Here is a 144,179-nt window from a genome sequence, read left to right on the forward strand (position 1 = left end):
ACCGCTGGACTACTGTACTATTACAGGTATTGAAATGAACAATGCAACTTCCTTATACACATTTTATTTTATATTTCTTCAATTTTTGTATGAATAATTAAATATCGATACTTGGCGTCCCTTTTATCGATACAGTATCGCCACGCAAAGTATCGCAATACTACTACGTATCGTTTTTTCCCCCACCCCTACTATATACTGATGATCAGGGAGCGAAATTAACTTTTTGACTCACCGGCCAGTGGCGGGTAGATGGGAAGAGTCTACCCGCCAAGCATATTTCTTACCTGCCAAATTTTTTTTGATTAAAAAAATATATATATATATATTAAAAAAAAAATTAATAAAATATATATTATATAATCATACTTGTAGTTGTATTATCTGCGAGACATCGCCACCACGCAATAAGTCAAAATGCTTGCTATCTGCAAACAGCTCCACTGTCTGTGTGTATACTTGAGTAGCCTCCAGCTCCAGCAAGGATTCTCCGGCCCTGCAGCTAGACCCTATATTCAGCTAGACCCTACATTCAGCATGCAAGGATTCTCCGGCGATGCAGCTGGACCCTATTTAGAACGTTACGGTTCTTTTGTCAAATCACATTCAACATGCCCTCAGCTAGAATACGCATTCAATCAATGTTATAAGATAAGATAAGATAAGATAAGATATTCCTTTATTGATCCCCTTGGGGAAATTCAGGCATCATAGCAGCATGGGGGGGAGGGGGGGAGGGGTACAGGTAGTAAAACAACACAGTATACAGGTAGTAAAAGACAACACAGGCAGTGTAAACAATTTGATCAATATGGTCAATATAATTTACTATCTGACTAGCTGAGGAATATTCACATTATTCACAGTGTCACATGAGGTGCAGTATGCAAGAGGTAGTGTTATAATTTACTATCTACTGAGTATACATTAATCAAAGTACCAGGGTAGTCTACTTTGTCCCCCTTGGGTTCCTATAAGTCCCAGGTCAATGTCTGGTAGCAGTCGCTGTCGCTGCCCCCTGTTGTGGGGCCTGGAGGCTGCTAGTCGCTGCCCACTGTTGTGGAGCCTGATGGCCGCTGGTATGAAGGACTGTCCGAGGCGGTTAGTTGAGTGTCGGGGGGGGATGAGTCTGTGGCTGAACGAGCTTCTCATCTTGACTAGCTCGTCGTAGAGGGGGTGGTAGGGGTTCTCCATGATGGCATCCAGCTTCCTTATCATCCCCCTCTCTACCATCACCTCAAGTCTAGGTAGCTCGACTCCCACCACGGAGCTAGCCTTCCTCACCAGCTTGTTGAGCTTGTTGGTGTCCCTTGAGTTGACATTGACATTGATATCAGGAGCTATCTGTAGCTACTGCTAGCCCGGTAGATAACGTTAAGACAATTTAGTTTACTGGGACAGATGGATCATCTAACGTGAGCTAGCTAAGCTAGCTAACGAGGGAACGGAGGTATTATGCACTCGAGTAGACTATTGCTGGAGCATTTGTTGATATCAGCAGCTATCAGTAGCTAGCCAGCTAGATACCGTTAGACAATGCCTCGTCATGTATTAAACTAAAAGTGAATAGTTGACTGGGTCATTGTTTAAACAGTAACGTTAGTTCATGGAGGTCCGATATAGACTAGAGCAGACAGAAGTAAACAAGCCAAATGGGAGCTTCCGATTGGTCATTTGCTTTTTTTTCTCATGAAACCAGTCACGTCACTCTACTGTGATTGGACCGTTGACTTGAGTGCAATGTGGGACTTGTAGTTTTTTAACGATCTCGCGGCGGAGAAAAAAAAGACGAGCGGCTATAATCTGTGCTCGCACACGAGTATCGTTATGAACATAGATATCTATGGTTATGAACTACACGTCTACACGCCACACGGCGGGCAGCCCTCTAAGTGTCATGCGCCAAAGGTAAAAACAGACCGCCCCTGGCGGGCGGCGGGCTTTAGTTTCGGTCCCTGCTGATGATCCTCCTCTACCATGTCAGAATGACCTACCTCTCCAGATAGATGATCCTCCTCTACCATGTCAGCATGACCAACCTCTCCATACACTGATGATCCTCCTCTGCCATGTCAGCATGACCAACCTATCCATATACTGGTGGTGATCCTCCTCTACCATGTCAGCATGACCAACCTCTCTATATACTGCTGATCCTCCTCTACCATGTCAGCATGACCACCCTCTCCATATACTGGTGATCCTCGTCTACAATGTCAGCATGACCAACCTCTATATACTGATGATCCTCCTCTCTACCATGTCAGCATGACCAACCTCTCCATATACTGATGATCCTCCTCTACCATGTCAGCATGACCAACCACTATATACTGATGAGCCTCCTCTACCATGTCAGCATGACCAACCTCTCTATATGCTGATGATCCTCCTCTACCAGCATGACCAACCTCTCTATATACTGTTGATCCTCCTACCAGCATGACCAACCTCTCTATATACTGGTGATCCTCCTCTACCAGCATGACCAACCTCTCCATATACTGATGATCCTCCTCTACTATGTCAGCATGAACAACCTTTATATACTGGTGATCCTCCTCTACCATGTCAGCATGACCAACCTCTATATACTGATGATCCTCATCTACCATGTCAGCATGACCAACCTCTCCAGATACCTGGACCACGGCACTGGCACCTTGACCACGGCACTGGCACTGCAAGCTAATACATGTGAACTGGCTGAGTCTCTGGACTCAGAGTACTGCAGCACTCTGCTGGGATACTATGACTTTTCTGGGGATGACTGTGCCAGCGCTTTCAAAGGAAAGAGACAGGTGAATCCGTTGAATAATCTGCAGAAGAACCCTAGATTCCAGAAGGCTTTTAGTCAGCTTGGCGCATTGTCGCTGGTAACAGATGAGCTCCAACAGGAGATGGAGTCCTTCACATGTATTATGGATGGCCATGGTTGGATGAAGTCAGTTGATGCTGTGTGAGCCAAGATGCTACAGAAAATTATGGGTGCTGATAACGTCCTGGGCCCTCATTTATCAATAATGCGTAGAAAGTGTTCTATTTTTGTTCCTAAGCACGGAATTTAGAATGTCTCTATGCACAGAAAAATCTGGATTTATCAAACGTGTGTACACAGGTCCTACGCACACCTGCAAGTACTCTGTGTTGATAAATGCCACTTGTTCTATGCTCCGCGCTCGTGCACGATTGCAAGTATTTGCATACAGAACCGCCTCTAATTAACCATATATGGTAATGAAACACCCCCATGGAATGTAGAATAATGGACTAAGCAGACTTGAAACTTCACTGAGAGCGAGTCCTCCGTGATCGATCTCGCTCTCAGTGAAGTTTCAACGGAGGTCATCTATCTTCAACAAATTGAAGCTAGAAAGCATTTCGTTGTGACCAATCTTATTTGGAAACATGACACACAAAATAATAGTATTTCGCTTTTTATTTTAAACAATATTTAATCGCGTTTGGAGTAGGGCTGCACGATTTTGGGAAATAATCTAATTGCGATATTGCGATTGCGATAACATTTGCGATTATAATTTTTTTTTAACAGCCCCACAGAGGTTTATTGTAAAATGCGGCTTGCATCTGGCCTACGCGGTGGGCCTTTTCAGGACACCAAGCCTGAAAATGTTTCTTTTTACCTGGGAATCGATACCGGTACCCAACGGTACCTTTTTTTCTGTACTTTACTCTCCCTCTCTGAAGTTTAAACTTCACAACACACAATCTAAAACCCCTTACCTCCCTCTCCCAAACCGATCTTGTATCTCAATGGGACTTCCTGGTTAAATAAATTTTAAAAAAAAATTAGGAAATAGCGTTTTTATAAAATATTTTGATAATTGTATCATTCCAAATCGCGATTTCGATTTAAAATCGATTAATCGTGCAGCCCTAGTTTGGAGATGGGTGTTCTGCGTCTGCCCCCCCGTGCCAAACAAGCAGGCCAACTGCACTCTAAATGGCTCTTGTGTGCGCGTGAGCCCGTTATAATTGTGCTCCTGTTGGGTCATTGGGTTGGTCAGAGTCATTAACTATGGCTTCAGTGGATAACCCTGATCACCTGCATTTATGTGATATTTTAATTACAGATACCCCAGTAATAACATTACAATTTAATTAAATACAATTGGGCCTGAATGAGTCATTCCTCCCGGCCACCAGCAACGGAGATTATACATTGACTGAGTGGAATCCCTTTCTATTCACATAACTGAATTTGTTTATTAATGGAGCTTTAACAGCTATGGGTGGTAGTGGTACAGTCTATTGCTCGATCCATCTCCAATATCACGCTGGGCCGTGACGGTGGCCAAAAATCCCAGGGTGGAGAGGACTTGAATGTGCACAGGGATGGAATTTGTGCGTTTTGTTCCATGTTCCAATTTGGGTCCCAAATCGCGGTACAAATCAAGGAGAATGTGTCTTGGGTAGCGACTCTACTTAATTATGTTCTCTCGGCAAATACAGTGCACTATCTCTGAAAACAGATCCTGTGAGAAGTATTCTGATAACGCAAGATAAACCATGCTGCATTCATTCGGAAAGACCTATTCCAAATGCTATTTAGGGTTTGACAATAATTACACTCATGTCTCTATTTTACAATTAACTATAATTAATTATGATGAGTCATACCGAACACGTCGGTGTTGAAACTCGAATGCATGAAAGCTTATTCCGTTTGTTGCAGCTTTCCTATTTTACCGCTTGGTGCCATGATTGTACGCACGGTCGAAGCTGTGCATAGATACACGCACAATCTCAAGCACACGTTCATATTGATAATCCCACACTTTGCTTAGAAATGATTGTACGCACGGTTTACGCACATATCTGTGCGTACGCATCATTGATAAATGAGTGCCCTGGTCTCTGGTAAGTGTTTCCACCCGAGGCCCCGGGCCCAGAGTTTAAGTTATTGTCAGCGCAAGGTGCAAGACAAGAATCCAGATATGGGGTGATGATCCTTGAAGGTAAAATCCATTAAAGTGAAAGACTATATTCCTGTGACCTTGGACAGTTGGGTCTATGTGTGTGTAGGCCTATTATAAACATGGCTCACCCCAAAAGCCAGAACAAGAGAACCCGACCCCTCTCTTGATTATGCCACGAAGAAACATGACGTGGAGGCCGGGGTTGCTGCTCCATTCACAGTGGGTGAGAGACTGATGTTGTGGCCAGTCCAGGGTAACTTTACAGGGATATTAGCATATCATAATGGTAAATGGCTGCATTTATATAGCAGCTTTTATCCAAAGCGCCTTACAATTTGTTCCTCACATTTTACCCATTCACTCACACATTCACACACCGACTGCGGAGGAGACCATGCAAGATGCTGACCTGCTCATCAGGAGCAATTAGGGGTTAAGTGTCTTGCTCAAGGACACTTCGACACGCTGCCCGGGAGGAGCGGGAATCGAACCGGGAACCTCCAGATTACCAGGCGACTGCTCTACCTCCTGAGCCACTGTCGCCCCCAACATATTCACTAGGGCAGGCTACTGTTAATACCACAATAAAGTCAAGCTCATTTGGATATAAAAACTGAAACAAGGAGTGTATTAAGTCAACAAACTTTGTCTCATGTTCATTGTTGATGGAGTGCCTCTGAATTAGATTAGATTACATTAGATTTAAATGTATTGTCATTATACAGCAAAAGTACAGCACAATGCAGATGTAACAGTAAATTGCAATATAAATATACAATATACACAATATATACAATGTACATGTGATTCAACTGGATATAAAATATATAAATGAGTAATACTGAGTATAGTGCTAATCAGATGTATGTACAGAGTTGTAATATTAATATGTACAATGATACAGATATAAAGACACTATGGTAGTAAGTCATACTGGCCAGCAGTGTACCTAGTTTAGAGTAAGTAAGGAATATAGTACAGATATAGATATAGTATCTACAGATATGCAAAAGGATTACATGCAGGTATGTGGATATGTATAGCCTATGGTAAGAATAAATATAAATAATGGTGTATATATACAGCTTATGCTATCATAGAGAGTTATATGGATTATATGCAGGTGTATAAGTATAGGTATATATCCATCTCTGGTTTCCAGCAGTTGGGGGAAGTTATTGATGTGGAAAAGCACATGGATATATCTCAAACATGGAGCACCTCTTTAGTTGAATACAAAAATAATCTCCATGGAAATTCCCCTCATGGAACGTGTCATAATCATGAAGGAAGGTCTTACCTGGCTGTTAGGCGCTAAGGTGCAACAACTAGTGGGTAAGTGTAGAGTTGTCGCTGGAAGACCGTCCACAGCACTCTGGCAACCGGAGGAGACGACCGAAGGCACCGTATCCACTAGCGGAGAGGAGAACAACTCCATCTTCACATCCAGAACATCCCGTAAAGTGCTACACAGCAGCTAATTATACGATAACATGAAACGACAACTAATGGTTAGACTACCAGTGCGGACGTCAAACCCGAATTGTGTGGGGGGAAACAAGGCATAATATGGTCCAATCGCCGATCGTCCTGCGCACTTGGCTAGCCTATCTGTCCTATCGGGTCGTGTCAGTGCTGCTGCTGCTGCTGCTGCTGCTGCTGCTCCACTGACGGACTGCTCTGTGCGTCTGTCTGAGAGATGCGTGCGTGAGTGGACTGTTACTGCCCACTGCTACCTCTCTCTCTCTCTCTCTCTCTCTCTCTCTCTCTCTCTCTCTCTCTCTCTCTCTCTCTCTCTCTCTCTCTCTCTCTCTCTCTCTCTCTCATTCTGTTTCTACACAAGCTGCTGATGCTCACTGCTACCCCCCCCCCCCCCACCCACACACACACACACTCTCCCATTCTAATACACACGCTGGCTGCTGACGTGCTCCATGGTCTTATACACACGCTGGCTGCTGATGTGCTCCATGGTCTTATACACATGCTGACTGCTGACGTGCTCCATGGTCTTATACACACGCTGGCTGCTGATGTGCTCCATGGTCTTAACACGCTGACTGCTGATGTGCTCCATGGTCTTATACACACGCTGACTGCTGACGTGCTCCATGGTCTTATACACACGCTGACTGCTGACGTGCTCCATGGTCTTATACACACGCTGACTGCTGACGTGCTCCATGGTCTTATACACACGCTGACTGCTGACGTGCTCCATGGTCTAATACACACGCTGACTGCTGACGTGCTCCATGGTCTAATAGACACGCTGACTGCTGACGTGCTCCATGGTCTTATACACATGCTGACTGCTGACGTGCTCCATGGTCTTATACACATGCTGACTGCTGACGTGCTCCATGGTCTTATACACACACTGGCTGCTGACGTGCTCCATGGTCTTATACACACGCTGACTGCTGACGTGCTCCATGGTCTTATACACACGCTGGCTGCTGACGTGCTCCATGGTCTTATACACACGCTGACTGCTGACATGCTCCATGGGGAGCATGTCTATGTTCCCCGGGTCCTATGTTCCCCGGGTTCTATGTTCCCCGCTTTGATTGATTGATAGATTGAAAATTTTAGACCACCAGCCCTGATTCCAAACTCTAACCTTAACCAGTTCGAACGAGGGCCTAGGCTTAACCGTTCGAAACAAGGCGGACATTAATAATTAATAAAATAATAAAAATGTATAACATTTTCAATCTATTAATCAATCAAAGCGGGGAACATAGAATCCGGGGAACATAGGACCCGGGGAACATAGGGATGATCCCGCTCCATGGTCTTAACACACGCTGACTGCTGACGTGCTCCATGGTCTTATACACACGCTGGCTGCTGACATGCTCCATGGTCTTAACACACGCTGACTGCTGACGTGCTCCATGGTCTAATACACACGCTGACCGCTGACATGCTCTATGGTCTAATACACACGCTGACTGCTGACGTGCTCCATGGTCTTAACAGACGGCTATCGGCCTTGATTGATTGATTGAAAACGTTATTAACAGATTGCAGAATGGGTACAATACAGTACAGCTCAATACACACAATTGTTAAGGGGATGCAGACCAGAGAAAGACTTTCGTCTTGTTTACATCAGGGTCCCCCATTTTCAATTCATCAGGACATATATAACATACATGACATACAGATAGTCAGTACTGCTACATCTATACATTTATGACATACCAGATTTGCAAATACAGTACTGTTTGTGATACAGAAGGAGTCACGAAAAGGGAGTATATACATTTGACGTAGAAACTGTACATTGGAGGAGGTTGGGTGGGGGGGGTTGGGTACATTGGGATATTGACAACCATACTGGGTAATTTACATTGGAGGTGGTTGGGGGGGGGGGGCACACTGTATAAACAAGTAAAACTGTACATTGAGGGGGGGGGGGGGGGAGACACTGTACAAACAAACAAAATTGTACATTGGACTATTGACAAAACCATACTAGGTAAATGACTGTACATTGGAGGGGGTTGGGTTAGGATATTTACAGGGGCCAGTGTTGAATTGCAGTCTCCCGTAGGTGTCCCTTGAGAGAGGTCTTGCACAGACTCACTCATTGCCACATGTTTATTTATAAGTCCATCCTTGGTCTGCTTCTTACCTCTGTGGTTATACAGTACCTCACACTAAACTAGTAATTATTGTTTGTAGGTGTCTCTCACACTAAACTAGTAAGTATTGTTTAGGTGTATCTCACACTAAACTAGTGAGTATTGTTTAAGTGTATCTCACACTAAACTAGTAAGTACAGTAGGTGTATCTCACACTAAACTATACATTTACATTTTAGTTATTTAGTTTTATCCAAAGCGACTTACAAGTCCTGTACGACAAGTCATCAGGAAGGGTGTATCTCACACTAAACTAGTAAGTATTGTTTGTGGGTATATCTCCACAGTACATTTTGCAGAGTAAATTTTACTCAAACTGAGTAACATCACCTCCTGGTTTGGGAATAGCACTGCACAAGACCGTAGCAGACTACAAAGAGTGACACGTTCAGCCGAACGCACAATTGGAGGGGGGCTTCCCACCCTCCAGAACATTTACAACAAGCGGTGCAGGGGGAAGGCTAAGAGAATCATCAAGGACTCCAGCCACCCGAACAACTGCCTCTTTGAACTGCTGCGGTCAGGCAAGCGATACCGGAGTCTTAAGGCGAGCACAGAAAGACTCAGAAGAAGCTTCTATCCCCAGGCCATCAGGCTGCTAAACGAACAATAAACACTATGCAACAACCATCAAATGCACACAGCACACACACCCACACGCACACACTCACTTAAACAAACAACACACTGCAGCACCCACTCTCCACACTTTAGATCACACAAACACACTTTATATTTATTGATAAAGGATTTGCACTACAACTCGTACACCTACTGTAAATTGTACCTAAATTGCACCTCATCCCATTTTTGCCTTGCACTATATAGTATTGTATATTAGTAGGGGCGGCGTGGCTCAGGGGTAGAGCGGGTCGTCCAATGATCGAAGGGTTGGTGGTTCGAATCCCGCTCAAGCCCATGTCCATCCCACTGCCGTTGTGTCCTTGGGCAAGACACTTAACCTACTTGCCTCGTATGAATGTGTATACATGTGAATGAATGTTGGTGGTGGTCGGAGGGGCCGTAGGCGTTGATTATTCGCCACGCTTCCGTGAGTCTGCCTCAGGGCAGCTCTGGCTGCAATTGTAGCTTACCACCACCGGTATGACTGTGTATGAACGAATAATGGACTCTGTGAAGCGCTCTGGGTGTCATGAAGAGCGCTATATAAATCCAAGTCATTATTAAGTCATTATTAGTACACTGCACAGTATATTGTATATTATATGGTAACTCAGTTACGTCTATTCTGCATCGAACATTGTACATATGTCTATACTGAACACTGTGACCTCATTTTTTTTACTTCTAATTTACATGCTATACTATGTTATTTTATTTCATACTTATCTTGTCTTGCACAGTCTCTGGAGCGTAACAGTAAGAAGCATTTTGTATAAAAGTATTCTGTACTTTCAGTTTGAGTAAATGTACTCAATTTACTGTGTACTAAACTGGGAAGTATTGTTTGTAGATATATCTCACACTAAACTAGTAAGTATTGTGTGTAAGTATATCTCACACTAAACTAGTAAGTATGGTTTGTGGGTATATCTCATACTGAACTGGGAAGTATTGTTTGTAGATATATCTCACACTAAACTAGTAAGTATTGTTTGTAAGTATATCTCACACTAAACTAGTAAGTATTGTTTGTGGGTATATCTCACACTAAACTAGTGAGTATTGTTTGTGGGTAGGCCTATATCTCACACTAAACTAGTAAGTATTGTTTGTGGGTATATCTCACACTAAACTAGTAAGTATTGTTTGTGGGTATATCTCACACTAAACTCGTAAGTATTGTTTGTGGGTTTATCTCACACTAAACTAGTGAGTATTGTTTGTGGGTATATCTCACACTAAACTAGTGAGTATTGTTTGTGGGTATATCTCACACTAAACTAGTGAGTATTGTTTGTGGGTGTATCTCACACTAAACTAGTAAGTATTGTTTAGGTGTATCTCACACTAAACTAGTGAGGATTGTTTTGATTTTTTTGTTTGTTAATGAACTCACCTGGTTAAATAAAGGTTTTCAGTTCAGTTCAGTTGTTATTTTTTATTTCGGGTTTTGGACACATACCAATGGTCATTCCATAAATCGCCAACGTTTTACCAGCTTCTATTGCAGCATTGTCCAATTGTCCGAAAAGGGCTAGGGAGAAGCACGTGTAGTCAGCATGTGTATAAGACCATGGAGCACGTCAGCAGTCAGCGTGTGTATTAGACCATGGAGCACGTCAGCAGTCAGCGTGTGTATAAGACCATGGAGCACGTCAGCAGTCAGCGTGTGTATTAGACCATGGAGCATGTCAGCAGTCAGCGTGTGTATAAGACCATGGAGCACGTCAGCAGTCAGCGTGTGTATTAGACCATGGAGCATGTCAGCAGTCAGCGTGTGTATAAGACCATGGAGCACATCAGCAGTCAGCGTGTTAAGACCATGGAGCACGTCAGCAGTCAGCGTGTGTATAAGACCATGGAGCACGTCAGCAGCCAGCGTGTGTATAAGACCATGGAGCACGTCAGCAGCCAGCGTGTGTATAAGACCATGGAGCACGTCAGCAGCCAGCGTGTGTATTAGAATGGGAGAGTGTGTGTGTGTGTGGGTGAGGGGGGGGGGGGGGGGGGCTGTAGCAGTGAGCATCAGCAGCTTGTGTAGAAACAGAATGAGAGAGAGAGAGAGAGAGAGAGAGAGAGAGAGAGAGAGAGAGAGAGAGAGAGAGAGAGAGAGAGAGAGATGAGAGACAGAAATGAGAGAGACGGATAGAGAGAATGGGGGAGAGACAGAGAAGAGAGATAGAGAGACAGAGAGAGAGGGATGAGAGAGACAGAAGAGACGGACAGAGAGAATGGGGAGAGAGGAGGGGGGAGAGAGAGAGAAGGGGTGAGAGAGAGATAGAAAGAGAGAGAGGAGTGAGAGAGACAGACAGGGATACAGAGAAGGGATGAAAGAGAGATGGACAGAGAGATAATGGGGGAGAGAAAGGAGGGGTGAGAGAGACAGAGAGAGAAGGGATGAAAGAGACAGAGAGGAGAGAGGCAGTGAACTCTGTCTCAGTTTTCTCTATACAACCAGAGACAATTATTGGTGTTCAGGGGACAAGGATGCAAGTACTGTATGGTGCTCTGAGGTAGGTATGGTGCTCTGAGGTAGGTATACTGCTCTGAGGTAGCTATGGTGCTCTGAGGTAGCTATGCTGCTCTGAGGTAGGTATGCTGCTCTGAGGTAGGTATGCTGCTCTGAGGTAGCTATGGTGCTCTGATGTAGCTATGGTTCTCTGATGTAGCTATGGTGCTCTGAGGTAGCTATGGTGCTCTGATGTAGCTATGGTGCTCTGAGGTAGCTATGCTGCTCTGAGGTAGCTATGGTGCTCTGAGGTAGCTATGCTGCTCTGAGGTAGCTATGCTGCTCTGAGGTAGCTACTGTATGGTGCTCTGAGGTAGCTATGGTGCTCTGAGGTAGCTATGCTGCTCTGAGGTAGCTATGCTGCTCTGAGGTAGCTATGGTGCTCTGAGGTAGCTATGGTGCTCTGAGGTAGCTATGGTGCTCTGAGGTAGTTATGGTTCTCTGAGGTAGGTATGCTGCTCTGAGGTATACTATGGTGCTCTGAGGTAGTTATGGTTCTCTGAGGTAGGTATGCTGCTCTGAGGTAGCTATGGTGCTCTGAGGTAGCTATGGTGCTCTGAGGTAGCTATGCTGCTCTGAGGTAGCTATGGTGCTCTGAGGTAGCTATGGTGCTCTGAGGTATGGTGCTCTGAGGTAGCTATGGTGCTCTGAGTTATGGTGCTCTGAGGTAGCTATGGTGCTCTGAGGTAGCTATGCTGCACGCCACCTTATTGCTTCCAGAGGCCTAATCCCAAGAACAAGCCACATGTCTAATGTGCCATAGATTCTATTCTACCCTCTAGATACGGACTGTGATTCTGTGTGTCATAAGGGATGAGGCGGAGAGACGGAGGACAAGCTGATGACGGCCGACTCAGCATCTCAGCACCCTGTATACTGGCACCAGCGGGGGATAGATAACCCCCACTCTGGATAATTACGTACCCCCCCCCCCCCACACACACACACACACAGTGCCACAGTGCATGAAGGCACAAATCACACAGACAATCCACTCACTCTGATAGTAATACTGTTAACCACAACACCACTCACTCAGATACTAATGCTGTTAACTACTACTACACCACTCAGATACTAATACTGTTAACTACTAATACTGTTAACCACTACTACACCACTCAGATACTAATGCTGTTAACTACTACTACACCACTCAGATACTAATACTGTTAACTACTAATACTGTTAACTACTACTACACCACTCAGATACTAATGCTGTTAACTACTACTACACCACTCAGATACGAATACTGTTAATAATAATAATAATAATAATAACTTTATTTGTATAGCACTTTTCATACAGAGGTTGCAGTTCAAAGTGCTTCACAACAGCAAAAAATACAGGCATAAGCGAGCATAAAAAGATAGACAGGTAGAATCACAGTGTTTCACATTAGGATCTAGCATCCCAATAGGCTCTCCGCTTACAGTTTTCAGTAACACAAATAGTAAAAATAGTTTAAAATGATTCAGTTTAAAAATAGTCAAAAAATTATAAAATAGAACGGACATAAAAAATACAGGCATGAGCGAGCATAGCAAGATATGGCAAATCACAGTGTTTCACATTAGGATCTAGCATCCTAATAGGCTCTCTATTCAGTAATACTCCTGTAATTCATGAACAAATAATCACAGTGTTTCACATTTGGATCTAGCAAATAATAAGAATAAAATGATTCAGTTTAAAAATAGTCATAAATAATCAGTGTTTCACATTTGGATCTAGCAAATAATAAGAATAGTTTAAAATGATTCAGTTTAAAAATAGTCATCAGTAAGAAGTAAAAAAGTGCAATAACCGACACATGAATTTGATAGGCAGTGTAAAAGAGTAGGCAGGGTAAGAATAAATACAAGTTGTGTCAGGATATCCCTGATGTTTCCTCTTGCCACTAGGTGGTAGCAGATATCTATCAGTGAAATGCCTGAGCAAAGAGATAGGTTTTAAGCTGTCTTTTAAAGATGTCTAGCGAGTTGGCTTCCCTGATGTTTTGGGGTAGTTTGTTCCATAGTTTTGGGGCATAGTTGATAAAGGCTGCATTACCGATCCTCTTTTGACTGCTTCTGGGAGCCTCTAGTAGTCCAGCAGCTGATGATCGCAGTGTTCTTGCTGGTGTGTAATTTATTAGAGTGTTGGCGATGTAGCTAGGTCCCTGTCCATTTAGAGCTTTGTATGTAAGGAGAAGGACCTTAAAGTCAATTCTAAATGTTACAGGAAGCCAGTGTAAAGCGGCTAGGACTGGACTAATGTGCTCTCTCCTTTTGGTTCTAGTTAGCAGTCGGGCTGCAGAGTTTTGGATTAGCTGAAGCCTCTCTGTGGTTTTCTTAGGGAGACCTGTGAAAAGTGCATTACAGTAGTCTAACCGGCTAGATATGAATGCATGAATTAGCTTCTCAGCATCGTTCTGATTAATAAATGGTCGTACTTTTGCTATATTTCTGAGATGGAAGAACGATGTTTTCGTCACTTTGCTAATATGAGAATTGAAGTTCAGTTCTGAATCTATGATAACCCCAAGACTAGTGACCTCAGATTTGATCCAAGGGGTTAGTCCCCCCAGGTTCTTTATTAATGTTTCTTTTTTAGTTTTGGAGCCGATAATTAGAATTTCAGTTTTGTTCTCGTTTAGTTTCAGGAAGTTCTTACTCATCCATTTATTTATTGCCAGTAAGCAGTCTGTAATGGAGCTAATCGCTGTATCATTTGGTTCAGCAGATATGTACAGTTGTGTATCATCCGCATAGCTATGGAAATCTACATTATGTTCTCTGATGATATCACCCAGCGGTAACATGTAAAGGGAGAAGAGTAAAGGACCTAAGCAACTCCCTTGTGCAACTCCATAGTTGTTGTCGTATATATCAGACATGTGATCTCCTAGTTTAACATAGAATTTCCTCCCTCTGATGTATGTTTTAAACCAGCCCAGCACATGGTCTGAGAAACCGACATGGTTTTCAAGACGATCGATTAGAATATCGTGATCGATTGTATCAAATGCTGCACTGAGATCTAACAGGATAAGGATGGAGATCTTATTCTCATCAGAGTTTAGTCTGAGGTCACTGATTATTTTGGTGAGGGCAGTTTCAGTGCTATGATATTTTCTGAATCCTGACTGAAATTCTTCTAAGATGTTGTTTTCTTCAAGAAAGGAATTTATTTGAACTGAAACTATCTTTTCAAGTACTTTACTAATGAATGGTAGGTTGGATATTGGACGATAATTTGCCATTTCATTACTATCCAAGTTAGGTTTTTTTAGTAATGGCTTTACAACTGCTGTTTTAAAGGCATCCGGGAAAATACCAGTCCTAAGGGAAGTGTTTATGATATCTAGCACAGGGCTTGAAACACTATTAAATACCCGTTTGAAGAAAGCTGTAGGTATAGGGTCAATGTCTGAGGTGGAGGAGTTACATTCTGAGACAGTTTTGCAGAGTACATCTAATGTGATGCATGTGAAACTTCTCATGGTTACATTGCACGGTTTGCCGCAATCAACTTTATTTCCATCATGAGTAATGCTGGCCCTGATCAAGGTTATTTTGTTGTTAAAGAATAGTGCAAGTTCTTCACACTTAACCGTTGATGACTGAGGAGGTGTAGGGGCAGTGTTGAGTAGTACATTAATAGTGGAAAAGAGGATTCTGGAGTTTCCAGCATTTTCTGTAATGATTTTAGAGAAGTAATCTTTCCTTGCTAAGCGGATGGTTTTATTATAAGCAGTTAAAGCATCTTTGTATATATCACAGCATATGGTGGTTTTTGTTTTTCTCCATTTTCGCTCCGCTGCACGACATTTCCTTTTTTCTTTGTTGACCGTATTATAGTTTAACCAGGGCGAGGCTCTAGTTTTCTTCTTTTTCGTTTTTAATGGGGCGACAGAATTTAATATAGATGACATTGCATCATTGAGATTTTCTACCATTTCATTTAGAGAGCTGTCATGATTGTGTGGTTCATGTAGTCTGATAAGATCAATGAACTTTGATTCAGCTTTGTCGTTTAGGAGCCTCTTTTTAACTATGATTTCTTTTTTTGTTTTAGTAAGGGTTATTTGAGTATCAAAAAATATACAGTGATGGTCGGAGAGAGGTAATTCAGTTATTGAGATATTTGTTATGCTTAGCCCAGTTGTTGTTATAACTAAGTCTAGTGTATTCCCAAGCCGGTGAGTTGCATTTGTTATATGCTGTATTAGGTCAAAGCTATCCAGTAGATTTTTTAGTTCCATAGTTTTGGAGTCTGTTTTCTTATTAAAATGGATGTTCAGGTCTCCATTTAGGATCACCTTATCATATCCAGTAACACATAGTGAGATCAGTTCAGAGAGCTCCTGTATAAATATTGGTGAGTGTCTAGGCGGGCGGTATATTGTGACAATAATAGTTGATTCTGTTTTTAGTTCAATGGCAAGATATTCCATTGACATGAACTCGCCTAGTTCTGTGATTCTAAACAAGAGTTTTGAGGAGAAGATTGCTGCAACTCCTCCGCCCCTTTTATTTTTTTCTGGGTATTTGAAAAAAGTTATAGTCTGGTGGACAAGCTTCTATCATTATTGATGTAGCTGTGTCATTATTTAGCCATGTCTCTACTAGGCAGATGCAATCTAAGTTATTTTCTTTAATCAGATCATTTACTAAGAATGTTTTATTATTCAGTGATCAGTTAACTACTACACCACTCAGATACTAATACTGTTAACTATTAATACTGTTAACTACTACTACACCACTCAGATACTAATACTGTTAACTACTAATACTGTTAACTACTACTACACCACTCAGATACTAATACTGTTAACTACTAATACTGTTAACTACTACTACACCACTCAGATACTAATGCTGTTAACTACTACACCACTCAGATACCAATGTTGTTAACTACTACTACACCACTCAGATACTAATACTGTTAACTACTACTACACCACTCAGATACTAATACTGTTAACTACTACACCACTCAGATACTAATGCTGTTAACTACTACTACACCACTCAGATACTAATGCTGTTAACTACTACTACACCACTCAGATACTAATGCTGTTAACTACTACTACACCACTCTCAGATTACAAACATCCCAAAACAAACTGGTCAGACTACTGCTTGACCTTATTCCTAAAACCCACCTCACCCCTGCCCATTTTGACAACCTAGGATGGCTTAGAGTAGACGACAGAGTACAGAAACTTGCAATGGGCCTGGTCTACAAGATACACTACACGACCAAGGTGCCCATGTACATGTCGAAATACTTCCCAAAGGTCAGTGAATACCACGACCACAACACCAGAGGGAGTTCCACAAATCATGTTCAACCCAGATTCGGCTCAAACAAGGGACTAAACACGTTTCGCAATTATACCACAACAATGTGGAACGCCCTACCCACAGCCGTAAAATAATGTGAATCTCTACCCACCTTCAAAACCGCTCTAAAAAAGCACCTAGGGGAGGCCGCAATTCGGAACTGGCCCCAGTAAATGTCCAACCCCCCCCCAAAACAGTAAACAGTAGGCTACTGTATACTGTATTTGTATATCTTGTATGTCATAAACAGTGATGCCACAGATTACTTGTAAAAATAGTCTGATTACTGATTACTCCTTTAAAAAGTAATCTAGTTAATTTACTGATTACTTGATTATCAAAGTAACTTAGTTACTTTGAAAGTAACTAGGTTACGAAGTCGTCGTCGTCCCCCCTGCTGCTGCCACAACATAAGAATGACAAAACAGGTTTTTTCTCTCTCTCTCTCTCTCTACCAAATCCATTCTGAGACAACAGACTCAGTGCGTACTCCGCAAGTCATGCGTAACATGAATCTCTCTCTCTCACTCTCTCAAGTAGCCAAATTACACTATAAAACTAACTGGATAGTTGATTTAACTTCATGCTGAAGCCATTCTAAAATCAGCTATAAACGTAAACATGTGTGTTTGGCTGTGTGCGTGCGCGAGCGCACGTCCCATCTCCGGTCTAGCTGGCTGTACCCCTGGCTCTCTTATCATCAGCATTATGATAGTAACTAAATAGCACTTGGAAAAGTAACTGTAATCAGATTACTGGCTTGTAAAAAGTAAGTAAGTTAGATTACTATTTACTGATAAAGTAATCAGATTAGAGTAACTAGTTACTGGCATCACTGGTCATAAATGTCTGGATGTAACAGTACTGTATATCTGTATGTCATAAATGTTATGAATTGAAAATGGGGGACCCTGATGTAAACAAGACGAAAGTCTTTCTCTGGTCTGCATCCTCTTAACAATTGTGTGTATTGAGCTGTACTGTATTGTACCCATTCTGCAATCTGTTAATACAATTTTCAATCAATCTCTCAGATACTAATACTGTTAACTACTACTACACCACTCAGATAGTAATACTTTTACTCTAGGCTTATACATGTATTACGTTACAAAATATAAACACATTCTGCCCAAACCAGCCTAATCATATTGAACTTACTGGTAAGCTACCTCCTTATAGGATCATTATTGGAATGGAATTCTGGAACCAATGGAGCCTGTAGTGACTGGATGGTCCTTAAGTTCCAGGGTAACAGGGTAAGCTATGATGCCCCTCTAGCTCATGGAATGAACTCCAACAGCCCTTAAACATTTAGATGTTCCCCGAGTTTAAAACCCTGATCTCCTTGATTGTTATCCTTGCTTTTTGCCTCGTCTTATCTGTGTGTCTTATCATTATGATTTAATATGCCTTTTCTTTGCTTATCTCTATATGTACACTCAACGTGACTGTAATGACCAAAGTTGCCCTTTTGAGTTTAAATAAAGGTTTGAAAACTGCATTCAACCTCCAGCTTATCCAACAGCAAGGATGAATCGACGAGGTGAACAGAGCAGCAACGATGGCACTGAAGCACTAATAATGCATGTGTCTGGCACTTTAATTGATTCTTTGATCGACATCATTTCACATCGTATTTGTAGACGACAGCTGTTTGTTTCTAATTAATGCTGTATGACTAGGATCCACCCACATCTCACTTTGCAACCTTTGCTGAATTCTGGACGGGCATTGTAAGTCATCTTTTCACATGTACTTTACTGTATAACTTGTGTGATTTGTATGCTATCATATACACTGTATAAATACACTTCTGTGTGTACTGGTGTTGCCATCTGCTTACGCATAGATGGCTGCATAACAATGTTTCCCTTGTAAGATAATAAAACAACCTTAAATCTTGAACCAAGTAGCTCAACGCATCCATACTCGTTACTCAATGGGTCCATTTTGATGTCTGTATTGCTTTCTGAAAAGAAGTCCCCGGTGAAGCACAACCGAGGCATCCCAGGCCCTCAAAGCACCACAAGATGAGCGCTGATTTCAGCTCAATACTGGAGGTAAACAAACAGAGTGAGCCGCAGTAATTCTGATCCAGAGCCCGGATAATCCTTGTCTTCTGTCTGTCCGGAGGGAGAGGCTGAAAGCAACGTTGGTTTGTTGGCTGTCAGTCATCAAGGATATCATTCGACTATGAATACTGAAATGAGGCTAATTCAATTGAATTAATCGAAGCAGCGTAAAATGCTTTAACAAGTTAATCGTATGTTGCGATGCGATTGCCAGGCATTATGTGTGGGGGGCCCAGGCTTAGAACTGCACCCTGAGAGGGAGGTTCGAAGGGTCAAAGTGGGTGACAAACAGGAAGGAAGACTGTCAGGTTTTAAACTGTGGATATCAAACAGGGAAGGTAAAGACTGTTTTCAACTAGTCATTTAGAACTATTTTATTGTACTGCACTATTTTACTCTTTTTATTGTTGTATATTTAAAAACGGCCATAGAATCAAACCATAAACAAGGTGGCCTATTGGGATGTTAGATCCTAATGTGAAAAACTGATTTTATATATCTGCACTTTATATGCTCGCTTTTTCTGCTGTGAAGCACTTTGAGCTGCAATTCTTGTATGAAAGGTGCTACACAAATAAAGTTTATTATTATATTATCAATACACTGAAATGAGACATAAAATGAATCGAAGCAGGCGTAAAATGCTTTAACAAGTTAATCGTATGTTGCAATTGCTATTATGGGTAGTACCCGTTTAGTTGTAGACCCATTTATTGCCTTGCATTGGAGGCACATGCATTTTCAGTCTTTTATTTTCTTTAATATCCAACGGGCAAGTTTGGTATTTGAATTATTTTCCAAATTCGACAAAAATTGGAATCAAGAAATTGGTTGCGACAGCCCTAGTGTGTGGGTGAGAGACAGGGGAGCTGTGTGGGCAGGACAGAGGAACTGGGACCTTAGTTAGTAAAACCGGCTGAGTCCACTGAACTGAACCTGCCCCATTTCCCCTCAGGCTCAAGTAATTTGTGACTCCACTGCGCCCTCCGGTGCTGAGAAGGGGGCATAAGCCCGTTACCTGGGCGGTCGGTCCCCCCTGCTGCTTCCAATCCTCCGCTCCCATCGGGGAGGTCCGGCGGGGCAGAATATGGAGATTAGGTTTAATTAAAATCCTCTTGTGCCCCAACACCCTCTGAACTGGAGATCTACATCCAGCGAACTGACAGTTTTTTAATATCCAAATTATGCAGCCCCCGCTGATCATTGCCGTGACTGCTGACAGACAAATTCAATATCCTCTACTTGCGATAGCGATCGACGACAACAAACAATGAGACAACATCTTAGTGTGTGTGTGGGGGAGGAGGGGGGTCGAGTAAAGTTACAAAACACAACAAGAGGGGGAAAGAGGGGGGGGGGGGGGGGGGGGGAGAAAAAAGAGGGCAAGTCGGCGTTTTTATCCCGACCGCAAGTCGGCGTTTTTATCCCGACCGTAAGTCGGTGCGGAATCAGGAGAAATCCAGTGGAGTTTGCTGAAAGGTGTATCCTGGCATCGCTCCCGCTGACTGAAGTGCTCCTCCACTCAGAGGCCGGGAGGACGTGAGTTATAAGGCCACTAAATCAGCTTCACATCCGGCTGAGTCCCCACTCTCCCTGCTCACTGCCGTCTGTCGTCAGCACACACAAACAACCACACACACACACACACACAAATACACACAACCACAGGCGATAGAGGGTGTGCGTCTGCGTTTGTAGTGGAGAGCAGTGCTGTAGAGGCCTAAATGGTGATTAGAAAAGAGACAGACCGAAGGCTTTGAAAAGTGTGTGTGGTTGTTTATGTGTGTGTGTGCGCGCGCTGAAGTTGTTTAGCTGGCGATAGCGCTTCACAAATAGACATCTAATCCCTCCTCCTTTCATCATGACCGGCAATCTGTGAATCCAACTGGGCGGGTTTGGGTACGGATGTGTGTTCAACAACGGTGCGTTAGTGTCGTCGTCCTCCTGATGGGAACAAACGTTGGAGCCGAGGCCAGCGGTCATTTCTAAAACGTTAAAAATTTCTTTATTTCAACACAACCTGCTTCAATCAAAACAGAAAAAACAAGATAGAAAAGATTGGAAAGAGAAACCTCAGTGTGAAAAGCGTGTCGAGACGATTCGATGCTTTAGTGTTTGTGTCGTCGTCCATTTCTCTTCCTCTCTCTCTTTACCACTTCCTTTCACATAATCACCCCCCCCCCACCCCCCCCCCTTCTGCCCCAGACGGTCAGTGAGCCAATCGGCTGTCCCGTGACCCGCTCCGAGCACCGGCCTGTCCTCTACTGAGCTCCCCGCTGCGGTCCACCGGTCCTGGGGTTACCACGGCGGCGACATGGGCTGCGGGTTCTGGAGGTATGACATCACGACCGCTGAGATGGACAGCCTGAAAGACAGAGGGGGGAGTTTAGGGGGGCGGTGTGCAGTATTCGTGTAGAGGTAAAAGAGGCGGGACAGTAACCAAAAGGTCACTGGTTCGATCCCCACCGCTGACAGAAGGGTGTATTCCAGCTGTGAGCTGGTGACTGAAGGGTGGCTGGTATTACTGTACATATATGGTGCCCACGATCCTTGAGTAAGGCACTGAACCCGAAAACTGCTCCAGGGGCACTGCACTGCGGGCGACCCTGCGCTTTGAACTCTGATGAAATGCTTATGTGTGGAATGTGGGTATGTGTAACTAGGAGGGATATGAGGACTGTGCGTGTGTAACCAGGAGGGATATGAGGACTGTGTGTGTAACTAGGAGGGATATGAGGACTGTGTGTGTGTGTGTGTGTGTGTGTGTGTGTGTAACTAGGGAGGGATATGAGAACTGTGTATGTGTAACTAGGGGGGATATGAGGACTGTGTGTGTGTGTGTATCTAGGAGGGATATGAGGACTGTGTGTGTGTGTATCTAGGAGGGATATGAGGACTGTGTGTGTGTAACTAGGATGGATATGAGGACTGTGTGTGTAACTAGGAGGGATATGAGGACTGTGTGTGTAACTAGGAGGGATATGAGGACTGTGTGTGTGTGTAACTAGGAGGGATATGAGGACTGTGTGTGTGTAACTAGGAGGGATATGAGGACTGTGTGTGTGTAACTAGGAGGGATATGAGGACTGTGTGTAACTAGGAGGGATATGAGGACTGTGTGTAACTAGGATGGATATGAGGACTGTGTGTGTAACTAGGAGGGATATGAGGACTGTGTGTGTAACTAGGAGGGATATGAGGACTGTGTGTATGTGTAACTAGGAGTGATATGAGGACTGTGTGTGTGTGTAACTAGGAGGGATATGAGGACTGTGTGTGTGTGTAACTAGGAGGGATATGAGGACTGTGTGTGTAACTAGGAGGGATATGAGGACTGTGTGTGTGTAACTAGGAGGGATATGAGGACTGTGTGTAACTAGGAGGGATATGAGGACTGTGTGTGTGTAACTAGGAGGGATATGAGGACTGTGTGTGTGTAACTAGGAGGGATATGAGGACTGTGTGTAACTAGGAGGGATATGAGGACTGTGTGTGTGTAACTAGGAGGGATATGAGGACTGTGTGTAACTAGGAGGAATATGAGGACTGTGTGTGTGTGTAACTAGGAGGGATATGAGGACTGTGTGTAACTAGGAGGGATATGAGGACTGTGTGTGTGTAACTAGGAGGGATATGAGGACTGTGTGTAACTAGGAGGGATATGAGGACTGTGTGTGTAACTAGGAGGGATATGAGGACTGTATGTGTGTGTAACTAGGAAGGATATGAGGACTGTTTGTATGTGTAACTAGTAGGGCTGTCTTAAATACTTCGAACGGCATGGGATTCGAATATGAAAATATTTTTTTTTTATTATTGCAAAACAAAATTGTTAAAAGTCAGTACTCAACATACAATGCATAATGAAACTAACAATTAAGGTGGCTAAAATGACATGCAAGTACAGTAACAGAAAACAAAAAAAAGTATATAATAATATTTTACCGTATACAGTGTATATCCAACGAAATTACCAATTGTACCAATGTCTTATACAGGATATACTCCTAATACCTATTATCTAAAACCCTACACACATATGCTCCAGCTCGAACCCCCCCCCTCCCGGACCCCTCCTTGGATAGTACCTCCATTATCCCTCACTCCTAACCAGACACCACCATTATAAGCTAGCTTTTATTCTCTCCACCACTTCTAACCACATTGACATTTTGGATTCGTTAAGTCCCAGAATTCTTGCTGTAGATATTTCTTGATAAATCACATGGAGATATGTAAGAAACCAAACCTTCCGGCAAATTTTTTCCGGTTGAAACCAGCGTGATGCGATCAGTTTTTTTAGCTACTGTGATACCCGATAAAACCAATCTCTTTAGCTGTGGATTTACTGCAAACTCAAAAACATCATTCAATAGTAATACAGAGGGGTGTACTGGTATATTCCAAGATACGAGTTTTGATAATTGATGGGTCACATCTTTCCAGAATGCCTTAACTGGTGGGCAGTCCCAATACATGTGCATAAATGTTCCTTCGTCTCCATTTGTACATTGGGAGCATTTTGAGTCTTGTTTGAGACCCATTCTGTTCAGTCTTATAGGAGTCAAGTATGTCCTGTGAATATAGTTAAGATTGATTTGTTGATGGTCCGGGTTCCTTGATGTAAGACGGACATTTGCCCATGCTCCTTGCCAATCAAAGTCACTTTCCAGGTGTGGTATATCCCTCCTCCAGACAGAGTCTAGTTGGAGGGTTTCATACGAGGACGTTAGTAATTGATAATAAAAACCTGATACAAAACCTCTCGATGTCTCTCTTTCATAGAAGAATTTGTGGTATCTGTGGTGTTCAACTGGTATGTCTAATGGAACACCGTGAGACTTCAAACATAGCTGTAACTGTATGTAAAAAAGCCATGTGGACTCGGTGAGATTAAATTTTGTGCATATTTCTCCATAACTACAAAAACCCTGGTTGTTAAAAACATCCCTTAGTGAGTGTATGCCTTGCTCTTCCCATATAGGGAATCTTATAGGACGTTTTTCAATTAAGAGTGCATTGTTATTGAATAAGGGAGTGTGATTGTGCCATTTTTGTGTGTTAGGATATTTTTTTTGTGTTTCACGCCATATCCGGATCGCATGGGTAATTATGGGGCCAAATTTCCACTCACAGTGCTTGATTGGTAGTTTAGTGTGTGCTATGTCCTTCAGTCTATGTGGGGCTACTATGTTTTCTTCCAATTTTCTCCAGGATACTAATGCTTGGGGATCAAACCATATTGTCAATGGTCTTAATGTATACGCCTTAAAATATTGGAAAAAATCTGGAACTGCCATGCCACCGTCTGCTTTATTTCTCTGTGCGGTGGATCTTTTTATACGTGGTGGTTTGTTATTCCAAATAAATTTGTATGTGGAGGAGTGTAATCTTTTCCAGTAACCCTCTGGAGGGGGTAACGGTAGCATTGAACTGATGAAGTTGATTCTAGGTAGTACATCCATCTTAACTATTGATACCCTTGCCTGTACTGAGTTTTTAAGTTTTGCCCACCTGTCCAGGTCGTCTTTGATTTTGTTCTGTATTTTTGTGTAATTGTGCTTCACCGTTTGTCTTATGGTGGGAAATATTTCCACACCCAAGCATCTAAAATGTTTTACCATAGGTATCTCACCTGGGAGGGTTGTATCTTTTTTTGCATGGGTGTTAAGTGGAAGGAAAGCCGACTTCGGCCAATTTATTTTAAATCCCGATAGATCACCAAAGTTCTCAATCAACTTGAGTAGATGAGGCAATGTGGTGTTGGGGCTTTGCATGAACAATATTACGTCGTCCGCATATAAACTAATTTTATGTTGTGTGCCCTTGATTACGATTGGTTCTATGGATTGGGATTGTCTTATATATTGTGCTAAAGGCTCTAATGATAGATCGAATAGTCCGGGACTAAGAGGGCAACCCTGTCTGGCTGAGCGTGATACCGGAAAGATTTCGGAGATGAATGTACCTGTTGTAATCATGGCCGATGGGTCTTTGTATAATACTTTAATCATATCAATGAATCCTTTTCCTAACCCCATCCTTTCTAATACTGCGCATAGATACGACCATTCCAGCCTGTCAAAGGCTTTCATAGCATCCAGGGACAGCATCGCCTTAGGTATGGTGTCGTCCTTGTCTGCATCTAGTACGTGCAGTATTCGTCTTATGTTATCAGTGATCAGGCGACCTCTTATGAAGCCAGTTTGGTCCGGATGAACTAAAGACGTCATATGCTTTTGTAATCTGATGGCTAATACCTTAGAGTACAGTTTGTACGGTTGCGAGGAGGCTTAAGGGTCTGTAACTACCGCACTCGGTGGGGTCTTTGTCTTTTTTGAGAAGGACTGAAATGAGTGCAATATTGTCGTTTTTATGGAAGCTATACATGGCAGCACAACACGCAGGATAGTGTATAATTGGCCTTTTAATCTCTGTTATGCATGGACACCATATAGTATAAACTTTAATGAACCGATGATTTGGGACAGAGAGACCTACGAGCTCAGAGTTATTGAATGTCATCGCCCACCCCGGGCCAGGGGAAATGCTGCATATACGTATTTAAAAACCGCTATTTATTAATTGGAAATATTTCCACTACTTCTCCAATTTATACTTTAGATGTTTAAGCATAGCAAAGCTCTTTTAAGATCTAAGTTAATGTTCTCTTCCTTTTACTTGTTTTTTTCTTGTTTTTTCTGATTTATTGAGGCTCTCTTTTCAGTTCAATACCTCCATATTATTCATGGGTTATTATAAATTACACAAGTTCATATAAAATTTAAGTGATTAGGGCATGATAATTGAAGCTTATTTTTGGTCTTTATTTTTAGTTTTATCTTATTTTAATTTTTATTTAACGGGAAAGTGGCCAAGCCACAGTTGACATTCTACTTATGGTAGAATTTAGAGTGTTAGATCCTATGGTATACATAGGAATGTTAAGGATAATTGGATCATTCTGGGATATCCGGTGGTTTAAGGGAGGGAGTCATACGCAAAGGTTGTGTTCATGGAACACAATCCTGTACGACTCTCGGTGGGAGGGAAGGGGATTTTTATTTGTATATATGTATGTTTTTAAGCTCGGCTCTCAACGGGACCTCACTAGTTGGATGTATATCTATTATTGCCTCGCACTCCAGAAGCATTACCAAAAACTACACTACAACATGTATAGATTATGGCTAGTTTGAATATAATGATCTGGAACACCGGGGGAATAAATAACCAACTCAAACGCAAAAGCGTGCTCACACTGATGAAAAAAGAACAGGTGGACATTGCTCTGCTAAGCGAAACGCACATTCTAGAGAAAGACATAGATAAGTTAGCGGACAACACATATCATAATATTAGTCACTCTTCTATTGGTACGAGAACTCGGGGTGTAGCCATAGTCGTTAAACGTAAGTTGAATATTGAATTAAAGGGAGTATGGTCTGATGTAGAAGGTCGGATAACTATAGCTAAGATTGTACACAAGAACAGGAAAATAGCGTTGGTAGCGGTATACGCCCCAAATTTGTACGAAGAGGATTTCTTCACTACACTAACCAATGCAATGTTAGACATTCCCGATTACTCATTTATAATAGGTGCGGATTTTAATGCCATTTGGAATCCAAGGATGGACAAATCTTACCTCGCCTTTTCCAGCGAACAAAAGAATTCATCTAATGCATTAAAGGATTGGTCGAAGATTGCAGGTGTAAATTACTTATGGCGATCACTTAATCCCACGACCCGAAAGTACTCTTGTCGATCTGCGAGACATAACACATTATCCAGAATAGATTATGTCTTGGCATCCCCGAGACTATTTGATAATTATGAAGTGGAAATGATACCCAACGCACTATCAGATCACTGTTATTTACTCCTAAAAGGAACATTTGGTATACTATCTTCCCGAGCCCCAAGATGGCGATTTAACTCGATGCTGCTTAATAACAAGGAATTCATTACACAACTCAAAGAAGCTCTTATAGTATTCCTACGGGAGAATGCAAACTCGGTGCAAGACCCCAGAATAATATGGATGTCGGTAAAGGGAATGATCAAAGATTTCACTGATAGCTTTTCCTTCAAAATGCGCAAGAAACAATGCACAAAACTGGCTGAGCTGGAAACGCTTTACTCAACGTTATTTAATTCTTTAAAATACAACAACTCAACTAGACTAGAAAATCAAGTTAACGTACTAAAAATAGAGATCAATGCCATATACAGACAACAATCGGAAATACAAATACGCAGCACAAGACAACAGCAGTACTCCCAAGGTTCTAAACCTAGTCACCTATTAGCCATGCGATTAAGAATTAATGCAAAATTTGCAGATATAACTACCATTAGAGCACAACAAGTACTTGAAACAGACCCTGCAAAAATAAACGATACATTCAAAGAATTCTACTCCGACTTATATAAATCAGAAACGACCTTCGATCAAAACAAAATGGACACATCTTAATCAAATTATTCTCCCTAAACTTTCAGAGGATGACGCTAAACAGTTAGAAACACCGATCACACTAGAGGAACTCAAGAAGGCCATATCCGAAATGCAAAGTGGTAAGGCTCCTGGTAGAGACGGTATCCCACCAGAAATGTACCTTTCTTGTTGGGACATAATTGGACCCTTATTACTAAATATGATCTTATACTCAGTCAAGGAGGGGAACTTCCATAAGAATGACAATATTGCACTCATAACAGTCCTCCTTAAAAAAGACAAAGACCCCAACGAGTGCGGTAGTTAGACCTTTAAGCCTCCTCGGAACCGATATCAAACTGTACTCTAAGGTATTAGCCATCAGATTACAAAAGCATATGACGTATTTAGTTCATCCGGACCAAACTGGCTTCATAAGAGGCCGCCTGATCACTGATAACATAAGACGAATACTGCACGTACTAGATGCCGACAAGGACGACACCATACCTAAGGCGATGCTGTCCCTGGATGCTATGAAAGCCTTTGACGGGCTGGAATGGTCGTATCTATGGGCAGTATTAGAAAGGATGGGGTTAGGAAAAGGATTCATTGATATGATTAAAGTATTATACAAAGACCCATCGGCCATGATTACAACAGGTACAATCATCTCCAAACTCTTTCCGGTATCACGCTCAGCCAGACAGGGTTGCCCTCTTAGTCCCGGACTATTCGATCTATCATTAGAGCCTTTAGCACAATATATAAGACAATCCCAATCCATAGAACCAATCGTAATCAAGGGCACACAACATAAAATTAGTTTATATGCGGACGACGAAATATTGTTCATGCAAAACCCCAACACCACATTGCCTCATCTGCTCAAGTTGATTGAGAACTTTGGTGATTTATCGGGATTTAAGATAAATTGGCCGAAGTCGGCTTTCCTTCCACTTAACACCCCTGCAAAAAAAAGATATAACCCTCCCAGGAGAGATACCTATGGTAAAACATTTTAGATGCTTGGGAGTGGAAATATTCCCCACCATAAGACAAACGGTGAAGCACAATTACACAAAAATCCAAAACAAAATCAAAGACGACCTTGATAGGTGGGCAAAACTTAAAAACTCAGTACAGGCATGGATATCAATAGTTAAGATGGATGTACTACCTAGAATCAACTTCTTCAGTTCAATGCTACAGTTACCCCCTCCAGAGGGTTACTGGAAAAGATTACACTCCTCCACATACAAATTTATTTGGAATAACAAACCACCACGTATAAAAAGATCCACCGCACAGAGAAATAAAGCAGACGGTGGCATGGCATTTCCAGATTTTTTCCACTATTTTAAGGCGTACACATTAAGACCATTGACAACATGGTTTGATCCACAAGCATTAGTATCCTGGAGAAAATTAGAAGAAAACATAGTAGCCCCACATAGACTGAAGGACATAGCATACACTAAACTACCAATCAAGCACTGTGAACGGAAATTTGGCCTCATGCGATCCGGATATGGCGTGAAACACAAAAAAAATATCCTAACCCACATAAATGGCACAATCATACTCCCTTATTCAATAACAAGGCACTCTTAATTGAAACGACCTATAAGATTCCCTATATGGGAAGAGCAAGGCATACACTCATTAGGGGATGTTTTTAACAAACAGGGTTTTTGTAGTTATGGAGTAATATGCAAAAAATTTAATCTCACCAAGTCCACATGGCTTTTTTTTACATACAGTTATGGCTATGTTTGAAGTCTCACGGTGTTCCATTAGACATACCAATTGAACACCACAGATACCACAAATTCTTCTATGAAAGAGAGTCATCGAGAGGTTTTGTTTCAGATTTTTATCATCAATTACTAACGTCCTCGTATGAAACCCTCCAACTAGACTCTGCCTGGAGGAGGGATATACCAGACCTGGAAAGTGACTTTGATTGGCAAGGAGCCTGGGCAAATGTCCGACTTACATCAAGGAACCCGGACCATCAACAAATCAATCTTAACTATATTCACAGGACATACTTGACTCCTATAAGACTGAACAGAATGGGTCTTAAACAAGACTCCAAATGCTCCCAATGTACAAATGGGGAAGAAGGGACATTTATGCACATGTATTGGGACTGCCCACCAGTTAAGACATTCTGGAAAGATGTGACCCAACAATTATCAAAACTCGTATCTTGGAATATACCTGTACACCCCTCTGTATTACTATTGAATGATGTTTTTGAGTTTGCAGTAAATCCACAGCTAAAGAGATTGGTTTTATCGGGTATCACAGTAGCCAAAAAGCTGATCGCATCACGCTGGTTTCAACCGGAAAAAATGTGCCGGAAAGTTTGGTTTCTTACATATCTCGATGTGATTTATCAAGAAATATCTACAGCAAGAATTCTGGGTCTCAATGAATCCAAAATGTCAATGTGGTTAGAAGTGGTGGAGAGAATAAAAGCTAGCTTATAATGGTAGTGTCTGGTTAGGAGCGAGGGATAGTGGAGGTACTATCCAAGGAGGGGTCCGGGAGGGGGGGGTTCGAGCTGGAGCATATGTGTGTAGGTTTTTAGACAGGTATTAGGGGTATATCCTATATAAGACAATTAACTAAAATGTGATTTCATTGGATGTGCACTGACAACTAATGCTTGTATATCTTATCGTGTGTTGTCATGTTTGTTTATGCGTTTGTTTAAAAAATAATACAAAAATACAAAAAAAAAAAAAAATTCATATAACTCGATATCGATAATTATCGTCGATATAATGTCTGTCAAGTTTAATTAACTTCTTATGCCTGGCGCCGATGGACGGGCTATTAATAGACTTGTTTTGCTGCTGCGAATGTCTCGAGTTGATGTCGTCATCAGTCCGCGCACGTTAGCAGTTAGCCAGAGCAAGCGGTGTATTCCATGTAGGGCTGACCTTCGAATTTTTTTTGGCAATCAAAGCTTCGGGGCCGAGCTTCGATTTTAATTCGAAGCTTCGAATAAAAAATTATTGCTTTTTTTATCATTTCTTTTTTTTTTTATCTTATGTTGTGGGACTTGTACAGCACTTTGTTGTTTTTAAATGTGCTCTATAAATAAAGTGGATTGTATTAATGAATTAAGTAGCCCCTATCGTGACTGTGACACAGCCAACACGGCTGTGTGATTTAATTCAAGGTGGATCGCTGTTGTCGTTTGAACAACTTCAGATTTCATGGGAACTACCAATCCCCCAAATCAAGAATGTTTAAGATGAATGAAGTAAGATTTTGATTATTTGAAATATGGCCTGTGTAGACTAAACTATGCACAGAATTATGTCAGTCTACAAGGTCCAGCAATGTAGACCTTGTAGACTCCACTACAGACCAATTATCAGTGAATGTTCATGCATTTTTAAGAAGGGCTACTTCCACAAAAAAACAAAGAACTCACCAAAACATCTCAGTAGCACCTTATCTAAATGTTCTATTTCATATATGGAGATTCATATTTATTTATGTATTGCATGCATTTCTACATTTTATTTCCTATTTTGTTTATTCATCCCAGTATCTTTCTTTCTTATGTGTGGAATTCTACAAGGAATTTACATTCACATTTACATTTAGCTGACGCTTTTATCCAAAGCGACTTACAAGTTCTGTACGACAGGTCATCAGGAAGGATACAACTCTATCAGCTGAGTAACAATATTCATCAAAGTGTTGCGTGTTACAGTGTAGGTTAGTTTATTAGGACAAGTGCATGACAGTAAGGTTAATTAGGGTTAGATTTTTTTTATTTTATTTTTTTTATTTTATTTCAGATAATGGTTGAAGAAGTGCGTCTTTAGTCGACGGCGAAAGATTGGATGGGATTCGGCTGTCCTAACTGGGGTGGGTAGTTCATTCCACCATTCCACCTCAGGAAAGACCATCGGCGGCGGGGTCTGCCTCATCACGAACAATTCCTGGGTTAATCCCGAGGGGGTGCATGTTCTCTCAAACTCGTGTTCCCCGGACATGGAACATCTTTCCATTCTGTGCCGTCCGTTTCATCTCCCGAGGGAGTTCTCCGCGGTCGTCATGACCGCCGTATATATTCCCCCACACGCGAATACGGGCAAAGCGCTGGGAGAACTACACGATCATCTCAACAAACACCAGATCAAACATCCAGATGCAGCGATGGTAGTAGCCGGCGATTTCAACCAGGCCAACCTGAAGAAGGTGATGCCGTCCTTTTTTCAGCACATCGCTTGCTCCACCAGAGGGAAAAACACACTCGACCACTGTTATTCCCCGTTCAGAGCCGGATACAAGGCAGTAGCCGCTCCGCCATTAACGGGGTCCACAAGCTCGAGCGACCACGACTCCATCTTGCTATTTCCGGCATATCAACAGAGATCGCGTGACGCCGTCGTGTCACGTGAGACAAAGAAGTGGACCGACGAATCAGAGGCCACGCTCCAGGACGTGCTTGCAGACACGGATTGGGATGTGTTCAAAGGAAGCGCCAGTGACGTCAGCGAGCTCGCAGACACAGTGGTGTGCTACATTACAACAATAGCCGATGGTATTGTCCCCAGAAAAACGGTGCAGATTTTCCCAAACCAGAAACCGTGGGTGGATAGCACTATTAGAGCAGCTCTGAACTCTCGTACCACCGCCTACAACCTGGGTAGAGAGTCAGGAAACATGGAGGAGTATAAGGCTTCAGTCTATACTCTACGCAAGGCTGTCAAACTTGCTAAGAGGACATATGCTGATAAACTGGAGACACAAATGGCACAAAACGACACAAGAGGATTATGGCAGGGACTGAAGACAATAACTGACTATAAAGTCAGCGCCCCCTCAATGGGGAGCGACGACGCCTCCCTCGCGGACAAGCTCAACATCTTCTACGCTCGGTTTGGTGTAGACAGTGGCGCTGCTGGCTCTCCGGCTAGTGACGTCACTGGCGCGCCGGCTGTTGTGGAGGGGGGGGGGGCAACCGCGGGGGGGCGGGGACGCTCTCTCGTTGTCGGAACACAGTGTGAGAAGAGCATTTATGCAGGTGAACACCAGGAAGGCTGCTGGCCCAGATGGCATAACAGGACGCATACTCAAGACCTGTGCCAACCAGCTGGCCCCTGTGTTCACCGCCATATTTAATCAATCACTGGCGGAGTCAGTGGTCCCTGCCTGCTTCAAGATGTCTACCATCATCCCTGTGCCGAAGAAACCCTCCCCAACATGTCCAAATGACTACAGACCGGTGGCACTCACCTCTGTGGTCATGAAATGTTTCGAGAGGCTGGTCAAGGACCACATTTGTGCCTCCCTCCCCAGTGATATGGACCCTATGCAATTTGCATACAGGACAAACAGGTCCACCGACGACGCGGTCTCCCAGGTACTGCACAGCACCCTCTCGCACCTTGACCGTCAGAAGGGGGGCTATGTGAGACTGTTGTTCATTGACTACAGCTCAGCGTTCAACACCATAGTCCCCACCAGACTGGTGGACAAGCTGATCGAGCTAGGTCTGAGCTCCGCCCTGAGCGCCTGGGTACTGGACTTTGAGCGAAAGACCCCAGGCGGTCAGGGTGGGGGGTCAGACCTCCAACACCATCACCCTGAGCATCGGGTCCCCCCAGGGCTGTGTTCTGAGCCCCCTGCTGTACTCACTCTACACACACGACTGTGTGGCCAAGTTCAGCTCCAACTCCATAGTGAAGTTCGCAGATGACACGGTGGTGGTGGGGCTGATCTCGGACAACGACGAGAAGGCCTACCGGGAGGAGGTTGAGGTACTGGAACGCTGGTGCCAGGACAACAGCCTGCTCCTGAACATTGGTAAAACCAAGGAGCTGATCGTGGATTATAGGAGAGGACAGCAGGAGACGCACACACCACTGATGATTAACGGGGCTACCGTGGACAGGGTGAGCAGCTTCAAGTACCTGGGGGTCCACATCTCAGAGGACCTGACATGGTCAACACACAGACACAGTAGTAAAGAAGGCGAAACAGCGTCTCTACCACCTGAGACAGTTAAGGAAGTTCAGAGTATCGGGAAAGATACTCCAGTCCTTCTACTCAGGAGCTGTAGAGAGCATCCTGACCGGAAACATCACTGCCTGGTATGGAAACAGCACGGCACAGGACAAGAAGGCCCTACAGAGAGTGGTGCGCTCAGCCGAGCGTACCACGGGTATTGCACTAGCCCCCCTGCAGGTTCTATACAACAAGAGGTGCAAATCCAGAGCCTGCAGGATAATGAAAGACCCTCACCACCCCAATAACAGCCTGTTTCAGCTGCTGAGGTCAGGCAGACGCCTGCGAACCCCAGCTACTAGGACAGAGCGGCTTAGGCTCAGCTTCTTCCCCCAGGCCATCAGAGCCATGAACAATGAACATTGAGTGCTCAGAACATTGAACTGTCCACACACAAGCACACATGAACACACACACGACACGCACACTGTGCACGCTCACACACGAGCAGCCACTTAACACTTTAACATGAGCGGGCACACACTCATGTCGCACACACGCACACTTATGGCCAAAGGAAAGGACACTTTAAATTAGAATAACAGGAACAGTGTATTGCACTACCAAAGCTAACTAGCATGTCCCATATGCTCTGTAAATAACTATGTACAGATACCGAGATGTCACTCCATGTTACCTGTTACCTGTCACTGCACAATGTTGTTTTCTTCTTTTGATTCTATTATATGTACCACTGTATTGCACATCGTTGCGGGCAAGACCACCCGCATTTCATTGTATACCTGTATGCCGTGACAATTAAAACTCTTGACTTGACTTGTGGGGCAAGGACTGAGAATAGGCGTGTAGGTGGTGTATATGTGTTTGAGGATGATATCCTTCAAACAGGCAATAGTGATGATATAATTTGGGCAGTGCTGAGCTGGGTTACTTTCCTCCAGTGTATTTGTCCCGCGGCCCCACCCAATGGCCCTATGCACAGTTGCACACACACACCGAAGTAAAAATAAAATTTTGATTTTTTTTTTTTTAACTTCGATTTTCTTTTTTAATGTTCGAAGCTTGTGCCATCGAACGAAGCTTCGAAGCTTCGAAGTATTTAAGACAGCCCTAATTCCATGACAATGTACTAAATATGACCCTAAAATACTCCGTTCCGCCCCAATACATTGCAACGACGTCCATCGTATACCCCACACTACTCTAACCGTTACCCTCAGAATTCACGCCACACACCCACTCGGCACGTAAATTATAAAATAGCGCCGTGCAAGCTAATTATCCTAGCCAGCCTGTTGTTTCCAAGTGGTGTATTCCATGACAATGTACTAAATATGACCCTAAAATACCCCGTTCCGCCCCAATACATTGCAACGACGTCCACTGTATACCCCACACTACTATAAACGTGGCATCAGAATTCACGCCACACACCCACTCGGCACGTAAATTATAAAATAGCGCCGTGCAAGCTAATTATCCTAGCCAGCCTTGTTGACTACTGGAGTCCTACCGCCGGGTCTCCTTCCGGGTCTCCTTCCGCTGTCGGCCATCTCCTTCACTGATTGGTTGTTAGTGCGTGTGCTCATATCCAAGCTTGGAAAATCGATATATCGAAACTTTGCGACTACGTTTCGTGTTTATTTCGAGGAAATAATTTATCGCGATAGTTATCGTTATCGTTTTATCGCCCAGCCCCAAGTCAAACCATCAGCTGATCACCGGCACAGGTACTCATCCATGTTGGGAGCACTGCATGATGAATTTTCAAGGCGTTTAAGATTTCAAAAAGGTTGAGGATGAAATGCAGCTGGTTTCCTCTCCCTTTACCTGCAGTGTTGATAGTTGTTCAGCTTGAACTCATTGACCTGCAGTCTGATTCACTACTGAAAGAGCACTTTAGTCAGCATCACTGCTAGAGTTCTACTCTGCTCTCAAGGAGGAGAACTTTCCAAACATGAGGAGACATGCTCAGAAGATGTTGGTTCTCTTTGGATCCACCTACATATGTGAACAGACACTCAGTCATGACGTTTACCAAATCCAGGTACAGATCCTCTCTCACTGATGAACATCTGTCAGCTGTGCTTCGCATCTCCACCTCAGACATTCAACCTGACTTTGATGGACTTGTTAAAGCTCAAAAGAGACTGGATTTCTCACACTGAATGAAAAAAAAAGAACTGAAGAACACTAAAATGTGGAAATATAACAAGTGAAATGGGACACATGATATATATATATTTTTTGCACAGTTCTGAAAACATTAAATGTTTAATATAGGCATGTAAAGTCAAAAAGGCTACAAAACTGGGAGACTTTTCTTTACACAGTTCAGTCACATGTCTTGTTTATTTTGGCTACAAAGATGTGATGTCTTTAGAAAGTTAAGAAAATCCTTGTTTCAATAGTATATTAAACTCAAAATGCCCTTCGTTATTAATGTGACTGAAAATTAGTTAAATGTTTCACATTTTGTTTATCATTTTGGAAATTCTATTTGAATAAATGATATTTTTCAAAGCTAACCTCACCTTTTAATTGCCAAATAATAAACATACTGTACACTCTTACCAGCGGTCAAAACAATGCCATTTACTGCTTTTTATATAGAAATAAAATGTATATTATGCATAATTGAGTTCGGAATTTTGGCCCGGCCCTCCAAAATATTTTCAGTTGCTCATTTGGCCCCCTGGGAAAAATAATTGCCCACCCCTGCTCTAGAGGAGCGCCGGCACCACCAGCAGGACTGTCTTTCAGAGGCTGTAGTGTAGTGGGCTCAGTTTTGATGATGTTAGTCCCCATAATAGCCAATGAGCCTAACTGTATTCATGTGTGATGTTAGTCCCCATAGTAGCCAACAGTGTTTTGTCAGCAATTTTTTATTTTAGTTTTAGTCTTAGTCATGTGTCAAATGCTCTTTTTAGTTTATCATATTTAGTCACCTTTATCTATTTTTCATTTAGTCAAGTTTTAGTCAACTACAGGTCTGAGCATTTTAGTCTTAGTCTTTTTTGTTTAGTCTCGCCACTCAGTTACAGCCTCATAAGTTGGCGTGAGATTTTTCTAAACAAAAACAAGCTAAGGTTAGTGCTAGCTGGTTAGATAAGTCTTATGCAAGCTATTTAATGTGTTCTATGTTATTATTGATGCTGACGTTATTAGGTGGAGTTGCGCGCCCTCTTGGGGTTTTGACAGGTCCATTGTTGTGGAGTGGAAAGAGCCCAGCGCTTCACATTTGCTTTCAGTTTAGCTGGTCGTCCGTACTAATACACATTGGCCGTATTAGGGGGTGGGAAACTGATGGGTGGGGATCGGGCGTTGTGGACAGCGACTCCTACACGTCGGTTGGTGCGCCTGCGCAGTAGAATCAGGAAGTGTCGGGGGCAGCGTGAGCCTCCCACGCGTTACTCCTCGCCACTGAGAGATCGAGCTGCGCAGGTGAAAAGATGCGACTGCTGTTACCTCAAGTACCGGAGGGGACTTGTGCTATGTATGACTTAGTCCACATTGCAGCCGGCTTGTGGGAGGCAAGAAACAGCGTCCGTGACAGGGGAGGGTTGAATTGGATGATACGAAATTGGGATGGGAGAAAATATAGAAAATGGGAGAAAAAGTGGATAAAAAAAAAATAACAAATGGTATGGGACACGTCTACGCACGTGTGATAAATCCCGATGTTTCTGTACGTACAATAATTTTTTTTTTTCAATAAAGTTTCATAAAAATCTTGGTCAAACCTTTAGTATTATGGATATTAAACATGGTGGCAGAGTACATGCACCCATGTTACTGTGAACATTTTAATTAAATAAAGAAATTCCCTATCCATAGTCGCCATTAGAGTTGTTCCGATACCGATACCAGTATCGGAAATGCCGCCGATACTGCCTAAAATGCTGGTATCGGTATCGGCGAGTACGCCGAAAGGCTAGCCTCTGATACCATATGACGTCATTTATCAACAACACTGCGGTCTGCTGAGTGAGCATTATAAAACAAACGTGTTTTTAATCGACCGGGAATTAAAGTGTCAATGCTGTTTGTCATTTTAACAGCAGATACTTTCTTAAGTGCTATCGTCCCGAGAGAGGGGTGTTGACGGGGCGCTCTGATGGGTTCGCTTGCTGGTGTTATTTAGCATTAGCTGAAGCGCTAACCGAAAGCTAGTTTTAGCTTTAACGTTACCTTGGCTAAAGTTGGGGCTATTCATAATCCAGCAATAATGGCTGCAGACCTGCAAGCAAAGTACAGCAAGTTGGCACAGGAGTATTCCAAGGTAAATCACTTTTTCATCAGTAACGTTACATTGTTTGCTAACGCTAACCTAGCTCACGCTAATGTGGCTAACTGATCGACCTCTCGCACACAATTAATGACATGTTGCGGACAGCCATATCGGTGACAATGTTTAGCTTTTAGTGCCAAATGATAAGAGTCTGAGGCGGAGTCTCAAAAGAGAATGTTGAATATTTATTGTGCATTAAAAATCACAACAGATCCTCTGCTAGGAGCTAACTGGAAGTGCGCAACGACGTATAACGTCCGTGCGGAATCAATGTCCCAACAACCATTCCGTGGGTGAACTCATTGAGATAGTTGTCAATTAATGATACTAATACTAATCTATACAATCACCGGTTGTTGAATAAATACCATTACTTTATAGTTATTACTAAAAAACAGTATATATAAAACAGTAGCTGTATAAATTTTTTTTTTAAGGTTTTATAATTTTATATAATATATTTTTAATTTTTTTATTTTTGTATGTATGCACTGGTATCGGATCAGTAATCGGTATATACCCAAAGCTTAGGTATCGGAATCGGATCGGGAAGGGAAAAAAATGGTATCGGAACATCTCTAGTCGCCATGGGAAAGGATAAAATAAAAAATTTATTTTAATAAATTCCCTACCTACCCATGGCCTTAACTGACAACCAACAGGAAACAAACAATATATTTTTGTATGCCCTAGGCTGGATGACTCATGCGTTTGCATGAAAAGTCAAGACGTGAGATGGAATCAGAAATAATAATCAATGTCATCAGGTATAAAGTGCTGCAACGTTGACAATGAATCAAGAGACAGACCGGCAACATCACCTCCTGGTTTGGGAATAGCACTGCACAAGACCGAAGCAGACTACAAAGAGTGACACGTTCAGCCGAACGCACAATTGGAGGGGGGCTCCCCACCCTCCAGAACATTTACAACAAGCGTTGCAAGGGCAAGGCTAAGAGAATCATTAAAGACTCCAGTCACCCGAACAACTGCCTCTTTGAACTGCTGCGGTCAGGCAAGCGATACCGGAGTCTCAAGGCGAGCACAGAAAGACTCAGAAGAAGCTTCTATCCCCAGGCCATCAGGCTGCTAAACGAACAATGAACACTACACAACAACAACCACCAAACGCACATAGCACACACATCCACACGCACACACTCACTTTAAACAAACACACTGTAGCACCCACTCCACACACTTTATAGCACACACCCACTTTAAACAAACACACTGTAGCACCCACTCCCCACACTTTATATTTATTGATGAAGGATTGCACTACAACTCGTACACCTTACTGTAAATTGTACCTAAATTGTACCTCATCCCATTTCTGCTTTGCACTATATAGTACTGTACATTAGTACACTGCATAGTATTGTATATTATATGGTAACTCAGAACATTGTACATATGTCTATACCGAACACTGTGACCTCATTTTCTTCTTCTAAATTACATGCTATACTATGTTATTTGATACTATCTTGTCTAGCACAGTCTCTGGAGCGTAACAGTAAGAAGCATTTTGTATGAAAGTATTCTGTACTTCTGTATGACAACTATTAAAGAAATTTGAAACTTGAAACTTGGTAGTTAGCTAGGACACCAGGGAAGAGAGACCCCCCACGATGTGACATCTTTGGGGACATGTGGAAAGGTGGAGAAGGGGGGTAGGAAGGGATGGGGGAGGGATGGGGGTAGGAAGGAAAGATGGGTAGAGGGAGATCATCAAAGGGAGGGGGGAAGGGGCAGGGGGTCTTATCTCCCACACTAGACTGTCACACATAGTTTGAAGACATTTCAACATCTCCGGGGAGATGACAGTGGCTAGGAGCATCAGATGACCTAGAGTCTCCTGAATAAAATAGAGCGTGATTGCTTGACAATTCCTTCCACGTAACTTACACTTACAACATTTGGACGAAGAAAAAAATTATTAAAAAAAATAGTAGGATCAGAGGGAGATGAATGATTGCTAAGCTATGTTCAGTTTATGCCAATTGATAATGTTGTTTCATTCACGAATTAAAACATTTGAAATGGTTTCACATCATACCATTAGTGTCGCAGGCCTATTGGACATTATCTCCACATGCAGGTTTACGCAGGAAACCATCTTCTGTTGAGATGCCCCAACAGCAACATCACCTACTACGTCCATCACCGTGATGGGAGTCTCCTCCCCCCCCCCCCCCCCCCTGGTCGGATTGCTGTGGCAAGACGTTTTTTCACATGGAAGCATTTATTCTTTATTTCAGTGACAGGACGACCCTCGGGTGACACAGTATTAACAGTGCTCCATTCCTCGGCTTAAAGCAGGTCCCTTAATTCCACTGCTGACGCCGTTAGAAATTATATGCTTTCCTTTTGATCCTCCGAAAGCCGGACTTCAAGCTCTTTTTATGCCATTTTCGTGAATGAGCACTTCTTAACATAGGGGGGCAGGACGCGTAGCCTTATATGGTATTATTGGGGCGTTAATTATAAGGATGGGCATTATATTAGTGGTCGATATTGGCTATTTGGCTTGTAAGCGAGTCGGTCAACAAGCATACAAAAAATATGCTTTGGGACAGTTTTGGGAAAGTGGTGAAACAAATAGTTTGGAGCCCCCAGCCCTGTACTTCTCTCATGCACCCTGCTATAGAACATTTGTCTAAAGTTGCTACTCACCTTTAGTCTTTTCTAAATGTTGACACGTTACTCCCATTCTAAATGACAGCAGATCTAATCAAATAGTTACTGGTTAGCGTTAAATATATATTGTGTTATAATGCAGTTGAATGAGTCTCTGTCATACTGTACCCTGCTCTCCCTTAAAATACTAGTCACGTTCTGAAATCTACCTCGTGACCCAATGTATTTTTCCATTTCATTAGAATTCATTCAAATTCATATAAAAATATCTGCATTATATATCGGCCATTGGGCCCTGCTCTCCAAGTATTGGCATCAGTCCATATCGGTCTACCACTAAGAAATAATGCCACTCAGTGCTGTGCTAACTCACTCTGGATAGATATTTGTCCAACAGAATAGTTTTACATTCATAAATTAAATCACAGCCGTAAAGGCTCAGCTGCCGGGTGACGTGGTGGATACGGAGTATACATGTTTGATAAATAAAAACACAGGCAGGTGCAGATAACGCTCTGTGCGTTTGCATGAAAAGTCAAGACGTGAGATGGAATCAGAAATAATAATCAATGTCATCAGGTATAAAGTGCTGCAACGTTGACAATGAATCAAGAGACAGATTTAGCAGACATGCAGAATATTAAGAGTTTTTATATTCAAATAAGCGTTACTCTACACACTGTTCTTAGTTCTGAAACAGAAAATGTACCTCAGAATATTCATCTGCTCTCTGTCATCCACCCAACCTCTTCCCAATTCACTGTCTATGAAGCAGCTTCAGTACTTTTTACTTAACTGAAATCATTCCTCATTGACAGTAATCAGTCATTGACACTAACGGTTGGGAGAGAGAGTGCATCAGGGGTTGACACCAAGGTTTCAAAAGCCCTTGCCCATCGGGTTCTGTACAGGTCATGTTCTACTTGCACAAAGGTCCTGTTCACTTGCCTGAAAAATGTCATTGTCCCAAAATTGTCTGTTATAAACAATAACGTGTACAATTTGAATGACCTTTCATTTTAACATTACTTGATGTATGTTGCATCCCTCTGCCTCAAGAGGTCTCTCTCTCTCCCTCTCGGCGAGATACACCCAGGCTAGGGCTGGGCGATATGGCCGAAAAATAAAATCTCAGATTTTTCTTTTTATCAGATTTACGATTTTAATCAATTTTTTTATCAAACCAAGATGAATTACCCTATTGGGATTGAAGTGCAAACCTAACTTTCACCAATCTTCACTTAAATTTCTTTTATATATATATATATATATATAAAAGGTTACTCTTGATCAAACAAAGATGAATGTCCCTATTGGGATTAATAGTGCAATAACTAGCTTTTTCACCAAACTTCACTTAAAACAAATAAAGGTCATCAAACAGGAATGAATTTCCCTATTGGGATTAATAAAGTGCAAATCTAACTTTCACCAAACATCACCTTTTGTAAAATAAAAGGTGACTTAAAAAAAGAAATCTTAATTTTTTATTTTTTTTATCTATTTTATTTTTTCAAAATCGTCCTAAATCATTCATTCGAATTAATCGATAAAATCGATTAATCGCCCAGCCCTAACCCAGGCCATATGATGGAGGTTGGTAGAGCCTGGACGTGCTCATAAGATATATCACTAACTAGCTTATGCTAGCTAGCAGATCTTGGGTGATCAACAAATTATGTTTTTTTTTGTTTTTTTCTCTCCTCTTTTTCCATTTTTTTTCTCCCATCCCACGTTAGTCATTATGCCAATTCCCAACTCCCTTCCTGGTTGTTGCGCACCCCCCCTACTGTTGGTCCGAGAGGCCGGAGACTATCACATGCTATCCTCCGACACATGCGCAGCCAGCCGGCAGCCAGCCTGGCAGCTCAGATTCTCACTGGGAGAGTGTAACGTGTGGAAGGTCACACTACCTCCCTCCAGATCCTTCCTTCGCTGAGCAGGCGCCCCGACCGAACTGTAGGAGTATTTTTCTGTTTACAACGCCCAGGACCCACCCATCAGCTTTCCCACCCTCTAATACTGCCAATTGTATTAGTATGGTCGACCAGCCAAACTGAAAACAATGTGGAGAGCTGGATTCGAACACGCGAACCCAGCGTCTCCAGCATTGGTGGTGAGTGCCTTGCCCACTGCACCACCTAGCCGCCCAACAAATTATTATCATTTGGTCTACGATCAACCACAGCAATTGCCAAACAATATTAATGTTAAACGATACAAATGATCAGAATTGTGACAGGTGGCCATCAGTTAGGGCTGGACGGTATGGTCTAAAATTTATATCACGGTATAATTTGAAGCGTAGACGGTAACGGTATATATCACGGTATATTCATTTATCTTAAAATATCTATATAAATGCGTCTGAAGGGGTAAAACACTGGTATGGCAGCTATTACTAGGGATGCCCCGATCGGTATCGGCCGATATTCAGTATAAATATGAGATCTGTGAATTCCGATAATGCTTTATTTTCGCCGATCGATGACACGCGCGAAAAACATGATCAAATTATCAGCAGAGTTCTAGCTTGCTGTCTTCTCTGAGGCACACACAGCTGCTGCTGCACGCCTTGCCCCTCCCTCTCCCCCTCACAGACCCATGTCAACAAATGCTCCGGCAAGAGTCGAGTCGAGTGCAGCTCCTCTTTCAACATAACAAGCATTAAACAAAATGGCCCAGTCGACTATTCACTTTAGTTTAATGCATGAGGCGTTGTCCAATGTTATCCAGCTACTGATAGCTCCTGATATCAATGTTTGATATCATCAGTTTGGCATTAGTGTTCGCAGTTGTTGGCTATCGTTGGCTAACTAGCTATCGTTGTTCCGTGAGCTAATACGTTACTGTTTAAAATAACCCAGTCAACTATTCACTTTAGTTTAATACATGAGACATTGTCTAACGTTATCTAGCTGGCTAGCTACTGATAGTTAGCAAGTGGAGAAAAACTTGCTACTGCTGTGACTAGCTGCTCTAGTCTACCGGTCACAAGGTATAGTGAAAAACCATACCGTACAGGGCTGTACACTGCGACGAGATTATCGCAAATTGCCCCTTAATTTGGCCCGTGCGAGTGGTAAATAATATTTGGGGGCAACCTTGCAAGTAGTGATTTCAACCCTTCATTCGCATTTCACTCCTAAATTAATCCATACAAATTGGATAATTTTTTTTTAAACATTAGCCTACAACCAGGGCTGTACAGTGCGACATAATAATAATAATAATAATAATAATAATAATAACTTTATTTGTATAGCACTTTTCATACAGAGGTTGCAGTTCAAAGTGCTTCACAACAGTAAAAAATACAGGCATAAGCGAGCATAAAAAGATAGACAGGTAGAATCACAGTGTTTCACATTAGGATCTAGCATCCCAATAGGCTCTCCGCTTACAGTTTTCAGTAACACAAATAGTAAAAATTGTTTAAAATGATTCAGTTTAAAAATAGTCAAAAAATTATAAAATAGAACGGACATAAAAAATACAGGCATGAGCGAGCATAGCAAGATATGGCAAATCACAGTGTTTCACATTAGGATCTAGCATCCTAATGTTGCGGTGCTATGAAAAAATCTGTCGGCAATGAATGAATTTACTGTGATAACCTGTGTGGAAAAAAAGATTTGCGTGTTAAGTGAATCTGGGCCACGCTATATACTTGGTAGTTGTAGTCTATTGTGCGATTAAATACCATGTCCCGTCTGGTAGAGTCCATACATCCAACACCAAATCCCATAATTCCTAGCGAACCATCTAATGGAAACTGAATGTTGCATCGCCAAAGAAGAACTTCCTTTCAATACGTTTAAGCCGCTAATTTTGCTCTGCAAGAAGAACGGAGCGGATATCAGTCCATCTTATGACAACCACGTCCGATGTGGAGAGATGATAGAGACCATAGCCGATTAAATTAAGTCGGATCTGGCAGTGATGATTGACGGGGACACACTTCTAACGTTGAGCCATGCATTAGGCGAGTAGCCCACTATTAGGACGTTTTTCAATACTTAAATAATGTCTACTTAAATTTCCCTCCAGGGATCAATAAAGTATCAACCTATCTATCTATCTATCTATCTATCTATCTAATAATGAGACAATATGCAAATAAGATAATACTAATAATTGTCACGGTTCCCCGTATGAAAGTGGCTTGCAACTTACAGATGCAGCGCTCAAAAATCAAACCAATTCTGCTGCTTGTCTGCTGCTTGTCTGCTGCTTGTTGCTGCTTGTGTGCCACTTAAGTCTAGCACTCAGGTGCAGCGTTTCCGTTAGCCGGTAATTACCGGTATTTGACCGGCAAAATCTGTTGAAGTCCGACATATTTCATCTCTCCGGTCTTAATGTCCGGTGAAAATAATTCCCTGAGTCTAAGCACAATTTGATTATTTGAATTGTATTAAAATAGGCTAAAATTAAATAGCCTATGCGATGAACGAAACGATCATTACATTTGTTTCCTCGTTGCTTCTAATAATGACAACGACGTTGTCAGCGAGAGCTTAGTGCTGGGTGTGCGAACTTTTGTGAAGCTGCAGAGCCAGAGCAACAGCGGCACAATGCAGTATTCCAGCAGTACTCCAATTCAGCCATTTTCAGCCAATGTTGGGTGGGGGGCGCTGCTGTGCGGTTCCCAGAAAAGAGCCAATGACAGCTAAATCAGCGCCATACTCTTTGCAAATAAGTCGTTGCGAGGTGGAGAGAGTCGTCACGCAAACCACAATAATGTTGCCGTCTCTCTGCTTTCTCAGTTCTTCGCTTGATATAATTAATACAAATGTCCAATATAACGGAATTCGTTAGCTCATAAAAATGTGATTATAACAGACTGCTGTTTAGTGTCGGACCGACTGCCCACATACGCGGTCTATTTTATTTCAAGTCAGCAGCAGCACGGAGTATCGAGGGACTTATTTTATTTGGAATATATTAATGACTGTATACGCAAAAGTAGCCTAGTTTTAAGTAATAATATTATAAATCTACATGCCTTGAGGATGACATTCTTTATATAGCCTGCCTATCAATTGTTTTAAAGCTCAATAAACTATGACCGGAATTAATCTCATTTGTCCGGTAGATTGAAATCTTGCAGGTCACGGAGACCGGCAACAATTTTTTCTAACGGAAACCCTGCTCAGGTGTTCATTTTCGGGGGGCTGGTGGCTGGGCCAAAACTGTGAACAAAGGGGGGGTACTTAACTTAAGTGCTTCCCCAGGGAAGGGGTCGGGGGCTACTGCCCTCAGACCACCAAGATTATTTTTATATGGGCAGTCTGACTTGGGGTACTGACCATATATTAGTGTTGCAATGCATGGTAAGTAAACAGTAAAAAAAGCTAAGAAATCTGATGGAGCTGGGACATTTGGGACAAATAAAAATGTAAGATGAAAATCTCCCCAGCCTGTGGGGAGGCAGTGGAGGTGTGAAATCTGGCCCGGTCTAGAACAATAGGAGTCACAAAATCAGTTTGGAGTGGAGTGGTGGAGGAGTGGTAGAGGCGCAGTAGAGGTTTGATTTCTCAGCGCTGTATCTGTACTGCTGGTAAAATCACTGTTTATTTCTCGTTTTGCATAGTATTATATTCCTCTTCTATAAACAATCAAAGTCCTACCGTAAGAGCCTCATACGGGTCAATTAAACCTTTTTGATTAGAGTCTTTCCTTCGAGCTAAGTTGAACTGAACATTTCACTGTCAAAAGCGCAAACTTAAAGGTTGCGTCGCAACACGGTTTTCAAAATAAAGGTCACATATACATATACCGTAGTAGGCCTCTACATTTTTATAAAAAATCCCGGATATACATAAACATTAATTGGCATAGATCTCTATAAACAGCCCAACACATTGATCACTTTAGGCACACACTGAAACCAGTAACATCACAAATATGAAGCAGGTAATTACCCATAAAAATAATAAACCTTTCATGGGGTTATTTACAATAATAATCATTCATTTTATTTATAAAGCACTTTTCATTGTGAAACAAAGGTATGCAGAGTTTCTTGTCCTCCTGATGCAATGGTGTGTGTGTGTTGTGATGATCTCATTCAAGGAGCACTACAAGCGCGCACACACACAGTTTGTTATTTTTGTTCTATTAGTGATTTACACACTTTCTCAGTTGGTTCATTATAAAAGATACAAACCTGAAAACAAACGCACTTAAATGTTAAATAAAAGGACCACAGTAATGAGGCACATCTTTTTTTACACTATAATGGTAAAATGGTTATTAAAAGATTTGACCCTAAAAAATATTCTGTGGCCCTAAATTTCTCATTTAGGGGCAACTGTGCCCCTAGTGAAAAAGCTTAGCGTACAGCCCTGCAGCCTCCCAGGAATTACCCTAGACCGCTCTAAAACCATACTTATATTCACCACGGTATAAAATGGGAACGTATGGATGGAAAAATTATCTCTTTTTTGCATCTTGACCGGAGAAACTCAGTGTCAAATGACCATAGTATTGGATCCATAGCTATAATATAGAATATAGTTATAGCTCTACAAACAAGGTGAAGGACTCCATTAGTTTAATGCTGGCACTGAATAGATGGGCCCCAGAAACAACGTGGCAGCCAATATGTTAAGTTAAAACTACTCTAGGTGAAAGTGAAAACTAAAAATAGCTGCTGTCCGCACAGACGTGTTCCGTTTATAATGTCGGTTATGGGCTCTGACCTGCAAAAATTTACTAAATTAGTTGTATTTCTATAGAAAGAAAAAACATACACCGATGTACTTGGCGGATGAACAGAAATGAACAGACACCAACACACGTGCACAAAAGAAGCTATGAAACTCACATGAAGCTGCTCATCATCTGTTTGGTGTCCTCAGAGCTTCGGGAGTTGGCGAAGCTGATGAAGGAACAGTAGACTGCAATCCACGCGCACCACTTCAACTGGAAGAAGACGAAAGGATCATGGTCACTGGTGAACTCTGGGCAATGTTAGGAGAAGGTAATGATACGCTTCAATATAAAACTAAATACTCTGTATGATAGCATGTAGAATAATGCTGTATATACCGTATACATATATTTTAGGGGTGTAACGGTACACAGAAGCCACGGTTCGGTACGTACCTCGTTTTGGGGTCACGGTTCTGTACGATTTCGGTACACAGGAAAACAATATTTATGATTATTATATATTTATAATAATTATTATAATTATTATTATATATAATTATTTTGTATTAAGTTATACTTAGTTCCACCTAGGCTTGCTGCGGTAGTCAGTCAGTGATAACGGTGTCATTCTGTGTTCAGGAATCCACTTGAGTAAATTAATTGCCTACTGCCCCCACCGTTGTATAGTTTCACTTTCACTTCTAGAGTAGATTTTACTTCACGTGACACAGAGAAAGACTAGAGAAGAGATGCCATGTTACACAACAATGAGGATTTATCAATTTTGGATTTAAACACCGTAGCATCAGCAACAGTATGTTTGCGTGTTTTTTTTTCTCGGATCAGCTGGAAAGTAGCGTGGAAGAAAGTTGGTGTGTATGTGCATGTGTGCGTGTGTGTCTTAGTTTCCATTGGTTAACATTATTAGGCGAACAAGACGTAGAGCAGTGGTATTATGTAGAGCAGTAGTATGGTGTAGAGCAGTGGTACTATGTAGAGCAGTAGTATTATATAGAGCAGTGTTATTATGTAGAGCAGTGGTATTATGTAGAACAGTGGTATTATGTAGAGCAGTAGTATTATATAGAGCAGTGGTATTATGTAGAACAGTGGTATTGTGTAGAGCGGTGGTATTATATAGAGCAGTGGTATTATGTAGAACAGTGGTATTGTGTAGAACAGTGGTATTATGTAGAGCAGTAGTAGTATATAGAGCAGTAGTATTTAGAACAGTGGTATTATGTAGACCAGTGGTATTATGTAGAGCAGTAGTATTGTGTAGAACAGTGGTATTATGTAGAGCAGTAGTATTATATAGAGCAGTGGTATTATGTAAAACAGTGGTATTATGTAAAACAGTGGTATTATGTAAAACAGTGGTATTATATAGAGCAGTGGTATTATGTAGAGCAGTGGTATTATATAGAGCAGTGGTATTATGTATAACAGTGGTATTATGTAGAACAGTGGTATTATGTAGAGCAGTCGTATTGTGTAGAACAGTGGTATTATGTAGACTGAGCAGTGGTATTATGTAGAACAGTGGTATTATGTATATGTAGAGCAGTGGTATTATGTAGAGCAGTAGTATTGTGTAGAGCAGTGGTATTATATAGAGCAGTGGTATTGTGTGTAGAGCAGTGGTATTATGTAGAGCAGTGGTATTGTGTAGAGCGGTGGTATTGTGCAGAACAGTGGGGTGGATTTTCTTTATATTGTCTCCTTCCAACGTACCTGCACCAGAGTTTCCCTGTTATTAACACTTTGAGTGCCAGCGACGATATTACTCGTTAGTTCTTGCCGACCGTTGAGTGCCAGCGACGAGATATCTCGAATTTTTTTTCTTAGAGATTTGAATTCATATCTCATCAATCTAGTGTCAGTCACGTTAGTGCTGCAAACTCTCTCTGAGCTCCATTGGGAAAATACCGCCCCCTATCGTCTCTCCCTGTGGTACTGCACCCCTTTGGAATGGATTGAATGAAACACATGGGGGGGGGGGGGGGAATCCTGCTTCCTCATTTTACTTCTCGGGCAAGTGGCCCGAGAGGATCGGATTCATTGCCAAGCCCCAAAACAGCGTGGAATACATATTCAGTACCCAGCGTTGGATCAATAAACTATCAATAAAATATTTGGAATGGCGATCAGGAATTGGAATAATCTTTTTGGAGAACATCTGATCTGAGGTAAGGAATCTATTTTACCAGTCTTAGGATAATCAGAGCTTTTTTCACAGAGATATCAACGTGTGCCCTATGTGTCTGCGTGTGTGTGCTGATCAGGAAATGAGAGAATCGATTTTTCAGCTCGCTTCTATAGCGTGCATAAGTACACATATACTATCGATAATCTAGCCTTTATTTGAAAACTATTCATAAATAGGCCGAAAAATGTCAACGTTTTTTGTGTATTCCAGAATATTCGAGTAAAGGGCGATTATCACAGAATCTTTATATTTTCCTGAAACTTAAAAAAAGAGCGTTTTTCAAAATGGTATAAAACGGAAATGAACCGATTAAAAAACAATCCGTTTCGACAATGTTGACTTCAAACAAGTCATTGATAAGCGACGGCCAGATTAGACACAGCCATAATTTAAGATGTAGTTTATGGGTTCACAAATATGAGAGCGCTATCATTGAAGTGGGTGGTGGCACTCAAGGGGGTAAATAGGAAAACACGGCTGGCACTCAACCTGTTAAAGACAAATTAATTAATTTACAATAGCCTACATTTGAAACCTACTACAAGAAGACTTTTCTGCAAAATATATCATTGTCAAATTGGTTGCGTTACCATGGTATCACAGACCTTTTCCGAAACAATTGGTAGCCTAAATCTCATGATAAACCTTCTGGGCTTTTCTGCCTCTTCCTGCTGTATATCTTTTGTACTTTACAGTTGTCGTTATTGTGTTGTTGTTGTTCTTTATCTCGTTTTTATACTGTGAGAAAAAATGTACTAAACTAAAATAAGACCACATCCTAATGGAACTATCCTAAAAGGAACTATTCTATAAATCTCTTCTCCAAACCATCCTATCCTTCAGCCTTATACTCGCTAGACATCTTCAAAAGACAGCTTAAAACCTATCTCTTTGCTCAGGCATTTCAATGAAACAACAGGGATATCCTGACACAAATTGTACTTACCTGCACTTTTTTTTTTTTTTTTTTTAACAACATACATAGACAACATTCATAGACAATACACAGTACATAAATTAAAACAAATAGACAAAAAATGAGTAAAGAAAAAGTGTGACATGGGTCCTTCGGTCCATTTGTATGTTAAATACCCTGTTGTATGTCCGTTCTATTTTATAATTTTTAGACTATTTTTAAACAGTGAAACACTGTGATTTACCATACCTTGCTACCCGTCTTTTTTATGCTCGCTTATGCCTGTATTTTTTACTGTTGTGAAGCACTTTGAACTACAACCTCTGTATGAAAAGTGCTATACAAATAAAGTTATTATTATTATTATTATTATTATTATTATTATTATTATTATTATTATTATTATTATTATTATTATTATTATACAGTATGTGTGATTGGAAACATGACCAGACCAGACAGGAACGAGCAATGAGACAGAGTCAGGTCATAGGCATAGACCAGTCACCAGATCACAGTGGGGAAGCTCTATACCAAACTCATGGGTAACAAGGTTGCACAAATCTTTGGTGACTCGAGACATCCACTGCATGGTCAGCTGAGGAGGCCACTAGAACCTTTCCCTTCGATGTTTCTGTGTACTAAACGCTCAAAGGCCACAGCTGCTTTTAAGTTTAGCTTCTAAAAAAAAGGGAGTTTACCTTTAATCTTCCTAATGGCGAAGGTGGACTGGGTTCACTGCCCTTTGGAGTGGCAACCATAGACCTATACAAGACCGGTGGCAACACACACACACACACAATGGAGGAGGGGGGAGAGAGATTGGGGGGGAGAGGGTCACCTTGAGCATCAGGCCACACATGCTGAAGATCATCCCAAGCAGGTTCATATAGTCAGGCGTGGGGTCTTCCAGAGTGGGGTTGCTCTCTGTGCTGGGAGCCTTGTACCTACATGACATGTATGAAAGGTGCTTTATAAATACTTACTTACTTACTTACTTACAATGACACACCAAGTATATAGAGTAGTTAATAACACGTTCAATTGTAGTACGTCGGCCACGCGATTCACATTCCTGATGAATTGAAAATGGGGGACCCTGATGTAAACAAGACGAAAGTCTTTCTCTGGTCTGCATCCCCTTAACAATTGTGTGTATTGAGCTGTACTGTATTGTACCCATTCTGCAATCTGTTAATAAAGTTTTCAATCAATCAATCAAACATAGCAGAAAACATTCATGTTAAAATGTACTGTAGCAAAGCAGCCAGTCATTCAGACAGGATGGCTACAATACTTATGGGAAAGAGGCAACGGCGTCGGGTTGGATGTCTTCTGACTGAATCAGTATAAATTAGCTAGGCTATCTGTCAATATGCTATTGACTAGTATTGGCTTTTCTGTAGCAAAGTTAACGTTAGCTAGCTCGGTAATCCCATTAACGTTACACCACACGTTAGCGCTAGTTGTGTCGCTAGTAAAAATCGACCAACAAAAGACATTTTCGCTATAACATACTCACCGCAAAATCTTATTTTGTCTTTTTGGGTCCATCATACTGTTAGACGACATATTAAATCGCAATGTCCTATTGGAATACTCGTTTTAAAAGATAAATCCAGTGACAGTCAAATAGCTGACAGGAGTTAACGCATTGAATGGACGGGACGGGACTGGGTGGCGTCACTTCCGTTTGGGACGATCTGCATTTCAAAATAAAAGCGAAAGGGCCGTTTTGCGTTTGCAACGTGAATAGTAAGAAATTATTCAACTTTTATTTTGAAATTAATATTTGACCCCAGTATGCATCGCGTAATAACGGAAGTGCATCAAACAAAACACGCCGGAGTAGAAGCAATAGAAGTTATTATGAATGAAACTGGTGGAACTGGATAGCTAGCTTGATCAAAACACAAACACGACTGAAAATGATCATGACGACAGACCATTGAAACAAAATTAGCTAAACGTTTCAGGTAACGTTAACGTTCGCAACTACGAGTTAGGAAAGTACTAACGTTAGTATTACTCACATCACATGTGTTAGCTAGCTAACGTTAGCGAGTTGCCAGTTAAACTGAATATCTGAACTGTTAGGAGGAGGTGGGATCGAAATCGAATCCCACCATAACCTTCTTTCTCGTGTCTCCCCTACTATACTCCCATTCTCAGTCTATACTGCCCTATCAGCCCTAATATAATCAAATCTTAACGTCTGAAGCAAAAACACTTAAATAAGTGGACTGCCAAGTGCCATGCACTTTAAAACAAATCATACTCTGACGTGCTGCGACTGTCCTGCATCTATCTACAGGTCGAAGGACTGTTGCAATGTCGTTTCCCCAGCCCAAACCCCAGGTTCCCCAGCTGCCACAGTACCTGCTCAGAACCATAGACTGTCAGCAGGGGGCTGTCAGAGCTGTACGTTTCAATGGTAAGAGCCACAACACTACACTCGTCACGTGCATTGCAACTAATCAAATTGATTGATTGAAAATTGTATTAACAGATTGCAGAATGGGTACATTATGGGGTTGGGGTAGAACACATAGTAGCTTACTACAAAAACCTAGGGGTCCGCAAAGACGACTTCAAACTGGAAATGGTAACAACAGATGAGATACTCAAAAAACTGAGCGCCCTCCAACCTAACAAGGCCACTGGCCATGACAACATCCCCTCCAAATTCCTCAGAGACTCAGCAGCCGCCATCACCCCAGTCATCACACACATAATAAACCTCTCCATAAAACAGGAACACGTCCCCAAGGACTTCAAAATTGCGAGAGTGACCCCTCTGCACAAAAAGGGCAGTAAATTAGACCTAGGCAACTACCGCCCTGTTTCTATCCTTACCTCCATCTCGAAAGTCACGGAAAAAAATAGTATACGAACAGGTCGAAAAGTACCTTGCGGAAAAAAATCCACCTCCAATGTACAGCCCCCCACCCACCCAACCCCACCCCACCTACCCAACCTCCTCCAATGTACAGTTTCTACGTCAAATGTATATACTCTCTTTTCTGGACTCTTTTTGTATCACAAACAGTACTGTATTTGCAAATCTGGTATGTCATAAATGTATAGATGTAGCAGTACTGTCTATCTGTATGTCGTGTGTGTCATATATGTTATGATGAATTGAAAATGGGGGACCCTGATGTAAACAAGACGAAAGTCTTTCTCTGGTCTGCATCCCCTTAACAATTGTATGTATTGAGCTGTACTGTACCCATTCTGCAATATGTTAATAAAGTTTTCAATCAATCAATCACTAGACAATCAAGATGTATCCATCAGTGGACCAATTGCATGCTTTTGCAGAGGACAAGAAGCCTTCAGTCGACTCCTTCAGACATTAAGCACCCCCACAGCCCAAATGGAATGATACTAAAAATAAAAATAATAATATTATATATATATATTTTTTTTTTAGTCGACTAATAGTCGACTAACGGTACATTTTGGCCAATCATAGTCGACTATCCAAATCCTTACTCGGGGACAGCCCTAGTTAACAGTCAACACTAATTGCATATGAACTTGTTTATCTTTAACTTTAGACAATTTAACAACTTGATCAGAACAATGGTCTAAAGAATGGGCCTGTCAGCTTGGTTGATACGAGCATAATCTCTTATTTATATGACACATGGGCAGTCTCAAAGCGCTGGTGCCTTTATTTGATACAACAAGTATAGTTTGCAGTTTAAGTAGTTAACTACACATCAAAGTAGAAGGAACGTAAGTAATTAAGTTAGCAAATTTGAAATTAGTTGAACCACCAGCAACCTACTGCTAAATGTACTGAAGCTACTCCCCAACACTGTTTATTAATACTATGTACATTATATTAGTAGTGCTGTACTCTATTAAAGAAATTCATAGTTAACTAATAATCATAGTTGTAAAGCCTTAAAGGGGAATGTCACCCATTTTAAGAATTAACTTCTTCCTGTGCCCCAGGACAGTTTATTGAGTATTTGTGACCACTCTCTCCTAAAGCTCCAATTGGTGATGTCATTGAGATGTAAAATCTGGGGTTGCTCCACAGACAATGAATTGCATAGGTAGCAAGGACACTATAATGCAATTGCATGAATGTGCAAACAGAACTTGGGTAATAATATATGAAACCATTACACATGTGAGCACAACCTAAACTTAAAAATGAATCCTTAATCAGGCGCACAGTCTTCACGTGTGAAGAAGCAGAAAAGGGAGTTCAGAATCGGAATCAGAAAGGTCTTTATTGCCAAGTAGTTTTCACATACAAGGAATTTGCTTTGGTCGTTTTTGGTGCGACATTAACGGACAGACAGATAATAAAATAAAGAGGTGGAGTAAAATAAAATGAAATATGAACTAAGCTAAGCACAATAGAATAGAATTATGAAATAAAATATAGGCCAGGGCTGTACAACTGTAAATAAAAAGGTGGAATGAAATAAAATGGGATATAAACTAAATTAAATATAGCACAATAGAATATAGTACAATTATAAGTAAAAATAAGAATAGGCCAGGGCTGTACAACTGGGCAAGATGTGGTCAAGTATACGAATTAGAATAAAAATAACAATACAGTGGGATGGGATCATTAGCAGGGCTGTGCAAAAAGTATGAACAGTGAAGTAGAACAAGTATGTTTTGATTGTATATACGAGTATATAGTCTGTTAGGGGTGTGTTAACCCTTTGTCGTGTGGCAGTGAAAGGGTTAACCTTGCAGGTTCTATACAACAAGAGGTGCAAATCCAGAGCCTGCAGGATAATGAAAGACCCTCACCACCCCAATAACAGCCTGTTCCAGCTGCTGAGGTCAGGCAGACGCCTGCGAACCCCAGCTACTAGGACAGAGAGGCTTAGGCTCAGCTTCTTCCCCCAGGCCATCAGAGTCCTGAACAATGAACATTGAGTAACACTGTAACACTTTAGCATGAGCGGGCACACACACAGGCCGCACGCACCCCACTTATTGCCAAAAGGAAAGGCCACTTTAAATTAGTATTAGCAACAGTAACAGTGTATTGCACTACTATTACTACTACTGTTAACTGTTAACTGTTACCCGTTATTGCACAAATGTATTGTTACCTGCTACCTGTTATTGCACAATTTTATTGCACACATTTTTGTATTGGATTCTATTATATGTTGTACCATTGCACATCGTTGCGGGCAAGACCACCCGCATTTCATTGTATATCCGTATGCCGTGACAAATAAAACTCTTGTCTCTTGTCTTGTCTTCTGTAGTGTGGTTGTGAAAGGGTTAACCCTTTGGTAGTGTAGGTAGTGAAATGGTTAACCTTCTGTAGTGTGGTTGTGAAATGGTTAAGTGAAGTGTCTCTGGCCAATGAGACGTGTGCTATGTCTGTCCCAGCGGACGGAAACTACCTGCTGTCCTGCGGCAGCGACAAGTCCTTGAAGCTGTGGAGTGTGAGCAGAGGGACCCTGCTGAAGACATACAGTGGCCATGGATACGAGGTCCTGGATGCCGATAGGTCAGACCCTTTTTTTGCTTTGTATTCTCTACAACTTATTGTGAAGACTAAGCTACTGTCGTGCCTTAACTCATTGACCGCCAGGGATTAGCCTTATCCTGTGGTACTGGTAGTATTGCCAAGCTGTAAACGATGAGAGTTAGTCACCTTGTTTGTACAGCTAAATCTATATTATAGCCATGGATACAATACTATAGTCATTTGACATTGAGTTTCTTCCAGTCAAGATGCAAGAAATAGATAATTTTTCCATCCATATGTTCGCGTGTTATACCGTGGTGAATATAAGTATGGTTTTAGAGTGGTCTAGGGTAATTCATGAAATGCTTAGTTATGGCAGTATACGTCGATTCCATTGTAGACGTTGCCATTTCCTTCCTGAACCCGCTATTGTTCCAGAATCAAATCCACATAGGTATTATGTTCATTGTTCCATCATGAATGCATGAAGGTGGGGGGGGGGGGGGGGGGGTGTAGTGTCTGATTATTTGATTGTCAGTAACGGCATTTGCATTGATTGAACACGAAAAACGGTTATCAGCCCGATCAGTATGAAAGCATTGCAGGATCAAGCTAAAATTTACGTCAAATTGCCCTTACCTGTGGCCGGGAGTAATCCAAAAAGAATATTCCAATTGTTTGATCGCCATCCGGTATATCCAATGTCCATTTGCTGGACGCCATAATTCACCACAACATATGGATTGGAGATATCTGATGCGCTTCAATGTAACCGGCAGAACTGTTCGTATTGCCCGACAAGGAAAAATGTAACACGAGACCTGGGGCCGTCCCACAGAGAAAGATATATGGGTAGAAAGTAGGGGTGGAATGGTACGCATTCGAACCATACACCGTTCGGTACGACCCCCACGGTTCGGGGCATGTGTGTATTGTTTGGTTAGGCTAGGCTAACGTTACGTTAGCCACGAGCTAACTAACTTTAGCCGCGAGCTAACTAACGTTAGCTGCAAGCTAACCGTAGAAACGCTCACAGCGAACTGAGCGAAGTGACTCCACGACACCAGAGTGGGGAAGGGGGGTATATTGACGAGGCTTGACAACAGAGGTTCAACGATAACTGTTTGTGTTCAATGATGAGCCAGGAGACTAGAGCGTGTGTGTCAACTGTGCGTCTATTTACATCCTGGTCCCTGCTGGGACGTACCAACTCCACACACCACTGTTGGGGGGTTTATATAACATTCCCCATTCCCTTGTAACATCTCCTTTTTTTTTTTTAGATAACAGTTACTTACAACATTCCTTAGTGCAAATCATTATTAATACAAGAAACCCCATAAACGTCCTTATTTAAAACCCTAATCATATTTTCTGTGACTTTTCCTTTTTGATAAGAAAGTCTAGTGCTGGTTGAGCATATGCATACTTTATGTTGATGGCCTTTGTCTATAATGTGGCCACAAAAATGGAAAGGTTTAATTATTTTGTTTGTTTGCACCAAGTTAATACTTTGACAAATGTTGCCTACATTTTTCAGTCAGTTCGGTCTTTGTGTGCCAAACATTATTTAAGGCAAACCGTGTAAACCTTTTTTTTTACCAAATAAATGAGAAGCATGTTTAAATCTGCAATGCCTCCCCTCTTGCTGTACCAAAATCTCTCCTAGCTCTAACCCGGTCACTGTCAAAATAATGTGCCTGATGTCAAACTGCCTCATTCTTTCAGTTTTTGCATGACTATGTCCTTGAGAATAACTGAAAAGTTAATTTTTAGGCTATATATCCTATGCTGATGTATGGTATTTTTGGAGTGTTAAATTCTTTTAAATAAAAAACGGATATCGAACTGAACCGAAAACCGTGACGCCAAGACCGTGATACGAACCGAACCGTAGATTTTGTGAACCGTTCCACCCCTAGTAGAAAGGGTGCTTGATACCGCCGTCTAGCGTGATGCGGCCGGTATTGCACCTAGGCATTCTCAATGCGATTCTCAATGTTAACCTTGAGTCAGTGGGCCTGTAATGAATATAACGGTCGGATTGAGAAGCGTGAATTGCTCCCGGTGCATGATGTGGCGGATTATGTTGGCGACACGATCGACACCAATACTGGGACTCGCGATCAGATAATTGGAATATTCTTTTTGGGGTACATCCTAGTGAAGGTAAGGCCTATATGGTATCAATCCTGCTGTAGGCGGGTGGGGTGGGGGGGGGGGGATAACTGTACATTGGATTATCGACAAAACCTTACTTGGTCCCAAGAAGAGGGTCTCGTGTATTATTGGGTTAGGACATTTACTGTACATTGGAGGGGGTTGGGTTAGGACATTTACAGGGGCCAGTTTCGAATTGCAGTCTCCTGTAGGTGCTCTTTGAGAGTGGTTTTGAAAGTGGGTAGTGATTCACATTCCTTTACAGCTGTGGGTAGGGCGTTCCACATTGATGTGGCATAATTGCAAAATGTGTTTAGTCCCTTGTTTGAGCCGAATCTGGGTTTAACATAATTTGTGGAGCTCCCTCTGGTGTTGTGGTCGTGGTATTCACTGACCTTTGGGAAGTATTTTGACATGTACTTGGGTACCTTAGTCGTGTAGTGTATCTTGTAGACCAGGCCCATTGCAAGTTGCTGTGTGCCGTTGGTGACAATCAAAGCATCAAAAAACGACCCCCCCCCCCCCACACACACTTTCATGCATTCATGATGAAACATAATACCGATAATATAGATGTGATTTCAAAATAGTAGCGTGTACAGACGAGAAATGGCAATTCTTTTTGAATTGCACGTATTGCTGCATAGCGTCGTTTTCTGGGATTAGACAGGATTACTCTAAAACTATAGTCATATTCACCACGGTATAAAACGGGAATGTATGGATGAAATTTTTATTTCTTTAACACATATTGAACGATAGATAGTCGATGTCAAATGGGCCATAGTATTGTATCCATAGCTATAATATAGAATATAGTTATAGCCCTGCAAACACTGCCATGTATTCCTATATTTTAGAGCTTCAGCCGTTTAACAACACATCACGCATATCGCTGTGGCGTCCAAAGTGTTAAGCTATTCAAATAATAAATGCATAAAAAAAATATACAAAAGTAAAAAAAATTTAAATCATTACATATATATATATATATATATATATATTTGTATATAAATATATGTACCTATATACTAAGTGCCTGGCGCGGGTGTTGAGTGGTTTCGCTGCCCAGGGGAAGACGGAAGGTAATGATGCTTGTTTTGTCCTCGATGTCTTCCATAGTTCCTTCGACAACAGCCTGCTGTGCTCCTGCAGCGCGGACAAGACGGTCATCCTGTGGGACGTGGCCACGGGACAGGTCACGCGCAAACTCAGAGGTCACGCCGGGGTGAGAAGAACAACAAAACTCAATTTCCTTTATTTACCAAGATTCCGTCCTAAATGCAAAACGAGGCTAGGGCGGGAAGCAAGCTTGATATATAACGAAGGTTTGGTCACCAATGCAGAGATAAAATGATGACTGGAGCTTTCTGACTGAGACCAGTATTCTGAAATATGTTGCTTGGTCAATAGAGTCCTGGTCCCAGCGTTGTCCCGTCTGAATAGAGTCCTGGTTCCAGTGTTGTCCTGTAGGCGCTGAATAGAGTCCTGGTCCCAGCGTTGTCCTGTAGGCACTGAATGGAGTCCTGGTCCCAGCCTTGGCCATGTTGAGCGCTGAATAGAGTCCTGGGCCCTCATTCATCAACGTGTTCTACGCACAGATCTGTGCTTACCCTGTGCGTACGATCATTTCTAAGCAAAGAGTGGGATTCATCAATTTCGATTTGAACTTGACTCCGTGCTTACATCTACGCACAGGTCAGACCAGGCGTACCTCGCGCCCAGTGGTAGAATATCGTTACTACGCATAAGCACTCCTCAGTCCTGCATTAGTTTCAAGGCGGAAATAAGCTTCCGTGCATTAGTGTTCAACTTCTGTATGACCCGTAATTCATTATAGTTCATTGTAAAATAGCGACAGTAGTGTAATTATAACGGGCTCACACGCGAACAAGAGGTTGGCCTGCTTGTTTGGCACGGGGGGGCAGACGCAAAACACCAACCTCCAAACGCGATTAGATATTGTTTCAAATAAAAAGCAAATTATTTTGTGTGTCATGATTCCAAATAAGATTGGTCACGAAATGCTTTCTACTTCAATTTGTTGGTTAGAATAGATGACCTCTGTTGAAACTTCACTGAGACTAACAGTCTATTTGTGAGCTCCCGCACAGATGTGATGATAATAATAATAATAATAATAATAGCTTCATTTTATATAGCGCCTTTCAAGAGACCCAAGGTCGCTTTACATAGATAGGGGGGGGGGGGAATAACAAAGTAACAAACATAGTGGACAGACACACAACATATATATATGATGATGGAATTCATTCAAGATCCTCTCCACCCTCGGGTCTTTGCCACCGCGGCACGGTCCATCGTGATATTGGAGATGGATCGACCAATAGACTGTTACTGTAGCTGTCAAAGCTCCATCACAAATGCAGTTATGTGAATAGAAAGGGATTCCACTCAGTCAATGTTGCGATGCGCATTTGCCTGATACATGTTATTGCTGGATGCCGGGAGGAAGGCGATGCTGAATGTTTTCAATTCATTAAATAAAACGGATACTTTTTGCAAGGGTTTACTGACTGTCATACAAATGATCAACCAACTACATACTGTAACTTTTCAGTGCACGTTCTTATTTACATTGTGACAACAGCCTTGTGAGTTCCTGCAGTGACCCGCACACAGACATGATGGAATTCAAGTTCATGTTTGTATTGATCACATATAGGCAGGCTACACATGGCGTATCTGCTACATCATACATGGCAGTAAGATTCATTGTTCTTGTATAGCTCTCGTATTATTGTTTATGTAGGCTACCCAATACTGACATCAAAATGGATTGTAGTATGCCTCTAGAAATCATATGCAGCAGGTAGAAAATTGACGGGAGATCCATCGCGATTTGGAATCAAATTGAGGAGAACTTTAATCCCTGGGTATTAATCAAACAACACGGGAAAAGGCAGTCATATTCCAGCGCGGTCTTTATTAGCCGACAACAAAATAGATGCCTCTAAAAATCATATAGCCAATCGAACACAACTAATAAAGGCATTCATATTACAGCACGGTTATAATGACACACAACCAACGCCAAACAGTGGTCAACGAACGGTCTTTATTAGTATTTTGAGCTGTCCAGGCAGAATTGCAGCAATGGTCTTAGGGAGCCGTTGATATCTGACATCACCGTTTACAAATCCGCCTTTTATTTATCCCATAATACGCGATAGTGTCTTCTTGGTTCGACAGCAGTGAATTCTCTGTGGAGTTTCTCAGAGTACCGCTCGGGTCAGTCCATTATTTCACATCACATGGGGGGTGTTTCCTCACTTTCATGACCATATATGGATAATCATGCACGAGCATTGACGGTAGAACAAAGTTCTACGGAGGAGCGTAGAGCCTGCGTACGCACCGTGTGATGAATCCCGACTTCCCTGTGCGTACACTAGTTCTACATTCCGTGCTTACGTGTGGAAATAGAACATATTCTACGTCCACGTTGATGAATGAGGGCCCTGGTCCTGGTTGAAAAAACCCTCAGCTCGGAACTAGGCAAAATCTGCACCTGGCTCACTGACAACAAACTATCATTACACCTGGGTAAAACAGAGTCCATTCTCTTCTGTTCAAATAACAAACTCAGCAAGGCCGACGGCTTCTCAGTTCCAGTGGGTGACAATATTGTCACAAGGAAAGATGAAAATACATACCTAGGTTCCATCCTAGAGGCTAATCTTTCCTGTGATAAAATGGCATCCAATGTAATAAAAAAAAAAAAAGTCAACCAACGAACTAGATTATTGTACCGGATCTCCTCTCTGGTAAACAAGAATACCCTGAAGACTCTGGCAGGAGCACACTCATTCAAGGGTACTACGACTATGCTTGCACCTCATTGTACCAAAGCACCTCAAAACAAAACAAACTGGTCAGACTACTGCTTGACCTTACTCCTAGAACCCACCTCACCCCTGCTCACTTTGACAACCTAGGATGGCTTAGAGTAGACGACAGAGTACAGCAACTTGCAATGGGCCTGGTCTACAAGATACACTACACGACCAAGGTACCCATGTACATGTCAAAATACTTCCCAAAGGTCAGTGAATACCACGACCACAACACCAGAGGGAGCTCCACAAATCATGTTAAACCCAGATTCGGCTCAAACAAGGGACTAAACACGTTTCACAATTATGCCACATCAATGTGGAACGCCCTACCCACAGCTGTAAAGGAATGTGAATCACTACCCACTTTTAAAACCACTCTCAAGGAGCACCTACGGGAGACTGCAATTCGAAACTGGCCCCTGTAAATGTCCTAACCCAACCCCCTCCAATGTACAGTAAATGTCCTAACCCAATAATACACGAGACCCTCTTCTTGAAACCAAGTAAGGTTTCGTCGATAATCCAATGTACAGTTACCCCCCCACCCCGCCTACCCTAGAGTAGGGGAAAAGCAGGAAGTGCTTCAGGCAAGTGCATCGACTATGTTACAACTTTTTTTTTTTTTTTTTTTTTTTTATAAATAATAATATACTTTATTTCTTTTTTTTTTGATCAAATTTTTTTTATTGTTATTCACACGAAACAAGACAACACATTAACCACAATCACAATACATAGAACTTCACAAGAAAATAACAAAAACAATAATAATAATAATACAGACTAACAATTATACAGACAAGAGAAAAGAAAACAGAGTTCAACCTTCTAAATTAATTCCAAGGGGTACTATCTAATAAATGGTCTTTCCCAGTGTTCAGCCCCGATTCCCGGCCGTGTGACCCTATATTAATAAAACGTACATCTCCAATCCACCACAAGGACAATTTTTGGGAACACGACCTGAAAACAGAGCAATGAACCTTCATGAAAAAACAAAAACCTGTAGAGGTGTTCCATAGACTCACAGAGACCGTGTAAAAGTGGCCAAACAGTGAAGAAATAGTTAAATAGCTGCCCCCCCATAATATCCCCAGCTAAACTCAAGATGACAAGACAAAGGACAAGACAGACAAAAACATTTCCTCCTCCCCCTCCCAAGAGACCGCCGGACTCACCCGAACACGCACCCCAACCCCGCTCAGCCGCACACTGCGGTCTTTACCTTCTCAGCTGCTGCGAACCACAGGTCAATTCCAGCCTGCCCCACCCCAATCACCCGGGCTGTGGATATCTCAAGATAAATCACATCCAATAGAGTTAGGGACCAGTTAATCATTGTAAGCTTCTCAGGCTCCTTCCATCTCATTGCTATTAGCTTCTTCGCTGCTGTGACGCCCGCTAGGACAACCCTTTTCAGTTGTACGGACGCGGGTAGTGTCGTTATATCGTTCAGGAGTAGCGTAACAGCTGAGAATGGGATAGTTAAGCCACACAGATCTGAAAGTTTGTCCGTTATTGACCTCCAGAAGCGGGCCACTGGTGGGCAATCCCAATACATATGCATATAAGTGCCGGTGGCCTTTTGAGAGCACAAAGTGCACCGAGAGTCGGTTATCAGTCCCATAGCATATAGCTTCCTAGGTGTAAGATAGGTCCTATGAATATAATTAAAATTAATTTGCTGGTGATTGGGGTTGCGGGAAGATAATGCCACATTTGCCCAAACATCATCCCAGTCAAACTCGGGGTCCAACTCCGGGATATCCACACGCCAGATTGTATCCAATGATAAATTTTTATACGTGGATTGAATTAAGAGCGTATAAAAGTCGGAGACAAACCCTCTGGATGTCGTCCTGTCCACTATGAGCCTGAGGAAGGGGTGTGGGTGCAAGGCTTGAGCCCACGGTACGCCATGCGCCCTCAGTGCTGACCTTAGTTGAAGGTAAAGAAAGAAGGACTCGCCGGGAAGATCATAAAATTCTCTTAAGTCCTGAAACGCACGGAGGCCGTTCTTATCATAAATATCCTCCAGAGTATGCACTCCCCTCCTTTGCCATTGAGGAATATTAACCGGCTTGTGTCCAACAAGTAATTGCTGGTTATTAAAAATTGGAGAGTCCAGGTGCCAAGGGCATTTAACCCCACACGACCTCTGTACATTACGCCACGTTTGGATCACGTGAGTTATGATCGGTCCATACCTCAGCCGGCATTTCGAAATAGAGACAGTGGAGTACACTACATCCTGCAATCTTAGCGGAGATACCGCCGCCGCTTCTAAGGAGCGCCACGATACAGCCTCTACAGGGTCCAGCCAGCACATCAGAGGTCTCAGTGAAAAGGACCAGAAATAAAGTTTAAAATCAGGGATTGCGAGGCCCCCATCTTGTTTTCTACGTTGAGTAGTAGCCCTTTTGATTCTCGGGCGTTTGTTATTCCAGACAAACTTAGATACCATCGATTGTACCTTGCGCCAGTGGTCTATTGGAGGGGGCAGGGGGAGCATTGAGCTAATAAAATTTATCCTAGGCAGGATGTTCATTTTGATTATGGAAGCCCGGGCTTGTAAGGAGTTAGGAAGGGACGACCACCTGTCTAGATCCTGGCGTATTTTATCATAAGTACCCGTGAAGTTGTACTTAGTAGTTTGGTTCAGCGTGGGGAATATCTCTATGCCCAAGTATTTAAAATGTTCTACTATGGGGATATCAGCTGGTAGTCGTACCGCCTTGGCCAGTTCATTAAGAGGTAGGCAGGCTGATTTGTTCCAGTTAATCTTAAAACCTGACAATTTACCAAAGTTGTCGATTATCCTCAATAATTTTGTGGCCGACCGGGAGGGGTCGTCCATGAAAATCAGCAGGTCATCCGCATAGAGAGCAATTTTGTGTGGAGTATTGTTGACCATTATGGGGACGATGTCCTCCGATTGCCTAATAAATTGGGCCAAAGGTTCGAGGGAAAGCGCGAACAGTCCCGGGCTCAGAGGGCAACCCTGTCTAGAAGATCTGGAGACTGGAAAGAGTGTGGAACAGTTTTTGCCTGTCAGTATCATCGCAGACGGCGAGGCATACAGGACTTTAATCATATGAATAAAACTCTTTCCAAGACCCATGACCTCAAGTACCTTCCACAGGTATGACCACTCAAGTCTGTCAAACGCCTTCATGGCATCCAAAGACAGAACTGTGGATGGAGTTGTATTGTCTTTACTGTTATCGATTACATGCAACAGCCTCCTAAGATTATCTGCAGCCAGACGCCCCGGGATAAAACCAGTTTGATCGCAGTGTACCAATACAGACATAAATCTCTGCAGGCGACGGGCCAGCACCTTGGCAAACACCTTTAAATCGGCCCCGAGAAGACTCAAGGGTCTATAGCTACCACAATCATTGGGATCTTTGTCCTTCTTGAGAAGTAAAGAAATCAACGCCATATTGACATCTCTTGAGAACTCCCCTTGTTCGATAGCGTAATTGATCATATCGAGCATCAATGGACCCAGTTGGTCCCAGAAAGCTAAATACACTTCGGGTGGAATACCATCCCAGCCTGGTGCCTTACCCCTCTGCATTTCAACAATAGTCTCCCTCAATTCTACGAGAGTAATCGGTCTCCCCAGTTCCTTGGCCTCTTCCTCAGAAATGTGGGGTATCTCAAGCCCGCCAATGAACGATTCAAATTTAGAGTCATCCAGATTACCCTCTGAGCTATATAACTGTGAGTAAAACTCTTTAAAAGTGTCATTGATCTTTTTCGAATCAGTAGTGACTGCACCCTGGCTCGTCCTAATCGAGGGGATATCCGAGAAATTATCATTTGAGCGTATTTTCATTGCCAATAGATGGCTAGGTCTGGAGCCGTGAAAATAGTAATTTTGTCTTGTCCTATGTATCAAGAACTCAGACTGTTGTTTAAGTATGGAGTTTATTTCTTTTTTGACTATCTTACGTTGTGTGTTTAGTCGTTCATTATAGTCAGTTTGCAAGGATGCGTATAGGTCCGCATATAATGATTCCAGTCCTTCTAGCTTTTTTGACCGGGATTTTCGCAAATTGGAGGCAAATAGTGTGACATGACCCCTGATGAATCCTTTCAATGCGTTCCACAGGACCCTAGGGTCTTCTACTGTGCCAACGTTGATCTGCAAAAATTCAGCTAGTTTACTCCTGAACTCAGAACGGAAGTCATCGTTCTTTAGCAGGGTCGAATTAAAACGCCATCTGGGAGCTCTTGCGGAGAGCCTGCCAAAGGTTGCCGTAAGGAAAATCCCCTTGTGGTCTGAGAGAGCCAAGGGAACCAATGAGACATCGAAACTATCAAACATATTAGGGGACGCGAATGCATAGTCAATTCGAGAGAAGCTTTTGTGTCTGGCTGACAGGTGAGAGTAATCTTTGAGGGTGGGGTTGCATAAACGCCAAAGGTCTGTGAGCCCTGTGTCTTTAGCCCACATCCTAAGGGCCTTAGAGGCCCGTTTTTGGTCGCTCGTTTCAGAGGGCCCGGACCTATCCATCTCAGCATCCCAGCACGCATTAAAATCGCCACCCACCATGAGAGCGTATCCATTAAGTTCCAACATATTCTTCGTGATTGTATTATAGAACGCTGAATCAAATGTGTTAGGAGCATACAATGCTATTATAGCCATCTTCCTATGCAAGAATTCAACTTTTGCTATAGTAATCCTTCCCTCCGTGTCCGACCATACATCCAAGATTTTGATATCAAGGTTACGTCTTGTAACTATGACTACTCCTTTCGTCTTATCATCGGCTGAGGATGAGGAGATAACGTGATATTGCCGATTTGCCAGTCTTGACACGTCACCTACCAATAAATGCGTTTCACTAAGGAGAGCAAGGTCAATATTTCTCCTCTTCAATAGCCAAAGGACACTGGCACGCTTGTGTGGGGCGTTAAGCCCTCCTGCGTTCCAAATTAAAATATTCAATTTAGCCATGGTCGAGCTTGTATAAATGCGTAGAGAACATACCAGTGCAGCCAGGCTGAGTACAGAGGTGCCGATCCCGGCGGGCCCGGACGGTCAATCCCAGGAGTTCAGAGGAGGAACAATTACACACACATAAAACAGTACATAAAACACATAAAAATACCACCCCAGCTACAACCCCTCCCCCTTCTACTCTAAACCCTAACCCACCCGTCCTAATATAAGGTCCCCTATACCCACTCTCCAATCCCCACCCTATGCCCCATCCCCTGAGGATGGTCATCCTCCTATCACTTCCCACTAGAGACATGGATTAATAAGACGCTCCCCACTCCAACCCCCCTCTAGATAAACCCCTGAGTGAACCCCCATTAGTCCAATAAACACAAATAATAATAAAATAAAATTCAATAAAGATATCGGTCAAAACCCACCTGAGCCCTGGCCCCAACATGAGACAACCATAATGGTAAAAATAGCCATTATTAAATAATAACTCCACATCAACCTGCAGCCCTCTATTTCCGAATCTGCGCTTCAACATCACATTGTTATAGCCCAAAAGGGTATAGGAAAATTCAAAACAAAATTAAATTAAAGCATCCCAGCCGATAGTCTAAGGCAGGTTCGGGTCACAGGTTAATTGTGCAAAATTGTGTGAACAGTGTCAATTAAACCATGACAAAAAAAAGAAGGGAAAAAAGGGTTATGGTCAAAATGCACCCCTTTAGCTGTCCCTCTGATCAGGCACAACGGCTGAAATGACATAACCTATGTAAGAATAGAATTAAACACATTCATTAATTAATCCGGGGATGGTAATAGGCAACACCTGACACCACCTGTTATCATACATTGTTTCAATAAAGATATCGGTTGGAGCAGTTAGTCCAAGGTAGGATCGAATCACAGTTAAATTGCTCATTCAAATGCCATTAAAACAGCGACAATAATTATTATATAATTACTCAGCATCAGCCCTGTAACCATCTACCTTGGAGTCTGCATATTAATGTCGCAACGTTATAGCATAAGTGGCTCACGAAAAATTCAAAACAAAATTAAGGCGAATCAGCAGTTAGTCCAAGGTAGAATCGGATCACATTTAAATCGCGCATACAGATGACATAAAAACAGCGACAATAGGAAAGAAAAAAGAAAGGAAAAGAGGGGCATGGCTAAAGTGCAGGCCATATAACCATATAGCCATGAAGTGCAAGCCATACCCGACCCAACCTGTTATCATATATTGTATATGCATATTCAACCGACCTTGGCATCTACTTGGATCCCAACGCTCAAAAAAAAAAACCTGGATATAAAAATAAAAGCATACCAGAAGTTAGTTAGGGACTCGGTCACTCTTGAACTGTGCAAACCAATGTCCCTTTGAACAGCAACAGCAACCAAAATACGTAACCATTAACGGGTCTCGAATGTCTCAGCGCAGGCTATAGGCGAAGCCCGCTGGTTAGCCCGAGGCTAGCGCGTAAGCTAGTGATGAATCCGGATAGCACGTTAGCTTATTATGTACATTGATCAGCTAGCTCGTTAGCTTCCAAAGAGGCGATACACAAGTACGACCATGAGGTCAGCTTTAGCAAGTAACAGAAGTCATTGGGAAGCCCCGCTAGTTGGATGGGCAGAGGACAGTTAGCATGTCTGGGCATGACAGCAAGTGTTTGTGAATAGTCTACCTAATCAATGTATATAGGCCCAAACCGCCAAGTCACTCACCCTCCATTGATATCAAGCAACAGACTCGGGTGTCTCCGCGAGATATTCCTTCGCTCTAGCCAACGACCAAAACAAACGCTGACCACCGACCTTCTCCAACACAGATAATTTCGCGGGAGCGAATAACGTGGGCCTCAGGCCTAGTTTCCATAGCTTAGTCAGGACCACCTTGTACTCGGCTCTATGTGCTTGAACCTCCGGTGTAAAGTCCTCGAAAATGGCCACTTTGTGATCGCCAAGCCTCAGATTACCCCTCCTGGTACGAGCCGACCGCATGATGATTTCTCTCTGCTGGAGTCTGTTCAGCTTGACTATGATGGGCCTCGGCTCTTTGTTCACGCCGGGAGAAAACCTGCCCGCTCTGTAGGCCGATTCACAGATAGGAGGCATAGGGAGGACATCCGTCCCTAGTATCTTCTGCAGCAGTTCGGGCACGGTCTCAGAGAGACGGCCTTCACCGCTGGTCTCCGGTACTCCAACAATCCTGACGTTGTGGCGTCTATCCCGGGACTGCATCTCCTCCATTGCCGACTGTAGTTTGTTGACTTCAGCCTGCTTAGCCAGCAGGGCGGATTCAAGACCCGCCATCTTCTCACACTGTGATGATACCTCCGTCGTTAGCATGGCTAGTTCGTTAGCATTAGCCGAAGAGGCAGCGTGTATCGCCTCCATCTTGTCTGTCAGCGGTACTACCGCCAGCCGAATTTCTTCTGATATCTCACGACGGAGGCTGATACAGAAATCCGCCAACACTTTCTTCTGTGCTTCAGCGATGCGTGTCTCAGAGTCTGCGTGTAGCTTGGTCATGACCAAGAGCACAGCTTCGCTTAACTCCCCGACAGCGGGAGACGGTGCGGCCATGCTCGGCGGTGCCGGTGTCGTGCCTAATTCTTTCATGGCTCTGGTTTCCACCCCCGCCATCGTAGAAAGTCGAAAAAAGTTGATGAATGTATACTAAACACGACGACCTAGCAAACAGATAAAAAACAAATAAAAATAAAATAAAGACTAATGGGGAGAAACGTATATTCAGCACGGTAGAAGGGAGCTCATGTGAAACACGTCTACTCCATGATCGCTCAGCTCCGCCCCCCCCAATATACTTTATTTCTATAGCTCTTCTCATACAAGAATCACAGCCCAAAGTACTTCACAGGCAGCCGTGGAATAGAAATAAAAATGAGAATAAAATAGACAGAATAAAAACAATGCAAAGAATAATAAAAAAAAACGGTAAAAACAATGCAGGTATAATAATAACAATACAAATATTGACTGATTAGACCCATTGTATAAATAATTTAACCACGGTATTGCCCGGGGGAAAAAGCCATATATCACCACATGGTACCACATTTGTACTTAAATAATACCATGGTATATAATCCAAGTTAAACCACGATACATGGTAAATCGATCACCTATCACCATTGCAGTGACCCCAAAAAAAAACAAACACTGGAAATACCATGGTAATACATTTAATTTTTTTTTAAACTATGTTTATTGGTATTTTTTTTTCAGTTTTACAGCATCTATGTTACAACTGTTGAGGAATTTCAATTGAATCATAGATATTACAAAAAAAAAATTGTCACATAACTCAACTTTTTTCATCATTTTCTTAGATTGCGTTGAACACATGTCAGTGAATGTTCATATTCATTTCAGCTGGCAGTGCTTTAAGACAGCCGTTGCTAGGTGACTATTGAAAACCCATTGTAAGTGTGGCGCCCTTTTGCTAAAAGTGTAATTATTTTCTACTTTGAGCACTGGGAGTTCTCACCGCTCAATACTGAGGGCTAGATCCACAAAGAATGGATTGCACGGAGCAAGTTGCACCCTTACTTACAATTCATTATGAATTGAAAATGGGGGACCCTGATGTAAACAAGACGAAAGTCTTTCTCTGGTCTGCATCCCCTTAACAATTGTGTGTATTGAGCTGTACTGTACCCATTCTGCAATCTGTTAATAAAACTTTCATTCATTTCAATCTGCACGGTGATTGATTGAATGAACATTTTATTAACATATTGCAGAATGAAGCGCGGATAGGACCTGAGTGGGATAGTGTGATCCTTCCACACGCTACGCCCTCTCAGGGAGGATCCGCGCTGCCAGGTGAAAAGAAGCGGTTGATTGGCTGGACGTGTCGGAGGAAGCACGTGATAGCCTCCACTCTCCCAGATGATCTGACTGTGGGGGGTAAGTGCGCAGCGACCAGGAAGGGGATTGGGAATTGGCATACGACTAACATTGGGATGGGAGAAAATCGGAGGAAAATGGAGGGGGAAAAAGATCAATAAAAAAAAACATATTGCAGAATGGGTAGAATACAGTACAGCTCAATACACACAATTGTTAACACATCCAGCGCCAAAAATGCTGTCCAGCCATGGCATTCATAATTCATCCACCCACCCCCGGTCCTGCAGCTGGACCTTAGATGTGACTGCAACGGCGGCTCAATACCGCCGCCTGGTGGATGGTCGGGCGAGTTACACTCGCAGACAGGATGTGCCATCAGTGCATCGATGAAAACCATCCGACAGTCACATCTCGTTACGGGACTCCCGACAGACACTATGTACATAATGGATCGCTTTCTAAACTTATTCTGCGTTTATTGCACCATACAAACCGGAAATGGACCTAGGCGATCGGCGTCGTATAATTGGATCTTTCACCGCCAGTCTCATTGGCCCACGGTAAGAGGAATATAACGTTATTTTCAACCCGATTGTGCATTTCCTTGTTTGCAAACCATCTGATCAATATATCCACCCAACCTACATAAAGCAGTTACTGATGATCGGGGAATTATAAACGTAATGAATTGTAAGTAAGGGTGCAACTTGCTCCGTGCAATCCATTCTTTGTAGATCTAGCCTGAGTGTAGTGCTAATCAGATGTTTGTACAGAGTTGTAGTATAATATGTACAGTGATACAGGTGTAAAGACAGTATGTTAGTAGTCATACTGTCTAGCAGTGTAACTAGTAAGATATGTACAGATATGTAAAAGGACTATGTGCAGGTAAATCTTATTGGCCAAAATGTGCAGATAGTCAACTGGCAGTCGCCCTTAATGTCTGATTTAACAGAATATATATATACAGCATTTGTACATGCTATCATACAGAACTAAGGGTCATATGCAGGTGGAATTGTTATGGTTTGTAAACAACCCCAACAGCACGACAACAGAAATGGGCAACAATAAAGTAAATCCATCCGAGGAGAATCCTTTAGCCGAGTAGGGCTCTGCAGCTTGATAATCCTTTTAGCCGAGTAGGGCTCTGCGGCTCTGCAGCTGGATAATAATCCACTCATGGAGAAAAATAAAACTGAGAATGTCAGTAATAGAAACGTAGAAATCTACGAGGCAGAGTCCAGTAACAAGACAGAGTCTGGTAACAAAACAAAGTGACAATTCTTCAGTGTTAAGGAACACACAAAAACAGATGAAGGTATTGTCTTCAGTGTTAAGGAACACACAAAAACAGATGGAGGTATTGAGTCCAGGATAAAACGAGGATATTAGTTCATCAAAAATAGATATCCAAAAACTCACCAAGGGCAAAGTGTAAATACGAGGCACGGGTCCACGGAGGCAGAGAGAGGAAACAGCAGCAATGTCCAAGGGCGTACTGGAGAAAACACACAAGAGGCACAAGCAGTAGCTGGTGGTGACCAAAACGACCCGACACTGAACGTTCAGCAAACCATGTATAAGAGGGCTCCCGTCGAGCTGATTGGTAACTCCTCTCAGGTGCGTGATGGTAATTGGCACATGGAAGCGCGCAGTACTGGGCCAGCCCTCACAGTAATATTGTATATGTAAGTATATAGAGGGGTTATATGCAGTTATATTCAGACAAATATGGATATATATGGTAAATATAGAATATAAATATGGGTATATACAGCACTGTCGTACATTCTATCATACATTGGGTAGACTATAGTATGAGGTGGGTAGATGAGATTATTATGATTACAGTGTAGGGCAGTTGTAGACATTGAAAAGCAGTAGGTAGGTATAAAAAGAGTATAGGCAACCAAGTTCAAGTCGTACCGTATGGGTAGCAGAGCCTAGTGTGTAGGCAATAGAGTCAGAGTTCAGAGTTGATATGGGGGCGGGCAGTGCAGTTCAGTGTTTCCCCTGAAAAAAATTCAACAGCGGTGCTGTGCTGCGCGCACTCTGCCGGAATCCATATTTGTGCGTGCGCACGTGCTGCCGGAATCCATATTAGCGCACGCTGCCGGAGAAATAACTTAAAACTACCTTAGAATTGTTCGAGATAGGTTATTCATGTTCATGTTCATGGAGTCATGTGCGTGTGAATTTGCTAGGATGTTTTTGGTGTGTCCGCTGACACTAGAAGTGCTCTGGAGGCCCAGGTAGCTGCATATTTGTACACTGCAAAAAAAAGAAATCTTATCAAGTGAAAATATCTTGTATTTGGTACAATAAGTCCAATATTGAGTAGAATTATCTTGAATTATCTTATTCCACAGATAATTTTGCTTATTTCTTTCTTGATTTTGGTCAATTTAATCTTCTTTTAAGAAAATGTTAATCTTGTTTTCTTAAAACAAGATTAAATTGACCAAAATCTGAAAAAAAGCTTAATTATCTGCCAGTGGGATAAGATAATTCAAGATAATTCTACTCAATATAGACTTATTGTACCAAATACAAGATATGTTCACTTGAATAGATAATTTTTTTTTGCAGTGTAGTTGTAATCAAAGTAAATGTCAAGATTAATGACATGCCTCAACACTTGTACACTATTTGTATTGAACATAGATATAGATGATTTAATAGATAATATAAATACTAACATACTAACTGTCTAACATACACAAATCATAACACTACAACAGCACTTTACACCTAAGAAGTCTCAGTGGCATAGGCTACATTCTGCCTTAGAGCATTTAATTTTCCTGGGCTTTTGAAAGAAAAGCTCCAGGGCTCTTTGGTAGGGGAATTCACATGTAGGGGGCCCATTGATGCTGAGACGCATACAAGTGGCCAGATGGTCTCCCTGCAGCCTTTTCCTCAGGTCAGTCTTTTACATTAAGCACCCCCCACAGCCCAAATTAAATGATAAAAAATAAAAAATAAAATATATATGTATTCTTTTTATAAATCTTTTTTAATAGTCTAGTTCATAGCAGCGGCGGTCCTAATTCAGCAGCTGTGCAGCGCTGCTGCTGAATGCATATAAGGGAAACACTGCAGTTGCTGTACCAGACTGATGCAGTTGGTAAGTATGCTTTCTATGGCACACCGGTAGAAGTTTGCCAGAATCTGAGTGGACAGGTGGACTTTCCTCAGTCTCCTCAGGAAGAAGAGGCACTGGTGAGCCTTCTTGACCAGTGCTGAGGTGTTGAGGTTCCAAGAGAGGTCCTCGACGGAGATGTGGACTCCCAGGAATTTGAAGATGGAGACGCACTCGACCTCCGTCCCGTTGATGTGGCTTGTGCGCTGGCTCTGGTCTTCCTGAAGTCCATGATGAGCTGCTTGGTTTTCTTGGTCTTGAGGGCCAGGTTATTGTCACGCCGCCAGGTGCTGGACCTCCTCCCTATAGGCCGACTCACCGGTGTGTTGTCTGCAAACTTAATAATGGTGTTGGTGCCATGAATAGGAGTGATGGACAGGACAGATCTGCACTGTGTAGTTTTGGAATGAAAAAATTACCTCTACAATAAATGGTTATTTATGCAATTTGTTTCTGATCTCAACACAATTCAGAATTAAAGCTAAAAGGTGGTGGGAGGAGGGTAGGTACACCACAGCCGAACAGATCATTGAGAACCACTGATGTAGAGGACAATCCTCACTAAAATAATCTGTGGTGCAGCTTTAACACTTTGGTTGCCACTTGTTAACATGGTCAAATTTGGTTGGATGCCAGCACCCACTTCAATGATAGCATTGTGAACGCATAATCTCTGTCTTAAATTATGGCTATGTGTCTAATCTGCCCGTCGTTTATCAATGACTTGTTTGCAGTCAACATTGTCGAAACGGATTGTTTTTTAATCGGTTCATTTCCGTTTTATAGCATTTTGAAAAGCCCTCGTTTTCTTGAAAGTTTCAGGAAAATATAAAGATTCCGTGATAAACGGCATTTACTGGAATATTCTGGAATACACAAAAAACGTTGTAATTTTTCGGCCTATTTATGAATAGTTTTCAAATAAACCCTAGATTATCGATAGTATATGTGTACTTATGCACGCTATATAAGCGATCTGAAAAATATATTCTCGTTTTCCTGATCAGCGCGCACACACACACACACACACACACAGGGCACACGCTGATATATACTGTAGGTCAAAACAGATCCAATTACCCCAAGACTGGTAAAATAAATTGCTTACCTCAGATCAGATGTTCTCCAAAAAGATTATTCCAATTCCTGATCGCCATTCCAAATATCGATCGTGTTTATTGATTCAGCGTTGGGTACTATAAATATGTATTCCACGTTGTTTTCCGGCTCGGCGATCACTTGGGTCTCTTCAGATGCCGCGCCGTAAAAGTAAAATGAGGAAACTGCCCCCCCCCCCCTTCATCAGTCTAATCTAATGGGGTGCAGTTACACAGGGAGAGACGATAGGGGGCGGTATTTTCCCAATTGAGCTCAGAGAGAGTCTGCAACACTAGCGTGAGGCTCGATTGATGAAATATGAATTCAAATCGCTAATAAATAAAAAAATACGACAAACAAACGCTATATAGCGTTGCTGGCATTCAACTGGCGGCATGAACTAACGACAAAACGCGTCCGTGGCCCTCAAAGTGTTAAGGGAAGGAGATAATTCATGTTCCGTTCCTGACCTCTCTGTTCACAGAAAGTCAACTGTGTCCAGTTCAATGAAGAGGCAACCATCATGTTGTCAGGTGAGTTTCTTCTACTGTTGTAACTTAATAGGTCAGGTTACATGATTCATGTTACTGTAAGTTATAATTCATATATGTTCATATTCATTATTATTTACAGTTGAAAGCAAGGTTGGAAGAGTGTTTGTTTATTATATTTAGAGATACTATTATTTTTGCATTAGTTATTGCATTAGTTAGTAGAAATACAAGTCTCAGAATGCCTTGCGCCTAGTAACCTAGTATCCAGCTGTGTCCGATTATATTGATTGAAGTTGCCGACTGAAGAGAGCGTTTTGTGAAGTAGAGAAAAGAATGTAATGTAACATGCACACTGCACCGGATAACTTCTATATAAAGAAACTTTCGTCTTATAACCCAACGTTTGGACAGTCCATTATTTTGAAGGTAGTTATTCTACAACCGTCATTAACTTCACCTTCACGTCAGCGAAGGCTGTTAACCCTCTCCTCGCTCAGCGTTTCCCCTAGGATGGAGTTGTCGTGTAACTTATTTTTACATTTACATTTTAAGTTCTGTATGACGAAGTCAGCAGGAAGGGTACAACTCTTACAGCTGAGTAACAATGTTCATCAAACAGTGCTGAGACTTGGGTGCTGCAGTGTTGAGTGCATAGTAGTTAAGACATTAGTATAGTAGGAAGAGTGCATGATAGTATAAGACAGTAAGAAGGTTAGTGTTTTTAGTCGACGGCGAAAGATTGCTCGGGTTTCTACTATGGTAGTAAGCCATACTGGCCATCGGTATAACTAGTAAGAGTAGGTAAGGGATATATACAGATATAGTTATATATCATCTGGCTTCGCGTCTCGCTCTGCCTACTGAGATATACCATTATCTCCAGCACCTAGTGTGCTCTGGGAAACAAAACAAATGCACCCACTTGCACGTGACCATGCCACTCCCATGCGTGCCTCTATATTACGCCGGAAGTGGTCACGCCTCACCCTTCCTCATTCGTTTCCAACGCGGAAGCAGCTCAGATGCACTTCTTGAACTGGAGATTGTTATGAAGCGTAAGGAGAAATGAAAAGAAGACACAATGTTGGGAATTCGCCAGAAGTTCGCCAGCCCCCGGAACCTTCTCGGCACGTCCTAACAGCGTGGCGGTCCTGTCCTGTTTTTTCCTCATCGCATGACAGAGGACCGAGGGACTTCGCGCGACTGTTGGCAGTCGAGCCACGTCGCGCCCAGGTAGGGTCGGTGGTCTGTTTATCTGTGGCTTCGGCGCCTGGGCCCTGTGCGCCCTTTGAATCTCTATCTTGGCGAGATCTGACATTTCTAATTATTTTCTAATTAGGTTGTCTACATATTCCCTCGTGTCGATAACTTTTCTCCGGTGTTTGTATTTCTTCTGGGGTCGTTTTCCTTTCGCTTGATCTCGTGTCCATCCTTCCCTTTCTCTTTTATCATTGAATTGTCACTTTTTATGTTGTTTTCGATATTTTTACTTCCTTTTTCGATGTTCTTTGACCGGGAGCTCTTTTCCATGGCCGCCTACCCGAACATCTCAAACCGGAAGGCCGTTGATACTGTATTTAAACTTAAAAAATAATTATACAGGGCGGCCGGGTAGTCTGTATCGAATCCGGCTGCAGTGGTACCTCCGGCTTGGTCGGTCGTCCATACTGACACAATTGGCAGTGTCAGCGGGGGGAAAGCTGGTGGGGTGGGTCCTGGTCGTTGTAAACAGCGACTCCTACAGGTCGGTCAGGGCGCCTGCACAGCGAGGGAGGGAACTGAGGGAGGTAGTGTGATCCGATCCTCCCACGCGTTACACTTCCCCAGTGAGAGTCCTCGCTGTCAGGTGAAAAGAGGCTGCTGGCTGTCTCCACATGTATCGGAGGACGCATGTGTTAGACTTCAGGGGTCCCTAGACCGGCAAGTGGGGGGGAAATGCGCGCAACGACCAGGAAGGGGAGGGGGGAATTGGCATAACGACTAAATTGGGATGGGAGAAAAATACAGAAAAATAGGAAGAGAAAAAGTAGATAAAAAAAATTATACAGAGAGAAGCTTCAGCAAGTACAAATGCTGCTGACCGACAAAAGAGAATCCCTCACTGAGGAAAACACAAAACGCCTAACCATGTATCACAATGGTGATGTCAGCCAGAGATGGGGAGAAGCATGGACCTTTTAAATGACATCTCTTTGAACGAAATCACATTATACATTTTCTTTCTGATTTCTTTTAAAGAAATTATTATTTTGTATTATTTAACTATTTAATTATTATTTAGTTATTGCACTGCACTGCACTGGCAGTTGAACAGCATTGCACTGAATTGAAGAAATGTTTTACTCATAACTGAACATTGAACTGCACTGGCACTGTTTGCAGATGTAGTTATTAAAGTTAGTTAATATTTTTGTATTGTTTTTTGTTAAATCCAAAGGAAAGAATATTAAATCAGAGAAATCCGAAAAACTGGAATATTCATATCTGAAAACAGGAAAAGATAAAAACGGATTTCAGAGGGCCCTAATATTTCCATACAACTTGCACTGCGCCGATAGTACTTGCACACATAGAGGACGTGGAGTCATGCGAGATGTCCTGTTTACACGGTCGTTCATGGCCGATGCGATGCATAAGAATGGATGATTTCTTACTTCTTGGGTAATGTGTGTGTGTGTGTGTGCACAGGGTCTATAGACGGGTCCGTGCGCTGCTGGGACATCAGGTCCAGGAGGTTTGAGGCCATCCAGATTCTAGATGAGGCTCAGGACGGCGTCAGCAGCCTGAAGGTGGCTCAGCACGAGCTGCTTACCGGGTCAGTACCACCACACATTAGGGCTGGGCGATATGGCCTCTAAATGGTATCACGATATTTTTTGGTCATATCACGATACACGATATATATCGCGATATTTTGACATTTCCTCTAAAGCACTTAAAAATGCTTGATTTAACCATTTGATGCATACAGTCATGCCAATATGATGATTATAATAGTCCCTGCAACATATGTTTGCATTATTAAACCATGAAGATGCTTAAAAAAATTATTAAATGAAAATGTACTAAGAGTAGTCTACTGACACACTAATTACATTTTCTTTTTAATTTACATCTAAGACTATTTATATAAAAACTCTTGGGTGCCTAAGACTTTTGCACAGTACTGTGTTTTATATCCACTTTAGCCAAACACACACAATATACACACTACTGTGAGAAAATAATAATCACACACAAAGGGATAATGACTTATAGCAGACTTAATGATTTTAGATTATTTCAGATTATGAAATTAAATGTTTATATCATCAACTATCCAGTTAGTATTTATACTGTAACGTTTGGCTACTTTAAATCATTGAACGTAGAGAGAGAGAGTGAGAGCGCACGAGAGAGAGTTTTGCGTTTTGAGCGTCTAGCCTGCCGTAGGCGATGATGTCACACTCGAACGTCAACACATGAACAGTTGAACACACGGAAATGGAAACTGAATGCCCGATATAAAGAAACGAATAACAAATAAATATGAAGTTATCTTTGAACCTCTGTTGTCAAGCCTCGTCAATATAACCCACCCCCTTTCCTCACGAATGGAACTGGTGTCGCGGAGTCTGCTTTGAGCGTTTCCAGGGTTAGCGGCTAATGCTAGTTAGCTTAGCCTAGTTATGGGATAACTTAGTTAGCAGCTAACGTTAGCCCATTGCTCGCGCAATTAAATTGCATGTCATTGAAGGTCCGCGCTGGTCTGTCTAATAAAATTACAATTGCATGTCATTGAAGGTCTGCACTGGTCTGTGTCTATAATGAAATGAGAGGAAAGCTCTGCGCTAAAGCAAGTCTCATCTCAGCCGTGACGTGACAACATATACTCGATGTTCACGATATAGTAATTTACTACATCTCATGTAGAACAAGCCGCGATACATCGAGTATACTCGATATATCGCCCAGCCCTACCACACATCCACCCGGTCACTAGACCCGCCTCCGGGTCAGTACCACCACACATCCACCCGGTCACTAGACCCGCCTCCGGGTCAGTACCACCACACATCCACCCGGTCACTAGACCCGCCTCCGGGTCAGTACCACCACACATCCACCCGGTTACTAGACCCGCCTCCGGGTCAGTCCCACCACACATTCACCCGTTCACTAGACCTCATTAAGGCATTCAACTTAACACAGTCTCATTAAGGTAGTCATTCAACTTAACACAGTCTCTCATTAAGCTAGTCATTAAACTTAACAGTTCATTAACACATTCACGGCCATTGGAATTCCTCAGATAGCTATAGCTACGCCAGCTTTCCATTACACACTTTCACTGTGCGTCACGTTGTTTGTAGAGCTAAATCTATATTTTATATTATAGCTATGGATACAATATCATGGTCATTTGACAGTAAGAACCTTCCGTTCAAGATGCAAAAATGAAGAAAAAATTCTGTCCATACCTTCCCGTTTTATACTGTCGTGGCTTCCTTCCATTGTCAATCAATCAATCAATCAGTCTTTCCATCAAGCCACTAGACCAGACCTGGGCATTGTACGGCCCGCAGGATGATTCTGACCGGCCCGCGAAAGATTACATGATAATAAATCTTTTTTTTTTTTTTTTTTTTTTTTACTTTTTTTTTTATGTCAACGTTCACACGCACAATATACGCTTACCTAGGTGATTCAACAACAAAGCAGTCGGGGCAAGCCGAAAGCGGTCGAAAGTGTGGTTTGAAGTTTGGATTTCTTTTTTCACAACTGAGGTAGGTAGATTACATTTTTGGAGACTAAGGCCCCGTTTAGACGAGCGTTTTGTGAACAGAAACCGCAAAAGTCATCTTGCGGTTTCACTTTTAATTTTACGTTTAGACGAGCGTTTTGGAGTGGAATTCTCCGTGCAGACGACGCTGTAACGACGGAGACCCGCTGTCACACGATTGGCGCATATGTCACATGACGTGCTGTGAAGACCCGCCCTACTCTGCCTCTGATTCGCAGACTGTGGATGGGGAATGTGATTGCACCAAAGCAGAGTCACTCACAGACAGTGGGTCCACTCACGCCGCGGGACAGATTCTTGTGTATTTAACCCTTTCACTGCCACACGACAGCCGGTTGTGTGATAGTAAAGGGGTAACCTTCTGTCGTGTGGCAGTGAAAGGGTTAAAAGTACTGCCAATGTAGCCTTCAGGTGATCTCCGTTGATATAAGTCAGACATACTTGCTTTGTTTACGTCTCGGCTACTGTGACGTAAGCAGTACGCGCGACCAGAGCCGTGACAAACCTTTCGTCATCGTTTTATCAGATTTATACGTTTTAACAGTTTAGACGAGAGCGCAAAGCTTTTGCGTTTCTAGGAATTCCACCCTGGAAGGTAGTCTCACTTTTTTGCGGTTTCACCCCGTAAAAACGCCGTTTCCGTATAAACGAAAGGCACATCCGAAAAAATATTTTTGCGGATTCACCTGCTAGCGTTTCCGTCTAAACGGGGCCTAAAGTACAGAAAAAGGGTACCGTTGGGTACCGGTATCGATTCACAGGTACCGGTACCGTATCGGTTCAAATGTGAACGGTACCCATCCCTACTGAACACACAACTGCAGGGCAAGGGCATTTTTGCTCATGAAATGCATAGCCATGTGAAAGCCTTCATAACAAAGTTGCAATTAATTTCAAGGCAACTAGGCAGCAACAATCTCAAACACATGAAAACCCTGAAAGAAGTCAAACCATCAGCTGATCACCGGCACAGGTACTCATCCATGTTGGGAGCACTGCATGATGAATTTTCAAGGCGTTTTCAAGATTTCAAAAAGGTTGAGGATGAAATGCAGCTGGTTTCCTCTCCCTTTACCTGCAGTGTTGATAGTGCACCCACTGATGTTCAGCTTGAACTCATTGACCTGCAGTCTGATTCACTACTGAAAGAGCACTTTAAGTCAGCATCACTGCTAGAGTTCTACTCTGCTCTCAAGGAGGAGCACTTTCCAAACATGAGAAGACATGCTCAGAAGATGTTGGTTCTCTTTGGATCCACCTATATGTGAACAGACATTCTCAGTCATGACGTTTACCAAGTCCAGGTACAGATCCTCTCTCACTGATGAACATCTGGCAGCTGTGCTTCGCATCTCCACCTCAGACATGCAACCTGACTTTGATGGACTTGTTAAAGCTCAACAGAGACTGGATTTATCACACTGAATGAAAAAAAAAAAGAGCTGAAGAACACTAAAATGTGGAAATATAACAAGTGAAATGGGACACTTGATATTTTTGTTTTCTTTTTTTTGCACAGTTCTGAAAACATTAAATGTTTAATATAGGCATGTAAAGTAAAAAAGGCTACTGGGACACTTTTCTTTACACAGTTCAGTGACATGTCTTGTTTATTTTGGCTATAAGATGATGTGATGTCTTTAGAAAGCTAAGAAAATCCTTGTTTCAATAGTATATGAAACTCAAAATAATAACTTTATTTGTATAGCACTTTTTCATACATGCCCTTTGTTATTAATGTTTCACATTTTGTTTATCATTTTGGAAATAAATTCTATTTGAATAAATGATATTTTTGAAAGCTAACCTCACCTTTTAATTGCCAAATAATAACATACACTATTACCAGGGGGCAAAACAATGCCATTTACTGCTTTTGATATAGAAATAAAATGTATATTATGCATAATTGAGTTTGGAATTTTGGCCCGGCCCTCCAACATATTTTCAGTTGCTCATTCGGCCCCCCGGGAAAAATAATTGCCCACCCCTGCACTAGACGCTTTAAACAGACAGTTCTAACTCGTTTCTTTCTTTAAATTACTCACAGTTCGATGTGTTGCTTGGCCTCCGATGGTTTCGATTATGTTGCGATGTGTTTGCTCAAAATAAAGTACCAAACATTTGCACATGCAACAAAGAAAATAGGCCTTTACAATATTATAATAATAAGAAAATAGGCAAAACTCAAAGAAAATAACAAACAACTTAGGTATTCTTTCTTTCTTGATAATGCTTTATACTTTAAACTTTATAACTTAAAGGGTATTTGTACGATTTGTATGTACGATACGGTATGTGTAGTACGAAAAGGTATGTTATGAAAAGGTATGAAAAGGTTAAAAACTGTTTCCCGACCGCGTCTCTCAACAGGTTGCCTTCACAGCGGCTTTTTAGCGCCGGCGCCGTGGGATTTGTAGTCCTTTATAGTGCGTTGACTACAGACGTCACAATTAAGTGGCTTTTCTTATAAAATCAAAATACTGGCTCTAACATATACCGTGGTGAATATGAGTGTTATTTCGGAATGATCGGGCTAATTCCTGTGAGGCTATTTATAAGCTGCGACGTGTATTATACCAAATCCATTGGCGTTTTGTCCCTACACACGTTACAATTAAAAAATCCAATTCATATGATCGGTATTATGTTTCATCATGAATGCATGAAAGGGGGGGGGTCGTTTCTGATTAATTGATTGAATAATGGCATTCGTTATTACCACAACATACGCTGATCAGGGGGATGGCTATGAAATCCTTGCACGATCAAGCTGAATTTGACGTTAAATTGTCCTTACCTTTGGCCGGTGGGATTCCAAAAAGAATATTCCAATTATTTGATTGCCATCTGGTAGATCATATGTCCATTTGGCTCACGACATAACCCACCACAGTCCCGAAAACTATTCAATGCGATCGGGTGAAGCCCTAGGTTCAGGTTAGTAGAAAAGAGCGCCCGGAACGTTTTCAATGTGGCACCCGGTCTGGAACAGGGGTTACTGCATTCTCGATACAGCGCCACTAGCAGGATCTGGCTGGTACTGCACCTTCAGAGTCCCAAATGCCTTTTCCAGGCAAAATACAGCTCTGTGACATTGAATAGGGTATTAAAAGCAAATAAAAGAAGAAACAAGTCAAAAGCGTATATATACGTTTTTGGCCGTCAACCGCTGGCTCCCAATAATGTATATATATACGTGGTTGGCCAGGAATGTGTTAAGGTAGTCATTCAACTTAACACAGTCTCCCATTAAGCTAGTAATTTAAATTAACATAGTCTCATTAGGGTAGTCATTCAACTTAACCCTGTCTCTCATTAACACTTTGACTGCCATGAAACGTGTTTTGACGTCATTGCTGGCCATGCTCAAGTTGCCGGGGGACGCTGTACAGCGTCCTTATATCAATATTTCAAAAATCTGCGATCGGATTCATATGTCCCCTCCGCTGGCCTGAGATCCACCAGCAGGACCCACTGAGCTCTCTGGCGGTTCAGGAGCGCCATCTGGTGGCCGATCGGCGCAATCGCTTTAACAGGAAGTGGCATAGAGGTTGTGCTACGTCCGTAGTACTTCCGGGTGCTCGCTATAGGTCCCGCGACTCTGGCTCGTCACGCTACACAGTGATCGATTGCCAATAACTCGATAAACAACATGATTTGGACGTATATACCATTATACAAGCTGGAGATGGACCGGGTAAATTTACATCCCATAATGATAAGATTTCAACTCTACGATGATCGCCCAACGGCGCGCGGAGACTGGGGTGAGTTTCAGCGTGTAACGTTACCGTCTTCGATACTAACTGCTATTATCGACATTTGACCCACATTAGATGATTGGTATAACGCTGCCCACGGAATTATAAACGGCCCCTAGCCCATCCGGTCAACATCAGATGACGTGTAGTAACTTCTAGAAGTACGTCTAGTTGTAATTTTTTATATCGCGCTGATTGCCATAAAACTGTATTGCATCATCAATATAATGTATTTGGGGCTATAGATCACGTTCTGGAGAAAGCTGCAGAAAGAGATGAAAACATACTTATACATTAGACCATACTTTACTATGAATATGTGAATGAAAAAGTTTAACGTTGCTACACAATGAACAATACATATAGGACTTTGAATGGGCCCTAATAATGGCAATGTAGCAATAGAATTTAAAAAGTTATAGCCCTGCAAAGAAGGGGACTTTCTCCATAGACAAATAGCGCTGGCAATCTATGGTATATCATGAATTTAACCTTAGGCAACCAAAGTGTTAACACTTTCCGTGCCAGCCGTGCCAGTCCTATATACCCTGTTGCGTGCCATCGCTCTATTCAATGACAGAGCTCACATTTGTGAACGCATAAACTATATCTTAAATTATGGGTATGTGTCTAATACGACCGTCGCTTATCAATGACTTGTTTGCAGTCAACATTGTCGAAACGGATTGTTTTTTAATCGGTTCATTTCCGTTTTATACCATTTTGAAAAACGCTCGTTTTTTTTAAACGTTCAGGAAAAAAAATGATTCTGCAGGAATCACGCTTTACTGTAATACACAAAACACGTTGTCATTTTTCGGCCTATTTATGAATCGTTTTCAAATAAACGCTAGATTATCGATAGTATATGTGTACTTATGCACGCTATAGAAGCGGGCTGAAAAATCCATTATCTTATTTCCTGATTAGCTACACACACTCACAGCCACATACACACATAGGGGACACGTTGATATATCTGTGAAAAAAGCTCTGATTACCCCAAGACTGGTAAAATAGATTCCTTACCTCAGATCAGATGTTCTCCAAAAAGATTATTCCAATTCCTGATCGCCATTCCAAATATCGATCGCGTTTATTGATCCAACGCTGGGTGGTCGAAAGACATATTCCACGCTGTTCTGATGGTGGGCAATGACTGGGTTACTTGCTTGACAAGTAAAATGTGGAATCCGGACAATTTTTTCCCCATGCGTTTCATTCAATCCAATCCAATGGGGTGCAGTACCATCCGGAGAGACGATAGGGGGCGGTATTTTCCCTGTTCGAGCTCAGACAGATCCCCACTTGTAACGTGAGGCTATATTGATGAAAAATGAATGGAAATCGATAATAAAAAAAATAACGATTAAACAACGAGATTTCTCGTCGTTGGCACTCAACGGTTGGCATGAACTAACGAGATTTCCCGTTGTTGGCGCTGAAAGTGTTAAGGTAGTCATTCAACTTAACAGTCTCATTAAGGTAGTCATTCAACTTAACCCTGTCTCTCATTAAGGTAGTCATTCAACTTAACCCTGGCTCTCATTAAGGTTTCCTTTGGTCTGTTTGGACACTGCCTGATCTAAGATCTGTCCTGAAAGCAATGATGAAATGTCTCTCCCTGCAGGTCGGTGGACGGGAGAGTGAGGCGCTATGACCTGAGGATGGGACAGCTGCATGTGGACTTCATCAACAGTCAGTGCCAACGCTGCCAAAACACTGTGTGTGTCTGTATGTGTGTGTGTGTGTGTGTGTTAGGCTTGGGCGGTATTACGGTATACCAGGATATTTCGAAATCCCGCTGGTATGATTCTCAATACCGTGACGTCACATACTGCTATTACATTTACATTTAGTCATTTAGCTGACACTTTTATCCAAAGCGACTTACAAGTTCTGTACGACAAGTCATCAGGAAGGGCACAACTCTATCAGCTGAGTAACAATGTTCATCAAAGTGTTGAGTGCTACAGTGTAGGTTAGTTTATTAGGACAAGTGCATGACAGTAAGGTTAGTTAGCGTTAGATATTCTTTATTTATTTTTATTTTAGCCAGGCCTATTACACTGACACAGAGTTGATTGTAGTGCACAGCACGCGCCAGCAGAGGGTTACGTGGCTATCATTCTGGCAGCTAACGTCGGTACTAGGCTGACGCTGGCTATCGTTCTGTGAGCTAGCGTTGGTACCTGGCTGGTGCTGGCTAACTAACGTGGCTATCGTTCTGAGAGCACAAGCAAAGGAGCTGCGCACGGATGAGTCGGCAGCAGTGCATGCCGTGAAAAGAGAGGGACAGCGCCCAAAACAGTTTGTAAAGCAAAAGCCTACAGAGCAAAGTCCCAGGAGTCCAAACAGTAGATGTGGAAGAGGTGGAGGCAAGCATATGTCTAGGGCATGCCCTGCTTATGGGAAAGTCTGCCACAAGTGTGGGAAGGATAACCACTTTGCGAAGTATTGCAAGGCTGAGGCTTCAGGGATGAAAGTGAACACAGTGGAAGAAGAGCCAGAGGAGTTCTTTGTGGACTCAGTACAGTCTAGCATGGCAGAGGCGGCAGAATGGATAGTCCCATTAACTGTGAATGAGACCATAATTCCATTTAAGATAGACACTGGTGCACAGGTCAACCTGTTGTCCATAGACGATTACAGGACCCTCACAGTTAAGAGCAAAATACACCCTGTGAAAGTAAAAGTGACTGGTTATACAGGAGGGACTGTTCCAGTTAAGGGGTGTTGTGTAGTGACTCTAAAGCACAAGGGACAGCAGTTAAGGGCACAGGTGCTCATAGTAGAGAAGAGCGTACAGCCAATCCTAGGTCTGAGTACCTGTGAAAAGCTTGACTTAGTGAGGAGGGTGTTTGTAGTGAATTCCCAGACTAGCAGAGACCACAAAGCAGTCATGCAGGAGTACAGCGATGTCTTTGAAGGACTAGGATGCTTGCCTGGTGAGCACAAGATATGTGTGGATGACACAGTGACTCCTGTAGTGCATGCGTGCAGAAAGATTCCATTTGCACTGAGAGACAAACTCAAAAAGGAGCTAGCCTGCATGGAGAAGATGGGCGTCATAAAGAAAATAGATGAGCCAACAGATTGGGTGAGCTCACTAGTAGTATTGACGAAGACAAATGGATCTATACGCACCTGTCTCGATCCACGGGATCTAAACAGGGCTATAAAGCGTGAGCATTTCAAGCTTCCAACAAGAGAAGAGATCATGTCACAGTTTGCCGGTGCTAAATGGTTTAGCAAGCTGGATGCGTCAACAGGCTTCTGGCAGATGAAGCTGGATGAGGCAAGCTCAAAACTGCACGTTCAATACACCAGAAGGAAGGTTTAGCTTTCTGCGTTTACCTTACGGTATTCTGTCTGCGCCCTAAGACAATCCATATGATCTATGAGCACATAGAGGGAGTGGAGACCATGATGGATGACATCATCGTGTGGGGATCCACAAGAGAAGAACATGATGCAAGGCTGAGGGAAGTACTGGATCTGACACGCAAGTTCAATCTGAAATTAAACCGAGACAAGTGTGAGTTTGCAGTGAAAAGCCTTACCTTTGTGGGAGATGTGATTTCAGAGCAAGGTGTCAAGCCGGATCCAAGGAAGACGTCAGCCATAGTGAACATGGAACGTCCACAGAGCAAAGAAGATGTGAGGAGATTTCTGGGAATGGTCACATACTTGGCTAAGTTTATCCCCCAGTTGTCTGCCCAGTCAGCACCACTCAGAGGGCTTCTAGAGCAGAAGAACGAGTGGTAATGGTCTCATGAGCAGGAAGAATGCTTCAAAATGCTGAAAGAGATCTTAACCAAGGAACCAGTGCTCAAGTTTTATGACCCAGAACGGAGCACTAGGATATCGGCAGATGCTTCTCAGTACGGCCTAGGAGCAGTACTGCTACAGATGTATGACAACAGCTGGCAGCCCGTAGCCTATGCATCTCGTGCATTGACAAGTGCTGAAGTTCGATATGCACAAATAGAAAAGGAACTTTTAGCCAGCACATATGCATGTGAACGTTTCCATCAGTACATATACGGAAAGGCTTTTGAAGTGGAAACAGACCACAAGCCCCTAGTATCAATAATGTCCAAGCCCCTCAATGATTGTCCTCTGAGGATTCAGCGACTGTCAATCAGACTGCAGAAATATGATGTGAACATGGTCTATACACCAGGAAAATTCATGTTTGCTGCTGACACGCTCTCACGCGCAGTCAACAAAATGGAAAGTCCAAATGAACAGAAAAGCATAGAAATACAAGCCTATGTTGACATGATTGTCACATCACTTCCTGTGTCTGCTGAGCGAACAGAGAAGATCAGGAAAGCAACTGAACTAGACGACACAATGAAAGAGCTCAAGAAGACCATACTGAAAGGGTGGCCTGAGCAAAAGCGTGAATGCCGGGGTCAGATCCAAGATTACTGGGCATGCAGATCAGAGCTCTCAGTTGCTAATGACATTGTTTTCAAAGGAAGCAAGTTTGTCATCCCGGCATCCATGCGCAAGGAAATGCTGCAGAAAGTGCATGAGGGACATTTCGGTGAGGAAAAATGTAAACGTAGAGCGCGTGAAGTAATGTACTGGCCAAGACTCAACCAAGACATCAGCCACACCACAGCTGCATGTGAAATATGTCTCACCTACAGGTCCAAACAACAAGCAGAGCCGCTCATGCCCCACCCTGTACCTGATCGCCCGTACCAGAAGGTCGGAGTCGATTTGTTTGACTGTAACGGTAAAAGCAACATTGTAGTCACAGATTACTACTCCAACTACCCGGAAGTTGTAACACTGCAGTCAACATCCAGCAAAACAGTCATAGCCTACCTGAAAACAGTCTTCGCGAGACATGGAGTTCCCTGTGAGCTGTTTTCAGATAATGGACCACAGTTTTCCAGCAGCGAGTTTGCTTCGTTTGCAGAGGACTGGGGTTTTCACCACGCCACCTCAAGCCCGAACTACCCAAGATCCAATGGGCTCGCAGAGAGTTCAGTCAAGATCGTCAAGGCCCTCATGAAGAAGGCTCAAGATGGACAGGAGGAGTTCCAGAGGAGTCTGATGATATACAGGAGTGCCCCATTGGAAAATGGTTTGTCCCCAGCCCAGATTCTAATGGGAAGGCGCTTACGCACTAACCTTCCTATCCATGAGAACCTGTTGACACCAGAAGGAGCGCACAAGATCAGCTCAAGGAAACAAGAACAAAAAGAGAAACACAAATTGCAACATGACAAGAAGGCAAAACACTTACCAAGCCTCAAGCCAGGCGATACAGTCCGTATCCTGGATCACACAACAGGCACATGGAGACAAGGAGGACGCGTGCAAAGAGAAGTTTCACCACGCTCATACCAGATCCAGACAGACCATAGTGCTTCTCTGAGACGAAACCGTGTGGATTTTAGACCACAGGTGACAGTCCCAGAGACAGACTCTCAATAACGAATCACTGCAGAGGTGTTAGATGCTCCCAGGAGTGAGCAGTTTTGTCAGAGTTCCCCAGACCGCAGTGACCCTGTCATGCCAAAAGGGGGCAGCACGCCCTCTGAGACCTGCTGCAGGCCTAAAAGGACTGTTAAACCTCCTGAGAGACTTATTGCACATGCTGAAAGGCATGTGGACTGTGGACGTGGATAGGGTAAAGAAAAGAGGACACTTGATGATGAAGGTTAAATGAAAAAGAAAATGTAAAAAAAAAAAAAAAATTGTAGAGAAAGATTTGATGCATATGCTTATTGTTTGAATGCATATGTTCATGTTTAAAATGAATGTTTATTATTGGAATGTACAGGTTTAAGAACAGTCGGAAACGAACGTTTTGTTATAGACGACTACAGGAAAAGAACAAGTTGTTTCTTTTTAAAAGAAGGGAAGATGTGACGTGGCGTAGTGGGCAAGGCGCTCGCCACGAATGCGGAGACGCTGGGCTCGACTGTTCGATCCCAGCGCTCCACATTGCTTTCAGTTTAGCTGGTCGTCCGTACTGATACACATTGGCCGTATTAGGGGGTGGGAAACTGATGGGTGGGGATCGGGCGTTGTGGACAGCGACTCCTACAGGTCGGTTGGTGCGCCTGCGCAGTAGAATCAGGAAGTGTCGGGGGCAGCGTGAGCCTCCCACGCGTTACTCCTCGCCACTGAGAGATCGAGCTGCACAGGTGAAAAGATGCGACTGCTGTTACCTCAAGTACCGGAGGGGACTTGTGCTATGTATGACTTAGTCCAGCGGTTCTCAACAGGGGTTCCCCGGCACACAGGGGTTCCGCGGAGAGCTGCCAGGGGTTCCGCGAGATGCCTGGCAATGTTCTTTAAAAATATAGAATGACAACAGTCTTATTTTGAAAATCCTATAGCGGGTCTCATTTCTGCCCACGCGCAGCTCCAGCTAAATAACTAGGCTCCGAAAGCTAGCAACATTTAGGTTATTATGATACTCTTATTTTGAAACTCCGTGGTGTCGTGACTCATATCCGCTCTACAGCACACAGCCAATAAGGATGCATCTCAACACAGCAGGCTGAGCAGTGAGCTTAGCGTCTCTCAGCTCAGCAGTAGTAGCGTACTCTGGATCTGGAACGCGGACATTGAAACACAGCAAGGATAGTGTTTTTGCGACCCAAAACAAATCCCTGCTGTTTTATTCCGCAACGGGTCAAATGCATATAACATGCTTTGCAATCCTTGCCATTCCTTTGTGGCCACGTTGTGTTTAAGACCGGAATTAATGTCCCTTTAGCATAAGCTAACAACAAGCCCTGTTCAGAGCGACAGAGAACAGCAGGGTGGGGACTTGGAAGGAGGACTGGGAAGGAGGGGGGGGGGGGGCATTCTCCCTCTATGTGTGTGCGTTTGAAAATATATGATGAAGTCAGACTACTATATTATATTGATAGTAAATGTACTGAGGGTGGACAGACAGATTATGTTGATATTTAAACATAAAAAATACAATACATAATAAATGTATCCATGATCATCATGCAACATAAAACAATTGCAGGAACGGTTTGGGAGAGGAAGGTGTTTTAGGTTGCGTGTTCCAAAAAATGTACTTAAAGTTTAAAGCTCAATATATCAAAACGTGGCACTTTATAGTGAACAGGCACTTTATAGTGAATCCAAATTATTTTTTGGATTACAGAAAATTATCCCTAAAGTGCTATCTGATGCAGCTGCACTGTTTTCCATGAAAATACCATATTTGGATAAGTTTGACCATTTCTAAAAATCTGAAAATCATTAAGTCACTCTGGATAAAAAAAGACTTTACAGACAACATTGAGACAAAGCTTCCTGACACATCTCCATCCAAACTCTTGGAAGAACTCATTGAAATCTCATCTGATACCACCTGGAGAGCTAGTTTCAGAGTGTGGTGCTGAGTACCAAGTATCTCATGATGCTGCAGTTAAGGTGTTGATACCATTCAGCCCCACATATCTGTGTGAAGCTGGCTTTTCATCCATGACAGCTCTGAAAACAAAATATAGGGCCAAGTTGAGCCTTGAGGATGACATGCGTGTTGCCTTGTCAAAGATCTCCCCACGTATTGACCGTATTATTAGCCAGCAGCAGCGGACCTCGCATTGAGCTAGAAATGTCCACTGAGTGAACGAGTGCTTATTTTCTGTATTTATTTATATTTTTTGAGAAATGGTAACTTGGTGATCCTTTTCTGTATTTAAAAAAAATACATGATTTTCTGTTTTTGAGAAATTGTCAAACTTATCCAAATATGCTATTTTTATGGAGAACAGTGCAGCTGCAACAGATAGCACTTTAGTGATCCTTTTCTGTATTAAAAAAAAATACACATGATTTTCAGTTTTTTCTTAAATAAACATTATTTTGAAAGCAAGCACTTTTGTCATCAGATTCAGACAACTTTATTGATCCCGCGTGGGGCAATTCATATTTGCAGATTCACCAACAAGCAACAAAGACAAACAAACAACAAAACATCTCAACGACAGCACGGCAAATAAAGAATCATTGTATCATCATTGTACCAAAAAAGACAGGACCGAAAAAGTTTTTATCGTATGTAGGGGTGCCCTGGAATATTTTATTGAACACAGGGGTGCCTTGGCAGCAGAAAGGTTGAGAACCCCTGAGTCTTAGTCCACATTGCAGCCGGCTTGTGGGAGGCAAGAAACAGCGTTCGTGACAGGGGAGGGTTGAATTGGATGATACGAAATTGGGATGGGAGAAAATATAGAAAATGGGAGAAAAAGTGGATAAAAAAAAAAAAAAAAAGGGAAGATGTGTTGTTATTATAATACATAATATTGGTTCCGCCCTGTTGTTGTAGTACGAGGACCGGGGTAGAGGGAACAGTGCTTGATGTACGGATGCACAAGAGAGAGAGTGCCTTGATGTACGGATAGACAACGTGAATAAAAGCCAGTAAAGAAACCCTAGCCTAGCCTGTTTATTTCTAGTTAGGAATACTGGAAACAACAAACATAACAGGTACCAGGCTGGTGCTGGCTAACTAACGTGGCTATCGTTCTGAGAGCTAACTTCGGTACCAGGCTGGTGCTGGCTAACTAAGGTGGCTATCGTTCTGAGAGCTAACGTCGGTACCAGGCTGGTGCTGGCTAACTAACGTGGCTATCGTTCTGAGAGCTAACGTCGGTACCAGGCTGGTGCTGGCTAACTAATGTGGCTATCGTTCTGAGAGCTAACGTCGGTACCAGGCTGGTGCTGGCTAACTAACGTGGCTATCATTCTGAGAGCTAACGTTGGTACTAGGCTGGTGCTGGCTAACTAACGTGGCTATCGTTCTGTGATTTGTTTACTTGGTAACACGGGTTGCTAAGGAATTTAGGTTCGAGGTTGAAGAAAGTGCACTTTTAGGTTGAAAGAACGGCCCTAATGTCAATGCGTGCTTCATAAGCGTTATGTATGGTGATAACAAGTATATTGTTAGCTCCGCCCCCCCCCCCCCCCCGCTGATGAAAATGAAAGTCATACCGTTATAATACCCATACCGGGGTATTATGTCAGCAAGGTATGACGGCATGAAAAAAATTATACCGCCCAAGCCTAGTGTGTGTGTGTGTGTGTCTCTCTCTCTGTCGATAGCACTCTTTCACTACTGATAGTAGTAACTCTAAAGTAACAGCTAATATCAGTTATCAGTCTAATCCATTATAGATTTTAGAACAATATAGAGGTATGCCTTGTCTCCACTGGCCAGGGTTTAGCCATGCTGCTATGTCCTGTCTGGTCTCCACTAGCCAGGGTTTAGCCGTGCTGTGGCCTTGTCTCCACTAGCCAAGGTTTAGACGTGCTGTGGCCCGTCTGGTGTCCACTAGCCAGGGTTTAGCCATGATGTGGCCTGTCTGGTCTCCACTAGCCAGGGTTTAGCCATGCTGTGGCCTGTCTGGTCTCCACTAGCCAGGGTTTAGCTGTGCTGTGGCCTGTCTGGTCTCCACTAGCCAGGGTTTAGCCGTGCTGTGGCCTCGTCTCTACTAGCCATGGTTTAGCCGTGCTGTGGCCTGTCTGGTCTCCACTAGCCAAGGTTTAGCTGTGCTGTGGCCTGTCTGGTCTCCACTAGCCAGGGATTATTCGTGCTGTGGCCTGTCTGGTCTACACTAGCCAGGGTTTAGCCGTGCTGTGGCCTCGTCTCCACTAGCCAGGGTTTAGCCGTACTGTGGCCTCGTCTCCACTAGCCAGGGTTTAGCTGTACTGTGGCCTCGTCTCCACTAGCCAGGGTTTAGCCGTGCTGTGGCCTGTCTGGCACACAGTGAGCGTCTCCCTTGTATTTAGAACCTGGCCAAACCTGGCTGGTGTGCGTTTCAGGTCCCATCACGTGTGTGTGTGTGTTTCAGGTCCCATCACATGTGTGTGTGTGTTAGTGTTTGTTTCAGGTCCCATCACATGTGTGTTTAGATTAGATTAGATTCACTTTATTCATTGTCATTACACAGTACAAGACAGTGCAACGAGATTTTGTACGTCTAACCAGGATGTGACAATCAACAGTCATTTGCAATATAAAACACAGTAAAGTGCAATGGTTAGCACAATGTGAAATGGTGAAAAATATACAATACAAAATACAATACAAAATATAATTAAAAAAAAAATCATTAAAATAAAGTCTACATAAGCTATGGCTATATACACAGGTATACAGTGAGGTGCAGTGGGCTATGTAGAGTTTTGATTCAGAAGTCTGACAGCTGAGGGGAAGAAACTATACGTGGTCCTGTTTGTTCTGCCTGGGAGGCTGCGGTAGCGTGCCCCAGAGCGAGTACCCCGCAGGCGGGTGAACAGTCCATGGTTGGGGTGAGAAGCGTCTTTGATGATATTCCGTGCTCTCCGTGAGCACCGCTTCTCATAGATTGATGAGATGGGGGGGAGTGGGGTCTTGGTGATGCGTTGGGCTATTTTCACTACCCTCTGCAGTGATTTCCGGTCCTTAATGGTGTAGTTGCCGTACCAGACTGAGATGCAGGTGGTGAGGATGCTCTCAATCGTACAGCGATAAAAGTTCACTAGCACGCGAGGGGATAGGTGGAGTTTGGCCAACTTCCTCAGGAAAAATAGGCGCTTGTGGGCCTTCTTGACCAGGGTCGAGGTGTTGGTGGTCCAGGACAGGTCCTCAGAGATGTGGACTCCCAGGAATTTTAAACTACAGACACGCTCAACCCCCTCTCCATTGATGTGGATGGGGCTGTGCGTGCCTGTTTTATTTTTCCTGAAGTCCACCACTATCTCCTTAGTTTTTTTGGTGTTGAGGGCCAGGTTGTTGTTAGCACACCACAGAGCTAGGTCAGGGTTTCCGTTGTCCGGTAATTACCGGTTTTTGACCGGCAAAATCTGTTGAAGTCCGACATATTAAATATCTCCGGTCATAATGTCCGGTGAAAATAATTCCCTCTAAGCACAATTTGATTATTTGAATTGTATTAAAATAGGCTAAAATTAAATAGCCTATGCGATGAACGAAACAATCATTACATTTGTTTCATTGTTGCTTCACCAAGCAGGTCTAATAATGACAACGTTGTTGTCAGCGGGAGCTTGGTGCTGGATTTGCGAGAGCATGCAGCTGCAGAGCCGCAGAACCCACAGAGCTGTGCCCGCACAGTGCAATACTCCAATTCAGCCATTGGCAATTCAGCTGTTGGCTGGGGGGCGCTGCTGAGCGGTCCCCAGACCGGACCTGAAAACACTGCTGGCTCTGCGGCTCTGCAGCTGCATGCTCTCGCAAATCCAGCACCAAGTCGTTGGGAGGCGGAGATAGTCATCACGCAAACCCACGATAATGTTGCCGTCTCTCTCTGCCAAATTTCTCAGTTCTTCGCTTAATATAATTAATACAAATGTCCAATATAACGGAATTCGTTAGCTCATAAAAATGTGATTATAACAGACTGCTGTTTATTAATGTCGGGCAGACTGCCCACCGACACCTCAAGTCGGCAGCAGCACGGTCTCGAGGGACTTATTTTATTTGGAATATATTAATGACTGTATATACGCAAAAGTAGCCTAGTTTTAAGTTAAAATATTATAAATCTACATGCCTTGAGGATGTCATTCTTTATATAGCCTGCCTATCAATTGTTTTTAAGCTCAATAAACTCTGACCGGAATTGATCCCATTTGTCCGGTAGATTGAAATCTACCAGACACTGAGACCGGCAACAATTTTTTCTAACGGAAACCCTGAGCTAGGTACTGGACCTCCTCTCTGTACGCCGACTCGTTATTGTTGCTGACTAGTCCCACCACGGTGGTGTCGTCTGCAAACTTGACAATGGTGTTTGAGTCATGCACCGGTTTGCAGTCGTGGGTGAAGAGGGAGTAGAGAAGAGGGCTCAGCACGCAGCCCTGCGGTACACCAGTGCTCAGGATGAGAGTGGAGGACTTGAGGCTGTCCCGTCTGACATGCTGAGGTCTGTCGGTCAGGAAGTCCAGTATCCAGTTGTAGAGGGACGGGTCGATGCCAAGATCATGGAGATTGGAGATCAGCTTGGAGGGGATGATGGTGTTAAACGCCGAGCTGAAATCAATGAACAGAAGTCGCATGTACGTGTCCTTCTGGTCCACATGGAGGAGGGCAGGGTGTAGTGCTGCGGAAATGGCGTCGTCCGTACTCCTGTTCTGGCGGTAGGCAAATTGGTAGGGGTCAAGTGAGGGTGGTAGGCAGGATTTAAGGTGAGCCAGGACTAGCCTCTCGAAGCACTTCATGATGATGGAGGTGAGTGCTACGGGTCGGTAGTCATTGAGGCTCTCTGGGGAGGCGTGTTTAGGGACAGGAATAATGGAGGTGACTTTGAAGCATGTGGGAACTTTTGCCTGGGCCAGGGACAGATTGAAAATCTCAGTCAGGACCCCCGTCAGCTGCCCAGCACAGACACTGAGTACCCGCCCGGGGATCCCATCGGGTCCGGCAGCTTTTCGTGTGTTGGTTTTGCACAGTTCCGCAAACACGTCAGTGGGGGAGAGTGTGAGGGTCAGGTGGTTGGCAGGGGTGGGGGTCTTGATGGCCCTCTCGTGGTTGTCCCTGTCAAAATGGGCGTAAAAGTAGTTTAGGTCGTCTGGGAGGGAGGGGTCAGGGGGGTGGCGTGTTTGGGTTTGTAGTCTGTAATGGCCTGCAAGCCCTGCCACATGCGCCAGGGGTCAGAGCCATTTAGATGCTCCTCGACCTTGAGCTTGTGGTCGTGCTTGGGCCGTTTGATGCCCCTCTTCAGATCGACCCGGGCTAGACTGTAGGCTTGTGGGTCACCTGATCTGAAGGCGATGTCACGTGCCTTCAGCAGCTGGCGGACCTGACCGTCCATCCATGTTCCACTTTAAATATATTTAAAAGTACGCTTAAAAAAGAACTACAGATCCTGTAGTCTATATCCATGTGTATTTGTGTAAAGTCTTTTAAATATTTTTTCCCAACATTATAATAGTTGTATAATGCTGTATTGTATGTATCTGTGTATGTGAGAGGGATATGCGCATGTGTTTGTGCATAATGTGGGGGGGGGGGGGGGTAATTTTTTTTTGTGTAGTTACCCTATATAGGTTTAAGAGGGGAGGTCGCTTATAAGCCCTTGGGTTTTTTGACCTTTCCTGCACATTTTAACTGTTCTCCTATTTACTTATTTTATCTCAGAATGTATGTTTGTAAGTAAAAAAAAAAAAGTATCAATGTTTATGTGAAAGTCCGCAACAAAGTTACTCCAGTTGATGTTTTGAAGCCGATGCTGAAGTGCCAGGTCTGCTCCCTCGGGCCAGATTTTCACAGATTTAACTATGGGCTTGATTCGCTTGATGAGTGGTTGGTATTTTGGTAGGAGGAACAGTGAGATGTGGTCCGACTGGCCCAGATGGGCGAGAGGGAGGGCCTTGTAAGCATCTTTGGTGTTAGTATAGATGTGATCTAATGTGTTGTCCCCTCTTGTTGGACAAGAAACATGTTGGAAAGATTTAGGTAGTACAGACTTTAAATTGGAGTGGTTGAAATCTCCTGCAATAATGAAGGCAGCCTCCGGGTGGCGTGTCTGTTGTTTGCTAATGGCTACATGCAGTTCTTTCATGGCTAGCTTTGCATTAGCATCTGGTGGTGTGTATACTGCAACTGTAATGATGATAGTTTCTCTGGGCAGATGAAATGGCCTATTTTTAGTCATGACAAACTCAAGCTGAGCAGAACAGTGCTTAACGATGGTGACGTTATCTGTACTCCACAAGTTGTTTACATACATGCACACTCCTCCCCCATGCTTCTTACCGCAGTCAGCTGTTCTGTCAGAGCGGATACAATGACGTCCTTGTAGTTCAATCGCGCTATTTGGTACACCATCGTGTAGCCAGGATTCAGTGAAGATTAGCATGTTTGCATCAGAAATCCTTTTGTTATTTGTAATCCATAAACGTAGCTCGTCCATTTTGTGCGCCAGCGACCGTACATTGGCAAGAAGGAGGCTGGGAAGAGCAGCGCTATGAGGAGCCCGAGCAAGCCTCAGTCGCGCACCAGCTCTGCAGCCCCGCTTCTGCTTGCGATCCCTACGCCGTCTATGAGGCCCCTTTATCCGGGGAGGCAATGTAAACAGACCCGGTGTGCCCGGAGGTCTGACGATGTTGTTCGGTCCATCGGAAAAAATGGGAATATCCAGTAATCCGACACGAGAACCAATGTCCAGTAGCTCTTGTCTTGTGTACAAAGGGTCAGCGCGAATTTATTGGGCGAATACACTAGACATGAGTATGCAAATAATAGTTGATTTTTAAAATTTTAAATGTTTTAAATTCCTGGGTGTGTGTGTGATTATGTGTGTTTCAGGTCCCATCACGTGCGTGTGTTTCAGTCAGGACGGCCAGTGCACTCTGACCTCCAGCTTAGATTCCACAGTCAGACTCCTGGACAAGAGCACCGGGGAGATGCTGGGAGAGTGAGTCACTGCTTCACCCGCCACTCAGTGAATCGACATGGACACCGGTTTTAAGAATTCACATGGGGGCAAGGGCGTAGGTTTGTTTTCAACATAGGGGGGGGGGGGGGGGGGGGGGACTTTACAAAATATACATGTTGACTGCTATTTTGATACGGTTAGGGTATTTTACTAGTGCTGTCAGGCGATTAAAAAATGTATCTAATTAATTTGTATTTGATTTGTAATTAAGTAATCTAATTAATTGCATTTTAATCACATAACCATTTTAGGCCTGATATTCTATAATCATATTTCAAATGGCATGTGTCCGGATGGCAGAATTCAGTACTGTATCTACAAAACCTTCTGTTTAATCATCTTCCATTTATTCATTTGCTTAGATTTTTCAGGTCTGGTCAATTTTAGCATGGTGTTACTCACAGTCACTCATTTGGTTCATTACAATTTACTCAAGCCTAGTAACAGACACAGTATTTCTGACACTGGGAATACATTTCCTGAGATCCATAGATGTCCCTAGAATCAGATACCAAGAACATGCAAATGGACCATATTAAAAAAAAGTCTGTAAATGTGTATTCTACGTCTTATGGAATGAATGAGATTAAAAAATGTTGAGTTAATTTTCATAACGTGATAATTTGCTGTGTAATAAATGTATCTAATTAACGCGATAAACTGACAGCCCTAGTATTTACTCTTGGCTACATTTGAAGAAAAAAAATGCTATTTATGGCGTGAAATTATTGTCTGTCCGGTACTGGACCACTCGGGCTTAAGGGGTTAATGTCCATCCATTCGCATATCCATACATACACACACATATAGTACTCTTACACATCTCTCTCCATTATGTGATATATTTAATCCTATACATATATTACATACATGCTTTTGAAATGTTGTACATAGTGCCTCTACCTACTTTTTGATGGAACAAACAAGTGCTTTGACATACGTTACAACATCACAAATGGAACCTCAGCTGCTGACGGCGGTTCACTGTGTGGTTTTGTTCTCAGGTACACAGGGCACAAGATGAAGGGCTACAAGCTGGAGTGCTGCCTCTCCAGCAAAGACACGCATGTCCTGAGCTGCTCCGAGGACGGACACGTCTACTGCTGGGATCTGGTCGAGGTAAGACACGTCTACTGCTGGGACCTGGTCGAGGTAAGACACGTCTACTGCTGGGATCTGGTCGAGGTAAGACACGTCTACTGCTGGGATCTGGTCGAGGTAAGACACGTCTACTGCTGGGATCTGGTCGAGGTAAGACACGTCTACTGCTGGGACCTGGTCGAGGTAAGACACGTCTACTGCTGGGACCTGGTCGAGGTAAGACACGTCTACTGCTGGGATCTGGTCGAGGTAAGGTGACACGTCTACTGCTGGGACCTGGTCGAGGTAAGACGTCTACTGCTGGGACCTGGTCGAGGTAAGACGTCTACTGCTGGGATCTGGTCGAGGTAAGACACGTCTACTGCTGGGACCTGGTCGAGGTAAGACACGTCTACTGCTGGGACCTGGTCGAGGTAAGACACGTCTACTACTGGGACCTGGTCGAGGTAAGACACGTCTACTGCTGGGACCTGGTCGAGGTAAGACACGTCTACTGCTGGGACCTGGTCGAGGTAAGACACGTCTACTGCTGGGATCTGGTCGAGGTAAGACACGTCTACTGCTGGGACCTGGTCGAGGTAAGACACGTCTACTGCTGGGACCTGGTCGAGGTAAGACACGTCTACTACTGGGACCTGGTCGAGGTAAGACACGTCTACTGCTGGGACCTGGTCAAGGTAAGACGTCTACTGCTGGGATCTGGTCGAGGTAAGACACGTCTACTGCTGGTTGTCATTGTCAGTGACAACCGCCAGGTTTGTCGGCAATCCCCCATTCTTGCGCTGCAGTTTCCAGGAGGTCTGCGATATTTGCCCCAGTGTGAATTTCGTGTACTGCTCTGGTTTGGAGAACGTGAGACTGCAGTCGCCAGTCCTCTGTGACATGATGAGCTGTTATAGTCGCATATGAATCCACTGCACGTGATGTCCACGCATCACAAGTTAAGGCAACCCGTTCTGCTGTACTCAAAGATTCTTCAACTTCACTTCTCTGTAGAGCATGGGTACGGCTGTATCAGTGAAAAAACGTTGCGACGGAGGCATGTACCTTGGTTCGAGTGTCTTCAGGATATAGCCAAAGCCCTCGTTCTCCACAACACTGTATGGATGCAGGTCTTTGCACATACTCTATATATAAAAATACTCTATACTTACAATACAAAATGACTTCCACAATAGCTCACAATAATACACAGAACTAACAAAAACACTTACGGAGCTTCACCATGTTACCTACTTCGTAACTCAGCCAGGTGAAGACCAAAACGGCCCTCATGTACACCTGGTATAGCCTCCCACAGGTGCTACACATCATACATTAACAATTTCCTACACAGGTGCTACACATCAATTAATTAACCTACCAGGCAAATAGCAACACCAATATAATAAATATATATAAATGTATGTATGATAATATGAATGAATGTAGCACTCCCAGGTGTACACCCTTGGTTATGCTACTGACGGTAAAGGAGTGCGTGCGTGCACTGCTTGCAGTCCGTGACAACCTTCTTAATCCCATCTGACTCCTAGGGGTCTCTGACCTTGAAGCTGCCTGTGGGGAAGGCTGTTGTCCAGTCGCTGTCCTTCCACCCTTCTGAGACCTGCCTCTTGACGTCCATGGAAGGACAAGTCCAGGTGTGGGCAGCAGAGCCAGAGGAGACTGAGGAAGAGGAGGAGAATGTGACGGCCACATAGGAACCATTGGTAGTTACATTAAAGAGCCATGCTGGGAAGGACTGAGCTATGCATATGGTAGAGAGAGAGAGAAAGAGAGAGCGAGAGCGAGACTCCCTGCAACACTCTGGTACAGAACAGCTGGTCTGTGGTGGAAATCAAGCGCACCTCATCTCACTGCACGTACAAATGTGTCTCCTCCGCCCAGCCAGTCTGGCCCTCTCCTCTGGGGATGTGCATGCGTCTTTGCCTTTCATTTGTATTTAGTTCACACTCAGGATTATCCAAAAATAGTCATGAAGTATGTGGTTATTTTGTATAGACAAATGTTTTATTGAATTTACAGAAAACGTACAATATCCTGATTTATATCGTTATTAAGATGTGAAATTTACCACATTGTGATGGAAGATTTTGTCCACATTGCACAGAACAGAACAGGTAAATATGACTGAGCTGTTGATACAAGGACTAACATTAGAGAACAGCGAGATACGAGAGAGGTTTGTGAACACTGGAGTAAGACAGACCTGTATTCAGATGTACGTTAAAGGAACACGCCAACATTTGGAGAAATGCGTACCGTCTTCTCTAGAGAGAGACAAGAAGATAGATACCAGTTTCCTCTCTGTGTGTTCAGTAGAAAGCTATCTGGCTGTACGTTAGCCTAGCTTAGCACAATGAATGGAAGTGGACATGACCGGTTAGCCTAGGCATTGTCCAACCAACACCTCTCCCGAAGGCTAACCGGCACTGTCCGCTCCCATTCATTGTCTCTCTCTCTGGAGAAGACGATAAGCTAATTTCCCAAAATGTTGGCATGTTCTTTTAAGGACTACATGCCCACATTTGTCATACAATCTCTGATTGGGGCTTTAATGCGTAATTCATTTCTGTGGCTGAAAACTACGTGCAGAGTTCTACACCAAGGCCCCGTGGATAACCAGCGAAGCATGGTTATCGACCAAATGTCATTATTCTTGACAAAAATCATAATTTCATATCGGGGTATTATCCCCGTGATGGTTGAGCCTAAAACATCGGGGTGAAACCTGAAAGGTTAGTGTCATGATAGTGTCATAGTTTCTTTGTTGAATTTAAATTCATTGATGAAATGTTTTCATCGTGAAAATAAGAAAAACAAACATCCACTTTGCTTGCATTTGTTGTAAAGGTAGGATACATTCAATGCAACACACCATCAATGGCTTTGATGCAGAGTCGGCTATTCTACTTCAGAATAATAATAATAATAATAATAATAATGCATTCAACAGGTTTTGGATGAAACACCTGTAAAATTATAATTTTCTTTTTTTAACGCAACTTTGAATAAACCTTTTTCTATGTGAATTGGACTGTGTATAATTGTCATTAATGATGATTCCACCAACATGTTTTAAGTACATGGCAGTATTTATTATGAACTGTACATAAAGTAAAAACTACGTATGTCTCAAAATAAGTTAATCAGCTTGACAAAATATATCATATAAATAAATAATTTATTGTACATAAATACATTGTTGGACCATGAAGGACTTTGAATTGTAAAAGCTCCACGTTTCACAGCAAAGGATGCACAATCCATTCTTGTCCCGGGTGAAAGTTTCTCCAAGGAGGACTTAAATAATTAAATACACCTTTCTTTTGAGCTTATTCAAAAACAATACCACTTTTTCTTTCGTTTTTCTTAGCATAACGCCTCAATTCTAGTCCACATTATCGGGAAAATCAGGCTTCTTCCAGCAAAGGGAGACATTGGCTTGACATTAGAGAATGTTTTTTTTAAACAAATAGTCTTTACATTTACAGACGTTACAAGAGCGCGCGCTCCACCGCCTCCACCTCCTCCCCGCTAGCCAACGCAGCTGCAGCTGGCAGCCGAGAACTTCTCCACTCTGTGCCAGTGGTGGGAGTTGTCCAGGAAGGCCAGGTCCTCGTGGTGCGTGGGCCTGCAGCAGGGTGCATTGTGCCACAGCTCCCCGGGCGCCAGGCTGGGCAGCAGGCCGGCCAACAGCAGCTTGGTGAGGGTGAGGTCATGGTTGGAGCGGACGCGGGGGCACACCCCGCCACAGTACCTGAAGAGGACGGTCTCGTCCGAGTCGTAGCCCAGGCCCAGGTCCCTGACCTCCAGGAGGACGGAGCGCAGGCTACAGTGGGCATCCGGAGACGCGCGGCGAATCCGGATCGGGACGGAGACTGCGTGTCCCGTCGACTCTCCGGGTCCGGGACCTTGTTTTGGGCTTTCGTCTTCGCTGGCCTCTCCACTTCTCTTGTTTTCGTCCGGAGAGTGGGATGGGGATACAGTTTCTCCTCTGTGCTCTGGAAGATGGAGAGAGAAGGTTATCTATACATTCAACAATGTCAAATCATTCATCACCTCCTGTATCAACAATCAAAACGTCACTAACGGAACCCCTTGATGTTCTTCATTGAAATCACGCTGTAACTATCGAGCCTTACTCTCGCTGACTGCAAAACTAAACGCAGACTTGACAATTGACTATATTTCAACTTCACAAAATCAACAAATTCTCAGCAGAAAGTCATATCCCAACAGCCACACGGCTCTGGATCTGAAGTCACTGTGTTACAGACTGTGTCGTCCCGAAATTCAATTCTGTCCAACAGATAAGAGGGTCATGACCCCCTCTCCTCCGCTCGGCCAGTCTTACCGAGCAGTGGCCTCAGCCAGCGGCCCTCTCCTCTCTGGACACAGACCAGCAGCAGCGCCAGCTTCAACAGGCAATTCATCTCCAAAACGTCTGCTCCGTGTCCCTCACTCGCAAAATGAACCAAAGATGAGTACGTGAGTACAAGTGATGCTTAGATGCAGATTAGTCACAAGCTCCCAATATATAGCCCTCTGAGAAGAAAGGGGGGTGAAGGGATGAAAGGAGGAGGTGTGTGGGGGGAGGGGGGGGGAGACACTAACCATTCATTGCCAACAGACTATCCCACTCACCTGTGCGCAGACACGGAGGAGGGTCAAAAAGGGGTTTGACCCAGAATTTGTAGTATTGGGATTATCCAATCGGCATAAATCACGTTGCATTGAGTTTCTTCCAGATGTTTTTCCAGTGGATGTTGGCCCCCCCCCTGGGAAAATGGATTCCAGGGAACGGGGGCACAAAAGTGTTGACAGCTGCTGCTATGGAGCTGGACCACTCCTGATGCTGAGCTGGTACTGATGATGCTAGCCAGAGCCCTCCGTGGTAAACGTGTGTGGACAGATGAAAGACAGCCACAGGAAGGAGAGTCTAACGTACTGGGGGGAAATGAGGCCGACGTGAGGGCAAAGCGAGAACGGAGTGGAACGAGACGAGGCGGAATGATGTAACATTCCAAAAGATTTGCGACGGGGACTCGAAAGGGTAAAGTGGTGGAGAGTAACTAAGTATTTTTACTCAAGTACTGTACTTAAGTACAATTGCGAGCTACTTGTACTTTATGTGAGTATTTTCATTTCAGGGAACTTTATACTTTTACTCTGCTACATTTCAAAGGAAATATTGTACTTTTTACTCCACTACATTTATCTGAACCCATCAGTTACTAGTTACTTTGAAGAAAAATATTTTGCATAGAAAACATGGCAAACATGTATGAAGATGATATACTTTCACATTGAAGCCTGTGAACTCCAAGAGGACGTAATCATTGCAGCATAACTAGTCTGGACCACATACCACTTTAACATAACCTTTGATCAGAGCAGCATAACTGGACCACATACCACTTTAACCTTAAAGGTCAATGGATCGAGGGTTGAATGCTCCCAAGCACTGGGATACACAAACGTTATGTAGAATGCATACTTTTACTTTAGATACTTAGTACATTCAATAACAAATACTTAGCAACTTTTACTCAAGTAGAATTTGAATAGAGGACTTTTACTTTCACCAGAGTACTCATTTATCTGGGTATTTCTACTTTTACTTAAGTAAAGGAACTGTGTACTTCTTCCACCGCTGAAAAACATGCACAAAAGAAGGAGCGCGATGAGATGGATGAGGTCATAATGTAAAAGAACGGAGAGATAAGTGCAACAGGGCGGCAGACATTCCACACCGGGTGACTCGTCCTCGAGTGGAACCTCCACGGCTTGTCCATAAATTGAGGGATTTCATCAGAAATGTGCAGCTGACGTGTAGCCTGTCTATACCCGGTGGGTGTATACAGTAGGCTTGAATATTAGATTAGATTCAAATGCATTGTCATCATACAGCACAGGTACAATACAACGGAAAGAAGTTTGGCATCCAACCAGAGGTAAGATGTAACGGTAAAGTGCAACAGCAATATACAGTGTACAGGTGATTAAACTGGGTATAAAATATATCAATTAGTACTACTGAGTAATAGCACTAATCAGATGTATGTACAGATTTGTAGTATTAATATGTACAGTGATACAGGTGTAAAGACACTACTATAAAGACATTTCCTCACTGCCCACGGTCAAGTTTATTAGTACAGTATGTCCCAAACTGGGCAATTCATGTTACAGCAGATAAATAGGAGCTCCAAAAAAAACACAGCAAACATACATAACAACAAGAACACAGACAGACAAAGTACATAGTCGCAGGATCAGATCATGACAACAGTCAAACAAGCAAGCACAACCAAACACCCACCTCAAAGCCGCCCTCTCCTGCCTCCTCCATTGATGGCACGAATGGAGGTAGGTATGAATGAGAATTTATATCTATTGTTTTTAGCTGCAGGGGTCTCCAAACGTTAGCCGGAAGGCAATAATTGATACTCAGGATTTAGGGGGTGAGAGCTGTCCGCTCTAATTGATGACGCCTTCCTGAGCACCTGCTCGTCATATACAGTATGACCCAGACAGCTGAATTGTACCGCTACAATCTTGCTAGCCCCCCTCACAATCCTGTTAAGGGCATTATTTTGTTTAATGCCAAGGTTTCCATACCAACAAATGGCAGCAAAGGAAACAACACTCTATGAAGGCCCTATAGAACAAAATCATAAAGGACTTATCCACCTGAAATTTGGCTAGAGGCGCTGCTGACCTTTCTTACAGACCATTTCAGTGTTAAAATCTAATTTCAGATGATTGTCAATAATGGAACCGAGATATTTATAAGTGGTCACCAAATCCACTGTCTGACCATTAATGACACTACTCTGAGGAGCTAGTGAAGATCGTCTAAAATCAATGCACATGTCTTTAGTCTTTGTGACATTTAGTTGTAGAAATGCCTCTTCGCACCAGGAAACAAGTAATCTACAACTGGGCCATGGTTGGCCTCATTGTCACTCAGGAGACTAACAATTACAGAATCATCTGCAAATTTGACGATGTGACTATTTGCATGTTGACCTCTACAGTCATTAGTATATACAAGAGTGGGGAAAGAACACAACCTTGGGGTGAGCCAGTGGATGATGTTAGTACACCAGACAAGGTGGGGTGTAGTAAGCATGATACCAGGGTGAATAATAATAAATTGTATTTGTAGTGCACTTTTCGTTGACTAGGATCCCAAAGTGCTACAGGGTTAAAAAAAATTATAATATTAAAAATAAAATAAAACAATAAAAATAAAACATAGTAAAACTCATTGGCCGCCGGGGATTAGACGGGCCACGTTCTAGCACTGCCACGCTTTAAAAGATAGGAGTGTGTCACCTTGTTTGTAGAGCTATAACTATATTCTATAATATAGCTATGGATACAATACTATGGCCCATTTGACATTACCTATCTATCGTTCAATATGTGAAAAAGAATGAATTTTTCCATCCATACGTTCCCGTGTTATACCGTGGTGAATATAAGTATAGTTATAGCGTGGTCTGGGGTAATTCCCGAAAGGCTGAGTAATAGCCTTATACGTCAATTCTACTATAAACGTTGCTGTTTCTTGCCTGTACACGCTATTATTCCCAAATCAAATCTATATCATAGGTATTATGTTTCATCATGAATACATGAAAGGGGGGGGGGGGGGGTCGTTTTTTTATGCTTTGATCTTCACCAACGGCCTACGTTGTGGAGTAACGTTACACACATACGTTGCGATCGGGGTGAAGACATGGTTGGATCAACGCAGGATTGATATCATATAGCCCTTACCTTCACTAGGATGTACCCCAAAAAGAATATTCCAATTATCTGATCGCGAGTCCCTGTATTGGTGTCGATCGTGTCGCCAACATAATCCACCACACATCATGCATCGGGAGCATTTGACGCTTCTCAATCCGATCGATATAACCGCTCCATTCGCCCGACAAAGAAAAGTGAGCCCGGTGACATTTGACGTTGCACAGGCCAATATACAAGGTTTCAAAGGGTGCTCGATACCGCCGTCTAGCTGGATGCGGCGGGTATTGCACTTTGGCGATCTCAGACTCATTCCCTATGGTAACACTGAGGTCCCCGGATGAATAATGAATACAAATATGGAAAAAAAGGAAAAACGATCAAATAACATTTATATACACGTGGTTGGCGTTCAAAGGATGGCGCCCAATAACGTATATAAATGTTAAAGGGTAAAAAATCACGCTGAGCTGTGGAGTCACCATGCATTCCGGGAACATAAACTACTACTGTATAAACTACTACTGTATATATTCACCATATATTCTGGGAACATAAACAGATACTATATGAACTACTACTGTATATATTCACCATGTATTCTGGGAACATAAACTACTAATGTATACAACTTCATGTATTCTGGGAACATTACTATTTAAATGATTACTGTATACAACTTCACCATATAGTCTGGGTACATAAACAACTACTGTATACAACTTCACCATATAGTCTGGGTACATAAACTACTACTGTATATAGTCACCATATATTCTGGGAACATAAACTACTGTATATAGTCACCATATATTCTAGGAACATAAACTACTACTATATAAACTACTGTATATATTCACCATATATTCTGGGAATATAAACTACTACTGTATATATTCACCATATATTCTAGGAACATAAACTACTATATAAACTACTACTGTATATATTCACCATATATTCTGGGAATATAAACTACTACTGTATAAACTACTGGTGAGTCGGTCACAGTCAACCAGGCAGCACCTGCTAACAAGTTGGACCCTTTAGCTCAGCTGGTTAGTGTGGCCGCCTGTGGATCCTATGGTCCCAGGTTCAAATCTGGTTGCACTACTACTGTATACGACTTCACTGGGAACTAGGGGGAACTGGAATCTGGGAACATCAGATAAGATATTCCTTTATTGATCCCCTTGGGGAAGGTTAGGCAGCATGGGGGAGAGGGGGAGGGTACAGGTATGGGCAGGGTAATAGTAGAAGACGTAAATATAGGCAATACAAATTATTGTACAGTATAAAAGTACAAATAAGCAGTGCAAACAATATAATTAACTCTGAATATAAGCACATGAGCAAGTAGGCAGTATAATCAAAGGTGCAGATGAGGGTATGTATGCCCTATCAGTTATATTATACTGTACATTACAATGATGAAGACTTTATTTCAGTCTCAAGGTCCATATTACACATAATACAAAACAACAACAAGAATACAATAACAAAAGAAACAAGGCCAACAACATAGATTAAAATACATTAAAATACATAAAGGCATCGGTTCCAATGTTTCCACAAATCAGAGGAGTACCTTGTATCACTTTGTTTGACATCACTATTATCTTGTTTTTTGACTCTAATAAACAACACACAAATTTAAACATCAGGTTCCTCAGCAGAGCATGGAAGGTGGGTACATTAGTCACAAACAAATGGCTTGCACTAGTCTGTCTTGGGAGCTTAAGGAGTATCCTAAATGCATCATTATATGCTACCTGCAGTTTTTTTTCTTTTTGTTTTTTATGTGCTATACTTACACCATAGATGTGCAGTATAAAATGGAGTACAATAGGCTCTGAACAGGCTTATTTTTACATTGTCTGTACACATATAACATTTTCGTGCCAGCATATTGGCCTGTGCATACAGTTTGCAGCACTGGCGCTGCACATCAACATCATCACACATGTCATCAGTGATATTGTGACCCAAATATCGCATACTCTTCACCACATCTAGAGCGCAGTCAGACAGCAAGAAGGAGGGAAACTTTTGCTTCTGGTCCTCCTTAGTTTTCACTATCATAACAACACTCTTTTTAGGGTTGAATTTGATATCATGTTGTATACCATACACAGCAGATTTTAAGCAGTTGCTGTAAATCAGCACTATAGCGGGACAGTATGACTAATGCAGTGGCGGCTGGTACTATCTTCTGTTGGTGGGTCGCAGACTCGCAGGGGGTTCACGTTAGGTCGAGTTGAAAATGTAACGTAACGTTAATAAATGCTCTGGAGCAATCTCTCTCTCTGTCTCTCGGATCAATCCAATAAATAATTAACACATGTATATGTTGTCATTTTAAACAACTCACCATTCATTCATTCATTCATTCATTCATTCATTCATTCATACATTATGCATCAGCAGCAGCGAAATTAATGTTATAGTTCACAACACAGCAGTGCGTTTTGAAGTGCTATTATCATCTCAGCAAGGCAGCACCGTCAATACTTTCCGTAGCCGCATTTCTCGGAGACACAGGATTGTGAGAGAGAGAGAGAGCGAGAGGGAGAGAGAGAGAGAGAGACCGAATTAACTCACTGTTTACGTGGTCGAGCAGGAGGGCTTGATAAAGTGTATAATGTCCACTGTTGTCCCCAGACTGTTGATGTATATCCAGTTATCCACTCTGTCCAGACTGCATCCAGATTAGCTTGTTAGCACAACACAACAGTACTGTGATGAATTCAATGAACGAGCTGTGTCTTTGCCCATTTCCGCATCGAACAGCCTGCAAACTACCTGGCGTTCTATCACCATGCTCTAAGACAAACTCCGAGAGTGCCTAAGCTTAACCGTCGAAAGAACTTGCCGTCACGCTCTAAGACAAACTCTAACGCTACCTCCTTAACCTACTTCGAAAGCTTAACCAGTGTAGAAACTGGCGTCGGCCAATCAGAAATGCGGCTACGGAAAAAGAGAGCGTCTCCGCGAAATGCGGCTACGGAAATTCTAGACGGAAATTCTAAATGCTTGCCTAGACCGCTTCAAATCGCGCCCGGCTTCCATCATAAACATCATATTTCAACGCACAGCGCGTTACGCACTGATTGGCTGCGACGGATACAGCGATGAAACAGTGACGCGCACTCAGAGCGCGATTGCGTCTAGCCCGGGCCGAGAAATACGGCTAGGAGAAATGCGGCAGGAGAAATGCGGCAGGAGTGAGTCACTTCCTGTTCAGGAAAACGATTATTTTTTTATTTGATATATTAACGTTATATTGTGCATTGGAAACACAAACATACTTAAAATGAGTAAATATTATTAATTTTAAACATGTTTATATTATTTATAGGGCTATAAAACAAAAAACAAAACAAAAAATCTTGTTCTTCTCTCATTTTAACCAGGGTTCACCAGGGGGGTCGGCGCCCGAGCACCCCTAGTGGCGAGCCGCCACTGGACTAATGTAACGGAGGTACCGCATGTCTATCCACAGTCACGAGGGACTTGTATAGTGAAGTGACTGTGGACGTTAAGCGGTACTGCAAGTAAAACTCACTCCCCAGAGGCATCCAGACCCAGAATTCACCTCTTGGTACAGTGGTCTGTGATGCCGCCCGCGGCGCGGGAGACCGGGGTTCAACTCCTACTCAGGGCGATCCCTTAACAATCCCTAAACACAATGCAGAGCGAGATCACACCGGTCACACTAAGTCATCAGCATAGATCAGATGGTTGATAAGGCTCTCCCCCGCCATGCATCCAGTCTTACATTCCCTTAGTTTAGTGGAGAGGTCATCCATATATACATTGAACAGGAAGGGAGACAAAATCCCGCCCTGTCTTACGCCATTACCCACATTAAAATGAGCTGACATAGTTACCCCATTTAACTTGTATAAGCTGATGGGCATACCAAAATGCTAAAATCCTAACTATGACCTTAGGAACCCCTCTTTGGGACAGTTTATGGAACAGTATGTTATGGTTTATTCTATCGAATGCCTTAGAGGCATCCATAAAGCATAAGAACATTGTAGAGTTCTGTCTTCTATACTTGGCTACTATTTCTTTTAAAGCATATATGCACATGTCTGTTCCATATTTTTGTTTAAAGCCAAATTGATTATCACTGGTGAGAATGTACATTTCTATTCTATACAATAAGATTATCTCGAGCACCTTAGATAGTATGCGGGATAATGCAATTGGCCGATAGTTTTTTTTACCTTCTCTTTCTCCTATTTTTCTCTGATTTTCTCCCCGTCCCAATTAGTCGTTGTGCCAATTCCCCCCCTCCCCTACCTGGTTGTTGTATGCATGTTCTCCCACGAGTCGGTACAAGGGTGTCCTGATGTCGAACGCACGCTTCCTCCGAGACGTGCGCCGTCAAGCCAGTGACGCTCTTTTTCACTTGGCAGCGAGGACTCTCATTTAAGTGTGGGAGGGCACGCTATCTCCACCAAGTCCTGCCCCGCTTAGCAGTATACCTGATTGTGTTTTAACCGAGCACGCAAGCCTGATTTTTAAGGGCCCTTTTCGGGCGGCGGGGCCCCATTTTTATGCTTTTTGGGGGGTTTTGGTGATCAAATATTGAATATTTAACTAGTATAATAATCAGTGCAGGAGCTCAGTTATCCTTGAAAGACACTTTTATCACTGACCTAAAAGGCCCATACATCTCCATAAATGTTCAGGGGGGAGGGAATAAGTGCTTACCCTACAGACCCAAAGAAGTGCTGTATATTCTGTATTTAATATAAATGCATTTTTTATTCCAATCCCGATTTGTATTTGAGATTCCCAAATCCCATCGGACTTGACTTCTTCGTGTCCCTTAATGAGTGTAATACCAGCATTCAACTGTATGTGCCACAGTGGTTTCTATCATCATCATCACCCACGCTATGCATAAAATATATAGGTCCGCGGAGAGGCACGCTGAGGAGGCCATGCAAACTGCAATGGAATATGGGGCATCTCTCTCTCTCTTTACCTAATATTTTGATTCTATCCTGACATTTTTCAGTTGGAAGGGCAGTCTATATGCGTAACGGTAAAAAAGAAAAAATATATATTTATTTAAATAGCACTTTTTTATGAGGTTCAAAAGGGCAGGTGCTCAAGCACTCCTTGGGCTCTATGTGTGCACGTGCCTGGTCATAGTCTTTATGATGAATTGAAAATGGGGGACCCTGATGTAAACAAGACGAAAGTCTTTCTCTGGTCTGCTCCCCTTAACACATTGGTCGCCAAAAATGACTTATGCCGTTTTTGCCCACCATGCGTTGAACGCCAACAACGGCGTAAATCGTTTTTGGGATCAATATTTCATTTTTTCACCATGGCATTCATAATTCATCCAGCCTCCCTCCGGACTGCAGCGGCACCCTGTATGAGATTGCAACGCCTCAATACCGCCGCCTGGTGGATGGTCGGGCGAGTTACACTCTCGCCAAAACCTGAAGTGCTGATCGGTGCGTCGAGGAAATCCCTCTGGCAGTCATATCTTGTTACATGGATCCAGACAAACACTATAGTGCATTTGGATCGCTTTTGAAACGCAATAATCGATATGCGCCATACAAACCGGAAATGGATCTAGGAGATCGGCGTCAAATAATTGGGATCTTTTTCCTCCAGTCTCATCGGCGAACGGTAAGAGGACACTAACGTTATTTTCAGCCCGATTGTTTATTCATTTCACTGCAAACCATCTGCTCAACATATCAACCCATACTAAATAAAGCCGTTACTGACGATCAAGGAATTATAAACGACCCCCCCTTTTCTTCACGCATGATGAAGCATAATGTATACCGATCATATACATTTGAATTTTTTAATATAGCGTGTATAGGAAAGAAACGTCAATCGATAATCTATCATATGCGTCAGGGCCTATAACTCGTTTTTGGAATTACAGCAGAAAACCTTAAAAACATACTTGTATTCTAGACGGTATTAACACAACAATGTATGAATGAAAAAATATAACGTTCCCACATCCTGAACGATAGATAATCGATGTTGAATGGGCCATAGTAATGTCAATATAGCAATACAATTAAAAAAGTTATAGCCCTGCAAAGAAGGTAAACATCTCCATAGGCTTTCAACGTTGGCAGACTGGGTACAATGATGGGCACAACCCCCGGCGCCCAATGTGTTAACAATTGTGTGTATTGAGCTGTACTGTATTGTACCCATTCTGCAATCTGTTAATACAATTTTCAATCAATCAATCTTGTCTAATAAAATAAATAAATAATCAATCAATCAATCTTGTCTAATAAAATAAATAAACAATCAGCAATGTCTCGCTTGATGAATGGCCAGCAGTAGCCTAACAGTACTGCTGCTCCTTAAAAAAATCTATTGATTGAAATTTGTATTAACGGATTGCAGAATGGGTACAATACAGTACGGCTCAATACAAACAATTGTTAACACATTCTGTGCCACGCACTTTGCCCATCTTATACCACTCTCTGCCAGTGCTGTAAGCCTATGGAGTCGCTCACCTTCTTTGCAGGGCTATAACTTTTTAAATATTATAGCTATATCGACATTACTATGGCCTATTCAACATCGGGTATCTATCGTTTCGGATGTGGGAACGTTATATTTTTCCATTCATACATTGTCGTGTTAGTACCGTTGTGAATATAAGTATGTTTTTGGAGTGTATAGCAGTAATTCCTAGAACGCGAGTTATAGGCCCAACGCATATTACACATAATCGATTGGCGTTTCGTTCCTATACACGCTATATAAAGAAATTCCAATGCGTATGCTCGGTATACATTATGCTCCATCATGCGTGAAGGAAAGGGGGGGGGAGTCGTTTATGATTCCTTGATTGTCAGTAACGGCTTTCCTTGGTAAGACATCATACGTTGAGCAGATGGATTGCAATGAAATAAATGGACAATCGAGCTGGAATTAACGTTAGATTCCTCTTACCTGTGGCCGATGCGTCTGGAGGAAAAAAATTCCAATTATTTGATGTCGATCTGCTATATCCATTTTCTGTTTGTATGACGCAATAAACGCCAAAAGCATATTGATTCTTGCGTCTCGAAAGCGATCAAATGCACTCGAGTGTTTGTCTTGATCAACATAACAAGATATCTCTGCCGGAGGATTTTCCCCGATGCACAGAGCGCCACATCCGGTTTAGAGTGGAGTGCAACTCGCCCGAAATCCACCAGGCGGCGGTATTGAGGCGTTGAAATATCAGACAGGGTCCAGCTGGCTCCCGGAGCATTTACAGGGGCCAGTTTTTAATTGCAGCCTCCCGTAGGTGCTCTTTGAGAGCCGAGGTCTGCTATTATGGATCATGTGCTATAGACTGTATATACAGCGCAGGCAGACGTTAAATAAATTATTGGTCCAAGTGGGAAGACAATATGTTGGTTATTGTTATACTACCCCCCCCCCCATATCACACAAGGCCATCTCGTCTGATCAAATGTCCCCGAAAGCACAGTATAGTCAGTGCAGTGCAGTATAGCACAATTGCCATGCCATCTCTCAAAACATACCAGTAATCATAACCAGCCAATGGCATGGTGAAAAATATACGCCATCAATGCGTTTACCTGCTATTAACCTCAGGGCCATCACGGTCAAGCCAAAGCAGACCTCCTCTAAAGAAGTCCAACAAATAAAATTAGCTTTCCTAAATGTCAGATCACTGAATAATAAAACATTCTTAGTAAATTATCTGGTTAAAGAAAATAACTTAGATTGCATCTGCCTAGTAGAGACATGGCTAAATAATGACACAGCTACATCAATAATGATAGAAGCTTGTCCACCAGACTATAACTTTTTTCAAATACCCAGAAAAAATAAAAGGGGCGGAGGAGTTGCAGCAATCTTCTCCTCAAAACTCTTGTTTAGAATCACAGAACTAGGCGAGTTCATGTCAATGGAATATCTTGCCATTGAACTAAAAACAGAATCAACTATTATTGTCACAATATCCCGCCCGCCTAGACACTCACCAATATTTATACAGGAGCTCTCTGAACTGATCTCACTATGTGTTACCGGATATGATAAGGTGATCCTAAATGGAGACTTGAACATCCATTTTAATAAGAAAACAGACTCCAAAACTATAGAACTAAAAAATCTACTGGATAGCTTTGACCTAATACAGCATATAACAAATGCAACTCACAGGCTTGGGAATACACTAGACTTAGTTATAACAACAACTGGGCTAAGCATAACAAATATCTCAATAACTGAATTACCTCTCTCCGACCATCACTGTATATTTTTTGATACTCAAATAACCCTTACTAAAACAAAAAAGAAATCATAGTTAAAAAGAGGCTCCTAAACGACAAAGCTGAATCAAAGTTCATTGATCTTATCAGACTACATGAACCACACAATCATGACAGCTCTCTAAATGAAATGGTAGAAAATCTCAATGATGCAATGTCATCTATATTAAATTCTGTCGCCCCATTAAAAACGAAAAAGAAGAAAACTAGAGCCTCGCCCTGGTTAAACTATAATACGGTCAACGAAGAAAAAAGGAAATGTCGTGCAGCGGAGCGAAAATGGAGAAAAACAAAAAACACCATATGCTGTGATATATACAAAGATGCTTTAACACACCCACACGCACACACTCACTTAAACAAACAACACACTGCAGCACCCACTCTCCACACTTTAGATCACACAAACACACTTTATATTTATTGATAAAGGATTTGCACTACAACTCGTACACCTACTGTAAATTGTACCTAAATTGCACCTCATCCTATTTCTGCCTTGCACTATATAGTATTGTATATTAGTACACTACACAGTATTGTATATTATATGGTAACTCAGTTACGTCTACTCTGCATCGAACATTGTACATATGTCTATACTGAACACTGTGACCTCATTTTTTTACTTCTAATTTACATGCTATACTATGTTATTTTATTTCATACTTATCTTGTCTTGCACAGTCTCTGGAGCGTAACAGTAAGAAGCATTTTGTATAAAAGTATTCTGTACTTCTGTATGACAACTATTAAAGAAACTTGAAACTTGAACTTGAACTTAACTGCTTATAATAAAACCATCCGCTTAGCAAGGAAAGATTACTTCTCTAAAATCATTACAGAAAATGCTGGAAACTCCAGAATCCTCTTTTCCACTATTAATGTACTACTCAACACTGCCCCTACACCTCCTCAGTCATCAACGGTTAAGTGTGAAGAACTTGCACTATTCTTTAACAACAAAATAACCTTGATCAGGGCCAGCATTACTCATGATGGAAATAAAGCTGATTGCGGCAAACCGTGCAATGTAACCATGAGAAGTTTCACATGCATCACATTAGATGTACTCTGCAAAACTGTCTCAGAATGTAACTCCTCCACCTCAGACATTGACCCTATACCTACAGCTTTCTTCAAACGGGTATTTAATAGTGTTTCAAGCCCTGTGCTAGATATCATAAACACTTCCCTTAGGACTGGTATTTTCCCGGATGCCTTTAAAACAGCAGTTGTAAAGCCATTACTAAAAAAAACTAACTTGGATAGTAATGAAATGGCAAATTATCGTCCAATATCCAACCTACCATTCATTAGTAAAGTACTTGAAAAGATAGTTTCAGTTCAAATAAATTCCTTTCTTGAAGAAAACAACATCTTAGAAGAATTTCAGTCAGGATTCAGAAAATATCATAGCACTGAAACTGCCCTCACCAAAATAATCAGTGACCTCAGACTAAACTCTGACGAGAATAAGATCTCCATCCTTATCCTGTTAGATCTCAGTGCAGCATTTGATACAATCGATCACGATATTCTAATCGATCGTCGGTTTCTCAGAACATGTGCTGGGCTGGTTTAAAACATACATCAGAGGGAGGAAATTCTATGTTAAACTAGGAGATCACATGTCTGATATATACGACAACAACTATGGAGTTGCACAAGGGAGTTGCTTAGGTCCTTTACTCTTCTCCCTTTACATGTTACCGCTGGGTGATATCATCAGAGAACATAATGTAGATTTCCATAGCTATGCTGATGATACACAACTGTACATATCTGCTGAACCAAATGATACAGCGATTAGCTCCATTACAGACTGCTTACTGGCAATAAATACATGGATGAGTAAGAACTTCCTGAAACTAAACGAGAACAAAACTGAAATTCTAATTATCGGCTCCAAAACTAAAAAAGAAACATTAATAAAGAACCTGGGGGGACTAACCCCTTGGATCAAATCTGAGGTCACTAGTCTTGGGGTTATCATAGATTCAGAACTAAACTTCAATTCTCATATTAGCAAAGTGACGAAAACATCGTTCTTTCATCTCAGAAATATAGCAAAAGTACGACCATTTATTAATCAGAACGATGCTGAGAAGCTAATTCATGCATTCATATCTAGCCGGTTAGACTACTGTAATGCACTTTTCACAGGTCTCCCTAAGAAAACCACAGAGAGGCTTCAGCTAATCCAAAACTCTGCAGCCCGACTGCTAACTAGAACCAAAAGGAGAGAGCACATTAGTCCAGTCTTAGCTGCTTTACACTGGCTTCCTGTAACATTTAGAATTTACTTTAAGGTCCTTCTCCTTACATACAAAGCTCTAAATGGACAGGGACCTAGCTACATCGCCAACACTCTAATAAATTACACACCAGCAAGAACACTGCGATCATCAGCTGCTGGACTACTAGAGGCTCCCAGAAGCAGTCAAAAGAGGATCGGTAATGCAGCCTTTATCAACTATGCCCCAAAACTATGGAACAAACTACCCCAAAACATCAGGGAAGCCAACTCGCTAGACATCTTTAAAAGACTTTGCTCAGGCATTTCACTGATAGATATCTGCTACCACCTAGTGGCAAGAGGAAACATCAGGGATATCCTGACACAACTTGTATTTACCTGCACTATTCTTACCCTGCCTACTCTTATACACTGCCTATCAAATTCACGTGTCGGTTATTGCACTTTTTACTTCTTACTGATGACTATTTTTAAACTGAATCATTTTAAACTATTTTTATTATTTGCTAGATCCAAATGTGAAACACTGTGATTATTTGTTCATGCAATAGGTCCCACTATTTAGTATGGGTTCGAGTCCCTGTGATCTAATATCACTAAAGTTACAGTGTGGGTTCGAGTCCCTGTGATCTAGTATCACTAAAGTTACAGTGTGGGTTCGAGTCCCTGTGATCTAGTATCACTAAAGTTACAGTGTGGGTTCGAGTCCCTGTGATCTAGTATCACTAAAGTTACAGTGTGGGTTCGAGTCCCTGTGATCTAGTATCACTAAAGTTACAGAGTGGGTTCGAGTCCCTGTGATCTAGTATCACTAAAGTTACAGTGTGGGTTCGTGTCCCTGTGATCTAATATCACAAAAGTTACAGCAATATGTACTGTGAAGTATGTTGGGAATTACAGGAGTATTACTGAATAGAGAGCCTATTAGGATGCTAGATCCTAATGTGAAACACTGTGATTTGCCATATCTTGCTATGCTCGCTCATGCCTGTATTTTTTATGTCCGTTCTATTTTATAATTTTTTTTACTATTTTTAAACTGAATAATTTTAAACTATTTTTACTATTTGTGTTACTGAAAACTGTAAGCGGAGAGCCTATTGGGATGCTAGATCCTAATGTGAAACACTGTGATTCTACCTGTCTATCTTTTTATGCTCGCTTATGCCTGTATTTTTTACTGTTGTGAAGCACTTTGAACTGCAACCTCTGTATGAAAAGTGCTATACAAATAAAGTTATTATTATTATTATTACCTTTAAAATGGATATGGTGATCCTTATTCTTTTTTTTCTCAATATACTCCTGAACTGGTTTTCTCAAGTAGCTCTTGCCCAAATTTATCTAGTTGTAAGACTAAACCTGATTCTGAATATTATTACATTTATAGAAATTAGATTATGTTTTGCCAACAAGTTGATAATGACATTTTTTGGTCAAGCGCGTATTATGACTTGTTTAGGACTTGAAACTCAAAGGTTAGGACTTGGGACTCGACTTGGGACTTGTCAGTCTTGACTTGGGACTTGACTCTGGACTTGCCTGTCTTGACTTGGGACTTGAGTATCAAGACTTGAGACTGACTTGAGACTTGCAAAACAATGATTTGGTCCCACCTCTGCCAGATCGTAACAAATCGTCAAGCGAGGCATGCGCATCCGCAATACAAATGCAATGGTCTAACCATGACACTGTATGCCATGTGTAACAGGGTGTATTATCCCTGCTTAGTGAGGGTGAGGTTCTACAAACACTGGGTAGCAGGAGCACGGAGGAGCTATGTCCAGCCGGGCCCCCAACTGTAGTTGCCAGATTTTTCTAACCAGGATGTGACAATCAACAGTCATTTGCAATAATAATAATAATAATAACTTTATTTGTATAGCACTTTTCATACAGAAGTTGCAGTTCAAAGTGCTTCACAACAGTAAAAAGCATAGGCATAAGCGAGCATAGAAAAGACAGAAGTAGCAAGGTAAGGTAAATCACAGTGTTTCACATTAGGATCTAGCATCCCAATAGGTTCTCTGTTTACAGTTTCATTCAGTAATACAAATAATAAAAATAGTTAAAAATTATTTGGTTTAAAAAAAGTCTAAAAATTATAAAATAGAACGGACATACAGGGTATTTAACATACAACAGAGCAGTGCATCAGTAAGAAGTAGAAAGTGTGATAAAATAGTTCGATTTTGAATTACAACAGAGCAGTGCATAGAACCGACACATGAATTTGATAGGAATTGTCATTTAAATGCCTGAGCAAAGAAATAGGTTTTAAGCTGTCTTTTGAAGATGTCTAGTGAGTTGGCTTCCCTGATGTTTTGGGGTAGTTTGTTCCATAGTTTTGGGGCATAGTTGATAAAGGCTGCATTACCGATCCTCTTTTGACTGTTTCTGGGAGCCTCTAGTAGCCCAGCAGCTGATGACCGCAGTGTTCTTGCTGGCCTGTAATTTATTAGAGTGTTGGCGATGTAGCTAGGTCCCTGTCCATTTAGACCTTAAAGTCAATTCTAAATGTTACAGGAAGCCAGTGTAAAGCAGCTAAGACTGGACTAATGTGCTCTCTCCTTTTGGTTCTAGTTAGTATAAAACACATAAATAAAAACTGTACAGTAAAGTGCAATGGTTAGCACAATGTGAAATGGTGAAAAATATACAATACAAAATATAATAAAAAATAATCATTAAAATAAAGTCTACATAAGCTATGGCTATATACACAGGTATACAGTGAGGTGCAGTGGGCTATGTAGAGTTTTGATTCAGAAGTCTGACAGCTGAGGGGAAGAAACTATACGTGGTCCTGTTGGTTCTGCCTGGGAGGCTGCGGTAGCGTGCCCCAGAGCGAGTACCCCGCAGGCGGGTGAACAGTCCATGGTTGGGGTGAGAAGCGTCTTTGATGATATTCCGTGCTCTCCGTGAGCACCGCTTCTCATAGATTGATGAGATGGGGGGGAGTGGGGTCTTGGTGATGCGTTGGGCTATTTTCATTACCCTCTGCAGTAATTTCCGGTCCTTAATGGTGCAGTTGCCGTACCAGACTGAGATGCAGGTGGTGAGGATGCTCTCAATCGTACAGCGATAAAAGTTCACTAGCACACAAGGGGATAGGTGGAGTTTGGCCAACTTCCTCAGGAAGAAGAGGCGCTTGTGGGCCTTCTTGACCAGGGTCGAGGTGTTGGTGGTCCAGGACAGGTCCTCAGAGATGTGGACTCCCAGGAATTTGAAACTACAGACATGCTCAACCTCCTCTCCATTGATGTGGATGGGGCTGTGCGTGCCTGTTTCATTTTTCCTGAAGTCCACCACTATCTCCTTCGTTTTTTTTGGTATTGAGGGCCAGGTTGTTGTTAGCACACCACAGAGCTAGGTATTGGACCTCCTCTCTGTACGCCGACTCGTCATTGTTGCTGACTAGTCCCACCACGGTGGTGTCGTCTGCAAACTTGACAATGGTGTTTGAGCCATGCACCGGTTTGCAGTCGTGGGTGAAGAGGGAGTAGAGAAGAGGGCTCAGCATGCAGCCCTGTGGTAGACCAGTGCTCAGGATGAGAGTGGAGGACTTGAGGCTGTCCAGTCTGACATGCTGAGGTCTGTCGGTCAGGAAGTCCAGTATCCAGTTGTAGAGGGACGGGTCGATGCCAAGGTCATGGAGCTTGGAGATCAGCTTGGAGGGGATGATGGTGTTAAACGCCAAGCTGAAATCAATGAACAGAAGTTGCACGTACGTGTCCTTCTGGTCCAGATGGAGGAGGGCAGGGTGTAGTGCTGCGGAGATGGCGTCGTCCGTACTCCTGTTCTGGCGGTAGGTAAACTGGTAGGGGTCAAGTGAGGGTGGTAGGCAGGATTTAAGGTGAGCCAGGACTAGCCTCTCGAAGCACTTCATGATGATGGAGGTGAGTGCTACGGGTCGGTAGTCATTGAGGCTCTCTGGGGAGGCGTGTTTAGGGACAGGAATGATGGAGGTGACTTTGAAGCATGTGGGAACTTTTGCCTGAGCCAGGGACAGATTGAAAATCTCAGTCAGGACCCCCGTCAGCTGCCCAGCACAGACACTGAGTACCCGCCCGGGGATCCCATCGGGTCCGGCAGCTTTTCGTGTGTTGGTTTTGCACAGTTCCGCAAACACGTCAGTGGGGGAGAGTGTGAGGGTCAGGTGGTTGGCAGGGGTGGGGGTCTTGATGGCCCTCTCGTGGTTGTCCCTGTCAAAACGGGCGTAAAAGTAGTTTAGGTCGTCTGGGAGGGAGGGGTCAGGGGGGTGGTGTGTTTGGGTTTGTAGTCTGTAATGGCCTGCAAGCCCTGCCACATGCGCCGGGGGTCAGAGCCATTTAGATGCTCCTCAACCTTGAGCTTGTGGTCGTGCTTGGGCCGTTTGATGCCCCTCTTCAGATCGGCCCGGGCTAGACTGTAGGCTTGTGGGTCACCTGATCTGAAGGCGATGTCACGTGCCTTCAGCAGCTTGCGGACCTGCCCGTCCATCCATGGCTTCTGGTTAGGGAAGATTGTGATCAGCTTGGTGGTGGTGACCTCGCTGATGTTGGTGCTGATGCAGTCCAGGGTGGAGGAGGTGAAGGTATCAATGTTTGTGTGAAAGTCCACTGTGGCCTCTGCAGCAAAGTTACTCCAGAGTATGTTTTGAAGCCGATGCTGAAGTGCCAGGTCTGCTCCCTCGGGCCAGATTTTCACAGATTTAACTATGGGCTTGATGAGTGGTTGGTATTTGGGTAGGAGGAACAGTGAGATGTGGTCCGACTGGCCCAGATGGGCGAGAGGGAGGGCCTTGTAAGCATACCGGTTAGTGGGGCCTAGGATTTACCAACCTAGGAGTTTTCTCAGTATTCACCAACTGCTCTTTAGTGACACCCTGTAGTTCCCCTTAATAACAGCATCCCATCTAGTAGGTGACACACACCCCCCACACCCAGTGTAAGTAATAGACCAAACAGTCTTCCCCACAATAGTAACATACCTTTCATCTGTTGAGTCTTCCAAATTAGCGCATGGCCCCTTTAAATACCTTGGACAATTTATCACAACATTCTTGGTCACAAGTATTTCACTGAAGTAAGTAATTATCTTATTCAAAGTAAATACACACAACACCGTAGATCCAATTAGTCCCTTTACTGTCTCCATTGCAAGTTGACATGGCAATAGAATAGCACATCACAAGGTCACCTTATTGTGGACGTTCACTTTAAAGTCAACACAGCAGTAGCCCAACGCATAAACACATCACTTCATCGGTATACCTTCGCCCTGTGGCGGCACAATAACATTTTAGTGCACAACTGTGCTACTGCACTGGCGAACGCTCGCAGCACACACTTCCCAGCCTGAAAACGCTGGTAACACCACACACACGAAATAAACAAACCTTAAGTGGGGCTCACACTTTATACAGAATATCCACTATAGCTAAGCCGGCATTACCAAATAATAAACCTCCGTTGGAGTGCCCTGTCATGGCTAGAGAACGTAGTGGCCCAAAACAGGACAGCCCCTTCACTCAGTCCCGAGCATGTCATCAAAATAAAACAGTTAGTACTCCACAACGCTGCAGGTGCGGAATGCACCTTTAATCGACTCGCCGCGCGTGAGGGTCTATAGCCGAAGTGCTGATTAGCCCCGCATAGGAAATGTCTGGGGTAGTTCGGCCCTAAAAGGTCCAGAGAAACCGTCACCTGTGGTACTTAAAGGCAGGGCTGGTCTGGCGGTCAGTAGGTGGTCTGTAGTGATGCTGTAGACGTCCAGTAGAACCTTCTGAGGCTGAGTCCTTCTGTTGCTGTAAACCGGCGATGCGACATGCTAAGCTAAAATGCTAGTTCAATACACTTTAGCTAAGCTAATAGCCGAGTTGGCTAACCTGACTCTCCGACTGTACATTCTAATACACAGAACTTAGCTTTCGTCTTCACATCCATCTGCTGAACGTCCTCTTCTTGGCGTGGACTAAACACTATACTTGATATTAATAAACTCACGGCACGTCGGTTGAAAGGAGCCGTAGTCGACTTCCAACCTCTTAGTCGAATAAAAAAAAAGATTTATAAAAAAATATATATATATTTTTTAATCATTCTTTCCAAAAGAAAACAGGCCTAGAAGTGTGGCTAATGCTAATGGCACGCATACCAGAGGCTAACTGCCTACGAAAACAGGCACAGAGGCACTGAAAGAGGATTTCACCCATCTAATGAACACACTAGACTAGACAAATTGCATGCTTTTGCAGAGGACAAGAAGCCTTCATTAAGCACCCCCCACAGCCCAAATGGAATGATAATTTTTTTTTAATATGACATTTTTTTTTCTTCTTTTTCTTAGTCTAATAGTCTAATAGTCGACTAACGGCTAATTTTGGCCAATCATAGACGACTATCCAAATCCTTAGTCGGGGACAGCCCTAGTATTTACAGTGGTTTAATATACAGCGAAATAACGTTATACGATTTAAAATATAAATACAAATATGGTAACGTGATTGTTGCTTTTAAAAAGGGTGGTTGGCTTTAGAGATGAATGGTTATGACCACCATAGAGATACTAGCCACAGATTCAGGGTCAGTTATTTTCCCATTGTACGAATTGTTAAGCTTATGGAATGTAAGGGAAATCTGATCCTAGGTCTGTGACTAAAGCCAGGCGTCTACGCTGTGGTGACGTCAGTCAGCAGCGCCAAATAGCAGTGTAGTTTCCCAGCGAACGAAAACATAAATGTTGTTATTTTGCTACCTTTACGATTAATTGCAAATATTTTCATGTTGAGCTATAGATTGTGGATGAATACGCACAGAAAGGTACACCATGCCAACGTTAATGCTTTATTTCTCTAAAACGAGCCGATTTAGAAATGGTCAATGGGGAAATACATGGAATGGAACAGAGGGTGGAACAGGAAAAAACAAAGATGACCTAACCACTACACCTCCCTATTAGCACGTATTTAAATGAGGTAATATGGCTATGCAAATGAGCCTCGTCCAAAAACGCTCCCAATCCACAAAACCCGGCCAAATTGCACCTACCATCCTCATAGACATGGTGGTAAATAAGCGCAAAGCCCTAAGCCATGCATCTATAAAGGGACATCAGCCACCCAGAGATCTAATGCAATCGTATTTATTATTTAACCTCTTAAGCACCGAGCCCTATTTTCTGAAAATCTTGGTATCTAGGGACATCTATGGACCTCTGTGAATGTATTCCCAGTGTCAGAAATATTGTGTCTATTACTAGGCTTGCTTAAATTGTGATGAAACAAAGGAGAATATGAATTAAGATTTTTCTTTACATCTTTGACAGTGAATAACACCATGCTAAAAACTACCAGACATGAAAAACTGCCACTGATCTCGTTCAGTACCTTCTTGAGATCATGTGTACAAAAAATCTAAGGAAATTAATAAAGGGAAGATGATTAAACAGAAGGTTTTGTAGATACAGTACTGAATTCTCCCATCCGGACCAATGCAATTTGAAATATTATTATAGAATATAGAATAGCAGGCTTATAAATTACCTTATTATAGCCAATTCGCACATTTATGGATTGTGCCAAATCTTATATTTCAAATGCCCGAGTTCAATTTGGATTTAGTATCACCAGGCATGCATGAGAACAGATAATGAAATCTACTGTATGTACAGTAGCTTTTTTATTTTTGCCAGGGTGAATTTTTTAACTAATTTCAAATCTATTTGTTGCTACATGCTAGAAATAGGGGAGACAAACTAACTGCGCTCCCATATATGCCAATAACATTAAGTGTTGTGGTTTATTATCCCGAGTAATAAGCTATATTAAAAAAAATCATACAGAAGTAATTTGCTTGAAGCCCCATAGAGGCCTTTGGGAAGTGTCGTTCGAAAAAATTCCAGACGTAAAATTTTTCCAAAATGGTTGACTTTCGCGACCAAAAGAATAGCAAAACGAAAACGGAAATCTATCTAATAACACTTTAACCTATTGGTAAACTAACGTATTGATGATAATATACATTATAACTGCTGTTGTGACATGGTTATGATGTTTATACTTGAATACGTTTGAAAAATAAAACGATACTTTTGTCAGACAGTCTAGACAGATTGATTGAAAATGACGTGATGTCATTTGCAGTCCGCCGATGGACCGCACGGGTGGAACAGGTTAAATATTGTTATTTAACTCATTGGGCGCCATTAAGGAGTATACTCGTGTTTCGTCGCCAACGCTTGAGCGCCAAAAAACGAGTATACGTGTGTTTGGATCCTTTGATATTTTTCCTTTGATCCCCATTCTAAACACTCGCTCGGAGCTGCCTGTGTCTCCCTGGCACAGCTGCCTACATTGGAATCGCAATGACGATTGAATCCTGCCAGGTGGCAGTATCGCCTACTTTTTGAACTGGGGATATCAGTTGTCTTCCCGTACTGAGTTACCTCCGGCTCCTTCTGCCTCGGAGTGGATCAGGACATAGCAATCGGTCGGAGATTTGGTGCCTCAGACCTATTCTTTCCCGTATGATAGCCATGCCCAATATACACAAGATCGCCATGGGACGACTGGATTTATTCATTTTGGAGTACCTTCTGACTGAGGTAAGGTCTATTTTAGGTAACCTGCTGGTATTTTTTTAACCTAAAACATGCTTTTGTACCGATCACAGTGTCGTATTTTACCGGACCTAAAACATGCTTTTGGTAACGATCGCAGTTTTGAGGTAAAACGACCCCCCCCTTGATGATTTTGTGAAGACACATATGTATATGGTATATACCTTTGATTTGGAAGTATTTGGAGTTTCAGGCGAGCAACCCGAACGATTTGGGCATAATGCATATAACGCGTCATATGCGAAAAAAGACTGGATTCTTATGGAAAGGGGCGATGTTTAGCATGGAATAGCGCACAAAGGAAAGTATGTAGAAATGAACTGGTTAGTCAGTGTTGGACTATGAACAATGCCTGTCAAATGAGCCATACTATTGTCTCCATAGCTATAATACAGAACACACGATGGGTCCGCACACATTGCTAAAATGGTCAATAACGCTGGCGCCATTGAGTAGAGATGGGAAAACAGCATTGCGGTCAATGAGTTAACATTGTCTGCTTTCCCAATGTTGTCGGCATTATTGATTCATTGATTTTGAAACAAGATTTAGATTTTGCATCATGCTGCAACTTTTATTAAAAAAAAATTTCTACTTTTTCTCCCCCTTTTTTCCGTATTATTTCTCCCATCCCAATTTAGTCGTTATGCAAATTACCTTCCTGGTCGTTGCACGCTTTTGCCCCTGTAGTGGATTTTCCCAAGCTCAAAATGTATAAATGTACAGGTCTACCGTCCGCTACAAGTCGTTGCTAAACATGGTAACAGTGCATCACATGTTTCTGATTCAAACTTTGTCTCCACCCCCCCTGGAGAGGAGGGGTGAAGAGGACACAGTTTGGATTAGCACAGAGTTGTAAAAGGGCGATACTCTGCCCTTTTTCCCTGTCTCTCTGCAACGGTAAACACATAGTCTAGGCCTGGGGACAGAGTAATTTAGCATGTGAAAGGTCTCAGGTTCCTGCTGGCAAGCTAAAAATAGATTCTGAATAGATATGGAACTTAGCATACAGAAGGTATGTTGGTTTATAGCCGGCTATAGTGAAACATTCTCAATAGAACAATAGGTTAACAGGAGGTAACGCCTGCAAGGCTGAGTGGAAAAACCCCAAGCTATGGTGGGGGAGGCAAACACCTCAACAGAAGGTGACCAGGTGGTTTACAACTGGTCTCTCAACACTTGAAACATAGGATATTAGTTACTCTTATGTTAGAAATATAGTTTAATTGTAAGACATTGGATCTGGAAAACTGGACAAGAGCTAAACAGTTGAAGCTTTTATATTTTACTAAGAAATATGGAAGCGTCTTTGTTCCTTTCTAAGCAAGTAAAAAGGATAAATACTTAGTGATATGGTTCAGAAAATGATACACATTTACCCTCAAGTATAGTCTTGTTAAGAATCTTAAACTATAAATATAGAAACATTTGTTTAGACACATTACTTCCTAGCGGGCAAACAAATATTTAGTTATGTAGAAATATGTAGTCTAACTCAAAAACTGAAGAATCCTTGTGGTAAATATTGAGTTGAATTTCATAAATAACCTGGTATACTGTTTAGCAGAAGTGGTTGCAGGGCTAAATGAGGTACTTAATGGTTGTATGGGGGACTATGGCTATGGTTAGGAATTGTATGGGGGACTATGGCTGTGGTTAGGAATGATTGGCGAAACGTAGGAGCTTATTGTTGTTTTGTTATGGTATTTTAATGACCAACGAACATAGGTTTGAGGCGAGTCCTACTGGTGGTTGGGGCTAGCTAGCTTAGCTCTGTGGAAAAGTCCGCGGTGAAACTGGGGACGTTACGATGGCGTTATGAGAGAATTGATTAAACACTGTGGCGGCGATTGTGGGTAAGAAGCGAATCGAGACGTAGGGTGGCGAGATTGTGGCCGTTTTGAGGGTTATTATTGATGCGGTAGCGATAGTGTATGATATTAAGAAGTCGCTGCTTGATGACGTCATGGTGTTGTGGAGAGTGTGTAACGTTCGCGGTGCTATGAAGTGAGGCGGAGAAGGTAGGAGAAAGGATTCGTGTTGGACTATGTGTGCGGCGTTGGTTGGAGTGAATGTTTTAAAAATTATTTTCTGTTAGAGTGGTTGGTTATTTTAAGCTTGTGTGAATTGTTTATGCTTTGGTTGGTACTGAGCGAATTGCGTGGATGAATGGGTCTTGGAAGGCACGGCTCCCGTGAGGGCCTTGAACGTCGCATTAGAGCTGGCTAAGCTAGTTAGCTTGCGTGCCATTGTTGTGTGGCGTTTGCGGGCGACATATGTTACGTTTCGAGTTTTGAGAATGAGGTTGGGGAAGGGTTAGAGAACGTGGTGAATGTCGTGGCATTTTTATGAATGTCGTGGCATTTTTATGAATGTCGTGGCATGTTTAGAATGTCGTGGCAGATTTTGGTTGTCGTAGCAACGTTATAACGGTCGCATCAGTTGCTGCTGCGCATGTGCGGTTCGCTGTTTCGTTTATTTTCGCTCAGGGGACGGTGGTAGGTGTGGATATTTTTGCTTTATGTTATATAAATAACCTGGAAGTGGATCTGTTTATGGTTGTTATTGCTACGAGTATGTGTACGCGGGGGAAGAGATAGGTGACGTTATCGGTGGTTGGTTTAAGGGAGGCAGTTGAGAATAGGTTGCAGACGTTGTCAGGGTGTAGATGATTTAATATACATGCCCATAATTAAGCTGGGATTCATAAAACCGGCTATACTGGGTAGATTGTATTAGTGTCTTTGATACACAGGGGTATATTTTTAACCAGGGGGGAATGAGTAGTGATTGATTAAAAATAAGTACAGTTAAAAACATACAGTTGTTAAGGGGATGCAGACCAGAGACGGAGTCACCCGTTTTAAATACATCATAACTTTTATTGCATACATGATACACAGATAAACGGTAGTTTGGGAGTAATAATAGGCTAAAATTGGTAAAATGTTCTACAAAGTAGAATGCAGTAGGATCGGTTTGTCACGTGTGTATGGTATGAGGAAGAAGAGAGCTAACCACTATAATGTTTTTCTGAAATAAGTGATGCTTGCATGTATGATGAGTTGATGAACGTTGCCGGTAATAGGTTAAGATTTCACAAAACTAACCTTATCAGTGACTATTGTTTAGGAAGGGAAATACTGTGTGCACTGCAAAAAACGTTTGAGACCACTTCTGGGAATGTTGATTTGTTGGAAATAAAATGCTTAGGTTGTAATTTTATTACTTAAATGATGTTGTGTTAAAATGATAGTTTTTTTAATCTGTGTAACATGTACAATTGTGAGCTTAGAAATAATGATGTTGTGTTTGACTGGAGTTAAAATGTAGCTTGAATTAAAATGTGTAGGATACATTGATGTTACCATGTCAGATTTTGGTACACGGTTGGATTAATGTTTGCTGCAAGTCTTTAGATCATGGGGATGATAATTTAATGATGTAGGCTTGTTGGGGTATATTTTGTTGCATTGCTATGTTGGAATCTGTTGATGCTTGTGTAATTGGTTAAATCTTTGTAACACTGTTGATTTGCATAAGCTAAATGTTTTATAGTGGAATTTGATACAAGCCCAGTTGTGAAGCAGGATAATTTACTGATGCTTGTTTTAGATTGTTAAATCTTTAATACACTGTTAAAATGTTGACACAAGCCTCCGACTTGTAGGAGATTATAATTTATTGATGGAGGCTTGCTGTGTTGGAATACACTTTTATTGCTGTAATGACAAATTTTGATATGGTTGTGTTTACAGTGATCGAAATGATTGTTTTTATTAATCCTTAATAATGTTATACGCTGGGGAGGGGGTTAGCCTTCTCCCTGGGAATGTGTGATTAATTCAAAAACCTGGGGGCGGCTTGCCTCTGGGAGATGAGAAGTGTGATTAACCATTTAATGATTTACAGATGGAGTTATTTCATGAAGTGAGGAGATAGGGTCTTTGTGTCAAAAGCCTTTATGCTCAGGGGAGACTGTATGCATGGATCATGAAAGAGACAAAAGTTGAGAAGGTTATATTGCCCAGGGGGGTAGGAATCCTTTTGAGGCAGGTCAAGAGGACCCAAGGGGGGTTGAGATGTACAGCTGCTTACAATGGCTGTTCTTTTGTGACAGGATGGCGTGAGATTAGATGCAACAGGAAAGAGGCCACAGGTGGAGATAGGAGAGAACAGTCAAAGTGAGATAACAGATGGCGTTATTTTTAGAGCAGAGGACAGGAAGTGGGGGTAATGGGCCAGGGGGCCAGGAAGTGACAGGAAGGTGAGACAAGGGAAGGTTTGTCAGGGAACAGCTGGGTTAGTGAGTGAGACAATCAAGAAAGTAGGCATTCATTTGGGGTTATGACTTATGAATGTTAACTATTTTGATAAGGGAATATTTGGATCTGTCTGTGCACTGGAGGGCATGGGTAGGTCTGGATTAAGGATGGACTCCAGTCCGTCTTTGAAGTGAGAGTAGAGGAGCTGTTGTGAGGAGAGGCTGTAGTAGCCTGAGATCAGAGCAGAAAAATTGAGAGCAGAAAAGTTGAGCGAAGAAGAACTAACCTTTGTTTGTCAAAGATGTGAAGTGATTAACGAGTGTGGTGAAAGGATATATGTTTATAATATGAATGATGGGTGGATGAGGTTGAATTGTGATGTTTGATTGGTTTTGGCTTTTATTTTTTTTCTAAAAAAACTCTAAGGTTCAGGATTGAATGTGTTGTGACACTGAGAAATTGGATGAATGCGTTTACTTTGGGTCATATTTTTTGGTTGAGTTGGTACAATATTTTTATTTAAATTTAATTTTTGTATGTATGAGTGAGATTGAGATGTTGTCTGTTTATGTCCTTTTGATTTCAGTGAATGATTGAGCTGTTGATGACATCGTAAACCGATTCTGTTATCTAGTTAAGGCCTAACAAGGGACAAGATGTTAGATGTCAGCTGGGTGAGCCAGCAGGCCACTTTTAGTATAAGTCATATCTAGGTTAAATAAAACAATAATGACGTTGATGAGTAGTAAGGCTGTTATCTTGTCTATCAGGATAGGAAGGATATCAAATTATTGTCGCTTATCATTTGTTTCATATCATTTGTTTTACTGAAGGAGTTTGTTTTTATTGCTTTCATTTTGGTTTGATTTCTTTTGAATGTTTTGTATGGATGAGGGATTGAATTTGGATTTTTAGAGTTCTTTTCTATTTTTAATCTTTGAATTTAGAGTTTTAGATTTCTTTTCTTTTCTTTCTAAATAACCATTGAGGTGGTCTGCGGTTGGGGCTGGTTAATTTCATTGATCTGCTTTCACATCTGTTGGAATTGTTTTTTTGATTATTTGCCTTTTGTTACTTATTTCTCTGTCATGATCTGGTGAGAGGACGGTTGAAGGCTGGGATGCATTGGGACAGATCGAGGCTGGGATGCATTGGATCAGATCGATGGCAGTTAAGTGGTCCCATCACGTTTGCATAATGATTGAACATTTGGCTTCTCTTGAGAATATTTGACATATTGTGTGAAGAAAATTTGTTTTGTGTGTTGTTCCCTCGCAGTTCAGCCGAGGGGGAGGACGGACCGTCACAGGTGGAGGGATCATGGAAGATGTGTAGGAATACATTTCATTAGATTATGACACAATGGTGTGAACCCGTTCAGTCAGTTCCTGTGGGAGATTGTTGGATTGTGGAGAGAGGTCGCTTGTAGACGCTGGCCCCTCCTTCAATATAGCCCCGAGTACAGAGGCCGGAGGTTTGGGACAAACCTCCAGACTGACAGAGTCGTCTGTAGATCCATGGAAATACAGTCATGGGACAAAATATGACGAGGTCACAGGCCTACAAACATTGGCTTCAGCTGAGGCTGGCCGACATGGGGTGGAGGGGGGGGGGGCGAAAACGGTCAGAGACTGTGCAACCAAAGCGTTGAACAAGGGCCTCTGTGTGATTGGTTGGTATGTTGAACGGGAGGTGACTGAACGGTAACAACTGGTATAGATTATGACACAACGCAAGAGTACTAAACACATGCACATAGGTAGGATTAGGTGTAGATTGTGGCCGAGAAGAGGTGGTGAAATTTTTTTTTTCTTTGAGTGATGCTCCGCCCTCCCTGTCCGACTGTGCGCTGAGGTGGTAGGTATTATGTCCATGGGATGTTCATAAAGGGGGGAGAGGTGAGAAGACCAACTGAGTTGATTATGCAGATGTGATTGTACTATCTTAAGGAAAATTAGCAGAAAGAAGAGATTATTGAATGAATGTAAAAATGAAAATATTGTGATACTAATGTATGTTTTCTCTCAACCAGATCATCTAAAAGAGTGTGGGAACAAACTTTCCTGTAGATTAAGATAATTGGGTTTTAAATTTGTGATTTTTAGATTCAATTTGTGATGTGTAGATTAAAATTATTTTTAATTGTTGTTAGAAATTTTGAAAAAATGAATTTTAATTTTGGAAAAAAATGAATCCTTTGAATGGTTAGTATGTATAGAAAATCAAGTCAATATATCATATGTGACGATAAGAATCGTCAAAACGGGGAAATGTGGTAAATATTGAGTTGAATTTCATAAATAACCTTGTATACTGTTTAGCAGAAGTGGTTGCAGGGCTAAATGAGGAATGAGACGCAGGGACAGTTGGATAGATAAAGGTCACACCTAATGTGACCAGATTAGTACTGTATGGTAAAGGCCCAAAAGGTCAAAGAGTATTCACACCCCCCCACCAGAGGACATCATGCCAGCCCCCCCTCGTGAGACAAGACCCAACACAGCGACCACACGGACGGGGGCCACCAGCAGAACCCCTCTGTGCTCAGCGGGGGACCACACCGACGGGGGCCACCGACGGGCCCCCTCTGTCTCTGTCCCATCACGTCGCCACAACCCAGGGGGGGGGGGGCTGCCAGCCCCCACAGGAGATCGCCCACAGGAGACCGCTCACAGAAGACGCCCACGGACCAACTGTATTCTATTATTGGCTAGAAATTGTAGTATATAGGAGGAGACAAATTGGTAATTCGGGAGCCCTCAGACCGGACCGACCCCAGGGGTCTGTTGGGCTCCACCGCTCCTTCCACCAGAGAGACTGTGCTGCTTTTTATGTGAGTAAATCATGGACCCTTGGTTGGTTAAAATAGAAGGTAAAGATACTTATCTTAGAAACCAGGCTTACTCATATAAAAAGGGGCCTACAGTAAACTATGTATGTTCAAATTATGTTAACGAGTGACTGTTTTATGTACATGTTGGGGTTTGAGATGCAAACCTGATTGTAATTTCTGTACACAGATAGCCCGGTTAATGTTCTCTTATAATCTTTTGTCCTATTCACCTTGGTCTCCTGGCTCTGATCAAATAAATGTTGAATTGGACTATAGTTCATGGTTTGTCTGGCCTACATGTTTATTCCTCATCTGCTTAAGTCAGATGAGGAGATCAACAATTCTATCAAGTATGATCCCTTTCTCCTCCTTCCAGATAATCAATCTCATTTGTACTGTACTACAATAACCTCAAATTATTGTAGAGTTCTGTGGGAATTTACCAAAGAAATGGTGCCGTTCTTCCCACCCTATTGTGTCTCCCCCTGAAAAGGTGCGGTAGGGTCTTGTCATAACAAATCTGGACCTTGCTGTGTGTTGGGGACACGGGGCAAAGAGCTGGGGGTTGCTGCGTTTGGAGTTATAGACGAGGGGCTTGTTGTCTGAATGAAGGAGAGAGGGACAGGATGAAGGTTGGTTGTGTACGCCACTTGTTGGGACCCACGGTGAATATGGCTTTTGCATGCAGGGTTGGGGGAGCGGTGACTTAGGTTAGGATGTCCGGAGGTATGAAGATCGCGCTTGTTGTGCAGTAAACATGCAAACGTGGGCTTTTTATGTTTGTGTGTTTGTTCAGACACAGGAGGCCGGTCTCGGCCTATGCGGGCCACGGGGGTTGAGTTGGGACTCGTATGGAATATACTTTATGAACTATACGGGGGGGGTTGCACCAAGAAGAGACGGCATGTAATGGGATTGCGTATTGGTGGCGCACGGACTATCTGATCATGATGTAATGGTGGTGGCGTCGCATGACGGCAGATAAAAGGCTTTTCTGGCTAGGAAGCACGGTTATCTGGTGTGTGCGACAGGGGCGCGTTCTGAGTATATAATTGCCCTAAAATTATTCTCAGGAAGGGGGCGCGGGTAAGTTGGGGAGATTTGGTTGTTCTGAAATGGAAAGAGAGCTGTGTCCGATGAGCATTATGACCCTGCTTATAGTCACAGATAGCGGGACGGGGACCGTGAGTGAGGACAGTATGGGCATAAATGCGTCGGGCTCAATGTAAAGAAGAGCTCTGTTAACTATTCAGAACATGCAAGTCAGGTATGGTAAAGATGAGTGGAACCTGGCATGATCAGCGCAGGGGGTCTGTGCGATTGCAGGATTAACACATAGTAATTAATAGAAGATAAGGGTGCCGGCGTGTTCAAGAAGGCTCGGATGGACGAACTGAAGTCAGGGACCAGTCGGCCTAATTTAAATGAAGGTATATATGACGTCCTTAGGCATAGTATCGAACGGATCGGGGGGTCCTTTTTAATCTTGAGCGAAACCGGCCTGTTGATTCGATTACGTTTGCTGTGATACAAAAACAATTCAGTCGAAAATGAGACGCAGGGACAGTTGGATAGATAAAGGTCACACCTAATGTGACCAGATTAGTACTGTATGGTAAAGGCCCAAAAGGTCAAAGAGTATTCACACCCCCCCACCAGAGGACATCATGCCAGCCCCCCCTCGTGAGACAAGACCCAACACAGCGACCACACGGACGGGGGCCACCAGCAGAACCCCTCTGTGCTCAGCGGGGGACCACACCGACGGGGGCCACCGACGGGCCCCCTCCATCTCTGTCCCATCACGTCGCCACAACCCAGGGGGGGGGCTGCCAGCCCCCACAGGAGATCGCCCACAGGAGACGCCTGATTGGATCAACTGTACTAGTAAACTGTATTCTATTATTGGCTAGAAATTATAGTATATAAGAGGAGACAAATTGGTAGTTCGGGAGCCCTCAGACCAGACCGACCCCAGGGGTCTGTTGGGCTCCACCGCTCCTTCCACCAGAGAGACTGTGCTGCTTTTTATGTGAGTAAATCATGGACCCTTGGTTGGTTAAAATAGAATGTAAAGATACTTATCTTAGAAACCAGGCTTACTCATATAAAAAGGGGCCTACAGGAAACTATGTATGTTCAAATTATGTTAACGAGTGACTGTTTTATGTACATGTTGGGGTTTGAGATGCAAACCTGATTGTAATTTCTGTACACAGATAGCCCTGTTAATGTTCTCTGATAATCTTTTGTCCTATTCACCTTGGTCTCCTGGCTCTGATCAAATAAATGTTGAATTGGACTATAGTTCATGGTTTGTCTGGCCTACACGTTTATTCCTCATCTGCTTAAGTCAGATGAGGAGACCAACAATTCTATCACGTATGATCCCTTTCTCCTCCTTCCAGATAATCAATCTCATTGTATTGTACTACAATAACCTCAAATTATTGTAGAAGTTCTGTGGGAATTTACCACATCCTCTAACACGAATGCACAGTCAGGCTATTAAAAAGCCAGCAGATATGTCTTATAAGGAGATATCCGGGGTAGGCGAGCTACAAACGGCCGCTACCTAGTTTCAGCCAATCAGAAGTGTAGGCGAGCTACAAACGGCCGCTACACCGTCCCATCCAATTAGAAGCTCTCTCTCTCATAAAAAGGTCCGCCCTTCCTGACGTAATGCTGGGGGAGGAGTTAAGCTTTAAAGCGAGCGGTTCAGAGACAGAGCGAGAGACAACAAGGAACAACACGAACGAACAGACGCTTGCTTTTTCCCCTACTGGATGTGAGGACGACGAGTTGAGACGGGCACCATCGAATGAACGGACAACGAGGAGCCGAGAGATGCTTTTAATTGTAGTGAATTTAGTCTGAAACCCACAGTCGATGGCACAGTATCGTAGCATGTTTGGGTTTCATTGCACCGTTTTTCATTCAAATCTTTTGTTATTAACGTTTGGATTCCAATAAAACCGGATCCTTACAATAACTTCCTCTCTGTTTCCTCATTTCACCCGCTGTCTCTCTGTCGTCGAACAAAACCATTTCCTGGTTTTTGAAAGTACAAGGGCTTTTAGGACGGACAATTCACAACGCAGAGTATTCAAGCTGGTTCTGATCTCATCAGAACAGAATTATAGACCCCTTGTGTACTTCACCCCCTACTGTCGGTCTGGGGAGGGAGAAGACTACCACATGTCTTCCTCCGATACATGTGGAGTCAGCCAGCCGCTTCTTTTCCCCTGACAGCGAGGACTCTCACCGGGGGAGTGTAACGCGTGGGAGGATCACACTATCTCCCCCAGATCCTTTCCCTGCTGAACAGGCGCCCCGACCGACCAGTAGGAGTTGCTGTTTACAACGACCAGGATACATACCCCGCCGGCTTCCCACCTGCTAACAATGCCAATTGTATTAGTAGGGACGACTGACCAAGCCGGAGGTACCACCGACAGCTGGATTCGATCCCAGAGTCTCTGCGGTGGTAGGCGAGTGCTTAGTCCGCTGCACTACCCAGCCACCCCCCAACTTCTATTTGTTATGCATTGCTCTTGCTGCTTGTTTTATTATGTATTCATTATTGTTGTAGATTTCATAAGTAAAAATAGCTGGTTCTGGTCCATGGTAATAAAGGTAGGCTTGGACAACAAGGTCAGAGTAAATGTCTCCTGGGTTGGTTGTTGATTTATTTCAGCATAGCAACAGCAGTTTCATAGCACTGCAGAAATAGGTCCATCCTCGACACGGCCTCGGCTAGACTGTGTTCCTATCAATGGTCAATCATGGTTGTTATATCTAAAATGTTGACCCCTATTTTCATCTAAATGAGGTGGTCCAAGTCACACGTATTACAAAGGTTCCTTTGATAAACAGGTTCTGATAACAATGGTAATTTGACTGGGGCGAATCAGGGATCCACCTCAAATGGTAATTGGCTTTAGTCTAGAGTTTCTGTGTGTGTGTGGGTGTGGGTGTGAGTACAGTATGTGAGAGAGAGTATGTGTGGGTAATTAAATCAGTTTGGTTTCGTGGGTGTGTGTGTATGAGTGATTAAATCAGTCTGGGGGGATTGTGTCCTCCTTCACATGGTGTTTGACAATTTAACATATTAGCACTTTGAACTGCAATCCTTGTATGAAAGGTGCTATATAAATAAAGATTATTATTATTATTGACTGCACTCACGTTCCAATTGTACTCATGCTCCAGAATAAACTTTTAATTTATAACGTTTCGTCGGGTCCATGGAGTAGACGCTGGAAACACGGCCAATGAAAAGTTTATTCTGGAGTATATGATAATGCAGGTTCTATTATCTTTAAAAAAAAATTATATATTATGTTTTTGGTAGATTTTATTTTTATTTGTTTGTTCTACCGGGCAGTCCGGTAGAGAGAGAGAGGAAGAACGGGAGACAGAGCAGGGGAAAGACATTCGGCAAAGGACGGCAGGTCCAGGAATCTAACCCGGGTCGGCCGCTTCGCGACGCAGCGCTTTACATGGGTCGCCACTTGGGTGCCCAGGTTCTATTATCTTTAACTAAACATTAAATACAACTTTCTCAGTCAAAATATTCGTAAATTAGAACATATCTTCACTGACCGTGCAAAGATTCAGCACTATGGAGAGGTCTGCTCAAAATAATTTATTTGTGGATGACAAACAAATGCAATGATGAAATAAACTAAATACAATACAGAATAAACAAAATAAACACATTTGGCATCTCATATCCCAGTCTGAGCGCAGTTGGGATATCCAAAGGTGGCAGTGGAAAAATATGGCTGATTTTGCGCAAGCTCCCACGCGCGGGTCCATATTACGATCTGCGCAATAATATTCACGGGGTAGGTCTCCTCGTGGGACACAAGTTCCCAATGCATTGTCCCGTGGGATAATGCCCCCCCGGCGATATTAATTGAGGGGCGGATTTGCGGTGATGGAGAAATGAATCAGAATCAGTAGTTTTCACATACAAGCAATTTGCTTTGGTCGTTTTTGGTGCGACATTAGCGGACAGACATGAACTCATTCAGCGCCGGAGCTTAATCCGCGAGATGGCGCTAGTACGCCACCGCTGTAAGTCAATGGGGGACTGCGAGATTTGCGAGTGCTTAAAATATATCTTAAATTATAGCTATGGGTCTAATACACCCGTCGATTATTAGTGAGTTGCTTCCAGTCAACATGTACAAAACGGATTGTTTTTTCATCGGTACATTTCCGTTTTATACCGTTTTGAATATGAATATAGTTTGGGTGCTTCTGAGTAATTCCAGAGAAAGACGCGATAATAGCGTTTTAGTGGAATACACTAAACACGTTGTAATTTTTCGCCTGATTATCGAATCTTCCTGAAATCAACGCTGGATCATCATTATTATCCTTCCTCGTGCAAAAATGAAAAGAGCCCTGGACCGCGGGGCTCCCCCCCCCCCCCCCCCCCCTCCTGCCACCAACGGCACACAGCCACACATACACACACAGAGACAGCGTCGATCGGGGTAGAAATAAATATCAGATCAACGATCAAATTTATATATAGTGTTTTTACCTTGTATCTGATGTAATGCAAAAGAAATAATCCAATTATCTGATCGCCATTCCAAATACTGCTTGTGGAGGTCCATACCACATTACCGACCGTTACATATGAGCGGATGGGCGGGGTTACATGTCCATGCCATCATTGTATAGACCTACCTCGCCAGAGTATTTAAACCCCGCCCGCACAGCTTGGATCGTCCCAGAAAAGAAACTACACCATTCCCAATGTGGTGCAATACCAGCTGGAAGGCGTAGGCGGCGGTATTTGCCCTTTTGCGAGCTCAGACCCATTCCCAACGATAACATCAGGCTGGATGGATGAAAATGAATGAATATAGCTAATAAAAGAAATAACGATTAAAACCTGAGTTTTCTTGTGATTGGCGCTGAACGGTTGGCGAGTTAACCCGACTTTTCTCGTGGCTGGCGTTGAATGAGTTAACAGACAGATAATACAATACAAAATGAACAGAATACTAATGGTGAAAAATACTGTCATGTCTATTCCTCATTTCGGGTTTATTTTTCCCCTTCCTGATATACATATCTAGCTTTGGCATGGATTGATTGTTTAGATCGCTAGCATGGCTAACAAATGCAAATATTATATTGTAGTCTGCCCCATTGTTCTAACCAGGATCACAGTTTTTCCCAATAGGCCACCTTGTTTATGGTTTGATTATATGGCAGGTTTGAAATATTGAAATAGACAATAATTCTGTTAAACTTGCTAAGAGGACATATGCTGACAAACTGGAGACACAAATGGCACAAAACGACACAAGAGGATTATGGCAGGGACTGAAGACAATAACTGACTACAAAGTCAGCGCCCCCTCAATGGGGAGCGACGACGCCTCCCTCGCGGACAAGCTCAACACCTTCTACGCTCGGTTTGGTGTAGACAGTGGCGCTGCTGGCTCTCCGGCTAGTGACGTCACTGGCGCGCTGGCTGTTGTGGAGGGGGGGGGCAACCGCAGGGGGGCGGGGACGCTCTCTCGTTGTCGGAACACAGTGTGAGAAGAGCATTTATGCAGGTAAACACCAGGAAGGCTGCTGGCCCAGATGGTATAACAGGACGCATACTTAAGTCCTGTGCCAACCAGCTGGCCCCAGTGTTCACCGCCATATTTAATCAATCCCTGGCGGAGTCAGTGGTCCCTGCCTGCTTCAAGATGTCTACCATCATCCCTGTACCGAAGAAACCCTCCCCAACATGTCCAAATGACTACAGACCGGTGGCACTCACCTCTGTGGTCATGAAATGTTTCGAGAGGCTGGTCAAGGACCACATTTGTGCCTCCCTCCCCAGTGATATGGACCCTATGCAATTTGCATACAGGACAAACAGGTCCACTGACGACGCGGTCTCCCAGGTACTGCATAGCACCCTCTCTCACCTTGACCGTCAGAAGGGGGGCTATGTGAGACTGTTGTTCATTGACTACAGCTCAGCGTTCAACACCATAGTCCCCACCAGACTGGTGGACAAGCTGATCGAGCTAGGTCTGAGCTCCGCCCTGAGCGCCTGGGTACTGGACTTCCTCAGCGAAAGACCCCAGGCGGTCAGGGTGGGGGGTCAGACCTCCAACACCATCACCCTGAGCATCGGGTCCCCCCAGGGCTGTGTTCTGAGCCCCCTGCTGTACTCACTCTACACACACGATTGTGTGGCCAAGTTCAGCTCCAACTCCATAGTGAAGTTTGCAGACGACACGGTGGTGGTGGGGCTGATCTCGGACAACGACGAGAAGGCCTACCGGGAGGAGGTTGAGGTACTGGAACGCTGGTGCCAGGACAACAGCCTGCTCCTGAACATTGGTAAAACCAAGGAGCTGATCGTGGATTATAGGAGAGGACAGCAGGAGACGCACACACCACTGATGATTAACGGGGCTACCGTGGACAGGGTGAGCAGCTTTAAGTACCTGGGGGTCCACATCTCAGAGGATCTGACATGGTCAACACACATAGACACAGTAGTAAAGAAGGCGAAACAGCGCCTCTACCACCTGAGACAGTTAAGGAAGTTTAGAGTATCGGGGAAGATACTCCAGTCCTTTTACTCAGGGGCTGTAGAGAGCATCTTGACCGGAAACATCACTGCCTGGTATGGAAACAGCACGGCACAGGACAAGAAGGCCCTACAGAGAGTGGTGCGCTCAGCCGAGCGTACCACGGGTATTGCACTACCTCCCCTGCAGGTTCTATACAACAAGAGGTGCAAATCCAGAGCCTGCAGAATAATGAAAGACCCCCACCACCCCAATAACAGCCTGTTTCAGCTGCTGAGGTCAGGCAGACGCCTGCGAACCCCAGCTACTAGGACAGAGAGGCTTAGGCTTAGCTTCTTCCCCCAGGCCATCAGAGTCCTGAACAATGAACATTGAGTACCACAGAACACTGAACTATCCACACATAAGCACACATGAGCACACACATGACACGCACGCTGTGCACGCTCACACACTAGCAGCCACTTTAACACTTTAACATGAGCGGGCACACACTCATGCCGCACACACGCACACTTATGGCCAAAAGGAAAGGCCACTTTAAATTAGTATAACAGGAACAGTGTATTGCACTACCAAAGCTACCTAGCATGTCCTATATGCTCTGTAAATAACTATGTACAGATACCGAGATGTCACACCATGTTACCTGTTACCTGTTTATTGCACAATGTTTTTTTTTTTTTATTGGATTCTATTATATGTTGTACCACTGTATTGCACATCGTTGCGGGCAAGACCACCCGCATTTCATTGTATACTTGTATGCCGTGACAATTAAAACTCTTGACTTGACTTGATAATTAAAAGAGTAAAATAGTGCAATAGTGCAGTGCAATAAAATAGTAGAATAGAATAGACAGAGTAGGACTTCCGGTTTAGACACAAACAGGATGGTGGTGTCAAGAGGGAGCTCCGGTTCAAAAATGGAATAAAAGAAATGTTGATCCAAAAGAAAAGTTAAAGAGCTGAATAAAGAGGGCAGAAATGACCGCTAGGAAATAAGAAAAAAAAACAAGCACAGCAAAAGTTGCTAAATGAAAACAAACAAAGTCAAGGCTGCTCCCAAGCTAAGGCTAGCTATGATAGCAACGAGGATGACGCAGCAGACTGGGGTAAGATACTCAAAGAACTGAGAGACTTTAGAAGAGACAACAAGAAACAACTCGACGAGATCAAAGAGGAATTAAAGAAAGCAAACACAAGACTGGACGAGGCGGAGGGGCGAATTATGAAAGCAGAGGAGAGTATTCAGAACACGGACGTTATCATGGCGGAGATGCTAAAGCTACAAGCTAGAATGGAGGACAAGCTAACAGACCAGGAGGGCCGCGCCAGGCGAGACAATATCCGGATATATGGTATCCACGAGGGGGCAGAAGAGGACTCCCCGTCCATGATTGTGTTTGTGGAAAAACTATTACGAGAGAGCCTCGACATACCAGAGACAACAAGTCTGCAGATAGAAAGAGCCCACCGGGCCACCGGCCCACATCCGCCAGCAGACGCCCACCCAAGATCAATTCTGGTCAAATTCCTCAGCTCCAGAACCAAAGAAACAACACTGAGGACGGCGTGGCAAAAGAAAGGATTCACCTGGCAGGGGATGCGAGTAAACCTAGACAACGACTACAAGCCATGCATTCTCCAAAAACGAAAATAATACAAAGAGGTGAGGAGGATCCTGAAGGACCAAGACATCTACTTCCAAACGATATTCCCAGCCCGGTTAAGAGAAATACGACGAGGGGACCAGGGTCTACGAGACGGCGATGGAGGTGACACAAGACATGGCTAAAAGAGGCCTACCCATCAAACCAATCGAGGCACCGGAGACAATGATGGAGCAGTTGAAACAGATGACATGGCAGACAGCGGGAAGACAAACAAGGCATATCACCAGGGTTATCAAGTGTAGATAGATGGACAGCATAACACCAGTGTTAGATTTCGATCAGATCAGCCAGTATCACCTCTCCATCGTTGTCGTTGTGTAGTTTCTGCGTTGTGTTTATTTCTCTCTGTGTCGTCTTCTCATACTGGCTGTACAATCTTTGTCATTCCCCTTTAATGCAATCCGTAATCATAAGAATTTTACACTCTCAGACGTGTTACCTTCCTTCGTCAAACGTTGTTTATTCCATACACAAAGCCTCGTACAAGGTGTAAACCAGTTCTGTATTGTCCTTGAAAAGTATTTGGAAGAAACTAAATTCATTATTCTAATGATCTCCTGTTACCCCGCTCGGTGGTCGTTGCGGCCTTGTCGTAGCCAACAACCATATCTGCTAGCCGAAGCTAGTGGTGATGTGTCACTCCCCTCCCCCACCCAGCGAGGGTGGAGAGGGATGAAAGTTTCTGATCAACGCGTGTGCTCTTCTGTGTGGTTCGTTTTTATTCTAACTGTACCCAGAAGAAAACTCACATTATTGTGAGGGCTGTGGGTGTGTGTGTGGGTCATGAGCAGATAATAGGGAATCTTAAAGTTATACGTAAAACGAATAACCACAAAACTGCTTACGCAGACGTTTTAGGAGAAGGGGGAAATAAACAACACAAAACAACCTTTACAGGTGAAAGCCTCAAAGTGAGTATTTAAGAAAATAAGTAAAGTCCAAAAAAACAGGACGACACTCATTAAAGGGGTATTGTAGAAAGAATAAATAAGCCACAAAGGCAACTCCTAAAACCAGAGTTTATATTGAAAACATAAAACAATAAACTTCCACCAAGGGAGTTTATGTGCCACGGACAGTTCCAAAAGAACAAAAGAAAACACTACCATAAAGGACTCAGCCTCTATAAAGTAAAGTGTAAACTAAGCCAGTAGCCGAAAACAAGATGGCTACAAAAGAAGGCTAAATGCTGAATAGGGCAGCACTACACTTAAATATAATGAGCCTGACCAAACGTATAGCCAGCACAAGGAAAATTAAAAAGCAGTTGACACTGCAATCTCCAAACTTAAATAGACTCCACATGGCCATAGGCACAGCTGCACTGCATCAGGTGCAATCAAGCCCACACACCTGCCGACCCATGAGCCAATTAACCACAGGGAACAGGGATTGCCAGCTATCCCTCACAGAGAGGTGAAATAAAGCAAAAATAGACAGCTG

At 42.8% G+C, this 144,179-nt stretch overlaps 3 protein-coding genes across 3 annotated transcripts; 1 reads left to right on the forward strand and 2 right to left on the reverse strand.

The window, feature by feature from the left end:
* Positions 1–21,122: 21,122 nt before the first annotated feature.
* Positions 21,123–51,966, reverse strand: wdr83os (WD repeat domain 83 opposite strand). Its single transcript, XM_084318105.1, has 4 exons — positions 51,825–51,966; positions 51,144–51,249; positions 47,350–47,447; positions 21,123–21,508 (listed from the first exon to the last, which is right to left on the reverse strand). Exons 1-4 carry the CDS (start codon positions 51,872–51,874, stop codon positions 21,442–21,444), a joined length of 321 nt encoding a protein of 106 aa, XP_084174231.1. The 5' UTR covers positions 51,875–51,966; the 3' UTR covers positions 21,123–21,441.
* Positions 51,967–52,146: 180 nt separating this feature from the next.
* wdr83 (WD repeat domain containing 83) lies at positions 52,147–102,477 on the forward strand. The gene is made up of 10 exons (XM_084318083.1): positions 52,147–52,278; positions 52,617–52,736; positions 55,688–55,808; positions 59,052–59,157; positions 75,368–75,416; positions 78,066–78,192; positions 85,555–85,622; positions 98,236–98,344; positions 99,370–99,484; positions 101,002–102,477. The coding sequence occupies exons 2-10, from the start codon at positions 52,634–52,636 to the stop codon at positions 101,164–101,166; spliced, it is 963 nt and encodes a 320-aa protein (XP_084174209.1). The 5' UTR covers positions 52,147–52,278; positions 52,617–52,633; the 3' UTR covers positions 101,167–102,477.
* A 526-nt stretch (positions 102,478–103,003) lies between these two features.
* Positions 103,004–103,902, reverse strand: LOC311231701 (persephin; the record flags this gene model as incomplete). Its single annotated transcript, XM_084318329.1, has 2 exons — positions 103,004–103,470; positions 103,824–103,902. 2 exons carry the CDS (start codon positions 103,900–103,902, stop codon positions 103,004–103,006), a joined length of 546 nt encoding a protein of 181 aa, XP_084174455.1.
* Between the last annotated feature and the right edge of the window lie 40,277 nt (positions 103,903–144,179).

This window comes from Notolepis coatsorum (assembly GCF_963971535.1).
Source record: "Notolepis coatsorum genome assembly, chromosome: 7".
Lineage (NCBI taxonomy): Eukaryota > Metazoa > Chordata > Actinopteri > Aulopiformes > Paralepididae > Notolepis > Notolepis coatsorum.

Bases quoted from the DNA above. Each gene is read 5' to 3' on its own strand.
- wdr83 (XM_084318083.1), top strand. From the start codon at position 52,634: ATGTCGTTTCCCCAGCCCAAACCCCAGGTTCCCCAGCTGCCACAGTAC. The intron at 52,737-55,687 runs GTAAGAGCCACA...TGTCTGTCCCAG, and splicing joins CAGAGCTGTACGTTTCAATG to CGGACGGAAACTACCTGCTG. The intron at 99,485-101,001 runs GTAAGACACGTC...TCTGACTCCTAG, and splicing joins ACTGCTGGGATCTGGTCGAG to GGGTCTCTGACCTTGAAGCT.
- wdr83os (XM_084318105.1), bottom strand. From the start codon at position 51,874: ATGTCGTCTAACAGTATGATGGACCCAAAAAGACAAAATAAGATTTTG. The intron at 51,250-51,824 runs GTGAGTATGTTA...CATGTCATGTAG, and splicing joins AGACAAAATAAGATTTTGCG to GTACAAGGCTCCCAGCACAG. The intron at 47,448-51,143 runs GTGACCCTCTCC...GTCTTCTTCCAG, and splicing joins TGTGTGGCCTGATGCTCAAG to TTGAAGTGGTGCGCGTGGAT.